The 110,551-nt window shown below is 45.1% G+C and overlaps 2 protein-coding genes and 3 long non-coding RNA genes across 5 annotated transcripts; 2 read left to right on the top strand and 3 right to left on the bottom strand.

The window, feature by feature from the left end:
• Window positions 1–1,510: 1,510 nt before the first annotated feature.
• On the top strand, window positions 1,511–3,001 carry LOC140594179 (uncharacterized). The gene is made up of 2 exons (XR_011994760.1): window positions 1,511–1,589; window positions 2,295–3,001. It is a non-coding gene; the product is annotated as an uncharacterized lncRNA (long non-coding RNA).
• Window positions 3,002–5,162: 2,161 nt separating this feature from the next.
• On the bottom strand, window positions 5,163–20,402 carry COL9A2 (collagen type IX alpha 2 chain). The gene is made up of 32 exons (XM_072723697.1): window positions 20,281–20,402; window positions 19,343–19,417; window positions 18,060–18,095; window positions 17,913–17,975; window positions 16,862–16,915; window positions 16,709–16,744; window positions 16,586–16,609; window positions 16,209–16,262; window positions 15,925–15,978; window positions 15,772–15,819; window positions 15,564–15,620; window positions 15,428–15,481; window positions 15,125–15,178; window positions 14,681–14,734; window positions 14,535–14,588; window positions 14,379–14,432; window positions 11,961–12,014; window positions 11,493–11,546; window positions 11,212–11,265; window positions 10,280–10,324; window positions 9,844–9,897; window positions 9,223–9,276; window positions 8,888–8,941; window positions 8,732–8,803; window positions 8,501–8,536; window positions 8,176–8,220; window positions 8,043–8,075; window positions 7,789–7,935; window positions 7,629–7,683; window positions 7,188–7,376; window positions 6,195–6,272; window positions 5,163–5,944 (listed from the first exon to the last, which is right to left on the bottom strand). Exons 1-32 carry the CDS (start codon window positions 20,341–20,343, stop codon window positions 5,745–5,747), a joined length of 2,058 nt encoding a protein of 685 aa, XP_072579798.1. The 5' UTR covers window positions 20,344–20,402; the 3' UTR covers window positions 5,163–5,744.
• A 3,131-nt stretch (window positions 20,403–23,533) lies between these two features.
• On the bottom strand, window positions 23,534–26,645 carry LOC140594334 (uncharacterized). The gene is made up of 2 exons (XR_011995052.1): window positions 26,413–26,645; window positions 23,534–23,741 (listed from the first exon to the last, which is right to left on the bottom strand). It is a non-coding gene; the product is annotated as an uncharacterized lncRNA (long non-coding RNA).
• A 2,410-nt stretch (window positions 26,646–29,055) lies between these two features.
• On the bottom strand, window positions 29,056–46,007 carry LOC140594335 (uncharacterized). Its single transcript, XR_011995053.1, has 3 exons — window positions 45,861–46,007; window positions 38,420–38,467; window positions 29,056–29,308 (listed from the first exon to the last, which is right to left on the bottom strand). It is a non-coding gene; the product is annotated as an uncharacterized lncRNA (long non-coding RNA).
• A 4,365-nt stretch (window positions 46,008–50,372) lies between these two features.
• On the top strand, window positions 50,373–97,748 carry SMAP2 (small ArfGAP2). Its single transcript, XM_025983656.2, has 10 exons — window positions 50,373–50,943; window positions 80,796–80,929; window positions 82,175–82,260; window positions 83,244–83,322; window positions 86,754–86,840; window positions 87,852–87,933; window positions 88,932–89,038; window positions 89,828–89,993; window positions 90,476–90,792; window positions 96,385–97,748. The coding sequence occupies exons 1-10, from the start codon at window positions 50,841–50,843 to the stop codon at window positions 96,508–96,510; spliced, it is 1,287 nt and encodes a 428-aa protein (XP_025839441.1). The 5' UTR covers window positions 50,373–50,840; the 3' UTR covers window positions 96,511–97,748.
• The last annotated feature ends 12,803 nt before the right edge of the window (window positions 97,749–110,551 follow it).

Here is a 110,551-nt window from a genome sequence, read left to right as displayed (position 1 = left end):
AAGAATTCAGGCTTTTCCTAGAGTACAGAGGAAGCCATCAGAGGGTTTTGGGCAAAAAGAGACATGATCTAATCTCAGTTTTAGCAGAATCACTCTGCTTGCTCAATTGAGGAACAGGGGTGCCATCAGTGGACTAGTTAAGTGGATTAGTTGATTACAATACTTCTGGCAAGAACTAAAAATGGTGCCTGGGTGGTGGTCAAGAAGGTGGTGAGAAGTGATTGGATTCTAGATGTATTTTCATGGCTGGAAGAACAGGATTTGCTGATGGAGAAGATTTGAGGTGTGAGAAAAGGAGTAGAAGATGATTCCAGTGTATACTGAAAGCATGAAGTTGCCAGTAACTGAGATGGGGAAGGAGGAAGGAAAAGGGCATTCCAGAGGGGGTTAGGTTGGGACTTGCACAGTGGGCAGCCTAAACTTGAGATGCCCACCAGACTTCTTAGTGAAGATGTTGAGGCAGTTGGAGAAATGGATTGATTTAAGGGGAGAAGCCTGGGTTAGGGATGTGGGGATGGAATTTAAAGCCATGAAACCAAGGGAGGTTGCAAGAGGAGTGAGAGAACAAGTGCTCCAAGGACAAGCCATGTGGCACTCCGACCTTCATGACCTTTATGTACTGGGAGATGAGAAGTCAGCAGAGGAGTCTGAGAAGGACCGTGTGGTGAGCTGTAAGCCCAAATCAGGCAGCGTTCTATTCCCATAAAGGGGAGCAAAACTATGGGATGGTAGCAGTAGGTAGAAGTCAAGTCAGGAGAGTTATTATATTTAACAGGATGAATAGGGATAATACCTGTGTCAGGGTTGCTGTAAGGGTAGAATAAGATCGTGTTTGTAGGGTGCTTAGCATGGTATCTGATAATAAAAGCTCAGTAACTGGCTAATAGCAATAATAGGGGCAGCTCTGATGGCCCAGGTTTAGCACCGCCTGCAGCCCGGGGTGTGATTCTGGAGTCCCGGGATCGAGTCCCATGTCGGGCTCCCTGCAGGAAGCCTGCTTCTCCTGCCTGTGTCTCTGCCTCTCTCTCTCTCTCTCTCTCTCTCTCTGTCATGAATAAATGAATAAAATCTTTAAAAAAAATAGCAATAGGGGATCCCTGGGTGGCGCAGCGGTTTGGCGCCTGCCTTTGGCCCAGGGCGCGATCCTGGAGACCCAGGATCGAATCCCACATCGGGCTCCCGGTGCATGGAGCCTGCTTCTCCCTCCGCCTGTGTCTCTGCCTCTCTCTCTCTCTCTCTATGACTATCATAAAAAAAAAAAAATAGCAATAATAGTTAATAATTTACAATAATTGCTATGATATAAATAAGCACGAGAGACAAGTGCCTAACCCAGCTGGCAGCTGCGGGGAGGAGAGGATCACCAGAGACCAGAGGACAGGATCAAGTTTTGAACGAGGAATAGGAATCAGCTAAGGAAGGGTGAGAGTGGTATTCCAGGGAACAGCAGGTACAAAAACATCAGAACATGGGGCTTTTTTGTTTTTTTCACATATTTTATTTATTTGACAGAGGGAGAAAGAGCACAAGCTGGGAGAGCAGCAGAGGGGGAGAGAGAAGCAAGCCCTCCACTGAGCAGGGAGCCCGAGGTGAGTTCGATCCCAGGCCGCTGGGATCTCGACCTCAGCCGAAGGCAGAGACGCTTAACCCACTGAGCCACCCAGGTGCCGGGTACATGGGGCATTTTAGGAATTGCAAGAAGTTAGGAGTGACAAATGACTGAAGAGGAAGAGGGGTCAGGCCCAAGGGCTTGTGTACCATAATAACGCCTGTGGATATTACCCCAAGTAATATTCATTTGGCCAGTATGTATGAAGTTCCTGCTAAGTACTAGGTATTGTTGAAAACTCGGAGGACACAGCAGGGAACAAAACAGGTAAAGTCCCCTGCCTTCATGGAGCTTACGTAGCGGAATGAATGAATATTTGCTGAACGAATGAGTGAAAAGGAGAGATCGACAGGGTTGGAGACGAATTAGCGATGGGGATGAAAGCCAAAGGAGTTAAAAGATGGTGCAGGTTTCAGGCCTGGGCCCCTGGTAGGTGGTGTAACTGGTCACTGAAGCAGTTTGGGGGCAGGATAGGCAAAGGGGCAGAGGACACAGTGCTCCTCACCCACCTAGAGCTAGAGCCACTAGACTTTGGTTGACTGTGACCTCATGGCAGCATGACAGGCCCAGTAACCAAAGCAACTGGCAGTGGGTCCTACCACCAGTCAAGGCCTTGTTCTGGGGATAAGGACAGGCTCCCCATTTATCCTGAGACTTTTTCTGCCCTTCCCCGGCTCCTTTACAGCAGCCTCTGGACTGCTTGCTGTTCTTGGGCAGTGCTCACCTGGCAGAAGATCTCGTCAGCTTCTGTGCCCGCCTAGTGCCACCATAGCGACGCCCACTCCGAAAATTGCCAAAATACCTGGCAGCCAACTGAGATCCTAATTGTCAGTAAGACGCCCGAGCTCTGGCCGAAAGCCCTGTCACTGTTGACTTTAGCAGCGTGGCTTGGACGCTGGCCATCTGGGCTGGAAGATTAGTGACTTACTAAATTACTTGCAACAAAAGCCCATCATCCAGACTCCGGGACCTCTGCCAGGGGCAGGTTTGGGACCCTGAGTCCTCACAGGCAACGTGATGGAGGAGAAGCTGCTGAGCCTCCGGGAAGGAGGTTCCTCCTCCATGAAGGAGCCAGGCCCACTTGATGCAGTGCTCCGTTAGGCCGCCCGAATCCCCCTTTTCCTAATTACTAACAGGGGAGTTGAGTTCCTACTTTGTTTCTGTTACACTAAGACTTTTGTCTCTTGGTTCAGTTGGGGGAGGTTCATTCTTGCTGGTGAAGGGAGGAGCCTGGACGCTGTGGGCCCTCTTGGAACATGCCTCAGCCCCATACAAGCGGAGACCAAATCCCTTCCTTCCCAGTGTGAGGCTTGGTGGGGTCTTCCTTTCAGCATCCCGAACATACTCATCTACTTAATAACTACTTATTGAGCACTTGCTATGTGCCAGGCATGTTTCTGGTTTTGAAACTTTTTCTCTTTTCAAATGCTTTTTTCGAGTGTGTGTGTGTGTGTGTGTGTGTGTGTGGACACTTAAGTTCTGTTCTTAGCAAGTTTTAATTATACAGTATGCTGTTCCCAACTGCAGTCACCATGTTATTAGATCCTCACACCAGGCACTGTTCTATGTGCAGGTTCCAGAATGGAGCAGCAAACGAGAGACCAAAGTTGCTGCCCTGCAGAGTTTATAGGATATTGTCAAATAGTGACAAGTGTAAAGACATAAAGCATGGGAGGGGAATCTGGAATATTAGGTGGGGATGTGAAGGCCACTTTGGAGTAAAGACCCGAAGTGAGGGCACTGGCAGTGATGGTATTTTGGGGAAGAACACTCCCGACAGGGGGCCCAAACATGTGTGGCACAGCATGTTTGAGGGGCTGGCATGGCTGGAGTGGGATGTACCAGGGTCCCAGTGGAGACATGAGGTCAGAGACGCTTAGGAGAGTCTCGTAGATGGGGTTTTCCTTAGTGAGATTCAGCCTCCAGGAAGTCTTGGGGCACCTGTGCCGAGGAATCCACAGCCCCCCTCCAGCCCTTTCAGATGCTGGAGTCAGAAGGAATGAGGTGTAACTATAGGATTCAAACCCCTCCTCCCGTGGCAACAATCCCCCAGTGGACATGGTCTCTGAAAAGTTGCAGAGAGGGCCACGGAGAGAGCCCAGAGCACACGGGGAAACCTCAAGGTGCACCCCGGCTGAGCCATGTCTTCACACGCTAGGACAAGCACTGTGACTTGGCCTAGGGAAAGGGAGCCCCCCTCCCCACCTGCTGCTCCCACCCTCCTCCCCTGCCCCCCCCCCCCCCACAGCCTGCTCCAGCAGCTGCAGCAGAAGTGGGGCCTCCTGGGGGAGCGGGGTGGGGGGCTGGGATGCTGTGATACAGGATTTGTCAAAGCATTGAGGGTGAAGCCACCTCTGTGGCCCTTGGAGCTAGGGGCCATGTCACCTTATCTTTCCTTTTGTCCCTTAGCTGGGGTAAGGGGACTGAGACCTCACTGGTGTGTGTGTGATGGGGGAGGGGAGGGAGGGCTGGGAGTGCATTAGTGAGAGTTCTCTGCCCTGCTGGTCGGAGGGGAAGGGCGCCCCGGCTTGCTTGGGGACCTAGTGCCAACATTAGGGTGAGGTGTAGGAGGACCCAGACTTCAGCAAATGCTTGGGTCTCACACTGGAGGCCTATGCCTTCAGGGGGGGGCTGAGGACAGCAGAATGCTTCGTTTGGGAACAAATGCCCAAATCAATAATGGAGCATGGGGATTGGTCACTCCCTGGATAGCAAAAGCTTCCATCCTTTTTTTTTTTTAAGATTTTTGTTTATTCATGAGACAGACACAGAAACAAAGGCAGAGGGAGAAGCAGGCTTCCTGTGGGGAGCCTGATGCAGGGACTCGATACCAGGACCCTGGGATCATGCCCTGGGCTGAAGGCAGATGCTAAACCACTGAGCCACCCAGGTACCCTAAAATCTCTCATCCTTGCAGGGTCCAAGGTACCTGTCATGACCCCCCACCACCACCACCCCACACACACCCCCAACCCCACTTTGCTGCCCCTGCTGCCCGGAGCAGCCTTCCTGGCCTACATAGCTCTAAGGCTGGAAGTGCCCAGGGGCACAGATCAGATGTGAGCCAGTCTCCCCTGGACATCTCTCAAGGGAAAGTGGCATGAATGTCCCTTCTACTCTCATCTGGTGCCACAGATCTGGGAACCCCTGAAGGCAAGAACCAAGTCTTTGGGTCTTTCGCTATGAGCTCCCGCACCAGGGCCAGCACAGTGGGTCTCCAGAGGACCTTCCGTGCGCTGGGCCCGGCAAGACGCTGGGTGTGTCCTCCTGGGACTTGGCTGGGTCCCTGCTACAGCCGTACAGAGGCTGTGAAGGGATTTGCCCAAAGTTACACAGCAGGTCACCGTCCCGACTCCGCCCCAGGTCCTTCCCACAGATGTTCCCCGAATGTCCCCTGGTCCTCATGCTCACATTCAGGGTGCCCCGAGGAAAGCGCATGCCGCCCCTCCAGGACCCCTGACCCTCCTGCCCAGACGGGGGGTGGGGGGGTGGGGGGGTGCCAGGCAACAACCTCCCGCCCCCAGTCCACCAGAAATGAACTCCAACTCCCATCCTAGTTTGTACCCAAGTCGGGGGGCTTTAATTTACAGAAAGGCTGGGGTGGATCTCAGGGTGGGTGGGGGTAAGGCCAGGAAGAGAAGGGGGAGGGGTGCTTAAATACTCAGATGGGAGGGACCCAGGGAGGAAGTAGTGGGGCCGCTTCAGACGGCCACCTCTGGGTGGGTCACCCACCAGCAGTCACCCAGCAAGTCCAGGGGAGGAAGGTGGGCTCAGGGACCGGCAGAGACCTCAGTCCACCTGCCCCAAAGAGGTGGCTGCTGGAGGACAGCACAGATTACGGAGACATTTGCTTTGGTACCTTGTGAGTCGTGCTCTGGGAGGAAAGCCACCTCTTTGGAGCTGGGACTCTCCAGTGACCCTTGCCATCTGTTGGCCTCACCTTTTCATCCCAATGCCCTCCCTTCACTTCCCCCGAATCTTAGAATTTCCTTTTCCTCAGGACTCCAGGGTCCCGGATGGAAGGGCCTGGAAAGCTGGCTTCCTGGTCTGAGGGATGGGGTGCGTGTCCACCCCGCGGGAATCTAGTCCCCCCCCCCCACCAGGATGCCCATCAGGCTCTGTCCTGGCCTCCTGCTCATGGCCCTTTGATGGATCCGGGCTCCGTGAGGCGCGCAGAGGCGTAGGCCGAGGCTGCCAGGCAGGCCGTGGGCTCACAGAAGCCGGGCAGCCCCACGGGGCCCGGCGGACCCGGTCGGCCTGCTTCCCCCGGGGCCCCTGGGGCACCGCGGGCCCCGTCCTTGCCATTGATTGCCTGCCCGGGCCGGCCGGGGAGCCCTGTGGAAGGGAGAAGACCCTGCCGTCAGGGGCACCGCCTGTCCCAGCGCCAGGGGGGCAAGTGCTGTTTTTCATGGAGGCGGGCGGGGGGGTGGGCAGGACGGAGCCCACCCAGTGCTCCTGGGTGCTCCAGAGGGACGCCGAAGCTGGAGGAATGGGGCGCGGGCGAGCAGGAGAGGCCTCCACGGCAGAGACCGGGTGTCTGCGGGTCATGAATCCCAGGGCCCCAGGGGCAGGGCCAAGGTCTTACCTGGGATCCCGGGGGGTCCAGGCATCCCAGGGTGCCCGCGTCCCATCTCTCCCCAGTCACCCTTCTCTCCACGTTTTCCTGCGGAGAAAGAAAGGAGCTGTCGTTTTGCAGAACTGGAAATTCAAAGTTTGCGACTTTGGTTGCTATTTCATGTCTATTTCCTACGCAGCAGTTATTCCTGTTTTGTGCTAGTTTTATACTAAAAAGAAGTTGGAAATGTTGGTAGAACTGGTTACACAGAGGAGAGTCCAGGGCAGGTGGCTCGGGGGTTTAGTGCCACCTTCAGCCCAGGGCGTGATCCTGGGGACCCGGGATCTAGTCCCACGTCAGGCTCCCTGCATGGAGCCTGCTTCTCCCTCTGCCTGTGTCTCTGCCTCTGTGTGTGTGTGTGTGTGTGTGTGTGTGTGTGTCTCATTAATAAATAAAATCTTTTAAAACTAAATAAAGGAAAGTCCAGGCAGAATGGAAGGTACAGCCGGTCGGGTTCATTACGGAGAGCGTCTAATGAGCATCCAGCCAGCCTTTACCATGTGCCGACGCTACCAAAATTACCTCCATGTGTAATCCTCAGGACTGTATGAGGCGGTGCTTACTAACCCCCCGTTTACAGATGAGAAATCTAGGGCCCAGGGAGATTATCAGGGAACTTGTCCAGGTCCACAAGGGGAAAGTCGCAGAGTCTGGACAGACACCTGTCTTGTGACTCGAGTTTGCGTGTTTTACGACTTTGCTACGTGGCTTCCAGAGACACAGATGTTTACGGGGCACCACTAAGCAAATTTACAACCCCCCCTCCCCCAAACCCCAAGTTATAAAATAGTACATTCATTTCCATCAATTTGCTACTGAGAGAGCCCAGGAGTCACATATGACTTCTGGAACCCTTGGCAGAGGGAACAGGGGATCCTGAGGGGGAATGAGGAGAGAAACCAAGAGGCTGAGCCATCAGCCCACAGAGCCCACAAACCCACCTGCACCCTGATCAGCACTCACCCTTGGGGCCGGTGTTGCCAATCTGACCCACGGCTCCCACGATGCCAGGAACGCCCCGAGGGCCAGGGTGCCCATGGGGTCCCTGCTTGCCTGGGTACCCAGGAGGCCCGGGGGGTCCTGGCGGACCCACCATCCCGACGGCACCCAGGGCCTCCCGCTTGGCACTCACAGCGACCTCTGCCAGTTGCTCTGGAGGGAGGGAGGGAGGTCAGTGAGATGGGGGTCAGCTCAGTCCAGCCCGAAGGCGGAGCGGGCGCAGGGCCCCGGGCCCCGGGCCCCAGGTGTGAAGACCCCCAGGTGTGGAGACGCGTGAGCCACGAGCGTCCTGCCCCCTCCTCCTCCCCTGCCTTCGCGGAAACCGAAGACCAGCGAGGGCGGAGGCGGGGCAGCCGCGGGCCCTGCGGGAGCAGAGCTGGGGGAGGAGGGGCCGCCCGCCCTCACCTTGCATCATCTTCATCATCACGGTCACGATGTGCTGGTCGCTGGCGTCCCGGCCCTGCGGGCAGAGGAGGCCTCCAGGAAGAAGCCCCGCCGGCTCCGGCCCCGCCGCGGCCCGCCCGCCCCCTCCGGCCCCGCCCCGGCCCCGGCCCGGCCGACTCACCGCCACGCCCTGTCTCCCGGGCAGTCCGGGCACGCCTCGGTCTCCCGCCAGTCCTCGAGGGCCGGGGGGCCCGGGGTAGCCCTGCACCCCCGGGGCGCCCGCATCCCCGCTGGGGCCCGGGTAGCCGGCTTCTCCGCGGACTCCTGGCTGCCGGGGCGGAGCGCGGGTGAGACTTCGCACGTGCCGGGGAGACGGGGGGGGGGGGGGGGGCGCCCCGGGTAGGGGGAAGGCGGCGTCGCAGGGGCTGGACTCACCTGTCCCTTGGGCCCCGGCTCGCCGGACTCGCCCTGCAGGTACAGGCAGCTCGGTCACCGGGCGCTGAAGCCCCGCCCGCCCCGCGCCGCCCCGCCGCCCCGCCGCCCCGCCCGCCCCGCGCCGCCCGCTCACCTTCTCGCCTTTCTCTCCCCGGAGGCCGGCCACCCCCGGGTCGCCCTGCGGATTAAGCACCGCGGGTCAGAGCAGCGGCGGCCGCCCAGCCACCTCCACCCCCCATCACCCCCACCTCAACCACCCATCACCCATCACCCCCACCCATCACCATCCCCACCTCCACCCACATCACCCCCACCCATCACACCCACCTCCACCCCATCACCCATCACACCCACCTCCACCCCCCATCACCCCCACCTCCACCCCCTATCACCCATCACCCCCACTCCCCATCACCCATCACCCCCACCCCGCCGCTGCCCAGGACGCTGCTACTCACCACGCTGCCGCGGGGGCCGGTCTTCCCGGGGGAGCCCTGCAGCAAGCGGGGAGGCAGGACTTGGTGAGGTCCCCTCTCCGTCCCAGTGGGGTCACGCCCCCCCTCCCCCCCCCCCGCCCCCGTTCTGGCCACACCCCCCTGCAGCCCGCCTCCCCCTCCAGCCCGCTCCATCCCCCGCTCCCCGCAGGTCTTGGGGCCTTGCTCCCAGGTATTTTCCAGCCCCTTCTGTACCTTGTCTCCCTTGATGCCTGGCAAGCCTTGGGGCCCTGGAATTCCGGGGGGGCCCTGCTCCCCCTTGGGGCCCTGAGGAGACAAGAATCCAGAGCAGTAAATGGCAGGGGGCGCCCAGGCTGCTCCCTGCTGCCCCTCCCAGCCGCCTCCACTTACCTGCCGTCCCTGAGGGCCTGGCTGCCCCACCGGCCCCCTCTCACCCTGGTCACCCTGAAACGGAAAGAGAGGATGAGGAGCACGGGGTCAGCAGGGGCACCCCCCCAGCCCCCTCTCCAACCCTGATCCTGCTGGTCAGGGTGCCCTCCCCTCCGCTGTCCCAGCTTGGAGACCCTTGCTCCGCATCACACACCAGCGATCAGCCCTTGCTGGGAAGGCCCCACGCAGCCTGGGCAGGACTAGGCGGGTGCTGGAGCCTTAGTAGGACCCACATCTGGGTCCCCGAGTGCCCGGGGAGCAGGCAGGCGGCAGAAACCACTGTGCCAGGCCCTCACCTTCTGCCCCAGGATGCCTCGGGGTCCGATTTCTCCTTGAGGTCCTGGCTCTCCCTGGGGGACAGAAATTGGGAGTGAGCCGTTGGCCCCTGGCCGCCCTGGGCCTCAGCTGAGTCACTTCATCAGGGAAGCCTTTCCTTGTGCTCTGTCCTTCGGGTCCCCATACTCCTCCTCCAATAGGACCCACAGCTGTAGTTACTATCCTGTGATCGTAGGTTCAAGATCCGCCTTTTCCACTACACTTTAGCTCTGAGTGAGAGACTGTCTCGTCCAACACAGCTACAGGGATTTGGTGAATGTTTATGGAATGAATGAATGAAAGACTGTCTGCTGGATTCTTAGCTCGGGTCAGTGTGGCCATCGGAGGAGGGGACACCCATACAGGACAGACCGATCCCCACCATCACTGCATTGTACATAGAGAAACGACCACCCAGAGAGGAAAAGGGAGCACCCCTGGGTCAGTGGGGTCAGTGGCACAGCCCAGACTGGGATCCAGGGCACCCCCCGCACTAGGGCTTCACCCCACACCTCACCCAGGCCGCATATGCTGGGTGCAGGGTCTTCAGGCCTGGGAGGGGGGCCGGTGCAAGAGCCCTGTGTTCTGGGGAGAGCACTTACCTCCTTCCCAGGAGGACCAGAGAATCCAGGGAGGCCCTGCTGGCCTGGTTCACCCTGCAGGAAAACACAGTTTTAAGGTGAGTCTGGGGGGCCCAGGCAAGCCCTTGACCTTGGGGAGCCTGGTGAACCCTAAACAGAATCTAGAACCACATGAATTGGGGATACGGTGTCTTTGGTCAGGTCTTCTGGAGTCCACAGATTTTCCTGTGTTTGTTTCCTCCTCTGGATTGGGAGCCGTGTCTCTTGTCCCCACGGAGGGCAGGGGGAGGGGGCAAGCGGGAGGTGGTGAGGCCCAAGGGGACTTGTGTCTAGGCCATGTCCTTGAGCCTGGAGTGAGGCCTGGCCTTGCAGTCTTTGAGCCATGCCCCTAGACCCTGCCCGCAGGCTCCCTTGCTCAGATGAAGCCAGTTCTGTCCCCAGCCTGGAGTCACCATACCTTGTCTCCCGGGCCTCCTTTTGTCCCAGGCTGGCCCGGCACGCCCTGTAGAAAGAAGTTGGTATCAGTTTCTACCCTGGCTTTGGGGAACCCCAGGCATCTCCGGCTTTACCTCCCATCCCCAATCCAGACCCCTTCCTTTGGGAGGCCCAGTTCTGGCCTCACAAACCTGACTGAGCCCTGAGCCCTGGTGGGAGTGGGGGTGTGGGGGTGTGTGTGGAAGTGTGTGGAGGGATGGCCACAGGGGCCTGCAGCCTGCAGGGAGGAAAGGAGGCCCCTGCGCTCACAGGCACACGTGAACGCATGTAGGAACGTGCTCTGCACCTGAGCATGTTATCAGGCTTTGGCCTCAGTACCCCCAGCAGGGAGGGAGGCGAGGCGCCCATGGACTGGGCTCCCAGAAGGCGTGGGATTGAGGTGGCCCTGAACGGTGACAAGGCCCAGAGAGATGGGGAAGGGCGGTCCAAGCAGCAGCGCCTGCAAGGGCCTGAAGGTGTGGGGTTAGAACAGCCAACAGCCGAGAAAGGAGAGGACCCCGGGGGCAGTGGCTGATGAGGATGGAAGGGTAGGGTGGCGTCAGATTAGGGTGGGCTGTGAGGACAAGCACTGTGGCTGTCCTGTTCACAACTCTCCCTGCCACTCAGTGTGCCCCGGGGACTCTGTCTGTCTTGGAGCACTGAATGGAATGGCTTTCCTGGAAGCAATGGGGGCCACGGAGAGCACTTCAGTGGGGAGGAGCCAACATGGGGAATCTGAGTGGCCACAGAGATGGTGATGGGGCCTGGGCTGCGTGGGGACAAGGACTAGAGCGAGAACCCTGGGTGTGTGTTCACACCCAGCCTCATCAGCCACCCATGCCGCCATGAGGGAGTGGGCAGCCCTGAGGAGAAGCAGTGTGCCCGTGGGGCAGCCCCTGGGACCCCCTCACTCACCGCTAGGCCTTGGTGGCCTTGGTTTCCTGGCCGCCCTGCCTGTCCCGCGCTGCCCTGGGAGACACGGAGAACAGAGGCACAAGTGAAAGCCCCAGCAAGAGGGTCCATGGCTTCCACCCAAGTGCCAGTAGGGAAACTGAGGCCCAGAGGCAAGTAGGGCTCTGTCTGTGACACACCTGAGGATCCCAGGCTCCTAGGCCTCCGGGATCAGTGTGATGAGACTGGCCTGAGCCAGGAGGGACCCCGACCCTCCCAAACCAACTGGCAGTCCCCACTCCTACCTTCATGCCTGGCGTGCCTGGGGTCCCGTCCTTGCCGTCGATGCCTGGGGGCCCCTGCTCAGAAGGAAAGTTGAAGGGAGACTCACAGTGGGGAGACGCCTGGGGTCAGGCCACGCACACGTCCCTGTGTGACGGCCGCAGCGTGCGGGTGGGAAGTGGGTCTGGTTATCTCGAGAACCCCCACCAGCCAACTGGGAGGGGAGCAGAAATGGGAGGAGGGTCTGGGAGGACAGACCACAGTCCTTCCTCTGAGTGGGGGACAAGTGTCCCAGATTGCCGCAAGATCCCCCCACCCTCTGCTCCACCATCACCCTATTTGCAGGTGAAGGAACTACAGCCCAGCAAGAGGGCTTTTCCCAGGTCACAGAGCAGCCTGCCCTCTGTCCTCCTAGAATCCCAGGCTCCCGGTCCTCTAGGAGCTGGGACAGACTGACCCGCTCTCTGTCGGGGTAGCCCTGGGCCACTTACGGTTGCTCCCTTTGGGCCTGTTATGCCCTGAGGTCCTCGGAGACCTTGGCCGCCCTGCAAAGTAGACAGAAATGAGGTCACCTTCAGGGTGCCGAACCCCCACCTGGCTGTTCAGAGAGGTGATGAGAAGGTGTGGGGCCCAGGATCCCTCTTGGCACAGGAACACCGAGCAGAAGCTGAGGGAGGGGGCCTGGGAACTGGGGGGGCGGGAGCAGAAGTCAGCCCCGCACAAATGGGACGGGGCACGTCCAGGGGAAGGAGCTGGTGCTCACCGGGACCTCCCCCACCTGGGCTCTGAGCTCCACTTACTGAAGAAACACAACAACTCAATACAATGTGTGGACTCTGGGTCTTGATTTGAACAAGAACCTTGAAGGGACTTTTTTTAAAATATTTTATTTATTTATTCACGATATATATATATATATATAGATAGATAGATATAGATATAGATATAGATATAGATATAGATATATAGAGAGAGAGAGAGGGAGAGAGGCAGAGACACAGGCAGAGGGAGAAGCAGGCTCCATGCAGGGAGCCCGATGTGGGACTCGATCCCAGGACTTCAGGATCACACCCTGGGCTGAAGGCAGGTGCTAAACCGCTGAGCCACCCAGGGATCCCACTTTTTTTTTTAAGATTGTATTTATTTATTTGAGAGAGAGACAGAGATGGCAACAGAGCCAGGGAGTTGGAGGAGAAGCAGGCTCCCCAATGAGTAGGGAGCCCAGATACGGGGGTGGGGGACAGGGGGTGGTCTCCATCCCAGGACCCTGGGATCATGACGTGAGCCCAAGGCAGCCACGTACCAACCGAGCCACCCAGGTGCCCTCTGAAGAGACATTATTGAGATAATTAGGAAACACGGAACACAGACTGGTTATTTTGCGGACATTAAGGAATAATTGATCATTTTGTTGGTATGATAATGAAGGATAGTGTGATTTGGGGGAGGAAAAGTCCTTATTTTTCCTTGTAAAAGTCCTTGTATGTAGAGACATGCAGAAGTATTTAAGGGTGGGACGCCCGGGTGGCTCTCCCTCTTCCTGTGTCTCTGCCTCTCTCTCTCTCTCTCTCTGTGTGTCTCTCACAAATAAATAAATAAAGTCTTTAAAAAAGAAGTATTTAGGGGTGAAATGACATATGAGGGGATTTGCTTGGAAACATGAGCCACAAAGTGGTGGATTGACTGCGACAGAATGTCACCTTGGGGAGACAGGTATATGGAGGTCGTTCTAGAATTCTCTCTACTTCTATGTACGTTTAAGGACTGGCACGGCCAAAAAAACATTTACTTTCTGCTCAACTTCTCTCTAAACTCAAAACTGCTCAAAAATGAAGTCAATTAATTAAAAAAAAAAAAAAAAAAGGAAGTTCAGAGGTTTGGGATGTGGCCCAAATCCCATTAGCCCCGTGGCTGATCCGCTGGAATGTCATTGTCTGGCCGCCGCGGGCCTGGGACCAGATCCCGCGGCTTCTCTCAAACTGAATTTGCTCAGCACAGGCTGGGCTTGCAGGAGTGGGGCTGCTGGGGTGCGGGGCTCCCAGCACAAAGGCTCCTGCCCCACACCAGTCGCTCACGCGCACTGACAGAGTAACGCACACGCATGCACACACGCACGTGCAGACGCACAGAGTGACCCATGTGTGCACACCTGCGCAGCACAGCACGGAGTCCGCACACACCCCCATGCATCCGCACAGACACAGAGTGGCACACATGCATGCACACACCCGCACACACGCACGTGCAGAGTGACCCATGTGTGCACACCTGCGCAGCACAGCACGGAGTCCGCACACACCCCCATGCATCCGCACAGACACAGAGTGGCACACATGCATGCACACACCCGCACACACGCACGTGCAGAGTGACCCATGTGTGCACACCTGCGCAGCACAGCACGGAGTCCGCACACACCCCCATGCATCCGCACAGACACAGAGTGGCACACATGCATGCACACACCCGCACACACACATGTGCAGAGTGACCCATGTGTGCACACCTGCGCAGCACAGCACGGAGTCCGCACACCCCCCATGCATCTGCACAGACACAGAGTGGCACACATGCATGCACACACCCGCACATACGCACATGCAGAGTGACCCATGTGTGCACACCTGCGCAGCACAGCACGGAGTCCGCATACACCCCCATGCATCCGCACAGACACAGAGTGGCACACATGCATGCACACACCCGCACACACACACGTGCAGAGTGACCCATGTGTGCACACCTGCGCAGCACAGCACGGAGTCCGCACACCCCCCATGCATCTGCACAGACACAGAGTAATACACACTCGCGCACACACCCGCTCACACTCGAGCCCCAGGGGGAGCTGAGTCCCGCCCAGTGCTGTCCAGGGGCCCCGACCCGACAAGCGGTGGCTGAGGACTCACCACATCGCCCTTCTCCCCCGCTCGGCCCGGTGGCCCCCGTGGACCTTCCTCACCCTGGCAAGAAGGACAAAGGGGAATCCAGGTCACCTGGGCTCGGGGGGAGCCACCCTCCGCTTGTAGCCCCAGGAGCTCCAGCGGGAGCAAGAGGACACTTACGGGTGACCCGGCAGCACCAATGGAGCCCACCATGCCTTTGTACCCACGAGGACCCTGGGGACAGGAGAGGGACAGTCAGTGCTGCTGGAGCGCATAGGCCAGAGAGCAGGTCATGACGACTCTTGCAGTACCCCCGGCTGACTTACCATCTCTCCTTTGGGTCCCTCCATGCCCGGGTAGCCCCTGATGCCCTGGGGACCCTGTCAAGACAGAAGAATGACAGCAATGGCAATTCCACTTCATTGCAGCTTCTCTGACCCCCACCCCTGCTGTTCACCATGCCTCTCTGAGGCAGGGGGCATAGTCCCGAGAGGGGACAAGGAGGCTCAGGGACCGGGGAGGGACTCACCAGGGTCACTCGGGGGACACTGCCAAACCTGGGCCTCGGCTGGATCTGCTGGCTGACAGCCTTGGCTCCTGTCCCCCGATTTCTGACCGCCTCGGCCTCCCTCCCCCACGCAGAGACATGCCACCTGCACGTGGCTGTTTCTTTTTCAGGTTGGAGGCCAGACCCAGGGGGTGGCTCCACTAAGATGCCCTAGGATGAGGAGGGGAGGGCCCCGGGGTGGGGGGCGCCGAGTGTTCTTTACCGGTGGTCCAGGGATGCCTTGCTCTCCAGAGGCACCCACATCTCCCTTGGGACCCTAGGGGGGCAGGAATGAGTGATCAGACAGGCAGGACCCTAGAACCCAGACAGTCCCATGTGTGACAGACAGAGGAGAAATGGACACCCAGGAGGAGAAGGGACTTGCCCAGGGACACACTGGGCCTCCTGCTTCTCAGCTCAAGGCTCGGGCCCCAGAGACCCACAAGGGAAGGAGGGGGGGATGAGGACGGGAGGCCCCTGTGAGCCCTCTTCCCACCACCTGCCGGGCCTCTGCCCTCACACTCACCGGCTTCCCCTGGCGGCCAGAATCGCCCAGAACCCCGCGTTTGCCAGGATGCCCCTGAAGGGAAGGAGGGAGCTCAGTGTGAGGTCCACCCCCAAACACCTGCTCTGCCCCCCAAAGCCTTGCGCCAGTGGCTTACCTTCACCCCCTGCAGCCCTGGGGGGCCTTTCACCCCCGCCGGACAGTTGGTCGGACACTGGAAAGAAAATCCCGCCAGGTTCTGGGGTCACTAGCTTGCCTCAGGCCAGCGGGGCCGTGCCCCCCATCTTGCCAACTCTTGAACCCTCCTCTCACCCCTCCCCGTGACTCCACCTCCAGAGCCCACCCGCCCCAGGCCCGCGTCTCACCAAGAAATCGGCGCTGCCTTCCAGGCCCTGGATGGTTCCGGGTCGGCCCTGAGGGAGATGTATGAAGAAGGAGCCCGACCCCAACCTTTCCCACCCCAGGCTTGTGCCAGAGGCCCTCATCCTGACCCATGTGGGAGGTCCGAGGACACTTACCGGTTTGCCAGGTGGCCCCGGGGGCCCCGATGGCCCATCTGGTCCGGGATCCCCCTGGAAGCAAAAGGGGCCAAAATTTATTCTGCCTGGCACTGCCAGGGTCACTCTACCCCCCTCCTGCTACTGCCCTGCCCACTCCGTCCTCCAGGTCGGCTTCTTTTTGCCTGAAAGTTCTACGGCAGGGTGGGCTCAGCAGGAGGGGTTTCTGTCTCAGACCCAGAAGTAGGCGAGCTTGGAGGTAAAGGGCAGGAGGCAGAGAGTGCGGAGTGGGGGCTGGGGCTCACCTTGGGGCCTGTGATTCCAATCTCACCGGGGAGGCCAACAGGTCCAGGTGGTCCCTAGGAGCAGAGCAGAGCCGTCACTGGCCAGGATGCCTCGGAGGGGTAGCTCACCCTGACACAAAGGTAGGGACTCTGCTACCCAGAGGCCCCTTCCCCACTTTTACTTTGCAGCCAAGCCCAGAGACACTGGCAGCTTAGGGCTTTAGGGGCCGGAGAATCCCAGAGCCGGCAGACAGGCCCAGCGTGAGCTGGCCCAGAGTCCTCCCGGCAAGTGTGCCTGTGCTTGACACCCTCCCCTTCATGGCCAGTCCCCTGGAAGCCCTTCTGTGTCCTCCTTCCCCAAGAGTCTCAGGGACCCTGTTCCATCCGGGAAGACTTACAGGAGGTCCAGCAAAGCCAGGGCCCTGGAACAGAAGGAAAGGAGTTCGGGTTCATGGCTCCTTCTCCAAGTTCCTCCCCTGCCCCCCCGTAAAAGCATCCCTTGGAGCCCAGATGTCACTCACCGGCAGGCCAGGGGGACCGGGGAGCCCAGGCTGGCCCTGAAGGAGCAATGGGACAGGTTCAGAGGCTGGGGTCTCCTATGTCCCTGCTCCTGTCTACTACAGCCCACCTTTCCCCCTGGAATACCCAAGCTGAGTCCTCAGCAGGCCACTTACCTTGACTCCAGGGATCCCCATGGGGCCAGGCTCCCCCTTGGCTCCAGTTAGACCCTGGGGAAGAATGAGAAGGTAGATCAGGGAAGGGCAAACCTGTTCCCTGAACCATGCAACAAGCCAGGGCCTGAGGTCTCTCCTGGGTGGGCCCAAGCTGCCCTTCACCTGCTCCAAGAAGGCCAAGGGGCCTCAACACCTTGCTTTCTCTTTTGCCAGTTCCCACAGCAACCGTGGGAGGCAAGCAGGCAGAGTAATTCCCCTCTTTTGAAAGATGAGAAACCAAGGCCCAAGGATTTGTCTGCCCAGGCCTCACACCTGCCAGGTTAGGAGCCTGGGAGACCTAGAGGTAGGCCTGCCCTTGGCAACTTCTTCTGATCCTTAGTGTTCACATCTGTAAAATGGGTTAATCACGTTCAGCTCTCTGCATAGATGTGAGAACCAAGACGCTTGTGGAAGGCATGCGATTTTTAATCTTTGCAGGGTGTGGAAAATTTTGGAGGGGCCCTGGGGGCTGCTCATAGCTCTGATGACACCTCTTGAGCCAGCAGGACAAAGACAACTCATGGGACCTCTTTGTCCTCCATCTTTTAGTGATTAACCCAAGTGTATTCCCCAATCAGATGACTGTCCCAGTAGTCCTAGCTGTGTCCAGGAGCCTGTGACCCTGGCGTCCCTGGGAATTTTGTGGTATCAGTCAATAATATTCCTCTCCTGAGTTCTCCTGGGGCTGCGAGGGAGTAGGGTACGGCAGGGAAGGAAGGGACAGCTCCATCCACAGCATTCGATCTGTACTCGGAGGCCAGAAATGTGAGAGTAAATCCATTAGCTGCTGCAGAGGAACAGAACCCCTCTTTGGGACCCCATGTGCCTGTGATCCATGCTTCCGGGTGGCTGTGAGGTCATGAGCCACATGAAGGTGAAGGGAACTCATAGCTGTACAGTCTCCATCCTGCTGCCCTGCTCTGAACAGAAAAGCAGGGAAGATGCCAGAACTGGGCTCTGAAAGTCAGGGAGTGCAGCCCTAACCTGCTTTAGCCGACACTCAGGTACTCACATCAATCCCAGGCTTCCCATCAGGCCCATCTGGCCCGGGTTTGCCAGGCTCTCCCTTCGGTCCCTTAAAAACAGAGGTGGGGCAAATATTAGCCAGAGGAGGGCAAGACCCAGAAAGGTCAAAGGTCAAAGTAGAAAAAGCACTCACCGGAGGGCCGGCTTTCCCAGGGGGCCCCTTGTCACCCTGCAAGATACAAGTCGGTCAAATAGTACCCTGTGGCTCACGCTACCCCAAATGGCCACACACAGGCCCTGGCTGGCTGGTCCCACATGCCCTCTCCTCACTCTCTTCTCTTCTGCTCTGGGTTCCCCTCAGCCTGGTATTTTTATATTTTTATTAATTTTTTATTTTTTATGAAAATAGCTCCCTTCCCCCGCCCCCCCCCCCCCCCCAAAATCATGGGTGGATTGAGATCAACCCCAGCCAGGCTGGAGAGGGTTCTGTCAACATGCAAGCAGGCTATAGACACACCGCTGTTGCTAAGGTGCCAGTTACAGGACCCACAGAGAGGGTTGTGGGTTCCAAGTTATCTGAGCATGGGCGCCTCTTGGATTTGGGCAAGTGTGGCAGAAACGTGGGACTTTCAGAAACACATGAAAGGGGACATGAACTGGGTGGGCAGCAGCTATTTTTGGATTGGGGTCAGGAAGAGAAGAGACTGGGACAAGGACAAGGGCCAAGAGGGACTACGAAGGGCTCCGATCCAATCCGTTCCCAAGGCAGGAAGGCCCCCCCCCCACTCCCATGACAAAGGACTCATAGTGACAAAGGACAGACAGGGCCAGTGAAGTCATATTTAGCCCCAGAGCGGCCTTCAGGCAGCTCAGGGCCTGCGGCAGCCAGGGAGCCTGGCAGGGACCCAGCGGCCGGGGCTGGGGGGCGGCGCACCAGGTTCAATAGAAGTCTGTCCAGATGGGTAAACACGGAGCTGACCTCCTGGGGGAGCCTCCTGAATGGGGCATTTAACCCTCCGCCCGCTAGGGAGCTAGGAGGGCGGCGACAGCCCCGTGCTTCTAAATCGGGGAGGAGGAGGCAAAGGAAGAGCGGGGTCTGGCTTCGGCGGGGCAGCGGTCTGACCGAGGCTGCCAGCCACCCCAAGAAGCATCCAGACGTGCCGGGGGCGGGGCCGGAGGTTAGGGCGGCTCCCGCCCCCAAGGGAAGGGATCGGGGGTGGGGGCTGCGGCTGTGAGCTCGGCGGCCACGGGACAGCAGCCCCTTGTCGGCGGGCGGCGGCCACCCGCTCCTCTCTCCGGGCTGCTTCGGGGTTTTCCAGGAACAAACGGGCTCCTTGTGGCGAGGCCGGCGCCGCCTACTGACCGCAGGGGGCGCTGCACACCCCCCCCCCCCCCCCCCCCGGCCTCCGGAGGCTCACAAAGTCCCCCTTTGTCCGCAGCTCCCCCCCCCCCCCCCGTCCCAGGTTAGAGACTCACGTCGATGCCGTCGGATCCAGGCACTCCCGGCGGCCCCGGGGGGCCCGGGGGCCCCGGTTCTCCGGGCGGACCTCTCTGAAAACACACAAGGGGGAGGCCCTCAGACGGTGCAGGGGGCGGGGGTCCCTGCGGAGAGCCCCCCCGGGGGCGCGGCGCGCTCACGGGAACCGACTGTGCGGCGCTCAGGACCGGAGGCGGGGCCCGGGTTAGCCGCGGGGGGACCCGGCTCACGGAGAGCGCGCGCGAGCGCGGAGCGCATCCCGGTGCGCTGGCCCGCGGGGCCCGTGCGCGGTGGCGGAGGGCGGAGGGCGGAGGGGGGGACGCCAGGGCGCCGCGGGTCCCAGCGGGCAGGCGACAGCGGGCTCCGGGACCGCTCGCTCGCACGACAGGTACAGACGGTGAGCGGGTGCCCTGCCCTCTGCGCCTGGCGCGCGTAACCCGAAAGGAGCATGCGGGGGGCGCGGGGGGCGCGGGGGGAGCCCCTGCCCGGAGCCCCTCCGCTTCCCGTTGGCTTGCCCTTTGCCCTCCGCGGGGCAGCGCCCCCCGCAGGGCCAACGCGCCCTCCGCGCAGCGAGGTGCCAGGCTGGCGCCCGGGCCGGTCCCGGTGGGTCCCCGCGCCCCGGGGGCCCCGGCAGCGGGGCCGAGCGGCGTCTGGCTGGAGCCGCCCGGGGGGAGGCGGCGCCGGGGCACCGGAGTGAATGGGCACCATTGTCTCGCCCGCCACCTGGGCTCTCTGGGCTCCCGGCCACGCCGCCGGTCCCAGGCCGGGCCGCGCGGCTCCGGACAGGGTCCCCCTGGCTCCCCGGGCCCCTCCGCCTCCCTCCGCGGCGCCCGGACGCGCCCGCTGTGCGCCCCGCCGAGGGGAAGCGCCGAGGCCCGCACCCCGACCGGTCCCCGCCCCCGCACCCCGGCCCCCGCGCGGCGGCCGCGGCACTTACGATCTGCGCCAGGGCGAGCGCGAGCCCCTGGAGCAGCAGCAGGAGGCGGCGGGCGGCGGCCATGCGGGCGGCGGGCGGCGGGCGGCGGAGGCTCGGGCGGGCGGCGCGGGCTGCTCTCGGAGGGGCGGGCGGGCGCCTGAATATGCGGCGGGGCGGGGCGGGGCGGGGGCCGCGGGGCCCGTCACCCGAGAGGGCGGCCGAGGGGCCGAAGCCCGCGCGCAGCTCCGCCCCGCCCGGCGCCGCAGCCAGCGCCCACCCTCTGCCCCCGAGGGGAGGCGCCGGCCGTCGGGGGCCCCTGCAGCCTGACCCCGGGCCTAGCCCCGGCCGTCGCTCCTCTGCTCCAGGGCGCAGGCCGAGAGCGAGCCGTGGGTCCTGCACCCCAGGTAGCAGAGGCCCCCACCGCCCGGGTCCTGCACCCCAGGTCGCAGAGGCCCCCACCGCCCGGGTCCTGCACCCCAGGTCGCAGAGGCCCCCACCGCCCGGGTCCTGCACCCCTGGTCGCAGAGGCCCCCACCGCCCGGGTCCTGCACCCCTGGTTGCAGAGGCCCCCACCGCCCGGGTCCTGCACCCCTGGTCGCAGAGGCCCCCACCGCCCGGGTCCTGCACCCCTGGTCGCAGAGGCCCCCACCCGCCCGGGGCCTGCACCCCTGGTCGCAGAGGCCTCCACCCACCTGGCTTAGCGGCACAGACCGGCAGGCCTCTTCCGCAGAAAAGCCTACCACAGGCCTTCTGGGTCGGAGGTCCCGGGAGCCCCCCCATGCACCCTGCACCCCACCTCCAGACCCCCTCATCTCCCTCTCACCTCCCTGCTCCCGCCGCAGCTAGGAGGTCAGGCTCTTGGAGGCCACCAGCGAGCCCCAGGCCTTCTTAGTGCCCCCGGAAGCACTGAAGCTCTTGTTGCTCCTGGAGCCGCCCTTGGCCATGCTCTCCTTGAAGCCTCCCTGCCCAGGCCCCCTGCCGTACAGCGTCCTCCTCGTCCTCCTCGTCCTCCTCGTCCTCGTCGTCCTCGTCGTCCTCCACCTCCTCCTCCTCCTCCCCCTTCTCCTCCCGTTGCCTTTTCTTCACTGCAGCTTCTTGAAGCACCAGAGCCTCTAGGTGTGGGCCTCCTGTATCCCTCGGGGTGATCTCCTCCATGAAGCGCCCCCCCCCCCCCCCCCCGCGCTGTTTGTCCAGCATCACCCCTCTCCCAGTCTCTTAGCTCCCTTTTCCTTCCCTTAAGCAATGTTGGTGAAGTGCTTTGGAATCTGTCGCTAACAGTGACCACAGGCACCTGAAACCATATAGTGTCCTCCTCTGTAAAAGGGGATAATAATAATAATAGTCCCTATCTTATAGAGTTTTTGTGAAGATTGAATGAGATGATGCTAAGTACTTCATATGAAGTAGTAGGGGCTTCATAAATTTCAGCTTTCATTATGATTTATGGAGAATATACTTTGTTTACCAGTCCTGTGCCCAGAGTGGGGGAGAAAATCCACAAGGTCAGCTAAAATAGTCCAGGAGAAACCCCTCTGGAGCCTGGGAAAGTCCAACCCCACGTGGCATTGTGAGCAAAGGGCCCTGGGCTTTGAGAGGTGTTCCTGGAGCTGAATTTGGGAGAATTTAATTGCTCTGCCTAATGGACCGAGGAGGAATTTGGAGTTTATAGGAAGAAAGCTGAGAGGAGGAGGGAGTAAGGGAGAGATGGTGGGCATTGCCCCGGTGGGATGGTAATATGGGGTATGTGTAAGGGACTTCTCAGAAACAGGGCAGCCTTATTGGTTTTTATGTTGTTCATTTCTTCATCTCTTTGTGGGCTAGACACACCAGGGACTCGTGTGAGTAAGTTTTCTTTTGTGTGCGTGGAAATCATGGAAAGGGGATGCGCCTCCCATCTGGATAGCACACGTTGGTGTATTCACTGTATATCACGGCGTAGGAAAAGCACCTAAACACTTAGTGGCTCAAAGCAGCAATTTCTTGGATCAGAAATTCAGGAGTGGGTCCGGTGCTTGGTTCTGACTCGGAGTCTGTTACGAGGTTGCAGTCAGATGGGCTTGGCTCATCTAGAAGGCTTCTTCATTCACGTGTCTGGTGTCTGTGCCAGGAACCCCCCAATAGCTGGGGCTGGAACAGCTGGAATTCCTTGGGAAGCTCTGTCCTTTATTTGTGGGCCTTCCATAGGGTCTCTCCAGCACTTCAAGGTGGCTGACCTTCAAAGGTGGCAGCTCACAGAGAGAGAGAGAGAAAACACCCAGAACAAAGCTGACTTGCCTCTGAGGACTTAAGTCACACAGCATCAATGTCACCATATTTGGTCCAGGCAATTCCAAAGCCTTGCCCAGTTTCAAGGGGAGAGAACAAAGATCCCACCTCCTGATGAACTTAGTATCAATGGGACAACATTTCAGGAGTATCATGGAGTGATCGTGAGGGGTGTGGTGGGACATTCATGGGTGCAGTCATCTTCGGAAAATATGACCTACCACACCTGGGCTTATAACCTGAACCAAGTCAGTGGGAACCAAAACTCAAAGCTGGAGCTGATTGGGAGAAATCATAAGGAAGGCTTCGGACCCACAAATCATGGACTAAAGGTTTGGGCCAGTCACATACATCTCCTAAGGGACAAGGAGACCCAATAAATGGGGAGTCTATCCACATTCCTGGATAGGAAGACTCGTTGTTGCAAATATGGCAAATTAATCCAGGGGCGCCTGGCGGGCTCAGTCTGTGGGGCATGTGACTCTCGATCTCAGGGTTGTGAGTTCAAGCCCTATGTTGGGTGTAGAGATTACTTAAAAATAAAATCTTAAAAAAGTTAATCTATAAATTCCATGCAACCACAGCCAGAATCGGAATGCAGATTTCATGAAGGTTGACACCCTGATTCTAATTTTTTTTAATTTTTTAAAAATTTTATGATAGTCACACAGAGAGAGAGGCAGAGACACAGGCAGAGGGAGAAGCAGGCTCCATGCACCGGAAGCCCGACGTGGGACTCGATCCCGGATCTCCAGGATCGCGCCCTGGGCCAAAGGCAGGCGCTAAACCGCTGCGCCACCCAGGGATCCCGACACCCTGATTCTAAAGATATTCTAGGAGAGAAATGACATGATGATAGTCAAGAAAATTTGAAAAAGCAAATGAGAAAGGTCTTTCCCCATCACAGATCAAAGCATATTTTAAAAAAGCATATTATAAGGGAGTTATTCAAATAATGTTTTATCAGCCCAAGAATAGATTTTTTTAAAAAAGAGAAAGACAAGACGCACACTCGTACACACACACATTTATTATGTCTAATTTATGAGAAAGGTCTACATGTTTAGTTTATGATAAAGGTTAAATTTAAAGTCCTCAAGGAGGGGCACCTGGTTGGCTCAGCTGGTTAAGCTTCTGACTCTTGATTTCAGTGACAGGTCTTGACCTCAGGGTTGTGAGTTCAAGTTCCATTTTGGGCTCCGTGCTGAGTATGGAGTCTACATAAAAAAAATAAAAATAAAAACAAATGTCAATGAGGAAAGAGCAGCCTGGTCAATACATGCTGAGAAAGTTGGATACATATTCAGAAAAAAACTCATTAAATTTCTATATAAGTGTACAAAAATATATCCCTGGACGAATTATTTTTTGGGACCTAAATATAATAATAACAAACTATTAAGACCTAAAGGAAACTGTTTCTTTAAAAAATAATTTTGTAGTAAAATCAATAAAAATAACTTTGTGGTAGGGAAAACTTTCCTGAGCAATACTCAAAACCATGAAAGGATGCTCAAGTTTGACTTCATAACCCTTAAATGTCTTTATAATAAAAATGTATGGAGAAAATTAAGAGACAGGAGGAAAATATTTATACTACACATTACCAAAGAATTCATCTGGATAACACACAAAGAGGTCTTACAAATCAATAAGCAAGCTCTAGCAAACATTTAATGGAATATCTAATTTGAATCTCCTACAAGCTTTTTAAGAGTAGAAAAACAAAGAACACGCAAACTCATTTTACGGGCTAATATAACTTTGGTTTTCAAACCAGTGATGGGTGGTACAAGAAAGGATATTAGAGCCAATTTGTCTTATGAACACGGACGGAAAAATCCTATTGAAAGTATTAGCAGGTTGAATATAGCAATTTTTCGAAAGGTACATCATGACCGAGTTGGTTTCACAGCAAGAAAGTAAAGATGATCCAAAGTTAAGAAAATCTAGGGGCGCCTGACTGCCTTGGTTGGTGGAGCATGTGACTCTTGATCTCAAGGTTGTGGGTTCGAGCCCCACATTGGGTGAAGAGATTACTTGAAAAAATAAAATCTTAAAAAAATAATAAAAATAAAGTTAGAAGAAAAGCTTAAGATCATCTCAATGATGTGGGGTTGGGGGAGGGGAAAGAAGCTCAAATGTTTCCTTTTGTCTTTCCACTTAACGTAGTAATTCACTTGGCAAGAACAAGCCTGAAAATGGTGGCCCAAGAATCCCAGGTCGTGGACCAGAAGGGAGCCTTGACACTTCCCGCCACCCACAATCAGCCTCATCTCTCCCGAAGAGTGTACACAGCCTGGATGCATCCTCACTATGGGCTCCAGCAAGACATAGGAGGAGGAGAAATGCCCCTTCTATTCCCAACCCCTTTTTAAAAAAGATTTTCTTTATTTATTCCTGAGACACACAGAGAGAGGCAGAGACTTAGGCAGAGGGGGAAGCAGGCCCCCTACAGGAAACCTGATGTGGGACTGGATCCTAGGACCCTGGGGTTCATTCCCTGACCCAAAGGCAGTCGCTTGACCACTTAGCCATGCAGGTGTCCCCCTTCTATTTCCTTTTCATCTGAATGAACTCAGAATTTTGTTTCCGTTTTTCAATAAAATTTTAAGTTGTTTTTTACTTTTTTAAAAAATTTTTAAGTTGTTTTTTTAAAAAATATTTTATTTATTTATTGGCAGAGAGAGACATACCAGCCAGGGGAGCAGTGGAGGGAGAGGGAGAAGCAGGCTCCCCACTGAGCAGGACCTGGTATCATGACCTGAGCTGAAGGCTCAGATGCTTAACCAGATGAGCCACTCAGGTGCCCCAAATTTTTAAGTTTTCATCATAGAGATACTTTATGTTTGAGCATAGACTAAATATGACTCATCATCTGTGCTCCCAAACTATAGATTTTTGGGTGAGCAAGTGACTGATCAGCGAATCAAGCCCCAGCTGGATCCACAGGCCAAGGTTTTCCTTAGGACCTTCCCTAACCACGTCCCTTCTCTCTCAGGGGCAGGGTCTCAGAACTTAGTTTGGAGTAAATGCCTAAATCCTCTTACACCTGACTAAAAACACCTGGTCAGTGTTGTTGCTGTTGTTGATTGAATGAGTCTTGTTTTTTAATCCACTCTGTCACCCTATGTCTTTTAATTGGAGTGTTTAGTCCGTTTACATTCGTAGTAATTATTGATAGGAATATATTTATTGCCATTTGATTACTCAGGTCATTAGTTTGGTGGCATTCCCCTCATGGAACCCTCCAATTCCTCCTCTCTCATTCATCATCTTTCAAAGCTCCTGACAGGAAAGGTTCATGCACCCCATGACATAACCGAAGCACAAGACCTATGGGGTCAAGCTCAGGTAGCAATTTCAGACAAGTCAGTGTAAGTGTGTACACTGAGACTGAGTGTGTATACTGGAGAATGTCTGGGACCATAGACATCAGAACAACAAAGACCTAAAAGTTACCTTGTCCAGCAAGGAGAGTGTGGGGGGGTTCCCAGCCATTTTACAAAGTATTTTCCTCCTTGCTGCTGTTTCCCCTCCCCCAAACCTGCATCAAATTCTCAGCCAATCTCCCATCCCAACCTTTCCACTGGGACTTCTGGAACACTGGTTCAATGATCACCAAACTTTCTGACTGTTCTCAGTTTCTCAGACCGTGTTGACCACCTCCAAGCCTGGACCTCCAAGTGATCCTCCCTGACAAGCTGCTTCCCGGCCACGTCGCAGATGGAGGCCTCCCATCCCTCGCGGTCAGGATGTGGGCTCAGTGTCCACATGATTTGTTTAAGTGTTTCTCCAGATACATGCTTGTAGAAGCCCCTGCTCCCTCATGTGCCAACGGGGCCTATCACCTCTCCTCTTTGCCCTGGGTCACTTTTCCTTACTCACCAATGATTTGGGCCCCTGCGTCACATCTTGCCCTTCTCTTGGAGTCCTGGCACCTGGGGTTCTTCATCATCTTCTTGAATGACTCCTTAGCACCTCGGATTCCAGTGCCCTAACCACCTCATTTCTTCTTCTTCCTCCTTCTCCTCTTCTCAGTCTCCCTCCTTCTCCTCCTCCTCACACCCCTCCTCCTCCTCCTCCTCCTCCTCCTCCTCCTCCTCCTCCTCCTCCTCCTCCTCCTTCTTCTTCTTCTTCTTCTTCTTCTTCTTCTTCTTCTCCTCCTCCTTCTTCTTCTCCTTCTCCTTCTAGAGACGGAGAGAGAGGCAGAGGGAAAGGGAGAGAGAAAGAATCCCATGCAGGCTCCACGTCCAGTGGATCTCAGGGTTCTGAGATCTCATAACCTTGAGATCATAACCTGAAACAAAACCAGGAGTCAGTCAGACACTCACCGGACTGAGCCACCCAGGTGCCCCTGATTCTTTCCTTCTGGTTAAACCCTGAAGGATAAGGAAGAAAGCATTTAGTTTTTCATTACTAAGTATAATGTTAGCTGTACTTGGTTTTGTAGATAGTTTTTATCAAGTTGAGGAAGTTCTCTATTCCTAGTTTGCAGAGAGGTTTTTTGTTTTGTTGTTGTTTTTTAAATCATGAATGGGGGTTGAGTTTTGTCCAGTGCTTATTTTGCATCAATTGATATAACCATGTGATTTTTCTTCTTCAGTCTGTTAATATGGTGGATTACATTGATTGATTTTTTTTGGTTTGATTTTTTAATATCGACCCACCCTTGTATCTCCGGTATAAATCCCACTCAATCATCATGTATCATTTCTTAATATATTGGTGAATTTTATTTGCAAATATTTTGTTAGGGATTTTGTATCTGTAGTCATGAGGCAATTGGTGTATAGTTTTCTTTATTTTGTACTTTATTTATTTATTTGAGAGGGAGAGCATGAGCAGAGGGAGAGGGAGAAGCGGAGTGCCTGCTGAGCAGGGAGCTGATGTGGGGCTTGATCCCAGGACCCTGAGATCTTGACCTGAGCCAAAGGCAGACGCTTAACCGACTGAGCCACCCAGGTGCCCTGGGACCAAGCATATATTGATATCAACTCTACTAAGCATTTTGCTAGGGATCCTGTTTGTAGCCCCTTCTCAGAGATTCTTAACTCAAAACCTCCTTGAGCTTTTCTTTCATTTCTCTCCTTCCTTTACTTGCTTTCTCTCTTCCTCCCTCATTTCCTTCTTTCCTTCCTTCCTCATTCCCTCTCTTCTTTCTAAAGCATTTACTCAGGAGCACCTGGGTGGCTCAGTGGTTGCGTGTCTGCCTTTGGCTCAGGTTATGACCCAGGGGTTCTGGGATTGAGTCCCACAGGGTGTTCCCCCCAGGGAGCCTGCTTCTCCCTCTGCCAGTGTCTCTGCTTCTTTCCCTGAGTCTCTCATGAATAAATAAAAATAAAATCTTTTAAAGCATTTACTGAGCATTTCCTGTCCTCAGGCACTGCTCTGTATATCAAAGAGGGTGTGATTATCTTTAGGTGGTCCTTAAAGATTCCACCTCTAAAAAGTCTTTCCAGACTCTACAAGTTGGAACAGCCCAGAGAATGTGACTGAAATTTATTTTTATTTTTATTTTTTATTTTTTTTCAGTGTGGAGAAGGGGGATTCTCCTAAGTTTATTGGGCAAGGGCTGACAAGAGGAGGGGGGTGTATGAAATTTATTTTTTTAATGTTCCCTCCCACTAATATTTCCCGAGGACCTACTGTGTATCATGCCTATAGGGTGAGGAAATAATTAAATAATTGACATAATTATAAAAAAAAAAAAAGGTAGCTAGTAACTGCTAATTACTGCAAAGATTTTATTTTATTTTTTTAAGAGTAAACTCTACACCAGTTTGGGGCTGGAACTTACAACCCTGAGATCGAGAGTTGCATGCTTCACGGACTGAACCAGCCAGGTGCCCCCAGGAACTACTAATTATTAATAATACAATTTATCATTTACATATTTGTATTATTATAATTATTGTATATTTCTAATCATACTTTTTGAGCACCTGCTCTATGACATACATAGTACTAGTCCGTTCTGTGCACTTTGTGGTTAAGGCCTCACAACCATTCAGTGAAGTAGGTCCTGTGATTAATCCCCATTTTATGTGAAGACGGAGGCTTAGAGGAGTAAGTGGTTTTCGCCAAGGGCACCCAGCTGTATTTCCACCATTTCATGGTAGGTACCAATAATGGGCATTTCCTGCCTTTTCCCGGGAAGATCACAGCGTAGGGCTGTACAGGTTGGGCTCTGTGCAAACACAGATGACAGAGGGGCAGCCCAGGTGGCTCAGCAGTTAGCGCCGCTTGCAGCACAGGGCAGAATCCTGGGGTCATGGGATCGAATCCCACGTCGGGGCTCCCTGCATGTAGCCTGCTTTGCTTGTGTCCCTATCCCCCCCCCCCCTATGAATAAATAAACCTTTCAAAAAAAAAAAAAAAAAAAAGGATGACAGACAGGGGCAGACAGGGGAGTGGGGCTGACACCCAGCCCTTGCCACAAGCTTTTTTTTTTTTGCAGGTCCCAGCTCTTTTTAGAGAATTCTTAGAATCTTCTATTTGACTTGAGGCCCAGGCCACTCCAGTGTACATTCCTCAGTCCTCTAATCTCTAACCTTCGAATCTCCTGCTTTTCTCTCCCCGGCTCTGATGGGGTGGGTGACTGGGCATGGAGGGGAGAAGAGAAGGCGGGGCCCCTGGGTTGCCCCCCCATCACCCCCACCCCACCCCGCTGTATGTCAGGCCGTCTGGTACTTTGGCGCCACCTAGCGGGTCTCTGCTGCAGCAACACGGCCGGCAACCGGGCCAAGTGGAGTACTTGAGTACTTTCTCCCGGAGAAAAATCCTTGAGAGATGAAACGGGGAGAGAAGATAAAACACAGTGGGAACTCAACGAGGGAGAGATCGTGGCTTTGGGGGAAGTAGAGCTTAGAGTCTGCATTCAGCTAGACTCGGCTCCTGTATGGACTGCATGCTAGTTGTGTGACCCTGCGCAAGGCACTTCAGTCCCCGGAGCCTCAGTTTCCCCGTTTGGGAGACGGGGAGAACACCGATGCCCCTTGATGCCCAGGACGGTGCCAAGCAAGCTTTGGACCTTTACTTTAGGCAGAGGGAACTTTGTAAGCAAAGGCGGGGACCAGGGCTGGTGTTCAGAGCACAGGGTAGGTGACCTGATGCCCCTTCCCTGTGAGTCCCTCCCCGGAAGGGAACCTGCTGCCCGTTCTAGGCTGAGCTGCGGCCCCAAGCAGGTCTGCTCCCTCGGATCTGGCCACTCTACTGGGGCCGCAGGTGCCAACCACTGGGCTTTCCCGGTGCCCTGCTGCGTTGCTGGACTGTGGCCCTGGCTTCCACGAGCTATGATAGTGCTCGGGTTTTCCTCCCACCTCTCTGGCTGTTCCTTCTGCAGCCCGTGGGGATTTCCTTGTGCTGCACGCCCTTGTTCACCTTCTTCCTCCCCATGTGCTTCCTGGGACACCTGCCCCCTCCTCTGGCTTCCCTATCACCTGTGCGCTTCCCACCTTGTTTTCCGCAGCCCGGCCTGCGCAGCTGCCTCTCGGATGTTCCACCGGCTGGGGCTATGTTCAAAATGAAATTATCTGCTGGCTCCCAAGCCCACAGCCAGCGGTGTAGGACTCTGTCCCGTTGCTCCCGCCAAAAATATGGGTGTCGGCCTTGACTCTGCCCCGTTCCTCCCCTGGTTTTATCACCACGCTCCAGTCCGGGTACTCAAATATGTTTATCTAATCCTTCCACCTGTCCGCACCCCCCCCCATCCCCGCCCCCCTCCAACCGCCTCATCCCCGACACCATCCTCTTTTGCTTGGATTATTACAACCGCCTCTGAATTTGACTCTTGGCTTCAGTTTTACCCTTTGCTTCTTATGTTCCCTTCTGGAGGCTCTAGGGGAGGGCCCATTTCCTAACATCTTTACTATTTATTTATTTATTTATAAAAGATTTTATTTATACATTCATGAGACACACACACACACAGAGAGAGGCAGAGACACAGACAGAGGGAGAAGCAGGTTCCATGCAGGGAGCCCCACGTGGGACTGAATCCTGGGTCTCCAGGATCACACCCTGGGTTGAAGGCAGATCCTAAACCACCAAGCCACCCAGGGATCCCACATCTTTGCCTTTTAGAAGCTTCCCTCATTCCTTGACTTATGACTCCCTTCTTCCATCTTCGAAGGCAGAAAGAAGACTTACATCTCTCTGACCATTCTTCCTTGGTCAGATGTCCCTACACTGCTCTCTTCTGTTTTCTTCTTCCACTTTGAAGGACCCTTATGTTTTCATTGGACCCACTCAGATAATCCAGGATAATCTCTCCATTGCAAGATCCTTAACTTAATTATATCTACCAAGACCCTCTTGCCTTGTAATCTAACAAATAAATTCACAGGTTTTGGGGGCTACAGTGTGGACGTCTTTGGAGGGCTCCTATTGTGCCTGCCACAGTCTTCTCTCTGACCTCCAAATATTTATGTCTCCCTACATGCAAAATATACTTACCTCATTTGGGATAGTTCCCCAAAGTGCCTCAAGTCTCAGCCCATTATTATTATTATTATTATTATTATTATTATTATTATTTAAGTCTCAGCCCATTAAAGTATCAACTCAAAGTCCAAAATCTCAGTCTCATCAGCTCACATTCCTGTGTCTCATCATCCCTATCATCTCTATTAGGTATCAGATGAGACTCGGTGTAATCTATGTTGGGGTGGAGCTGCTTTCCCTCTGTGGACCCATGGAACCAGAAAACAAGTTCTTTGCTCCCAGAGTAGAAGGTCGGGATTGACATATGGTCACAGTTACAGACATTCCTGTGATAAAAGAGGGAAAAAATGGAAGAAATAAAGGAGTCATGGGTCCCATGTAATTTCAAAATGAAATTACAAATTCCATTAAGCATCAAGGCGTAGGGATAATACTCTGGCTCAAGGCTCAGCCCTGTGAGTCATTCTTTTCTTTCTCATGAAAGACAACACCTGCTTTCAGTAGGGCCATTTTATCAGCCTCTTTCCTGCCTGCAGAATTTTGGGAGCCTCGCAGCCTTCTTTCATTTCAGACTTTGTCCCTCTCCATCTGGGTTCCACTGTGTCTCCTGGTGTGAAAGTCTCAAGAACCTTGTGGGGCTCTCGTGTAGGTCTCAGATTTTTGCTCCCTTAGGCTAGAGGCTCATTCATAGATGCTCCCTGGATAATTCAGTTTCTATTTTTGGCTTCTGTTGAGACAGCCGATGTGATCTATGAGTCATACACTAAGTCTCTTCAAAAGGCCTTTTACGAGGCACCAGGGTGGCTCAGCGGTTGAGCATCCGACCACCTTGGGCTCAGGGTGTGATCCCGGGTCCTGGGATCGAGTCCCGCATTGGGCTCCCTGCAGGGAGCCTGCTTCTCCATCTGCCTGTTTCTCTGCCTCTCTCTGTGTGTCTCTCATGAATAAATAAATAAATAAATAAAATCTTTAAAAAAAAAAGACCTTTTACATGGTGACCAAATACTTGGACTTTTGGATCTTTCTGAGATGTTCACAAAAGGTTGTCTGGTCACACCCTCAGCTTTTTCTCTAAAAGTACACTTTTCCTTTTCTTCTTTTTAAAATATTTTATTTTATTTTTATTATTTTAAAAAAGATTTTATTTATTTATTCATGAAAGACAGAGAGAGAGAAAGGCAGAGACACAGGCAGAGGGAGAAGCAGGCTCCCTGCAGGGAGCCGGAGGTGGGACTGGATCCCTGGTCTCCAGGATCACACCCTGGGCCGAAGGCAGGCGCCCAACCCCTGAGCCACTCAGGGATCCCCAAAAAGCACACTTTTCCTGATACTGAATCTTTTCGTCTTGATATCATTTGCAATCCAGATCGGCTGAGAATTGCTCCGCATCATCAAGCCCTGGTTTGAGTTGGTTTGACTGTTTCTTCTCCGTGGATCTGTGTCCCCTGTCTTTAAGGCAAGTGGCAGGAAGGAGCCAGGCCACATCCTTCAACGCTTTGCTTGGAAATCTCGGTGACATACCGTAGTTCATTGTTTATAAGTTCTGCTTTCCACACGCCTGCAGGACATGCAATTCGAGGCCTCTTGCGACTGTGGACCGAGTTTTTTTTGTTTTTTTTTTAAGATTTATTTATTTGTTCATGATAGACAGAGAGAGAGAGAGAGAGAGAGAGAGAGGCAGAGACACAGGCAGAGGGAGAAGCAGGCCCCACGCCAGGAGCTCGACGTGGGACTCGATCCAGGAACTCCAGGATGGCGCCCTGGGCCAAAGGCAGGCGCTAAACCGCTGAGCCATCCAGGGATCCCCTGGACCGAGTTTCTGACACTGCGTTCTTTGTTTCCTTCTTAACTCTCCCAGCAGCACCTGTAACGTCCATCCTCACACCCAGGCTGTGCCCATGGCGCGGGCGGCCTCAGGGGTGGCTTATGCTTTCTCCTCCGTGCCCCTCACTTCCGAGTCTACACTGGCAGAGTCGTTAACATCCTTATATATTTTTTAAAGACTTTATTCATGTGATATAGAGACAGAGAGAGAGAGAGAGAGAGAGCACAAGCAGGAGGAGCAGCAGGCCAAGGGGGAGGAGGAAGTAGGTTCCCTGCTAAGCAGGGGGCCCGATGTAGGACTCGATCCCAAGACCCCAGGATCATGACCTGAGCCGAAGGCAGATGCCCAACAGACTGAGCACCCCCCCAGGCCTCCCCAATAACATCCTTACCGCTACTAAGTCAGTTCAGGGCAGTCTAGGCCAGGTGTTCGTTTCCTGTGGCTCCTGTACCAAACGACCACACCCTTAGTGGCTTAAAGGGATACAAATGTGGTAGCTCAGAGTCCTGTAGGTCAGAAGTCCAACCCTGGGATAAAATCACCATGTGAACAGGTCGGCCTTCCTTTCTGGAGACTCTAGGGAGGTCTATTTCCTTCCTCTTTCTACCTGCTAAAGGCTTTCGCATCCCCTGGCTTGTGGCCCCTTCATCTCCGAAGCCAGCAACAATAGATCTTTCTTTCTTTCTTTATCTTTTTTTTAAGATTTTATTTATTTATTCTTGCGAGACAGAGAGAGAGAGAGAGAGAGAGAGAGGGAGAAGCAGGCTCCATGCAGGGAGCCCGACTTGGGACTTGATCCCGGGTCCCCAGGATCATGCCCTGGGCTGGAGGCGGCCCTAAGCCGCTAAGCCACCTGGGCTGCCCACGATAGATCCTTCTGACCGTTTCTTCCAGCACAAAGTCCCCTCTGCATCCCTCTTCTTCCTCCCTTGTCCATTTTCATGGATGCTTGTGGTTGAGCCCAGCAGGTTCATCCAGGACCGGCTCCTCCTCTGGATCCTGACTTTAATCGCACCTGCGATGCCCTTCCTGCTGGCTCATGTCACGTAGTCGCAGGTCCCCGGGATTGGCCCCAGATACCTGGAGGGAACATTGTTCTGCCTCCCACACCCTCCAAAAGTTAACCCACGTGGTCTCTCCCAAGGGACTTGGTCATGTTTGTCTCCTGCTTGAAATTCTTCAAGGGCTCCGCATGGACTTGGGGTACAGACCAAGTTCCTACATCAGCTGATCTAGAACAACCTTTGTGATCGTTACTGCTGGAGGACACTGTCTCTCGCCTTCCCTCCCTGTGGCCTCAAGCGCCCGGCCTTGCAGCCATGCTGCCTCCTGGCAGCCGCGCAGTTTCCACGAAGCCATCAAGCTCCCGGTTCGGCTAGCTCACACTTACTGTTCTTCAGGTCAAGTGGAGGCATCATCCTTTTCCAGAGCCATCCCTGGGTTGTCTGCCCCTGCCCTCCTCCCCCCTGCCACATGCTCCAGCACCCCCCCCCCATCAGAATGCATCGTGTGGCATTGGCATGACTGTGGACTTCACAGCTCCCCTAGTAGACTGCGAGGGCCATGAGGGCAGGGCTGTGTCCTTGGTGGCCAGCCAAGATCCCCTGTGAGACAGGCTCCTCATGAGTGTTTGCTCTGGCAAGTAATGGGCATGATTCCTTCCAGCTCACACCTTCTGTTCTTCGAGCTCTCACTGCAGGATGTGCTCGAGGATTTTGGCAGAGGTGTTCAAGGCAATCATCACGCTAGTGGGAGCCACCCGAGCTGCGAATGGGGGTGGGGTGAGAGGGCTGAGCGGTGGGCAGGGCCACTGACGACTGTGCAGGTGTCAGCTGATTCCCAGGTCTGGAGCCAACACTTCAACTATACCATCACCCTCCAGATTAGTCCAGGAGGAGTTTCCATTAATGGAAAGGAACTTGAAAAGGTTGACACTTATTTTGTTTTGATGTCTATTGTTGTTTGTAAAAAAAAAAAAAAACCAAAAAAAAAAACAAAAAAAAACAAAAACAAAAATAGGGACGCCTGGATGGCTCAGCGATTGGGCGCCACCCTTTGGTTCAGGTCATGATCCCAGGATCCGGGATCAAGTCCCGCATCAGGGTTCCTGCAAGAAGCCTGCTCTTCCCTCTGCCTGTGTCTTTGCCTCTCTCTCTCAGTCTGTGTCTCTTATGGATAAATAAATACATCTTTACAAGAAACCAAAAATAATAAATAGCATTCAGACTCCCATCTCTTAAAAATGTCCCCTCTGTGTCTCTCTTGAGTGGTTTCTACAAACACAAGCACACACACGCACACACATGCAGGCACCTGTGCACGATTTACTTTTCTTCAATATGTCAAGATATCATGAATGTCTTTCCTACTAAGTGCATAAAAATTTCCCTTCTTTTTAAATACCTGCATCTATTATGTATAACAGCATAATGTTAAAGCCACATCCCACTAATGAAGGACATTGATATTGCCTCCAATCTTTTGCAGTTACCCGTGTGCTTTCCCGTATCCAAATCTTAGTAGTGGTCTCTCCCCAACCAAATTCAAGTTCATTTCGCTCAGCTTCTCCCCTCACTTTGCCACTATCTTGCCTCCTACCCAAAATTCCGTCCTGTCCCAGGCTTTGTACTTCAGGATCAGGAACAGGTGGAGAGATGGGGCAGGAGGAAAGGAAGAGAACAGAAAGTTAGAGGCTTGCATTTGGTGGTTTGGCCAGGGAAAGGACCAGTGTCATTGGAAGTTAGGGAGGGGTATGGTCACAGCTTACAGAAAAGTTTATCACTCTTTGAGAGACACAAGCTTGCCATTCTTCTCTTTTTTTAAAAAGATTTTACTTATGTATTCATGAGAGACACACAGAGAGAGGCAGAGACACAGGCAGAGGGAGAAGCAGACTCCATGCAGGGAGCCCAATGTGGGGACTTGATCCTGGGACCTCAGGATCACACCCTGGGCCAAAGGCAGATGCTCAATCGCTGAGCCACCCAGGGATCCCCTTATCATTCTTCTCTACTGCCACTTAATTTTGATGGCTAAACATCTTTGAATGTGACTCCATGTGGAGACTGGGCTGCCAGGAGTCCCGGAATGTGTTAGGATCACACAAGCAATGCTACAGTGAATGCCACTGGATATGCTTCTTCTGGTGCCTCTGCTATTATTTCTGGGGGATCAATCTCTAGGAGAGGAGTTGATTGGTCCAATAGTATGTGCATTGAAAATCCACTCCAAAAATGTTTCAAACTACTTTCAAGAGGTTTGGAACCATTTTCTACTCCTGCTACAGTTTATGAACCTGGCCATTTCTCTACACCCTCATCAATTCTAGTTCTTGTCTATCATTTACGAGTGAGCTACTGTGATAGAAAAAACGTGCAAGAGCCAAGTAACTTCTTCTTTCATTATTAGGGAGATTGTGCAAGGCATTTTGATTGCACCATTTTGACCTAGTTGAGTTTTTCACCCTGTATTTATGAGTATAAATGTTTTTTTTAGTATAAATGTTTTAATCAGAATCATACCAAGTGCTTTATAGACCTAATGCCTTCAACATGTCTAGTGTCCAGTGAGTTGCCTAAAGCTGCACGAGAAGCAGCAGAGGTAGGTTTAGAAATCAGCATTCTTGATAAATTAACCAAAGAGATAAAAGACTTATTCTCTGGAAACTAAAGCACTGATGAAAGAAATTGAAGATGACACAAAGAAATGGAAAGACTTCCATGCTCATGGATTCGGAGAACAAATATTGTTAAAATGTATATACTCTCCAAAGCAATCTACACTTAAAAAAATGTGTTATTTATTTATTTATTTATTTATTTATTTATTTGAGAGAAAGACACAGAGAGAGAACAAGTATGACCCAGGGAGGAGCAGAGGGAGGAGGACAAGCAGATTCCATGTTGAGTGTGAAGCCTGACTTGGAGCTTGATCTCACCATCCTGACACTATGACCTGAGCTAAAATCAAGAGTCAACTGCTTAGCCAACTGAGCCACCCAGGTGTCCCAGGTGCCCCAGCAATCTATACATTTAATGTAATCCCTATCAAAATACCAAAAGCATTTTTCACAGGACCAGGACAAATAATCCTAAAATTTGTGTGGAACCACAAAAGACTCCAAATAGCCAAAGCAACCTTGAAAAAGAACAAAACGGGAGGCATCACAATCCTAGATTGCAAGATATACTACAGAATTGTAGAAATTAAAACAGTATGGTACTGGCACAAAAATAGACACATAGATCAACAGAACAAAAGACACAACCCATAAATAAGCCCATGATTATATGGGCAATTAATCTATGACAAAGGAATGTAATGGGAAAAAGAAAGTTCCTTTAAATAGTATTGGAAATACTGGACAGCTACATGCAAAAGAATGAAACTGGACCACTTTTCTACACCATACACAAAAATAAACTAAACATGGATTATAGACCTAAATGTGAAACCTGAAACTATAAAAATCCTAGAAGAGAGCACAGGCAGTAATTTCCCTGACATTGGCTGTAGCAACATATTTCTAGATATGTCTCCTGAGGCAAGGGAAACAAAAGCAAAAATAAACTTTTGGAGCCGCACCAAAATAAAAAGCTTCTGCACAGCGAAGGAAACAATTGGCAAAACTAAAAGACAACTGCCTGAATGGGAAAAGTTGTTTGTAAATGACATATCAGGTAAAGGGTTAGTATCTGAAGTATATGAAAACCGTATACAGCTCAACACCAAAAAACCCAAATAATCCAACTAAAAAAAATGGGCAGAAGACATGAGCAGATATTTTTCCAAAGAAGACATGTGGATGGCCAACACACACATGAAAAGATGCTTGACATCACTCATCAACAAGGGAATGCAAATCAAAGCCAGCGTGAGATACCACCCCACACTGGTCAAAATGGCTGAAATCAACAACACAAAAAACAACTGATGGTGAAGATTTGGAGAAGAAGGCACCTTTGTGCACTGTTGGTGAGAATGCAAACTGGTGCAGGCACTGGAAAACAGTATGGAGATTCCTCAAAAAGTTAGAAATAGAACTACCATTTGATCTGGTGATTCTACTGCCCAAAGAATATGAAAACACTAATTTGAAAAGATATAAGCCCCCCCACTATGTTTATTGCAGCATTATTTACAATAGTCAACATATGGAGTCAACAGGTGTCCATTGATAAATGAACTGATAAAGAAGATGTGGTATACATAAATACGCGTACACATACAGGATGGGGAGGCAGGAATATGCAATGGGATAAAGAAAGTCTCTTTTGTCATATGTGTGTGTGTGTGTATGTGTGTGTGTGTGTATACACACACAATGGAATATTACTCAGTCATAAAAAGGAACGAAATCTTGCCTTTTACAATGACATGGATGGATCTAGAGGGGTATAATGCTAAGTGAAATAAGTCAGAGAAAGACAAATACCATATGATTTCACTCACGGGGAATTTAAGGTAGAAAACACACAAAGAAAAAGAGACAAACCAAAAAAAAAAAAAAAAAGAGACAAACCAAAAGCCAGACTCATAACTATAGACAACAAACTGGTGGTTACCAGAGCGGGGGTAGGTAGGAGGGTGGGAGAAATAGGTGATGGGGATTAAGTGTACACTTACCGTGATGAGCACTAATGAATAGAATTGTGGAATCATTACATTGTACACCTGAAATTAATATAATACTGTATGTTAATTATACTGGAATTAAAATGTTAAAAAGAAAGAAATCAGCTTCCCTGATTCTCAGTTGTGAACTATGTCTACCGGGTCATGTACCCCTGCCCCCAGCAGGAAGCAGCTGGTGGAGAACAGAACACCCCAGTTTACAAAGTGGGCTTACGTCATGATCTTTTTTTTTAGGTTCTGAGTTTTAAATCTCTCTGAAAGAACCAGTCATTTCTCTGTTCTACTATATCCTATTACTTATTTATCCTACAAGCTTTTTTTAGAGTGCTCGGTACTGAGCCTGCTACAGTGAAAGTGATGTTTCAGCTGCACTGTGTAGATGGGCAGAAACACCTGGATGTTTCCTTGAATGTCTAGGGCAGGATATTAATTTGGCAGCCCTTAAGTCAATAGTCCTTAAATATTTATTCAAAATTTATTTAGCAGAGAGGATGAATTCTATATAAATAAAGGTTGGAGAAGAAAGCCTATTGGGGGATGTATTCTCTTTCTTTCTCATTATATCCTAAGCAATTCAGCTCTGGCCCCAGACTTGCAAAACAAAAGTTGTGCTATTGACTAGACTCATCCATCCTTTTTAGAAGTTGGTTGCAGGGTGCCTGGGTAGGTCAGTTGGTTAAGCGCCTGTATTTGGCTTAGGTTGTGATCTTCGGGCTCTGGGATCAAGACCCGCATCAGGCTCCCTGCTCAGTGGGGAGCCTGCTTCTCCCTCTCCCCTGCCCCTCCTCCTGCTCATGCTTCTCTCTCAAATAAATAAAAAAAAGATAAAAAATAAAGTTGTTTGCATCACCTTCAGGGGTTTCGTGAGCAAAGCCTTGGAGTCTCAGCGCTCCATTCCCACCCAACAGTTATACACATTCTTGAGAGGGGTTTGACTTTTTTTAAAAATACAATCAACCCTTATGTTTCTAGGGTTTCCTTTCATGATTTGGGTTCTAGATCTGAGTGGGAGCTGGCCAAAGGAAGAGGAGGGATGAAGTGGGGATGAGGGGTGTGGAGTAAGGTGTGATCTTCCAGGCAGGGGGAACAGCAAATGGAGGCCCAGAGGGGAGGAGAATCCTGACTTTTAGAAGAACTGAAATTGTATCTGGCTGGAGGGCAGAGGGAGAGAAAAGTGTGAAGTCAAAGTTTCTTCCTCTTCTTATAGATCATATTAGAAAAATAGTCTTCAGACCTGGTATTTTTCTATATGTTATACTTTTCAAATCATTTTTTAATAAGATTTTATTTATTTTATTTTATAGAGAGAGAGCACAAGCAGGGACAGAGGGAGCGGGAGAAGCAGGCTTTCCACTGAGCAAGGAGCCTGATGTGGGGCTTGATCCCAGGACCTTGGGATCATGACCTGAGCTGAAGGCAGACACTTAACCAACTGAGCCACCCTGGTGCCCCTCAAATCATTTTTGTATCTATCTGTGGTGTCCACCAGAGTATGCATGAGGAGTTAAACAATGGGACCCATGCAACTGATTTCCCTGCCCTAACCTCCCACCTCTACAGAAATACGTTACTCAACTAGCCTCTATGTTCACAAAACTGTGAATAAATCTGTGAAGAAAGTTACAATACATAATTATTTTTTTTTACAGTACATAATTCTTTATGGATTTTGGGGATCATTTCCTTTGGAGTCATTTCCTTCCTAGTGCTAGAAGCACAGACCCTAGAGCACAGGGTCTGATCTTCTTCTTCTTCTTCTTCTTCTTCTTCTTCTTCTTCTTCTTCTTCTTCTTCTTCTTCTTTTTTTAAGGTATTTAATATACCACTGGTGGTTTTCCAGAAAAAAAAATTAAACCAATTCAAACTTCCAACAGCACTTAGTGAAAATATATAGTTCCCTATATCCTTAACAACACTGGGTATTATAATTAAACTTCTTTTGCTGACTTGATGTATTTCTTCCAATAAGGCTAAATATTTTTCTTATGTCTATTCATGATTTATACTCTTTCTGTGAATTGCCTTCAGCTAACTAACTCTTTATCTTTCTTTTGGAAGGCTTTTTTATTTGTAGTGTAGTAGGATCCTAACCCTCTGCCAATTTGTGGTGCATATTTTCCCAGCTTGTTGGTTGCTTGTAAATATACTTTTTGATTTTTTTAACATATAGATTTAAATCTTTTGTACATGTGAATTCTTTTATGTCTTTGTGCTTAGGAAACTCTGTGGTGGTAACCTCTAGAAAGTTACCTTTTACGGATTGATTTTGGTATGTTTCCAATTTTTCAGTATTATAAATAGTGCTTAAAGAATATCCTTGCATTCAGCTATAATTACTGCTTAAGGATAAATTCCTGAAACTGGAATCATCATGATAGGATATGCACTATTCTGAGACATCTAATATATATTCCTGAATTGTTCCCAGGATTGGGAGGTTGGGTTAATAAGTCACACACCCCTCCTCCCAGCCGTATACAGTATTACTGGTTTTCAACCCCTAGCCCAAATGAGGGTATCATAATTTTAAAAGCTTTGCCAACATAACAGATGAAACTGAATTTGATTATTCCAGTAATTTGTATTTCTTTCTGGTGAGAGGAAAGTTTTTTTCATATTTATTTATCATTTTGTTTTTCTTTAATCAAAGCACTTGCTCATATCCCCTACCCTGTTTTTCTATTGGGACTTTCAATTTATTAAATTCTCTCACAATTGCATTTCTGTAAAATTTTCTGAGATTACTATTTCTGCTTTTTGTGGTCAATGTTGCTGCTGTGTTATTTACTGCAAAGACTTTTATGACTTCAGTGATAGGGTGAAGGTCAAAATAGCCCTGCTGTTTATAATTAATAATTAATAATAAAGATAGGCACCACTTGTTAAACACCCTACAATATTCCAGATACGTCTCATACATTATCTCAAATTTTTATAACAGCTCTTATTTTTTAAAAGATTCTAGTTATTTATTTGAGAGACAGAGAGCATTGGAACAGGAGGAGGGACAGAGGGAGAGGGAGGGGAAGAAGCAGACTCCCGGCTCAGCTGGGATCCCAGGGGGATCTCAGGATAGGGGCTGGATTCTAGGATGGGATCACAACCTGAGCCGAAGGCAGATGCTTAACCATCTGAGCCACCCAGGTGCCCCCATAACCACCCTTAATTCCATGCTAAAGATAGGAGCCTGAGGCATATAGAGATTAAGTATCTTGTCTGAGGTCACGCAGTGAATAAGTGGAGAGCTCTTTACTATTTCTAATCCTCATGTTATTTTCTCTGCAGTCCAAGCACCCTTTCCTCATCCTTTCTAAGGTCACTTACCGGAGCACCTTTCCCAATGTGGCAGCTCATAGGCGGCTGTTGGAAATGACAGAGGGCTGGTAAGTCAGAAAGAAGACAAGCATTGTCTCCAACCATTCCATAGAGTCAAGATTGGTGGAGTGGGCTCTCCAGCCCTCTAAGAGGCTGTGAGGGTGAATTTCCCTCTCGTGAGGAGGGGCAGGTAGGTGGCCATGGGATGCTCATCTCAAAAAGCCGTGGAATGGTAGCCCAGCTAGGTGCTCTGAATTCAATGAATGCACCACATGATGAAGCCAACGGTTGGACATCATTAGTACTAGAGACCAGGCCAGGTGAGCCAGCAGAGAAATCACTGGTTTCTCCAGCCATGACCTTCAGCAGACACCCAAACAGAACCTCAGAGTGCCTGTGCCTCAGAGTGCAAGGCTCAGATCGGACCCGTCACACGGTGTTGGAGATTAGCAAAGGTTACAAAGGTCAGCGTCCCTACCCAAGGACACTGTAAGAGCATGACCGGAAGAGGTCCAGGAATCAGTGAGGACTTTGGGAAAAGAGGAAACTGGGCTGACATGTCTCTTTCTGGGAAGAAATAAAGCCAAGAGGAAGACAGTATCATTGGCGCAAAACCGAATTTGTGTGGTGGTTTGCAAATCTGGACCACTTCCTGTTCAGGCACTAGTTGTGTCATATGTTTGGGTAAGTAGGGCCCTGTAAGCTGGGTCGAGGGAAGTTCCTACCTAATCAAGGGTGCTAACTGTTGAGGTCTGTTGAGTTTACTTGGGTGAATATTCTCAGTGTGTGGTACTTAAAGGGCCAAGAACATAAAAGTCTTCTTAAACTCGGGGATTAATCCAAAATAACCAAAATAACACCACGGGGGAGCAGGTTTGGTCACCTGAAGAACATTTCTGTGTCCTCTTCTAAAACAAACATTTTTTAAAGCTCTGTTGTTCGTTTTGATTTTTGTAAAGTGATTTCTTTTTGAGTCAAGAAAAATGAGTGATACTATTTGGCCCCACCATGCTTGCCCACTTATTAAAATAATGATCATGAGCCTCCAGGGTTGAGACTTCTAAGACTCAAGGTGGGGAGCAGGTCCATTGATCTTACTTTTTACCAGGAATCACAGGGGTAAATCATAGGCAAATTCCTTTGCATTCATTCCACCCCTGCCCCCCCACCCTTGGAAAAATCCACACCTGTTCCACTTTCTGGTGCCTTCCTGGGGTGCCATCCTAGAGCGCCATAGCTGTGATGGAAAGCTGGTAGATCTCTCTTCACAGATATCCCATGTCTTCCTTTCTCCTTGTATGGGAATGGTGACAAGACTGAGAGGTTTTTGGAGAGAAAAGGACCTCTGTGACAGGCAAGTGTTTCTCCCATGCTTGAGGAGAACCTGTCCCTCTCTTGGCACTTGTTGGAGATTGTCCATTGCAGACATTGCACAGAAAAAGGTTCTGGATGGGAAAATGGAATCCTGGGTCTAGTCAGAACTCTATCCTTTTCCAGTTAACCTGGATCTAGAAACCAGAGTCTGAATGTATTCTGGTGATTAAAAAAAATGTTAATGACTAATTCCTTGACTCCTGAGAGAAGCGATTCCTAAATTAGTCTGGGTTACACATGTAGCACCCACTCCTCAGAAAAGTGCACATACCCACACAGCCATGAAACTTGTCAGATCGTTGCAGAGCCTTGACAAAGTGCCAAAGGCCATTTGTGGCCCTAGGTAAAGATGCTCTCCAAGCTTTAATGGTACCAGGAGAAAGGTGGAGTCCAACCTCCTCAGCACACACACAGGGAGGGCCCTTTGTGATCTGACCCCTGCCCTTCTTCAGCTTTTCCTGATGCTCACCACCTGCATCCTCTCTAACAACTTGTGGTTCTTCTTTTTTACTTCTGCATGCTAATCTCCCTGCCTGGAATCTTCTCCCTGGCTGCCTGGAAACCGTGATGAACGCTATGAAGGCAGAGTGAAGCACTTCTTTTCTTGTGTGATGTGTACCCACTCAGGACATTTTGCTGGGCTGTTTGGCCAATGGTATCAAAGTAGCCACAATGTCAAATCTCCATGTTAAAGTGTAGGAAGTTTGCTGTAAGCTGCTAGGGCAGGATGGGTTTCTCTGTTCTCTCTTGTTCTTTCCCCCGCTCATTTCTGATGGAAAGGGGTTCCTTTAACATAATGAATTATGATCAGAGCCAATGTTCCATGAGAGGCAGATGACAGTAAGAATGAGATTTCTATGTCTTCAATTCTCCCAGCTGAAGAATTTGGAAGTTCTAAGCCTACTTTTGCAGATAAGTGTTAGGATCTTTTGCCGCTTTCCGAGGTGGGAGTCAGGAGTGATGGTATCTGTGGCCCTGACTGTGGCACTGTGGCAGGCGTTGTTTTCCGGCTGGCCCCAGCCATTCCCAGCCCTTTCTCTCCTGCTGCCTCCCCCCAGAGGGGCTGGAAAGCTAGGTCCATACTTTCCCAGCTGCCTTCATAGTTAGGTGTTGAGCCATGAAATCTAGTTCTGGCCCAGGAGTTCTAAGGGAAATGTCTTTTGGGACTTTCTAGGAAACATTTTAATTCTTGATAAGAGGAACAGCCACACTGGAGACATTCCTTTTTCCTCCTTTTTGCCTTCAAAGATATTGTGATGTCTGGAACTGTGGCAACTATTTTGTGACCATGAGGTAATTTGCATGCACGGTGGTTCTCAAACTTGAGTGTGTATCAGCAGCACCCAGAGGGCTACTTAAAATATAAGTGTTATGTTTTAAGTTTTATAGTATAAATTTTATTTATTTATTTTTTAATTTATTTATGATAGTCACAGAGAGAGAGAGAGAGAGAGAGAGAGAGAGAGAGGCAGAGACACAGGCAGAGGGAGAAGCAGGCTCCATGCACCGGGAGCCCGACGTGGGATTCGATCCCGGGTCTCCAGGATCGCGCCCTGGGCCAAAGGCAGGCGCCAAACCGCTGCACCACCCAGGGATCCCTATGGTATAAATTTTATATAGCCTCCCTCCCAGACTTCTGACTTTTAGGTCTGGAGCAGGGCTGGGAATTTGCATTTCTAACAAATTTCCAGGTGATGCTGATGCTGTTGGGCTTGGAACACACTTTAAGATCCACTGAACAAGGGGATCCCTGGGTGGCTCAGCAGCTTGGCGCCTGCCTTGGGCCCAGGGCGTGATCCTGGGGTTCTGGGATCAAGTCTCACACCGGGCTCCCTGCATGGAGCCTGCTTCTCCCTCTGCCTGTGTCTCTGCCTCTCTCTCTCTGTGTCTCTCATGAGTAAATAAATAAAATCTTAAAAAAAAAAAAAAGATCTACTGAACATGGATGAAAATTCCACAGGCTGATGATGGCAAAATAGGGTGCTAGAGTCTAAATGCTGACGGCCTTGTCAGGGAGCTGAATAAATGTATATGATTGCTCTGCCTCTGTATTTCTTGTTCTGTTGATATTTGTTTAGTTGGGTTTTCTTATAATGTACATTCAAAAGCATTCTGAACTTACAGAGAGCTGGGCACTGTGGAACAGGCAAAAGGAGAACAAAATCTAGGTGAGTGCCCATTTAAGGCCAATCTGGAATGGAATAAAAACTGCCTCGACAGGAAATATTTTGAAATATCTCTTAGCATCAGTGAGTGTTGATATACTAAGGTTATGGGGTTTTGAAAAGTATTAGGTTAATTAAATTTTTTTTAAATAAAAAACTTGTACATAGCTAAAAAGCCAATTAGTTATACAAGGCTTATAATGACACATGATAATGCCATGGCCCACCCTTACCCTCTACCCCTCACTGATCCCTACTCCTCTCAACTTTTGCAATGTTTCTTCTAGAATTTATGAATTTACCTAAACGACATGATTATAAGATCATTATATACCCTTTCATCTCTGTTTATTCACTTCCTGCTATGGAAGATAAGAATTTAGATTTCTTTATATATCCTCCCTCCTTTCCATGCCATAAACTTCTTCTCCCACATTTCCCCAATATAGTTAGGTAACAATGTTTTGTTAAATTAATGCTCAATACCTGTGATATAATGACTAACTAGTACTGACAGATGAACTCTGATTACATTTCTTTTCTGGTTAGACTTTCTTCCCCTTGCGCTCAATACTCACCCCATTTTTTATTTGCTTCATCTTCTATGAATCTCTGATTAATCCATCCATTCATCCTCTGACAGAAGAGAACTTCCTTTTAGTTCCAACACATCAGCTCATCTATATGTTTCCTTTTTCCTGGCTCTGTCCTGTTCTAAAGTTTCTGTCCTCTGGCTCCAATCTGGAGTAGGCATTCTGCAAAATCATCACCCTGGAATTCCCCTTCACCAGCACACTGGGAATGACCTTTGTCTTTTTCCTGTGCTAAATGCTCTGTTTTCTGGACTTGGTGTTTTCCCTTTTCTTGGTTTATTCGGTCATTTTTGACAAAACAAGCAGGGGAGGTGACCTGATTAGAGTTCCAAGAGGAAACTTATGGCTGATGCAAAAGAGGCAGTTGAAGAGAGTTTAAGGAAAGGATATTTATTTATTTATTTATTTATTTATTTATTTATTTATTTTAAGTAGGCTCCATGCCCAGCACGGAGCCCAGTGTGGGGCTTGAATTCACAACTCTGAGACCAAGACCTGAGCCGAAATCAAGAGTCAGATGCTCAGATGCTTAACTCAGCCACCCAGGCGTCCCTAAAGAAAGGACCATTCAAAAAATTATGGGCAGGGTTAAAAACACCAACAAGGGGCATGATGGATGTACATCGGGCTAGCTACAGCAAAAAGCTATTGTCTCTCAAGCCTGACAGGGCAAAAAGAGAGGGTAGTCCCAGAATGGCCACAGCTGGAGGAGAGCGCCACCCTCACAGGACTCTAGCTGTCACTTAGGGGTGTGATGGTTCTGCCAGCAGGAAGGAAGCAGAGAAAATAACTCAGCTTCTCTCCACCTCTGCCCTCTGGTTTCCCAGTCATGCCTACCATTGGCTGAAGCCAATCAGATGTCAGCCTGCCATGGGGCTGTCTTGCTCAGTAGTTGCCTCTGGGGGCAAGAACAGGGTGAAAGGTGGAATGGATATAGAGGGGCAATGGGGCACAGCCAGCACAGCAGGTAAGAGTTTGAAATCTAGTGTAACTAAAAGTGTCTCTCTTCAACACAGCCTCTAGAGCAATGCTTTGGCTGATATGGAATTCTGGGTTGGCAACTCTTTTTACTCAAAAATTTCAAGGCAATATTCTATTGTCTCCTGGTTTCCAAAGTTGCTATTGAGAACTCTGTGCCATTCTGATTCCTGATCCTTTTTATGTGACTTGTTTTTTTTCCTTCCTGGAAACTTAAGATCTGTCTTTCCCCCCAGTGTTCTGCAAGGTGGTAAGGGGTGAGTTTCTATCATTGTACAGCAGGGTCCACAGAGTAGGCTCAGGCCAGGTATCCTTGCTCAGTGCCTCCTGACTGAGCCCTGAAAATGCAAGAAATGTGAATGTAGGTGCATTGTTATGTAGCTATAATCCACCACTCATGTGTGATGTCTGGTCATTATTATGCACCTCTGGACAACACAACACAATCCCATTGGTGGGGAGTGAGGCTGGGATTCAGATATTGCCAATACAGACAACTATGTCTCCTCTCCCAGAATCCATGCTGGTTGACAGTAATGGGCAGTTATATTGTGAAACTAGGGTTGAGGAGGGAAGAGACAGAGATATTTAATAAGAGTGGGAGCATAAACTGTTTTGAAGAAAGTGGTGGGTTTGTATTGACATGAAGCCTGTTCCCATCAGGGTCCTTGGGTCCCTGGTGATGGGTCTGAACCCCCAGGTTAGAGGGAGAGGTTCAAAAGCTAGGCAAGCTGTCTTTAACAAAGACTGTGAGACTACATACAAGTAATTTGGGGCCCAAATGATGATGTATGACACAGAGTTGGGGAGAGGCCACTCTATCCCTCTTTGCAAGGGATCTCCTGGAATCCCAAGGAGTCCTGGTGCTATGAACATCAAGAAGGAATGCTGTTGACATAGACAGCAGCTTTCTCATAGTGGGCTCCATCAGCAACAGAAAAGCATGGCTCTTCCAAGAGTGTCAGGCTGTGGAGATTGAGCCTATGAGCCAGGAAGTAGGCTTTCACCAGACATGAAATCTGTTGACCATGGACTTCCCAGTCTCCAGAACTGTGAGAAATATATTTCTGTTGTTTGTAAGCTAGACAGTCTACCGTATTCCGTTATGGCATTCTGAACCAAGACAACCAGTATTTTGAACGTTGATTGTTGTCATACTAGAGGAAAAGAGAATCAGAGGAGTCTTAAAGCAGCAAATAAATGATTTGGGTGTGAAGTGACACATATCCTTTCTGCTCAAACTCATTGGCCACATCCAACCATAAGAGGGCCAGGAAATAAAATCTATCATGTGGCCAGAAGGCAGAAAGTCAGAAATATTTACTGAAGAGAATTAATAGTCTGTCACTCACTTTGTGGCAAGAGTTGTTCTAAATATATTATAGGCATTAACTTAGTTAAGTTTTGTAATAATTCTATGAAATAGGTCCTGTTAATATTATCATCACCCCCAATTTGATAGATGAAATAACTGGGGTACAGAGAGGTTAAGTAACCTGATCAAAGTCACATAGACTGTAAAGGTGAAGCTGAAGATTTAAACCCAGTCATTCTGGTCCTGTAGCCTGTGAACTTAACCACCAGACTATGCAGCCTCTCCCTAGATGGGAAAAATTTGAGAGCCATGGTCAGAGATGATGGAGAGCCACTAAAAGATTTTTAAGCGGGAGGGTGCGATTCAATCAGATTTGCTATTGAGAAAGCTTTCTCCAGAGAGTGGGCTGAAAAATCAAATTGAACTAAGGTTATAAGGCTATTTACATAGTGAAGGGATGGAATGAGGAGGATTGAACTAAGGCACATTTACAGCGATTAATCTTGAGCCTCCGTTCCATCAACTTAAGCCTCTGTTTCATCATTTCTTGAAACATGATTATGGTAATATCCATCTTAATGGGTTTTTCTGAGGATTATAAAAAATAACATAAGCAAAACTGACAGTACTAAGGCTCTGGAATTACAGAGATCTACGTCAAAAATCCCAGCTCTACTACTCACTAGATGAGGGAGCTCATTATTCTAAGTCTCAGTTTGCTCATTTATAAAACACATATTAAAGTCACAAACATTAAATAGGTTAAAGTAAGAAAAATGATTACACGCTGGCTACAGGCTGAGAAAATTAGCTCAGGAGAAATGCAGAATTCCTTCTAGAGAAAGAAGTGAGATTTTGTTTAGGAAAAATACCTTAATGAACTTATGTGTTTATGAAAGTCAGGTCTCCTAGGCACACCTAGAAGGGAAGAGGTTTCGACAAAGAATTAAATAATTTTGATTAATAAATAGGAAATATTGGTTTCCCTCTGATGAAATGAAAGTTTTGAGGGAAGCCTGGAGGGTTTTACTAGAGAGAACTATGAGCATCCGGTCTTAATCAGTTTCCTTGACCCATTCTTCCCAGGCAGCCAGTGATCTTTTAAAACCACTAATTGGATCATGTTGTTCCCCTTTCCCCTAGCCCAGTGCCTGATACTTAAAAGTTTCTCAGTAACAATTATCTGAGTGAATGAATGAATGAAAACATTAGCCAGGGAGCAGGTGAATCCCTAAAGAAAAATACTTTTTTTTTTAAAAAGATTTATTTATTTTAGAGAGAGAGAGAGGGTGAGTGAGGGGAGGAGCAGAGAGGGGGAGAGAAGGAGAGAGAATCCTCAGGGAGACTTCCCACTGAGCACAGAGCCCCATGCAGGGCTAATCCCAGGACCCTGAGATCATGACCTGAGCTGAAACCAAGAGTCAGATGCTTAACCAACTGAGCCACCCAGGCTCCCCAAGAAGAGGATTTTTGTGGAGGGGTTCTGTGTAGTGAGGGTGGCTTTGGACAGTGATGCTTAATAATCATTTTAAGTAGTTCCCTATCGTGTGTTTTGCTGTAATCACTCGTCCTCTCTAGCACATCCCTCCAGATGACCTTTAGTGAACGTCTGCCGCACAGAACTGCGCTGTTTGGGGAGGATTTAAGACATGAAAGTATCCAGGCACCAGGTAAACAATGCCCTAAGATGGCAGGAAATCTAATGAACAGAGGAACCCAGAATTCAGTGGGAACAGTGAGAGGTGACCAGGATCCTCTGAAAACTTGGGGAGGATGTGCTGTTCCCGTTATCCCGGATTAGGGGGTTGGGCCCTCCATCTGGCTGTTGAGGAAAAGGACAAGCTGGATGACTTTGGAGTAGCCACAACCTTCAGGTTACATAAGAATGACAAATATTTAACTCATAGACACGTTTTGAGGATTATACTGGGATAATTCGTATAAAGCGCTTAACACAGAGCCTGGCACAGGGCAAGAACTCCGCAAGTGTTAATTGTCGAGGTCCTTCCCTTGCTTCCACTCCCTCCACTAGCTTTCCGCGCGGCTCCATTCATTCTTTTCCAAGGACGCGCGGGAGGCGTGGCCGCTCCGCCCCTCCCCAAGCCCCGCCCCTCGCCGCCGCCCGGATTGGCTCCCGAGAGGCGGAGCCGAGGGAAGAGCCCGGCGCGACGCGGTAGGGGCGGGGCGCATGCGCGGGCTGGGCTGGGCGGAGGTGGAGAGGAAGAGCTGCCGGAAGTAGGCGGCTGAGGTGGTGGCCGAGCGGGCGGCAGCTGCCAGGGAAACCGAGGCGCGGGACTCGCTGCCGGCAGACTGACAGACAGACAGGCAGACAGACAGGCGGGCGGGCGGGGGGGCGTCTCTGCGCGCCCCGTTTGCCCGGGCTGAGGGTCTCTAAGTCCGGCAGCCTCCTCGGGACTCGGGCCTTTCCCTGAGCCCGCCAGGGGGCGCCGCGCTGAGGGGCTGCAGAGTGGGGGGCGGGCGCGGCTGACGAGAGAAGGGGCGCAGGGCCCGGCCCGAGGGAGGGCTCCCCACCCCCACCCCTCACTCCTCACCCCCGCTCAGGAGGTGCCCCTGGGCGGGGGACCGGGAGTCCTCACCTCCCGACTGAGCAGGGGTTTCGGGGGGGGGGCGGGGAGGGCGCGTCGCCCTCTGCCCCCGGCGGCACCCTGGCCATGACGGGCAAGTCGGTGAAGGACGTGGATCGGTACCAGGCGGTCCTGGCCAACCTGCTGCTGGAGGAGGACAACAAGTTCTGTGCCGACTGCCAGTCCAAAGGTAGCGCATCCCTCCCGGCGGGCGAGGGGTCCAGCCTCCGGCCGCGCCGCGCAGGTGGCGTGTGTGGGGAGGGGGCTCCTGGGGCTTAGGCCGCCGATCCTGTCAGGTGGCGGGGCGCGTGCCCCTCTGGCTGGGCCGGCCGCTGGGCGCTCCGCGGCGCCGGCTCGGGGGGCGGGGGGCTGCGAGGGCGGGGGCGGGGGGCGCGCAGGTGAGCACGTCGGCGCGGCGGGGCTCCGAGTGAGTTGCGGGCCGGCTGTCATTCCAGGGGCAGCCCGGAGCTCGCCGCCTTCCACATGCAAAGCTGGGGGATGAACTGCAGTGTGTGTGTGTGTGGGGGGGGAAGGTGACATGACGGCAGGAAAACCACTTAAAAATTTTTAAAAAAAATTTTTTTAAAGGCGGTGATGGTTGCTGCCCCGCTCTTGGCTGAGCAGCTCCCTCTGTCCTGTTACGGGCATTGCTGAGACCTGGCAAGCGCGGGGTGGGGGTGGGGGGCTTTCTTTTTCCTGGATGTGTGAAGTGGGAACCTGCCGTATATGCAATGACACAGTGCGGATTTCTAGACAGCCTGGCCCTGGCCGTGAAGTGCGTTGGAGGCTGTGTGTGTGTGTGTGTGTGTGTGTGTGTGTGCGCGCGCGCGCGTGCGCGGGCGCAGGGCACGTGCGGTGGGAGAAACTAGCGGCAGATCGTGGCTGGAGTGCAGGTTCCGTTTAATCAGTGGAGAGAAAGAAACGGGGTGGATGCATCAGATTTGTCGCTTCTGGGGTCATTACAAAGGCGAAAATGGTGAAATATGAGCGCTGTGAATTGTTAGAGCCATTTTAGTCTTTGCTGTGCCCTCCAAGACGCATGATTTGATCCAATAAAAAATCAGTATGATAGGAAAGCTTGGTTGTAAGTGAAGGCTGGGTTATTAGCACTGAAAATTTATAGATTCAAACTTCTGTGAATATTGTTTCCTTAATTTTCTCTCTTTTTAAAAGATTTTATTTATTTATTCATGAGAGAGAGAGACAGACAGACAGACAAGCAGAGACACAGGCAGAGGGAGAAGCAGGCTCCATGCAGGGAGCCCGACGTGGGACTCGGGCCTGGGTCTCCAGGATCAGGCCCTGGACTGAAGGTGGCGCTAAACCGCTGAGCCACCGGGGCTGCCCTTCTTTCTGCATTTTTTGGGATGTAATTGGAGAAGTTGGGGAAATTATTTTCCCTTTGGGGAGAAGGGGATAGTTCCCATTTTGGGAGCTATTGTTAATTTGCTCCTGTTCGTAATGCAGTGGATTTACCACAGTTGTTTGCCATATAACATTTTGGGCACATGGTCTACAACAAAGATTCAAATGTATTTGTATTTATAGATATTGAGAAGGGAAGTACATGCCTAATTGATGCTCTTAGGTAATTACCTTTTATTTTAGAAAAATAAGGTTACGTTCTTCTTAAGAACAGGGGAATGATACATTGGTTTAAACGCCTAATAGTATATTTTAATGTCCTCTTCCAATAGATAAGTGGCATGTACTTTTAGGAAAGTATGTCCCCAGACTTCTCTCCTGAATTTTTGCCTTAGCAAGAATTTGCTTTAAAAAGTATTTTAGAAAAAAAAAAAAAGTATTTTAGAATCTGGTTATGTTGAGTAGGTTAATTTCTTATAGGTGACTCTTATTAAATCTTGTCCTAGACTTATTGGAACATTTCAGTGTAAAATTTAGGAGTATGTCTACTGGCTTTACTCAAATTCCCTTATGTCCTCAGTTAACAAATCTTGAGTCACAGTGAAGCAATCCACTAGAGTGACTCCCCACATTTGGGGAATCAAATGCCATTTTGATGATTAGTACTACCCCCAACTCTCCATTTCTCCTACCACTCATACTTACTCATATTCCAATGAAATATAGCACATGGAAGGGAGAGCTTGATTCATCACTTCTTCTGCCAAATTTTCCATTGCTCTTTATCAATAGCATCACTGGGGATCAGGTAATGAACATTAGTTAATTCTTGATGAGAATTACTAACTGCTGGGTTGTAAATTTTATCAACGGCTATTAATGGCAGAATCCTGGTTCCTGAAACTATTTATTTTCACAAATTAGTTTTACATTTTGGCTTGGTGGCTTCAGTAACTTGGCCATTGTATTAAACTTGAGATGACAAGATGTCCATCATCTTTCAAGTCATTTAAATAACATGTTGTTTAGGTCTCAGTTTATTCAGTTTGTGAATTATCTGGCTCCTTGCACTCTTTCAGTCCTTCTCACTCGTTTTCCTCCTCCTTTTCCCTAATTTTGGTTGTTATAATGATCATACAGGCAACTATTGGATCATGGAAGGAAGAGACACTTGTATCAAATTAAGTTACGTTTTAGCTCTGGTAAAAAATACATGTAGTGGGAGGAGGTATTTAAAAGCTATTTGGTTTGGAAAATGAGATTTTGATCTGAGTTTATTCATCCCTGTGTCTCATGTTGTTTCTTTTCTTTTCTTTTCTTTATTTTTTTCTGTGCCTCTCATGTTGTTTCTTACTTAGAAAATTAAGAGCTAATTGGACAGGACCTGATGAATGATTGCTGATCTATTAATATTAAATCAGATGATGTAGCCCTGGACTGCAGACCTGTGAGCAGTATTTTTTCTGATGTTCTAAAATAACCCTTTGGCAGTGGCTCTTCTTTTTAAAATCTTATACTTGTCTAAGGATGTTATTATCTTCAGCTATGTAATGCGAACATCAGAGTAGAGAACAAGCATGTGTTTTCTTTACGAAGTACGAGTTTTGTTGGTCCTGGGATTTTTAACTCTCTTAAGCACAAGACTCACCAGTTTCTGGGACCCCTAAGACATTGAAGTGATTCCTGCGTGGCAAAGAGAGCTACTTAAGTATTGCCTTTAAAAAAATGCTTTGACATACTTTTAGGCCCAAAGATATGGTGTCCTCATCACCCAAAGATATCGTGACCTTTAGGGTAAATTTTTGGACTGACTTACATAGTGATAGGACAAAGGAAAACATACTGAAAATTCCAGATATGTCAGTGGTAACTCTAACTAGTTTAGGCTGGGACCAATTTTTGGATAGACCCTTGTGGAGCTGTACTAGTCCAAAGCTTAATCTTTAGCTCTGCGGTTCCATATTTTATCTGTGTGCCTAGAATAACTCTTAACCTCTTCAGAGACTGGTTTAAACTAGGCACTATCTTATTTACCATGTAAGAATTCTGTCTTTCTCATGACTTGAATACCTGTGTCCACTACTGGGACATTACTTCCTCCATATTGAGGTTTATAAAAAAAAATTGAGAGCTTTTCAATGAGCAAAGAATTCAAATTCAAGAGATTTGATGGTCTTGTGGAATATTTACTTCAGACTGTGAAGCACCACCTGGAATTCTGGAGTTTGACAGAAACTTTGTAATATTTTGTGCTTTTCTGCTACATCCTACCTGAAATGTTTTACCTTGAATTACCTAACCATTGCCTCTGCTCCAATTTCCATTATATACTCTTAAATTTAAATTTACTTTTTGGAAAAGGTAGCACTTTCATGTGTTCAAAATTTAAAAGGCGCAGAGGTGAACATGTATAATGAAAAGTTGTGTTCTTGTTCCCTGATCCCTTAGTCACCATTTTCCTTCCCTTCCTAGAAGGAATGGCTTTTGGTAATTTCTTATGGGACTTTTAAGAGATAATATATGCACAGGCAAACAACTACATTTAAATGTATTTTTCTGCAATGTTTTTATGGAAGTAGTAGTATATTACGGTTCATGGCACCTTGCATTTTTCAATCAGCATTATAACATGGAAAACGTGAAAATGCTGTCTCAGTGCACATTGAGGGGTTCTTCACTCTTTCAAGGGATTTTCTAAGGCTATCCCTTAGGTTATCTTGATTAAGTTGAAAGATATGCTTAAGGGATTTGGAAACATCTGCTATTGTTGAAGGTATCTTAGAAAGTGTCCTAGGCCTATCCATAGCCCGTATAAGCCTACCCTTCAGGTGGGAAAGAAGCAAAGTACTGGAAAGGGCTGTAGACTTGATGTTGAAATGTCCAGTTAAACTCCTTCACTCAGGTTATTTTAGCTTGGTGACCTTCAGCACTGAACCAAAGTTTCTCAGTTTAATTTTCCTCACTTGACAAATCAAAGTGCCTTGTAAACTAAAGTGTCATACAAATTTAAGATTACTTATTACCACGATTGCTGGTCTTATTTACTCTATCTTGGTTTTATTTGTTTCACTTTCTGACTTTATTCCCTTAAATACTCTGGTTACTGGAAGCCATGGTTAGTATGACTCACCCAATAATTCCCTAGTCTTTAAGCCAAAACCATTTCCTATACATGGGGGTTCTGGCATTTTTGCAGATGTACTTTATGGTACTCTTAAGGATGGTCTCTGGATGTTTCCTCTTTAAACTTGTATGAAAGATTAGATGAGGAAATCTTTGTGTAGAAATTTTCTAAAGTAGTCCTAAATTTTAACTCCAGTAAATTAATCTCTAGCTTTGTTTTATATTTATTTTGTGTTGATAGCTAAGTCATTGCTAGTTAAGTAGCACTCCTTAAAACATGAACTTTCCTATCAATTTTTGATTACTTTACCTATATCTGTGGCACCTTTTGAGAGATTAAAACAGTTCCATCAGATTTAGACAACAGAAGTTTTGTGTCCATCTCTCATTGTTAAACATCCTTCTCCAGCCAAGATCAAGTAACTTTCTGAGTTTTTACAGCTAATGCACCTTAACTTGAACAGTCATGGTTAGCTTGACACAGTTACACTGAATGTAATTTATCAAAGTCCTCATTAGATTGTCTTTTAATATGAACTTGTTAAGCCTGTTTTCCCTGTGAGATACTTTCCTATTTGTTCTCCTTGTCCTTTAAATATCATTCTGTGACAGTGGGATAGAGAGTATAAAATGCCTTATCACTTAGAGGGAACTCTGCAAGCCTGCAATCCCACACTATATATATTCGTTCTGAAAATATTTGTTAAGCACTTACTTTGTGTCAGACACCATATCAGGATATGTGGTAGATTCAGATCCTGTCTTTGGTCTGAGGGATCATACAGTTGAATGGGGAAGCAGATGTGTAAACTGATAAAAGATGCAATGTAGTATTATCATGATGGCATTGCGTGCAGGGAGATATGAAAGCGCTGGAAAAAGCAAACAAGTCTGCCTCAGGAAGTCATGGTTTCAAAGAGACAAGTAGGCTGTGTCTTCAATGATAAGCATGACTTTGCCAGGTGAATTTAAGGGACTTGGCATTTTAAGCAGAGGAAAACAGAATGTACAAGGCCTCTAAGGTATTGAGTGTATGTCATTGTGGGGGGGGATTATCTAGTATTTTGACTACATGTTGGGGAGTGGCAAGGGAGGAGGTAGGCAGGGGCCAATAAGGTAAAAATGCTAGCCCTGTAGTTGATTTGCTGTATCATAATGAGATAAATATGCTTTAGACTCTCTGTTGTGTAAGAAGTCCATATGATTGGAAGTCCAATAGCTGGTACTCAATGAAATTATAAGTATTGCGGACATGGGATGTTTTCTAACTGATGAATAGTTAGAAAGGCCCAATAGCTGCTACTCAAATGAAATTATAAGAATTGCGGACATGAGATGTTTTCTAACTGATGAATAGTTAGAAAGGTCCAATAGCTGCTCTCAAATGAAATTATAAGAATTGCGGACATGAGATGTTTTCTAACTGATGAATAGTTAGAAAGGTCTCAGTGTTGTGCCTACAAGACAACATGGAAGTGTACCTTCATGAGTACATTAAATTATCTTAGAAAAGTCTAGTGAAGTGCCAGCAGTAGATACTATGTCATTTCTGGAGTTGATACTGATTTTTGAGGCTGAGCATGCTTATATACTCAAGTGGCCTAGGAGTGCTGAATATTTGATGTGTGCACTTAGTTTCTCAGTGCTTAGGAGGTATAAGCAGGTAGTGTAGCCTGATCTCTCAGTATACTTTTCAGCAAATCTATTGCTTTCCAATAAATCAGAAAACTACTTTCTGCATTTTCCCTCTGATGTCATTATGAAACGTAGGTGGCAGCTTTCTTGGGCACAGTTGTCTATATAACTGTTCACCACATGAGTCATTGTCTGTTTCTATTCTTCTGCCTGAAAATTCCATCTTGGAAATGATGTCATGCAATTAGTGACTGCTACACTTCTCTCATTATGCACATTGGCAGCTGGCTCTGTATGTTATGTTAATGCACCCTACCTATGCCACAGACAAGGGACAAAGTGACCTGTTAAATGGACTCAGACTCAACTGCTCCAAATGTTATCTCCTGTAAAAAAGATGGCAAGCAGGAATCTGCATAAAACACACTTATGTTTTATATTCTAAGCATGCAGTGCCTAACTTCTGTTATTGTGTCTGCTTAAATCCTTATCACAGTTGTACTTCTGTTTGAGCAAGTGGCCAGTTTAAGTAGATACTAATTTTGAAGAAGTTCTGTATTGGCCCCTGGAATGTGACAGTTCAGCTTAACTACACTGAAAAGGTAGGAATCAAATCTATGTAGAATAGAACACCTTAAAGTTAATTCACTTTTACTGAATTCCTCTACTGTTAAATAAATATTCCTGTACTGATAAATTTTTTAAAATTATAATGTGCCACAGTTAACATGCCCCCTAGATTGTAAGCTCCATGAGGGCAGAGGTGGTTTGCCTGTTTCATTCACGTAGTATTCTTAGAACCTAGAGTAGTGCTTGGTATAGATGTAGCTCTTAGTAAATATTTGTTTGATTGAATGAACTGATCTTGTCATCTATAAATCCTTTGTTTCTTATTAGAAGAAATCATTAACAGATTATCTGAATATTTGTTTAATTCTTTTTTTTTAAGATTTTATTTATTTATTCATGAGACACACACACACACACACACACACAGAGAGAGAGAGAGAGAGAGAGAGAGAGAGAGGCAGAGACGCAGGCAGAGGGAGAAGCAAGTTCCATGCAGAGAGCCCGATGTGGGACTTGATCCCGGGTCTTCAGGATCAGGCCCTGGGCTGAAGGCAGATGCCAAACCGCTGAGCCACCTGGGCTGCCCTAAATATTTGTTTAATTCTTAAGAAAGCTAAGTTTTAAAACATTTTTTTTTTATTTTTAAGATTTTGTTTATTTATTCATGAGACACACACACAGAGGCAGAGACATATACAGAGGGAGAAGCAGGCTCTCTGCGGGAGAGCCTGGTGCAGGACTCAATCCCAGGACCACAGGATCATGCATGACCTGAGCCAAAAGCAGACGCTCAACCACTGAGCCAGATAGGGTGCCTCTAAAACATATTTTAAAGTCCAGGACCTATCAGGGAAACAGAAACCACTGTAGGTAGTAGAAGCAGAGAGAATTTAATCTACAGAATAGGTTACACTGATGATATAAGAGCCTAGAAGGTAAGTGGGCCAGTGAGGTAACCGAGGGATTAGCAATACCTGGGAGCTAGTGTGCCCCTAAGGAAATTAGAAGGTGCTGGTGTCACCAAAGGCCAGAAGTCTGAGCTATCTGGTGTGAACTAGAAGCATGGAAAGAAAAGCTGTTTGATGGCAGCTAGAACTGTGACCCTATTAAGAGAGCATTACCCTGGCTTCCCTCTCCTCCTACCTCTTACCCTTATCGGTTACCTCCCATTGATGGAACTTACTCAGAAACCAGTTGGTGGGGGAGCCTAGGAGATGTAGTTCCCACTGACAGAGTGGAGCAAGAGTAGGATCTAAGTGGAAATAGGCAGAGGCCCAAAGACACTTAAAAAAATCTCCCAAGATGCAATTCTTTCTCCTTGTAAGTCAGTAGTTATTTTGGACAAGAGATAAGAAGGGTTTTCAGACAGATACAACCCTTTGTGCTTCTAAAGAATCTTAACTGTTGCTGAAACAATACTTAGTCCTTGGAAGTAATGTAACAAGTCAGTCATTGCCTAAATAATTAGGATGTGACCAGGAAAATTGGCTTCTGTTGAATCTTCTGACCAATTTATCATTGGTCGCTTCTACTGGTAGTTTATCATTTTGGTTACTCAGGAAATAAGTTCCTACCCTGTTGATCCTGGGATGCCTTTGGTGTGATTTTGTGTGTGTGTGTACATATGTGTATATACACACATACATTGAGCTTGTCCCATCTATAACTGAAAGACTTGAGTCAACACATGAGATGTACAAAGACAATTTTGAGGATTGCAGCCTCATGGTACAGATTAGACTTTCTTTGACAGTTAAGGTAATTGCAGTAGAGCTAATTTTCTTTCTGCCACATATCATTTTAACTAGTCTCATTGGTTTGTTGGGGTATTTCCCCCACAGCTTCAGCTAGGTTAGCAGTGTGGGAGGGAGGTGAGACCACTGGACCAACTTTCTTCTCTACTGGACCTGAAAAATATTTTTTGTCTTATAAGAAAGGTTGGTGCTGCTCCATTGAAAGGCAAAGCTTTCTAAGTTATTGCTAGTAGTTTTCTTCTTGATTATAAAGTGTTTAATGAGTTACTTGATAGAAGTTTGGCACTTTCTAGAAGGGCTTTTTTTGTCAATCAGGTCACCTGCCTTTGGGCCCCTGCTACATTAATGGAATTGGTGGAACTAGGCCAGCAAAGGTTTTTAGTGGAGTGTGAGTGCGTTTCTCTTTAGGCTGTTATTTTCCACAGAGGCCACAGGTAGGGGACTCTGAGTAAAGTTGCCATCTATAAAAATTGCATAGGTTTGGTTGTTTTTCCCTTTCCTCCAAAATTTAATTTCCTCTTGGCAGGTATAATTCACAGATGTAATTAAAAAGTAATTTGGTTCTAAAAAGCATATGAGACTGCTTCCCAGAGTACCAGTTCTTTTCAGCCAGTTCATTTCAATTTAAGAGGTACATCTATGCATTTTTGAAGCCTCATGTTTAATAATTACAATATTTTGCTACTGTATTTGACTCTTCCATTTTCCAAACTTTCTCCTTCCCTACCCCACTCTTTTGGCTCCTGTATTTCTCCACAGGCTTTGTGGATGCTGGTCCATTGATGGCTGAACTGCAGGTCCCTTCCCAGTGGAAAACCCCAGAGATGAGCCAAATCTGCCTTCAGCTGTGGCCATCCATCAGTGTAAGGTTGCCCTGGTGGTTGTCTTCAGTTTGTCCAACACTCCTCTGCTCTACTCCCCCTCCCCCATTCTCCCTCCTGTGTAGCTGAAACTTGCCCTGGAATCCCACCTTTTTAACATATCACTGGGTAGTAATAAGATTTTAATATCGGTGCTTCTTTTCATTTTCAAGTAATGTGAAGTAGTTCTCTGACCATTTTTGTTGACCATAGCCCTGTGTTCCCTGCCCCTCCCCCACTTCGTTTGCATATTTCCTATGGGTGGGTATTCTGGTTTGTTTTTAAACGCATATAAGATATAATTTATTTAGAAAGTTTTGAATTTCATAAGCCCAATTAGAGAATGCTTTGTTGATTTCCTTTTTTTAATTTCAAGTCAGAGCTTTCAAAAAGAAATTTCTTAATTTGAAACAATGAGAACTGGATCTCTCAGGCTCCATGTCCTTTCTCCTCACCCAAAAAATAAATGTGTAATGTTCCCATTTTATTATGTGTTGAAAATAGTAAAACAAATACAGAGTAAGAGAGACAGTCTCTCAGCTGTAGTCAATAAGCTTGGCCTAGAGTGATTTGAGAGAACAGAGCACCTTTTTTTTTTTTTTTCTCAAACAAACATGCTGTCTTTAACAGCTAATGTTGGGAAGACCATAAAATCCCCAAGCCCCTACCACAGAGCTTACATCTTTAGATTCAAGTTTACATATTAATCCTACAACGTTACTTCCTGAAGTGCCCTCAAAGTACATTTGTTGTTCACCTTCTTCCTCTTTCCTTGCCTTTCTGGAAGTCCCCCAATGTGTAGATTTAGAAATGAGTTCTCTAGTGTTTCAAGCGTTGAGTTAAACTTTTTAATATTGTTTAGATGGTTGCTTTTGTTCTTATGCCTTTAAAAAATAATTTCTTACAGAGTTTTCTGTGTGAGCTGGTAACATCTTATGCTGCAACATAAAGCTCATAAAGGAGAGGGTGCTGGTGTCTTCTTGTTGATACTTTACCACTTGGGGTATAACTAACACAAGCCCTTTGATGAGAAATAGGAAGGAAATTCCCTGTTCTTACCATGATGCTTTTGTTCAAAATAGCAGTAAAACAGCACAGTTAATGAAAAAACCAATTTAAATGTGACAGCTGATTTGAGAAAGAAAGAGTGAAATGATTCAGGCTCTTCTGCTATGTTGAAACATATTTGTCGAAAGAATAGCTGTTGAGCCTGAGACCCTGTCTCTCTGAAGGTAGGCCGGAGGAATTTTGTTTGAGGAGCTGTTTTAGACCAAGGAGAATTGTGAGGAAAAACTCTTTACCGAAGTGTGAGTGCTGTGTTAACATCCTAGCTTGTAGGTGAGAGAAGGGAAGAATCATTAAACGCAGCATTGGGAGGAAGATTCTAAAGCAGTTCCTCTGAGCATTCTGACTTTATTCTGAGCCTAGTTTCTGAACAGGAGTCTGATACAACTGACTCAAATCAGGGGCCCATATTGTGGGCAGAGTAAAAATAGGGCTCAATTTCGTTAGACTTCTTAATGCATTTAAGGAAGAAAAAAGATTCATTACCATAGACCAGTTATTTTTTCTCTTGTGGGATATTGGGGGGTGGGGATGCATGAGGGTCCTTCTTATACTTACCAGCTAAAAATCACTAAATACTATTTCTTTAAAAAGCAAACACTTTGGGATGCCTGGGTGGCTCAGTTGGTAGGGCAGTTAACTCTTGATTTTGGCTCAGGTCATGATCTTGGTCAATAGGATCAAGCATCCCCCCCACTCCACCCCACCTCATCACCCCATCAGGCTCCATGCTCGACACAGAGTATGCTTGTCCCCCCCCCCCCCAACCCTGTGCTCTCTCTCATAAATAAATAAATAAAATCTTTAAAAAAAAGCAAACACTTTATTTTTTTCTGATTTTGAAAGTTATATTTGTGAAAAAAATCTTTGGGAAGTATGAGAAAGCATAATGATGCAGAAGATATTTCACTTAATCCCTATAATCCATTTTTTTTTTTACTTGTACTTATTCCATAATAATTTTATATCATTATTGTTTTAACATTTATCATAACCATTTTTATAACATTAATGACATTTAAATACCTTTATTATATTCCATTATTTGAATATGTCATTATTTAACTCTTGCCCATTGTTGAACATTCAAATTATTAGTTTTTCAGTATCATAAATAATAGTACAATGTAAATTTTTGTGTTGCTGTTAGACTTATGGGTTATTCATGTGATCAGAGGTGAGTGGTCACATGAGCCCTCTAATTTTAAAAGGTTGTTAGGGAGTCCTCTGGGCTGAGCCCATGCAGAGACAGCCTTGCTGTGAATTGTCATTCTGAACTGCTTCACTGTAGTGGACATCTGTTGAGGCAATGGAGAGATACTGTGTTGAAGTATGGAGAATCCTGGCTTGACCATAAGGAACAGATTTATGGAACATGATCACAGCAAGATAGGCCAAGATATATTCATATCTCATGCACAATCTTCACATTATATGCTTTGAAATATGGAAATATTGTGTAATCATCAGCATCTTAATGTTGTTCACACTCTCCTCTCTCACTTAACCAGTCCACTGGGAAGGTGGATTAGAGGTCCTATATTGGTAGAAAGGGATTAAGACTACTGGGTTTTTGTTTGTTTGTTTGTTTTGTTTAAGATTTATTTATTTGAGAGAGAGAGAGAGAGAGAGCAGTGGGGAGGGGCAGAGGGTGAGGGAGAGATAGTCTTAAGTAGACTCCATGCTGAGGGCAAAGCCTGATGTAGGGTTCATTCTTAGCACCCTGAGATCATGACCTAAGCTGAAACCAAGAGTTAGGTGCTTAGAGCCACCCAAGCATCCCTGGTTCTTTTTTGAATAAGACCTTTCTTTGGACTATAAATTACATCAAGACAGGGACTGTGTTCCATGTGTATCTGTATACATAATGCACAGCATCTGGCACATAGTGTCTATGCCTACAACATGAACCCTGTTACTTTATTAATGTGTGTTCAGATCATATTTTTTATTATTTATTTGTGAATACTTTATTTATTTATTCGTGAGAGACCCAGAGAGAGAGAGTCAGAGATACAGGCAGAGGGAGAAGCAGGCTCCCTGTAGGGAGCTGGATGTGTGACTCGATCCTGAGACTCCAGGATCATGCCCTGGGCCGAAGGGAGGCACTCAACACTGAGCCACCCAGGCATCTCAGATCATATTCTTTTTTAAAACTATTTTATTTATTTGAGAGAGAGAGAGAGAGAGAGAAAGTGTGAGCACACAAGTGGGGGGAGGGGGAAAGGGAGAAGCAGAAGCAGGGTCCCCACTGGCAGGGAACCTCGATGCAGGGCTCGATCCCAAGCCCCTGGAATCATGACCTGAACCGAAGGCAGACACTTAACCGGCTGAGCCACCCAGGCACTCCCAGATCATATGCTTTATTTGTTTTGTTTTCTGAAAGTCATCCTCATGCTTTTAAACTCAGATACTTGAAGATATGTGACTTTCTGGGAAACTGAGCAGGTAAATTTCCTGGTTGCTTTGTTGGAATTAATTTCTTCATACCATTTTTATTTTGTGCTTCTGACACATGTGCCGCATTGAAACCTGGAGCCAGTCACGAAGCTAGTACTCTGCCCTCTCAGAGGTTTTAGTGTGACACATCATCTTGCATCTTGGGAGAAATGTAGCATGGAGTGTGAAACAGGAGGCTGAAAAAGCACTCCGTTAGCCTTTTTGTGGAATGGGAGTAAATATTTAGACACTGTTCTCAGGTGCTGCAGAAATTAATAACCTTGCAGCGGTTTTAGAAGCTCTTCTTATACCTACTGAAACAGTTTGTTTAATTTGAAGAACCTTGCTTTGGCTCTTTTGAAGTGATTTTTTTTTTCCTAGAGACCTGCCCTGGGTTCCTCAACAGAATGTTCTGTTTGCAGGATCTCTCTATCCACACCACTGACATTTGCCCCACTCCCTTAGTACCACACCTTCTGACCTGAATCTCATTATACTCAATTCTGAAACATCTAGTTTTGAAACATGGTAGTGTTTTCGTTTTGAAAGGGCCAGATCTTCACCCTTTGCTCTCCTCCCTTAGGCCAGGGCTGTTTTGATGACTAACATTCAGCATGCCACTGGACTAACTGTACTTTGATCCCAGAATTCATTTCTAGTCTGCTGTTTGTTTGGAAATGGAAGTTTTCTAGCTTGTTTGGGTATGGTTGTGATTCAATTAAACTGACACTGATTTTCCATCTGTTTGCCATTGTTTGGGGCTCCTCTGTGCATTAGGAAAGCTGCTACACACGGTTGCAGAGAGGTCATGTGTCTGTGGTCTCGCACAAGGGTTTGTTTGTGGACTCAGGTTTTGGGTAAAGCCTCCTCTGGCTGAAAGGCATGAGCCTCCCTTCAAATAATTGAAAGACATAATCTGCCTGGCCACTTGTTCTTGGGCTCTAGTATATTCCACTCGTCTCTACTTCTGGGCTTCCTTTGAGGAAGAAGAATGTGGGTAGGAAGGGATGTGAATAAGCCTTCATATCCAGTCTCAGATGTTGGGCTTCCCAGCAGCAGAGAGTGAATTGTATGTTGTAATAGAAAAGACCACCTAAAGAACAGGATATCGGTTTAGGGACCATTATTGAACATCTGTGTGTAACATACAGTTGAGGGTGTGTAGAGATGATTCTAATTCCATCCCAGCTAGTGATTTCTTCTCTGAGCTTAGGTAATGACCTCTTTGGGCCTTAGTTTCTCCAGATGTGCTTGGACTAGATAACCCTTAGGGTTCTTTCCAACTTTGGAATTCTGTATCTAAATGTTTATCTGTTTGTTACAGAACAAGAGAAGAGATTTTCCCACAAAACTGGTATATTCTTATATCTCACATGCTTCAAACTAAATGGCCTGAAAATGATACCTGTAGAGAAGGACTTCTCAACTTCAGCAGTATTGATGTTTTGGATACTTCTATGTTGAGAGATTGTCCTGTGCCTTGTAGTATGTTTACCAGCATCTCTGGCTTTGCCCACTAGATGCCAGTAGCATTTTCCTCCTACTCTCTGCCAGTTCTGACACCTAAAAATGTCTTCAGATATTGATGTTGCCCCTGAGGGGATATTGCTTCTTTTGAGAAGCACTGCTTCGGAGAGAGAGAAGAGTGGTGCTTTTTGAATGTGGGCTATTTTTAATGTCTATTTTCATATTGTTCCTCTTCTTATTACCAATCCTGGGATTGAATGAAGAGCAGCCTCTTGGTCAAGAGCTATATCACTCTTCTTTAATAGCTTCTTTTCAAGATACGCCTTTCCTAACTTTGCATCCTCAGTATTTTTTTCAGGATATGAATAGATACTAATTATTGCCAAGAGGAAGTTAAGGCTTTAACCTGAAACCACCTAAAAATATATAAAGAAGTAAATGTCCCCAGGGGTTGAAGACAGTGACTTCTAGTGAATCAAGTGAGCTTTTGTTACCTGAAGTGAGGTCATGAGTGATAGGAAATTTGTTTAATTATAACAAGTTTTGAAATATCAGGTCCACCTGGTCAGCTTTGAAATGGTTGCCTAGCTTTTAGCGCAGCGATCCCTCCGTGTACACCTCCTTCCCACAGCCTGCTGTTAACCATTGAGGTAGTGATTGGAATGTACCAGTTCTCTTAGGAGATCTAATTTTAATACTTGTTACTTTTGCTGTAGTATATTGGTTTTAGGTTGAATAACTCTGCATTTTCCCTCATTGTGATCTTTTCCTCATTTCTTGTAAATCCACAGTCTTGACTGTGTTCGATACAGAATGATGCTGTTTGCTGACTGGGTAGAGTATGATTTGTGAGCATCCTTGCTGGGATGCTGTGGGATCCCAAAGCCATGATTGAGACACTTAAGCCTGTGTCAGTCCCTGTCCCTCGGTCCTGGCAGGCTCCGCGTTCCATCCCAGCTGAGCCTTTGCTGGAGTAATTGCCCACATAGAGCCTGCAAGCCAAACAATTGTTCGTACTGAGATAGTCTCACTGTTTAGCTCCTAATGAAACAATCTCCTTCCTGCCCCCAATGAAAGCAGCTATTTTTTATTTTCTCCCTCCCTTTTTGGAGACGCTAAGTCTCAGCCGCCCCTCTTCTATCTTATTCAGAAATGCTTTAAGCAGAGTCTTTGTGCAGAGGAAATTGGCTAGAGCCAAAATATCATGGGCTAACCAGGAGACAGAGAGCATTAAGGATACCCTTTCCCTAACTTTTTATGTAGGATATTTAAATTAACTCTGTGTGATTTTCTGAGTAATAGGCAATTTAAACCTCAAGTCCATGTAAAAAAAATACTAGGTTTTTATTTATTTAACCTAAAAAACGTTTATTTGTTTATTCATAAAAGACACACACACACACAGGCAGAAACATAGGCAGAAGGAGAAGCAGGCTCCCCACAGGGAGCTTGATGTGGGACTTGATCCCAGAACCCTGGGATCAGGACCTGAGCTGAAGGCAGACGCTCAGTCACTGAGCCACCCAGGTGCCTCCAAATACTAGATTTTAAAAAATATACTAAGTTAGTTGTACATAAAGGAGCTTGCAGAACTAAGCAATAAGAAAAATAAAACCCAACAACAAAATAACCATAGATAGATGAGTGCCACAGGACAACAATAAGATGTTCTGGGAATCAGGGCAGGAAGGAGAAGAGGCCTGATTGGGAAAGTGGATAGAGCAAGTTTTTCACAAAATGATGTTTTGCAAATGCAAGTAGTGGCCCAGGTACAGCTATTTGTGAGAGATCCAAAGTTGACCAGGAAAGTATAAGTAGTCCAGTTTTCCATACCAAAATTTAGAACATCCAAAATATGAATTTAGGAGGGAGAGCCGAAAGTAGAAATGATAGGTTCCCCAGGCAGCTCCAATGTGTCCTGCTTCTCTTTCCCACTCTGGGTTGCTTTTTCTGGATTATCAATGCTTTATCATGTTGCTGTCTCTGTTCTGAAACTCTGGCTCAAATAGAGACACAAATCACTTCCTTTGATTCTTTCCCCTTAGCCCTATTAAAATTGTTCAGAACTTTGAGTACAAAGGGAGAACAAAAAATGAATTTGTTATGAAATATATGAAACTAAAAATCACCCTTTCATTTAAAAAAATTTTATTTATTTATTTATTTGACAGAATGAGAGAGAACACAAGCAGGGGGAACAGCAGAGGGAGAGGGAGAAGCAGGCTCCCTGCTGAGCAAGGAACTCGATGCAGGGCTTGATCCCAGGACCCCAGGATCATGACCTGGCCTGAAGGTGGATGCTTAACCCACTGAGTCACTCAGGCTCCCCAATAATCACCATTTCAAAGTTTAATTGCTGATCCTGATTTGGCTCGTGCCCTAGTCCCTGTTCTACTTCCTAATCCTAAAGTCTCTGTGCCTTAGCTTTATAGAACCAGTGTAGCTTCCTGGTTACTTTGCTTGATTTGTTTTTGCTGAGCATCATGCTCTCCTCTATGTGAAAGGTGCTATCATAGGATCCACCACCCAGGAGTTTACTCTCTAGAGAACTTGACCTAGAGGTAAAACCAAATTTGTCTTCTTGTGTTACTGCTCATGTAGGGCTCTTTTACTCATTTCTCTGTAGTTAGGCATCTAGGCCTCTTCCTGAGGTCATCGACATAATTAGAGACCTCATCCTCCAAGTAGAAATGAAGGTTCTCCAGAAAGAGTGAGGCTTTCCACTTGGAGGCCCAGTAGTAGGTACCACAACTTGTATACTACTCTCTCATGGGAGGATTTATTTAACAAGAACTGTGTACATACTGTGTTTTTTTTTTTTAAGGGAAAACTTTTATTTTGACTGCATTAAAATGTAAAAACAGTTAAACAGCAAAGTACATTCTTTTTTTAATAGCAAAGCACATTCTAAATGAAGTAACAGTGGTTAAAAAGAAATTTAGAAATTAAGAAAGAAATCATTGCAAAATGTTAATTCCCCTAAATTAATCTATAAATATAGGGCTAAATGGATATAAATATTACTAAGTTTAGCCGGGGGGGGGGGTGTTGTTTATTTTTTGCTTGTTTGTTTTTTAGAGGGAGGAGAGGCAGAGGGAGAGAATCTCCAGCAGATTCCTTGCTGGGCTTGGAGCCCATCTAGGGGCTCAATTGATCTCACGATCCTGAGATCATGACCTGAGCCGAAATCAAGAGTCAGATGCTCAACCAAGTGAGCCACCCAGGCATCTGTGTTGCACTGTTTTTAAAAATAATAAAAATTTATTGAGATAAATACTACGTTACTTTCATAGATTTTAAAATAACAGCTCATTGCATTTCCTGTATTGTTTCAGGTATCTCTACATGATTGTGTCAAACTTCAATTAATGGTTTAAGTGATAGTGAATATTTTATTTCCATCAAAGTGCAATAATTGTATGGTCCAATTTGGACCAATGAATTATTAATAACATGTTCCTAAGAATGATATTTTTTTAATTTGAATTCATTTAGCCTACATACAGTACATCATTAGTTTCAGTTGTAGTGTTCAATAATTTATCAGTGGCGTATAACACCCAGTGCTCATCACATTGTATACCTTCCTTAAGGGCTATCACCCAATTACCTAAGAATGATATTAAGCAGTATCTTAGAAATTATGAGAGCAAATGTAGCATGCATTAAATAACAGCCATTTCCTAAAAAGAAATAAATCAAAATTACTTTTTTAAAAGATTTTATTTATTTATTCATGAGAGACACAGAAAGAGAGAAAGAGGGAGAGACACAGGCAGAGGAGAAGCAGGCTCCATGCAGGGAGCCTGATGTGGGACTCTATCCCAGGACTTCAGGATCATGCCCTGAGCCAAAGGCACATGCTTAACTGCTGAGCCACCTAGGCATCCCCAAAATTACTTTTAAAGAGAGAAATGGGCAAATGTCCCATGGATGGTTGTGGATGATCAGGGGGCAGCTCCTGTAGAAAAAAAATCAAACCTGCATGTGACCCTAGGTCCCTCAGGCCTCACGATTTAACCCTCCTCCTTCCTGGGGAACCTGATGAAGAGAGGGATGCCCTGGCTCATTCAGGCCTCTGCTTGCTGAATGGCTACTGAGGGGAAGTTGGAATTTAAACTCTTTTGGCTAAGTTTTGTCTGCTGTGACCATTTTCTTTTCTTAGCTCATTGAGCTTTCCTCTCAGTCGACAGGGGCGCCAACCAACTTTGTTGAGTTTTTTTTTCTCGTGGGACATAATCTGTCTTTGGCAGAGGAAGTGTTTCTTTCCAGTTCTCTCTCTAGGTCTTTGGCCCTTTTTTAATAGGAGCTGCTGCTGTTTTCATGCACTTTGGGAAGTTTCTTTATTTCTAAGTTATCCCCTTGATTAGCTTTCTGCACTTATCATTATGTGTTCTTGCTATAGTTAGGTCAGTGTTTGAAGTTTCAGCTTAAGCTCTTGAATTTTACTTTTAAGCTATGAATATTCAAATTGCAAAGATGCTTGCTCAGTTTGGAAATTTCTCATTGGACCTGTAAGCTCTTTTTTCATTTGATTTTTTTCATATAGTTTTTTTTTTTAAATGTTCCATGCTTTTTTTCTTCAAGCTTTTTGAAGGGGATGTTTAAGTTAACAGCATGGATGAGTTTCTTCAAATCAACTTTGGACTCGTCTAGATGGTCTCTGTTTTCTGATCCACTCTTTTTGTCTAATCCCAAATTGCGATCATTCATGTAATCTCTAAAGAGAGCAGGCATGTATACCATCTCAGGACAGTTTCAGTCATAGATTTTTAGCTGGCTCTCTGTATCGTTTATGCCTATTTCATTTTTGTCTTTGAGTTTTCAAGCATTTTTTTTTCCTTCTGTTCCCACACTTTGCTTCTACCCTGCAGCTTCTTGGGAAAGCAGCTCTAGGCTTTCCTGAAGAGAAGTATTTTCAACCATACCATCCATTCTTTTCCTCTGAAGTTGTTCTACATTCTTCTGAGATGCTTTTAGTGTTTTTGGCACCAGTCACTAGGAATTGGAGAGATTTTGATGTACCTTTGAGTACCATGTATGTCCTTGAAGACAAACTGTCATCACTGCATGAAATGAAAGCTTAGGGAGCTCACTTTTCTGTTCTTTTTTTGAGAAAGGCTACTGTGTCTTCAAGTGAAGAGGTGAACATGTTCAGATTTGTTTTTGTTTTTGTTTTTTTGCCATACTCTGTGTTTGTAACATCAGAGGACTGGCCTCCATTGGAGGCATTAGCTCGTGTAACCAGCCTAATCTTCTCATTGACTTTATGAGATTCTCCAACCCTAGGCAGAAAATCTTTTGACTAGCTCTTTCTCCCTCCTTAAAATATGTTGGTTCTTTACTATAAAAACAATCATAGCAGCACATATGATTGCTGTGGAAACCTCTCAGGAAACCCCAAGAGACTTGGACCTTGTTTCAAGCTTTCAGACACCACCACCAAGAATCTTGCACAGCTGTTCCAAGACAGGCTGGAGGACCTCTGATTGGAATCAAGAATTCACCTCGCCCAGGAGTCCCCCTGTCTGTGTCCTGTTCTTGAATGTGAAAAAGGCCTCTGGGTGTCTGTGGTTAGGATTTACCCTCAGACATTTCTCTGTGGCTGGAAATACCAGCTGGCACTGGTACACACAGTTTTAAGGGGGAATTGGTGTCTTTATTGGTGTATAGAAGTGAAGAGAGAAGTAATAAGAATTGATTCTAGAAAGGCCCAGATCAGACAAGAATTTAAGCCATACTTAGGAGTTTGGAATTCACTTGACCATGGGGGTCCAGTTATATGTCTTTTTTTTTTTTTTTTTTTAGTTATATGTCTTTAAATGAGGTGATAACATCAGAACATACCTTGCCAGAATGTTCTTTTTAGAGAGAGAGAGAGAAAAAAAAAAAAAGAGACCATAGTAGGATCCATCCTTTCCCTTCTGAAATAATCTGAAGAGTTGAGTAATAATGATACAGGTTGGTTGATCTGGTTGTTTTTCATTACCAGAAACATCACCTAGGTATGCACTGGTTACTATCCACAGCTGGCACAGACAGAAATGAAGAGTTACAGTGTAACCTACAGTGAATCCATACCTACTACTAACCAGGAAAATCAGAGTGGTGTGGACCTAAATTTGCTGAAAATTAACTGCCCTTTCTTTAGTCTTTTCAGAGTAGCTCAATGAATTTTAGAGATACTGTTACTACCTTTGAGAAGAGGTAGGTTTCAGAGATAATCTAATCTAGGTAAGGAAATTGACTCTTGGAGAAATGAATTGACTTGCCTGAAGTCAAACAGCTGATTAGTGGCACAGCTTAGATAACCCCTATCTTTAGCTGTGTGGATAGCAGGGGCTAAGTAAATAATATAAGCCATGTGTAAGCATGTTTCGGACTAGTTCAGTGCAAGTACTGGTTTTGCTAGGATATCAAGGAAATGAACAGCCAGTGTATAAAGTTGCTGAGGAAAGCTACTACACCCAGCTGTAGATATGTGCTTTGTTTTGGCCCCTGGCCCTTTGCCTATGTTATTATTTTGGACTTATTCCTTTAGGCTCTTTTTCAGTTGCATTTAATTTTTTGGTCCCTCTCTTCCCCAGGGCTGAGCACAGTAAAGCATATCCAGGTCTGTAAGCACTGCTAACACCTATGGAAAGATGAAGAATGTTTACTTGCCTGTTGATTTCTTAGCCTTAATGTCTTTAGAGAAAACACAAGTTAACTGCTGAAATAGGTTTAGGCTTCACTAACCTTTTTCAGGTTACCTGATAGGAGGATAGTGTTGCTTTGCTTCATCTCCACTGATGTCCTAGCAATCTGATTGCTAGTTCTGTTCTATCACTGACCTCCTGGGTTGAGTTGGCTCATCGTCCTGTATTTGGTTGAGTGTATGATTAGTTGCTATCTTCTGCTAGAATCTCCAAACTTCCATCTTTATCTTGCATACCTTGTTATTTTATATAAATATAGGAGCAGTCTAGAAGCAGCACCAGAAGATTCAAATGCAGAATAATGGGACTCAGTATAAGGAAGGCATCTCTAATAGTACCATCCAACAGTAAACATGACTACCTTTTATTTTTATTTTTATTTTTATTTTATTTATTTATTTATTTATTTATTTATTTATTTATTTATTTATTTATTTATTTATCTTACGTGACTGCTTTTTAAAAAGGTACATAACTTACTTAGCACTGGACCTGTTCAAGGAGGACCCAGATGGTTTCCTGTAGAAAGATCTCCCATACTCAGTCAGGGATTATTAGACTCAGTGACTTCTAAGGTTCTTTCTACCTCTGATTTTCCAATTTAAAATTCCTTGTAGTGGGATGCCTGGGTGGCTCAGCGGTTAAGTGTCTGCCTTCAGCTCAGGGTGTGATCCTGGAGTCATGGGATTGAGTTCCATGTGGGCTCCCTCCTCCAGGGAGCCTACTTCTCTTCTTCCTCTGCCTGTGTCTCTGCCTCTCTCTGTGTCTCTCATGAATAAATAAATAAAATCTTTAAAAAAAATTCCTTGTAGTGTTTACCTTTATTCTCTAATCAATCTCAGAAATATTTCAACTTGCTTTGTCTCAGACTTTTAAAAAGCTTTACTTCTGCTTTTTTCAAATACATGAACGTGGACAGTGTCTTTTTTTGTAAAAGGAAACAGCATTTTTGCAAGACAGACCGGATGGAAAGGAACTTTTCTTGCAGAACATTCTGAGAGCAGAGGTTGATTGAGTAAGCCCTTATTTTGATCTGATAGTTCCTTAAAATGTTCATACACACAGAAGTTCAAAGTTACTGTTTATTGTTATTTTGGAATAGAGAAGTAAGTGAATTTTCTTTTGTGTAGATAAAAATAGGCTGGTAAACATACCTCTCAACAGCCTTACTTAATTTCTCCAAGATGGCATTTCTATGTATTCTTTGTAGTGAATTGGGGTGAAAGAGACATGATGAGTGGAATGAGGTAACTAGCTTAGAATTGTTCTTCATATAATCATTGCTTCTTCATCACTTTGACTCCCAAATTTCATGTTGGAGTTAATGACAGGCCGAGTCAAATTACCTGTTTCAAACCAGAGTTTGTTGATTTAGCTTCTTCCTCATGTGTCTTTCACATTCAAACCTGTTTTCAGTGCCAGTCACAGGGTCCATAAACTGAATTTGATTTAGTTCTTTAGGTTCATCAAGACCTAACATCTTCATAAATTGATTATCTCATGTTGCATTTTCAGAGCCACTGAACATCAAGCAGGAAGGGATTCCCCAAAATTACCTACAAATCAGCTAGTAGAACTGTGGTAGTAGAAGTGACTTGGGGCTTGTGGTTTGCCCACCTGCTGGCCATCCCTGAGAGGTAGTCATCCAGCCTCTGCTTGAACACCTGCACTCACTGGATTCTCCCATTTCTGGAGAGGCTGCATTTGTTTTCACACAGCCTTAATTGTTAAAGATTTCTTCCTCAGAGTGCTAAGATTAACTTCTACTCAGTGGTGCTAGTTCTGCCTTTGGAACCTCACCAAAGTAACCTAATCCCTTTTCTGTGTGGTAGCTTCACCTTTAAGGTGTTTGAAAACATCTTCTCCCTTCATTTTGCAAAACAGGAAAAAACGTATACCTTTATCTTATTGATGACTTCGCTTTGCAAATATTGATTTTTGGATGTACCGTTTGCAAGCATCCTGCTAAGTATTTGAGATAAATGATGAAGGAGTATGGTCCTTGCCTTCTAGAGCCCACAGTCTATTTAGGGCAAGAGAGACTTGTAAGCAACTAGCTATAATAAGATACTAAGTATTAGAAGAGCAAAGCATACTCTGACAATTAACCATGAAGGTCAAGATTTATTCCATTTGAGGGCTTCACAGAGGTAACATTGATTTGATGTTTGTGAAGCAGGAAATGGGGAGAAAGCCATTCCAGGTAGGAAGAATGGTATAGGCAAACAGGTGTGAGTACATGGCAAATTTCAGAATGATGATTTGCTCAACATACGTAAAGCACAAGCTCCTAAACGGCTTTATAAATCATGTTAAGGAATTTCTGCCTTTCCTGCAGCCAATAAGGAGTCATGGATGGCTGTGTTGTTTTTAAAATACCTGTACTGTTTTTTCTTATTATAAAAGTAATACAAGCTCATTGCAAATAATCCAGTGATTATCTATAAAAATATAGAGAAGAAAATAGATGTTTCACAACCCTGCTACCCAGAAATGTAATAGCTTTTGTTATTTTACATATGTTCCTCTAGACATTTTTTCTGTGCATATGTATATTTATTCACACTCTTAAACAAAAATGGAATTGTTCTGCATATACGGTTTTTTTTTTTAGAGCTTTTATTTATTTGAGAGAGAGAGAATGTGTGTGAAAGAGAAAGCATAAACAGGGGGGAGGGGCAGAGGGAGAAACAGACTCCCCACTGAGTAGGGAACTCTATTCCAATTCTGGACTCCATCCCAGGATCCTGGGATCATGATCTGAGCCGAAGGCAGACACTTAACCGACTGAGCCACCAGGTGCCCTGCATATACTGTTATAAAACTGGATTTTAAAATTAGAATAACATGGGGGCGTGCCTGGCTGGCTCAGTTGATGGAGCATGCAACTCTTGATGTGGGGGTTTTAGGTTTGAGCCCTATGTTGGGTGTAGAGATTACTTTAAAATCTTTTATGTTGCAGTTAAGATATTTTCATTAATACAATCAGGATATAGAACATTTCCATTGGGGAAAGCTGGGGAAAGGGTACACAAGATCTCTCTGTATTATTTCTCACAACTGCATGTGAGTCTACAATTTTCTTTAAAAAATTAGCTAACATAAAAAAATAAAAATCCTTTTAAAAATTAGCATAACATGGAAATATTTATATATTCTACTATATTTATATATAATCTGTCATTTCTAATTTTATTAAATCATTCTTAATATATTAATGTTTTTAATATTTCTTTGGCTTCTTGACCTCTTGTTTCCCTGATGAATTCTTACCTGTTCTTTCCCTGTTGAATTGAGTGGGTTTGGAGGGGGGAGTCAAAGGATTTACCTATTTTTAAATAATTTTTAAATAAATTTTGCCTCTGTGAGGAACTGTGCTGTGCCCTGGGAACATGACAGTGAACATCACAGGTCTGCTGTCTCTTGTGGCACTCACAGTTTAGTGGGAAAGATGTGTTAAAACATCACACAAAAATGATAAAGTGTGGTACGATTTAGGAAAAAGTAAAAGATAAATGAAAGTTTGTAACCTTTAATAAGTCCTATCTCATACTGATTTACATCAAATCATGTACAGATCAAATGGTATGATATTTGAGATTTGCTTCAAAATGTTCCAAGGTTGGGAGAAAGGGAAAGTGTGTGGGAGTAGAGCTGAAAAACCATTGGCCAGAGGTTGATAATTGCAGAAGGTGGTGGTTAATTATACTCTGCTTTTGTGTGTTTGAAATTTTCCATAATAAAATGCAAAAACTAGAGAAAAAGATGGAAGAGAGATTATCATCTGGTTTAGATTGGGGGGGCCAAGGAAAGGTTCCTTTGAAGAAGAAACTTTTCAGCTGAGACCTTGACACACATAGGAGTCCACCAGGCTACTAGTGGCGGATGGTGGTTAGGGAAGGAGATTTTTAGGCAGTGGGGTCAGTGTGTACAAAGGCCAAAAGCCCTAAGTAAGGAACATGTTGGTGCTTTGAGGAAATGAAAGAAGACTGGTGTCAGAGAGGCTGGGGAAGTGGGCATGGGCCAGATCACTTAGATTTTGGAGACTGTGTTAAGGATTTTATTCTTTAACCCAACATGATAGGAAGAAGCCTTTCACAGAAAGGTTTGGGCAGCCGAATGACAAGATTGCTTGTGCCTCCCTAAGAGTTCAAGCTGGCTGTTTTGTGGAGAATGGTTTTGGTTTAGGGCTAGAGGGACAGAGAACATAAAAGTGAAAGTGGAGAGACATCAGGAGGTTATTGCACTAGTCTAGATCTGGAGACTTCATATTAGAGAAATAGGGTTGCTGATGGAGAGGAGGGATACTGAACTATTTCAGTCTTGGTGATGATGTAGATATGGGGGCTGAAAGAGAAAGCTATACATTTCTGACTGATACAGTTAAATGGGTGAAGGTGTAATTGACTAAGATCCTGAGGATGGAAGAAGAGCAAGTTTTGTGGCAAGAGATTGAGAGCTCAGTTTGGAATATGCCATTCAGAAAATTCCCACCAGTCTTCATTTTTATATCTCTATATGAGTCCTGTGTAAGGTTTATATTTGGGCTTCCAATCTGTATAGATTTGAGTTTTAGAAAGATTATTCTGGTAGGAGGCTGGAGACCAGTTAGTCCGTGAGCTGTTTGAATCAGGGGATCTCATCTCTACTGTCCCTGCCTTTGTATCCCTAGGACCTACGCAGGGCAAAGTGTTTGGCACATAGTAGGTACTCAGTAAATAATGTTCAAGGAATGAGTACTTACAGATGAGATAGATTTAAGTAGAGATTGATAGATTTGGGGAGTTTCAACAGGGCTTGGATGTAAGGTGTGTGTGTGTGTGTTTCTGGCAAGTCTCAGTAAATGTAGCCTTTGATTTATCAGTGTGTCTTTCCTTTGCTCAATATTTATTTGTTTAGAACTCTATAGGTTAGAGATCAGCAAGCTGTAATTATTATAATAGTAGTTTCAAGCTATCTGTTACTCTAGTTTTCTTCTCTGTTGACCTCTCAAGCCTAGAACCCTTTAAAGCTAACAGCTCTGGTAGTGGGGGAAGTTGTAGCAGCAAAGGAAATTTACAGCAGGGCAGCAGTAGTTGGTATGTAGAAGTTGTCCAGTAGTTGAATGTAAATAGGATTTATTTACATGCTTTACATTTTACAAATGGGAACATAAGCCCTAGAGAGACTTGTCAGAACACATGCAACTAGTCAGTGTAAGCCCAGATTTCCCTGATCCTGGGCTGGTACTTACTACAGCAAGATTCTTGACAGATCAGCCAAATCCATATACTTAAAATTTTTTCAGTTTGCTTATTGCAGAGTGATTATATGTTAGTTTTAACATTACTTAATGCTTCTGGAGCCTGCTCTTAGGCGCCTGTGGAATATGTTCACTTAACTATGACCTTGTTCTTGTGCTAATTGCTACCAGTTTATATCATTTCTCTAGCTTGTTTGCTTTCAAAATAGTTCAGAATATTGCCTCCCAGAGTCTCTTTACATTTTCAGCTTCGAAGGGGTATCTTCTGTATTTCCTCCTCCGTTGCCATGACCTATGTGTATTGAACAATTGTTTTATCTTGGCAAACTTACCAGATTTAAGTAGGCTGGCCTTGTTGCAGCAATCCCAGGTACTGTGGAATTCAAGTATGTCAGGTTGACAGTTTGGGGCCTTTGTAGGTTCTGTGAATACCTGTGTGGGCACAAAGGGAGGGTGGGGGAGGACAGCAGAGAAGGGGAATGGGTGGGGCTTTAGGTAGTATATTTTCAAGGAATATTCTCAGGCAAATAAAGGAATCTGCTTGTAAAATTTAATGGTTTTTAGAAGATTTGACATTGGATCCAGGGTAAATTTTTTCTTTCAGATAGATATTCAGTCAGTCAATTTTGGTTCAGACATTTTAGAACTGGAATTCATATTCCTGTCTAAAAAGAAGTATTCTGTGGTGTTGCATAGACTGTTGGCATATGCATATTAATGAGCTAACTAGCCTTTACAGGGAAGATGATGAATGGGAAACGGGTTCTGGATATCTCATTCTACAGCATACCATTACATGTAGCTCTCTTATATTATCATCCCTCTGTATTGTCCCTCTATAACAGTTTTTTATTAAAATATATATTTGAGATTTCTTTTTTATTTGCAATAGGCATCTTTGTTATTTGACAATCTTGAATTGAGATAATTCTGTAGTTGGGTAAATTAGGGACACCAGCTCAAGGGGAGAGGATCCTATTAAGTTAATCAGACACATTTTATAGATGAGGAAACTAACACTTAAAAAAGTTTTAGTAGCTCTCTGAAGGTCACACAGCTAATTATTGATGGAACTGACATTCAAACCTAAGCTTTTTCTGGCTGCAAAAATTGTACTTTTAATAATGACACTGTTTTCCCACACTTTCAGCTATATAAAGTAATTTTTATCTTTTGTGTTTTCCTCTTCTCCAATTTCATACTCTTTTATGGAGCGTGCAGTTACTGACTAATCAATCTAGTAGCTTAAAACTAGAGGAGGCTGAGTGTCTGATCTAGAACTGTCACTATTTCACTGGGAAGATGTGGACAGATGGATGTGGGAGGGGAGCAGAGGAGTTTCGTAATAATGAAACTATTATTGCCTGCATTTCTTTTTTTTTCTTTTTTTTTTTTTTAATTTTTTTTTTTTAATATTTATTTATGATAGTCAGAGAGAGAGAGAGAGAGAGAGGCAGAGACACAGGCAGAGGGAGAAGCAGGCTCCATGCACCGGGAGCCCGACGTGGGATTCGATCCCGGGTCTCCAGGATCGCGCCCCGGGCCAAAGGCAGGCGCCAAACCGCTGCGCCACCCAGGGATCCCCCTGCATTTCTTTTTTAAAAAATATTTTATTTATTTATTTATTTATTTATTTATTTGAGACTTGTGTGCACGAGAGAGGCAGAGACATAGGTAGAGGGAGAAATAGGCTCCCTGTGGGGAGCGTGATGCGGGACTGGATCCCAGGATTCAGGGATCACGACCTGAGCCGAAGGCAGATGCTCAACCACTGATCAACCCAGGCATTCCTATTGCCTGCATTTCTGTACTGAGGCCTTGTTTGTGGCTCCAGAGTATCAGTTCTTGGTTTTGTATTCCTCAGAGGGCAAAGGGACTTTACATACTCTGTAATGGGAGCTGGAGAAATTCCACAGCTGTGACAGTGACTTAGATGATTGGAAATCACCTTCTCTGGACTTAGGGCCTGGAAGCAAACAGCGTAACATTCTACAGCCAACTTTTAGTTAGCGTGCCTTCTGATTGTATTAGCAAATAAATATATTTTAACTATCTCGTCATGAGTTCTAGAATCTAGACAAAGAGAAAATGGTAAAGAAACATGAAATACTAACTTTTGGTGCATTTTTAATTCTATATAACGTAAATCTTCTGCGTATCCCTTTATGAAAACTGTAGCACAAAGTAGACACACAACACCATAAGAAACCTCATTCATATCCGTTTAGGCTTTTCATTTTGTTTCTATATAGCCCCCTACCACTGAAAGATGTGTGTTAATCATTTGTGTGTATTAACTATATGGCAGACCTATGCCAGTCTATATAGGGATTTCAAGGGACTGAAAGTCTTTTTAGAAGATAAATCTGAGCCTATCAAGATAGTAGCAATAAGAAGGTATTTGGATAAAATTTCAGGCAGAGATCACCACCTGGTGGTTATAGGGAGAATTGGAGCTTTCTGTATTCATTGTATTTGCATAATACCAGAATGATATAAAAAATTACATTCTTATTTATAATAATCATGAATTCATATTTCTAAGAATTATTTTATGCCATACAATTCTAGCATTGCTTCATTAAAATGGTTGTCAAAACCTGCAGACCAACTAAGTGATTGTGTCTGGCAGAACTGAAGTCTAGTGCCCTTGGCTCCTGCAACAGGTCCTGTTTATCTCTGTAAAAAATCAGTTGGTGTCTTTTCACTCTTTATTACAACCTCTAATTTTGATACCATGCTTATTTTATGTGGTAAATTTCTGCCTAGTGGAATGATAGAGAAAGAGATATTAGTGATTTTTCAGTATTTTTTGGCAGGTATCATATAAAAGCAAGTTGTTTTTTCCTGTATAAAAATTATGAAGAGGAGTTTGATAATTTTCCGGAGTGACTATTAGAATGAGCAAAGTTGTCAAGGGATGGGAGATTACATAACAGTTTTTTATTAAAATATATATTTGAGATTTCTTTTTTATTTGCAATAGGCATCTTTGTTATTTGACAATCTTGAATTGAGATAATTCTGTAGTTGGGTAAAGTAGGGACACCAGCTCAAGGGGAGAGGATCCTATTAAGTTAATCAGGATGCATATTTTATAGGCCAGGTGGGGAGGGGAAGATAAACAAAGTTTTAAATTTCAGGCTGAGACTTGGGCTGGCATGGCAAAGCCATGTATCTTTTTTCCTGGTAGGAAAACTGAATCCAGGCCCCAGCACCACTGAAAAGTTTCCTGAGAGAAGGCTATTCGTGCAAGATACTAAATAGAATGTGACATGACTTTGCACTGTTCTCCTGGGATTTTTAAAAATATAAATAACAGTATTATAACATCTGCCTTTTAGCAGTCATATTATCAGACACTGTAAAAAGCTGCTCCATACACATATGCCCACATATTGTATAATTCCATTTGCATGAAATATCCCAGATTGTCAAATCTATAGAGACAGAGACATGTGTTTGTCAGGGGCCTGGTGAGGAGGAGTTGAAAGGAAATGGGGAGTGCCTTGTATTAGGTTTGCAATTTCTTTTTGGAGTGATAAAAATGTTTTGGAATTAAATAGTGATAATGGTTGCACAAATCTGTGAATATACTGAAAAGCCACTGTACGGTCTATTCCCTTAAATTTAAACTAAACCTTAAAAAAAAAAAAGTGCTGATCCATGGAGGAGTGAACAAATCCAATAAAAAAGGTGAATGTGGTAACCGTTCTCTCATTTATGTTCTAGCAGAATGACTGCCTGATAATCTAAATATTCCAGCTTGGGTCTTGAATGTTGTTTTAATTTGTATTTTATTGCCCTGTTCCTGACCTTCACAGGGCCACGATGGGCCTCCTGGAACATTGGTGTGTTCATCTGCATTCGATGTGCTGGAATCCACAGGAATCTGGGGGTGCACATTTCCAGGGTAAAATCAGTTAACCTTGACCAGTGGACTCAAGAACAAATTCAGGTACTTACATAGCCCAGCAGTGAGTCAGCTGCTTCTATTTCCATGTAAGAGTAGTTCCATATGAATTTTCAGTCAAATTGGGCACAAAGATGAAGATAAAGGAAAAATTTAGTTGTGAAACACTTTTTTGTACCTTAATAGAGAAATTTTTTCCTTTTTCTATTTAAGATATGAGTTTATTCTACCCATATTTTACCTTCTTCAGAACACAAAGTCTGTGGTCTAGGACTCCGTGAATATACCCCCAATGTCTAAAGGGGGATCTTTGGATTATTTTCTAAGGCTCCTGGCATTTGCAGATCTAACATTTGTAGTTTTAGATAGTCACACACAAATCCTCCAACTTATAGACATAATATTTTGTTGCTAAAACGTGTATGTGAATCTTGCATGCTGTTAGGTTGGTGGGCTGGGAGTAAGACACGTAAGTTAGTCTAGCAGACTTAAGATCTGCACCTCTACATGGCTTCATTTTTCTCTATTCTCTTCCTGCATAGAAACTTTTAGAAGTAATTAAAACTTTTTTTTTTTTCTTTTTTGAGGAGTGGGGATGGGAGAAAGGGTCTAAAGAAAACAGTTGCTAAAGTTGGTGATAGAAATAAGAGGTTATTCTTAGCCAGAAAATGGCTTTAGAAATTACATTAGGCTGCTTTTATAGATTCACTAAAAGTCTAAAAGATTAGTTATATTTTTCAGTTATACTTTATCTTATGAAGGAATTTACATGCCATGGAGGTATTTGGGAATTTGAAAATTTAAAAAACCTTGGGATTTGCCCCTCACAAGTGTTAAGGAGTCTATTTCAAAGGCCAAATGGGAAACACATTTATTGGTAATAAAGCTGAATAGTTTAATTAATAGTATAAACTCAAAATTGTAGTTATTGCTCAATTATTGCCTGCCTGATTAGGTACTGATTATTGCCTATCAAGTAGACATTTTAATTGGTAGTTATGTGTCTTGGGGTTTCAAATGGGGTCTTGAATTATTACTGAATTAAATGTATCCTGTCAGACAAATTTTTCAATAAAAAGAACTAAGGTGGAGGGGGCAGGAAGGACAACCATGAGGGCAAATGATTGGTAATAGAGACCATCGTGGTCTAGAAATCAGAGTATGCACATAGCTCTTGGTTCTGCCACTATCAGGTTGGTTCTTCAGTTGTAAAATGCTGCAGTTGGGTGAGAAACTTTTCAAGTCTTTCCTCATCTGACGTTCCGTGTTTCCACATCTCTCTGATTGCAGTGCATGCAAGAGATGGGGAATGGAAAGGCAAACCGACTTTATGAAGCCTACCTTCCTGAGACTTTTCGCCGACCTCAAATAGACCCGTATCTTTTTTGGAGCAAGTTAGAAGGCTGAGTGGTATTTTGGTGTTTTGGGAGAGTTACACAAGACTCAAGCCCCTTGATCTGACTGGGCCCTCTCTATGTGGTTTAGTCAAAGTCTTGCTTTTCCCTTTCCTGCCACCAACACGTACAAAAAGTATACTTTCTAATGTCGGAATGGTGCTGTCACACGGGGAAGACTCATTCAGGAATTAAGACTGCAGTGGTTCACTGTGAATTCTCCCATAAAGTGACATCTCTGATAGTTTTTGGATCTTTGAAATTATTGTGTGTTAAAAAGAATAGATTACTGTGCTGTATTGAATCAGCAAAACTACCATTCACTTTTTAATGCCTTTTCTATGTCCTGTGTGAAAGAATGAACTATTATTGACCAGTTAGTAACTTTCTTCCCTCATCCTTTCAACAGGGGATAGCGCCCTACTCACAAAACCAAACCTCCTAAAGGCAGTGCTTCTCTAAATGTGGTTTATAGACTGTCTTGTTAGAGTTTGCTTTTTGTTGGGTGCAGGTGGAACCTGTTAAAATGCAGATTTGGGACCCTGCAGAAGACACACCAATCAGAATCTGGTAGTGGGGCACAAGGGTTTATAGTTTTAAGGGGTACTCGAGAGCATTTATTTAAGGCCTGTTAACCTAAAGACTTTAAAATAGATAATTTCCTGCTTTACCTGTATTCTAGAAGAGCCACAGGTTCCTCTTATGTCATTATGAAGACTAATCCCATTTGCTGCTGTGATTATCCTGAAGGAAACTCATAGGAAGTGGTGATTCCCCGCAGTAACCATGAAGGAGGCATTTTTAGGTTTTGGTCAGGGAACTGCATGTGAAGAAACACAGGAGCCATATGGAGAAACCAGCCAGGAGGGAGAGAGAGAACAACATTCCATTGAATACAGATCGACCTGTGATAGTCATACTGTGGGAAAGATTTATTTGATTTATCCTTAATAAGCTTTTTCCAGAGCTGTCGAGGGATTTATTCGGGATAAATATGAGAAGAAGAAATACATGGACCGAAGTTTGGACATCAATGCCTTTAGGGTTGGTTATAAATCTTTCAAGCTTTGCTCAAAATTTGCTTTACATCAAGCCAGGGAAGAATTTGAGAAGTGCTACCAAAATACTCCAAAAACATTAAAAAAAAAAAAAAGTAGAAAGAAAGCCAGTTATCAAGACTACAAGATATCATGGAACAGACTTTCATGTCAGGGATGGAGAGGGCAAACCATCAGTGAGTTCTTTGCCTTGGTCTGTATTTAGGTTTAGTGATTCCCAGTTCTAAATTATTTCTTCAAATGGACACATTGGCCATACTAGATCAAACAGTAATATGTGTGTATGTATGTGTATAAATGTGTGTGTATATATGTATTTTTATCTGTAAATGAAGTCTACAAAATTAACTAAATCATCAGAGTTTTCTTCAGTTTGACCAGCATATATTTCCAGTGTGTTGATGGACTAATTGCCAATGGGACCCTATTCCTGAGAAGGGTTTTAAAAGGGGACTACCACTTTCCATCCTAGGCATGTGGTTAGAATCTGAAATACAGAGTCTGGTAACTAGGACAAGTATAATATACAGGAGGAAATACAAATTATTCCTGGAAGAAGAAAAGGTGCCTGGCTAATGACAACTAAAGAGTCGTCAATATAACGACCTAAATAAAATAATGCTGAGAATCTTTAATAAGATTCTACAGTAAATTTGCTTAGGAATAATTGACTATTTCTTTAGCTACAAAAGTACAGAGAGTATAGGATTCTCCAGTTCTAGCAAGTCTTATCTACCTACCTACCTACCTACTACCTATTTATCTATCAATCATTATCTTGTTTTGTATTTTAACAGAGGATATACAGGCCTCTAAGTCCTTCCAGGTAACTTAAAGTCAAACTAATTGGAATCTGCTCCAGATTGATCTTTAGGCTGTGAAAAGGGGCATCAACTGGTAGGTGAGTTTCAATGTAGGCAAGTAAGTGCAAGGTAGTACATTTAGTTAGGTAAAGATAATTCCTTCTCAACTTAGTGTGAAGGACTCTTACTTCATAGTCATCCAGAAAAGGGACGTGGAATTTGTCATAACTGTTCTGTGAAATAATCAACCCAGTGTACAGCCACAGCTTGGATGGCATCATCAGAAAAGTTTGGAACCAAAGCACACACATTTCCTTTGATTTGTAGAAAACTGTGATCTGTTTGCTTAGCTTTTGTTCATTGTACCAAAAGATATGAAATCACAACGAGGTCAGAAAAGAGTATCTGAGATAATCCAAAAGATGATGGAGGAGGAAGGAGTTGCCAAATGAAGATAGTGTACATTCATAATTATGTTGCAGGTGTACTGTACCCATGTAAACAGCCTGTTCTACTCACTGCATATTTTCACTTAGGAAAGAAATAGCTCCTGTTTACCAAAAAGCTTTTCCAAGAATTTTTTATTTGGTGTACTTAGTTTCTAAAAATATTCTTGTGAAGATTTATATGCCAAGAATTAATATTTGCTAAGTGAAGACAGTTAATATCAAATTGAAAAAAGTGGCTCTGTTAATTAGAGTATTATTTTTAAATGGACAGTAAAGCGTTTTTAACTTCAAGAAATAAAGTGTTCTGTATTAAAGCATTACATCATGTATGAAAAAGACATAGCCACATGTGTTCTTTGTGATTATAATATTATATTACAGATAACATGAAAAAAAATTTTTTTTTAAAGATTTATTTATTTATTTTTATTTATGATAGACACAGAGAGAAAGAGGCAGAGACACAGGAGGAGGGAGAAGCAGGCTCCATGCCAGGAGCCTGATGTGGGACTCGATCCTGGGACTCCAGGATCGCACCCTGGGCCAAAGGCAGGCGCCAAACCGCTGAGCCACCCAAGGATCCCCAGATAACATGAAAATTAAAGTGGAAAATCCATGCCTACCTTTATAATCTTTACCAGTGATTATCACTTTGGTGTATTCCCTCTTTTTTGTAGTTACTTTTAGGAGGCATAATTATATAGTTATAACTATTATTTTCATTCAATTTAGCATATCCTGTATTTTTATGTTACTTATGTAGCATTCATAACTTTAATTTTTTATTTTTTTATTTATTCATGAGAGAGAGAGACAGAGGCAGAGGCAGAGGCAGAGGGAGAAGCAGGCTCCATGCAGGGAGCCTGATGTGGGACTTGATCCTGGGTCTCCAGGATCAGGCCCTGGGCTGAAGGCAGGTGCTGAACCGCTGAGCCACCCAGGCTGCCCTTCATTATAACTTTGAATTGTTGCATCCTCCAGTGAGTAACTAGATCACAATATATTTTACCATTCTCCTTCTGTGGAGGAGACAGTATAGAAGACAAGAAAGGTTGTTTAAATTTTTCTTCAGCATAAATAATTCTGGGATGAACTTCTTGGTGCATAGGTTATATTTCCACATTTTGGATTATTTTTTAAAGATTCATTACAAGTTATAGTATTATCTAGGTCAAAGGGCTTCATTATTTGTCTCTTCCTATTTTTGCCAGTATACTTTCTGGAGGTTGTACTGTTTATACTGTCTTCTCAGCATTATATAAGAGTGCTAGTTTTACTCCATCCCGATCAACATTAGGTATTATTGAGATTTTTCTTTCCTCAAAAAAGTATTTTAGGTTTCACTTTTTCATCATTGGCAAGACTGAACATCTTTTTGAATGCACTTCGTTTTATATGCCTGTGTTTTTAAGTTTACTCAGTGTTTCTGTTTTGCATTTAGATGTTTATTTGATGTTAAAAACGAGACCAGTAGCATTATAGTCTGTGACAGTATTATGAAACTGCCTCTGGAAGTAACAAAAACTGAGAGAGACTTTCTCATCTTTTATTTTTGATGTGCTTTTTAAAAAAATTTTATTCAGACAACTCATTTAGGACACTCTAGAAGGGATACTTTAATCCTTTTACTCTTTTTTTGGGGGGGGGGCTTATTTCCTTAATTTTTGTTTTCCTGATCTTTAAGCTTGAAATTATAGTTTCTGATATTAAAAAAAGGCGATGAAGATTGAGAGAATTTATGATTGAATTTAAAATCACAAAGGATGTATGTCAAGTAAGATGAACATGAATTTATTTACTGGTGTACCAAGATGAGGGAGGACCCCTCAAAGCATGAGCAAGTTTAACTTAGGGTCACATAGGGGCAGCAAACTGGTGAAACATTTTTAACTTCTGTAGGTAGCCTGGGCTCACATTTCAGGAGTCATAGGTAAGTCAGACAGAACGAGGAGATACTAAATGATATGTGAAAGATGCCTCTTAAAGCATTGAGGCTAATGTGGAAGAGGTAGTTCTGATGCCCCATACAAAGACACCCCCGAGTTTGTCAGACTCCTTAATAAGATTCAAAAATAATTTTTTGTGTCCTTTTTGCACATTTGGAATTATAATTTGTTACCATGGGGCCTGTGTGTTCTTTGTCTTATTTTGTTGAATCATTATAGAAAGAAAAAGATGACAAGTGGAAAAGAGGAAGTGAACCAGCTCCAGAGAAAAAAATGGAACCTGTTGTTTTTGAGAAAGTTAAAATGGTAAGTGGGAAAGTCCTTGCACTGGGTGGATGGCCTCAGGTGTGTTTATATGTGGAAGGATGGGGTAGCAGGCCTCCTGGTTGGGTGGGGTGGGGTCGATAGCCTATTGCACCATTTTACCTGGGGCCAAAGGGTTCCACTGCTGCCATTTCTCATGCTTTCCCATTACCTTGTTGTTGCCCAGTCTGCTCTGTGACACTTCTCTTTGGGACCAGTTGGGAGTTTGGGAACTGTATTTGTCCTGTCTGAGCAAGAGGCACATTCCATGCCATAATGTGGTGACTGTGTGATACCTCCTGAGCAGATGTTACCTGCATCGTTCTCTCGTTAGGCCCTCTTTACCTCATTTTCCTGTTACAGTTAAGAACAGTCCAGAAGCCTGGCCATACTAACCCATTTTAATCCTTCTTGTATTCTTACTATGTCATATTGAAGTAGACACCTTTCTTTTTTCACAGGACATTGTGACTGTAGTAGTAGATACTCTTAAGAGCTTGCAATCTTGGGAGAGAGGACTTTTTACTATTTGCTTAAGGAAGAGTCTTTTATTATTCTGAATCACACTGTCTGCAGAACACAGTAATTAATGATACTGGCAGAATGAATTAGGTAATCTTTAAATCGATCTCCCTTTTGGTATTAAAGGCTTTCTAATCACTGGGAGATTTTTTGGCTCTTGGCTCTTGTACCATCAGACACTTACCTTTATTCTTGGCTTTTCCTGGGACCAAAACCTGCTATTTTTGTTGGATCTTTTGATCTGTGGTTGCCTTGGTTTCAGAAAGCCAAACAAGCACAGATGATTTCTTTTTCACTTTAGGTTTGGTTTATGCACTTTTGTTTCCTGACTTGATTCTTTTACATGACACTTCCTGAATTTTCTTTCTTTGGTAGTAACTCCTTGAATAATAGTGGCCAGACCACAAGAACACCTGTGTCCTTACAGTGACAAAGGAAAAAAATGTTCAAAAACACCTGCTTATTTCTTTCTTTAACATATTTTCACCTTAGCCACAGAAAAAAGAAGATCCACAGCTACCTCGGAAAAGCTCCCCGAAATCCTCAGCACCTGTCATGGATTTGTTGGGCCTTGGTAAGAGTTAGATGTTTCCACTCCAATAATCTTACAAATTATGATGAATTCCCTGTCACCCTGGGAAGATAGGTACTGTTGGGATTCTTTAGTTTGTTTCTTCATCGTTAAGATTGTTCTCTTACGTTTTTCCTGTTGTTTTACATCTGAGCAGTTAGTCTAAGAAGTGTTTACACTTTTCAGAGCAATAGTGTAGTGGTTAAGAGCATGCCTTTGGAGTTAGAGTGCCATCTGTGCCATCTCTGCCACTTAGTGTCTGTGTGACCCTGGGTAGTTAACTCAACCTCTGAACATTGCTTTCCTAATCTGTGTAGTAAGGATGATAAGCATCTCTACTTCAAAAATGTTTTGGGGAGGATTAAATGAGATAGTTCCTCTCAAGCTCTTAGCCCCTTGCCTGGCACGAACTAAGCATTCAGTAAATGTTAGCAAGTTTCACTAAACCAGCAGCCATGAGCCATGCCCCCATCCCTCTCATTTTTTCAGGTGCAGCCTGTCTCTGAGATGACCTATTACATTGTGGTTATTTTTCTTCAACTTTTGAAACCCTGAACTAGTGGTTCTGCCCTTGTCAGAAATAGAACCTTTTCTTTACCTTTCACAGATCTCATGGCTGTACTTTAGGTTCAGTGCATTTCTGCTGATTTAGGTTACTAGCTATTTAGACTTATGATTTCCATACCTTTCGTTTATCTCTGAAAAAGAGATAAAAGCTACACAGCTGTACCCCTCAAATAGCCAGCCAGCCCCTTTGGTATGGGGCTAATACAGCTTCCAGGCCTGGTTTCTGCTGCCCTGTCCCTGATAGCTGGCCACCATACTTCTCCAGCATGCTCCTGGGAAGGTGAGATGCCCCATCCAAGCTAAATGGTTACAGAAGCCTAGATTTCCAAGTCCCTGATGGAACATAGAGGCTTTTTCTTCTTTGTGTCTAGAATAGGTGGAAGGCATAGGCTTAATGAGCAGTGCTACAGTTGAGCTTTGTTCTCTCTCTCCAGATGCTCCTGTGTCCTGCTCCATTGCAAATAGTAAGACCAGCAATACCCTAGAGAAGGATTTAGATCTTTTGGCTTCTGTTCCATCCCCCTCTTCAGTTTCCAGAAAGGTGAGTCATGTGGGCTCCTTAGAATTAAAGAGCATTCTAAAAAGGATAATTTTGATAGTATGGAAGCAAGTCATACTTCCTTGGTGGAATTGGACTTTGGTTTTCTTAATTCTTCCCTTCACCCTGCATCATCTCTGTTACAACCTAGGATTGCTATTCATTCCATTTTGTCTCCCACCCAAAAAAAGTGGATCATTTGACTGGGCTTTTGTTGAAGATGTGTCCCATTGTAAAGGCTGATATTTTAGGTTAGCTCCTCAGCATGAGGGTTACTGCCAGAGAATTTGTAGATGTGAAAGACCTGAAACTGTTAATGGCTACCATTCGTGGAATACCTGCTTATGAACAGGCACAGCACTAGGTGATTTTGCATATCAGTTTGCATATTTCTTTTATAACTTAAAATATTTACCACAGCCCTGAAAAATGGGTGTTTTATAGATGAGGAAACATTAATTCAGAAAAATTATATGACTAGCCTCTTGTTATGCAACTAGTAAATGGCTGCATGGGGATCTAAACTCAGTTCTCTGTGGGTGCATCATTTGTAGGTTGTTTTTGTTTGTTTTTCACTAAATCACATTGTTTGTAGAACAAAGAATTGTACCAGAGCTTAACTGTCTAGTATTTTCAGATATTTGTGTGGTAGAAATAACAGGAAGCTATTAACTTGCCCATGAATTCTTATTGGAGATGTTAGAAGCAGCAGAGAAAGGGGGTGGTCCTTACCGAGACCTCTGTGAGGACCATTCCAATTCTACTCTCTCTTCCTGCCCTCTTTGCCCTCAGGTTGTAGGTTCCATGCCAACTGCAGGGAGTGCCGGCTCTGTTCCTGAAAACCTGAACCTGTTTCCAGAGCCAGGGAGCAAATCAGAAGAAACAGGCAAGAAACAGCTCTCTAAAGACTCCATCCTTTCACTGTATGGATCCCAGACACCTCAGATGCCTGCCCAAGGTAGATTTCATGGGGATGGTGGCATTGTGTCAGATAGAAACATGAGGACTAAAAAAAAAAAAAAAAGAAACATGAGGACTTACATGCAGGAATTATTTGTTGTAATGGGGGCAGTTGCTTTGGGGGCCAGGACATTATTCTCCAAACAGGCCTGAACGTGATATTTCTTGTGAAGCTACAAAGTGTCAGTGGATAGATACTAATGTAACTCAGAGCCATACTTTTGTGGGGTCTGGTGTCACACCTCTGTGAAGTCTGACTCAAGAACTGGACCTGGAGCCTGAAAGGAAAGTGGCTAGGTCAGTAGCCCACTGGTAAGCCATTGCAAGTCTTGTAGGGAATCTGTCGGTTTTGCTGTGTAGAAGAGCATTCTGGGTTGAGTAGAAATGCTACTTAGAAATTTAGCTGGAAAGGAGTAGCCAGTGAGGGTTTAGACGGACACTTTCCTCTTAAATAATTCTCTATTTATGTTTTCTTGGCAGCAATGTTCATGGCTCCAGCTCAGATGGCCTATCCCACGGCCTATCCCAGCTTCCCTGGGGTCACACCTCCTAACAGCATAATGGGGAGCATGATGCCCCCACCAGTAGGCATGGTAGCTCAGCCAGGAGCTTCTGGGATGGTTGCCCCCATGGCCATGCCTGCAGGCTATATGGGTGGCATGCAGGCTTCAATGATGGGTGTGCCAAATGGAATGATGACCACCCAGCAGACTGGCTACATGGCAGGCATGGCAGCTGTTCCCCAGACCATGTATGGGGTTCAGCCAGCTCAGCAGCTGCAGTGGAACCTTACTCAGGTAAGCTACCCCATTTTACTTGGGACAAGAGTTTTGAGCCTTCCTCAGGGCTGTCTCACCTCATCTTTCCCTTATCCTTTGAACCCTTACAGTGTAAATGTGATAATGCAGACATTCTTAGATTTGCTACCCCACCCCACCCCACCCCATCTTTTCTTTTTTCTTTTTTTTTTTTTTTGGTAGAAGATCTACCTAATGTCAAACTTTCTGAGGAGTTCTGGGTTACTATGTAGAATGAGGGTAATTGCCTCAATCTAAATTTCTTCACACAATCCTCAAAAACAAAAGCAACTTATATAGGTAAATAAGGAATTCAAATAAAGGCCCTCATAACTACGACTGCCACATCTAGGAGGCATAATACTGCAAACTTCAAATTACATGGCAGTAAACACCCAAATCCAGCAGAGCCAGCATCAGAGAAACTACGTAGAAAGAGGAGAGGGAGCAGGGGGCTGAAGGTGACAGAGCGTAGACAAAATCACCCCCTGGAAAGACCTACCTTGACCAGAAGCATGATGAGAAGAGGTCTGAGACTTGGCAATTAGAACTCTGGTTATGTGGAGAATTGAAAATGAGGAGCTTGAAATATGTAGGATTAAAGATGATAGCTCTGGAAAAAGCTTTGCTTCTGGGGTCATGTGAGTGACTTAGGATCTTCAGCAGGCTCCACACCCAGCAATATGGAGCCTGATGTAGGGTTTGATCTCAAGATCCTGAGATCATGACCTGAGCCAAAACGCAGAGTTGGATGCTTAACTGACTGAGCCACCCAGGAGCGTCCTATGGGGATGACTTAGAAGGAAGAGGTGCTCTGGGGGGACCTGATGATGAAAGGAAAGTAAGAAATGAGAAGTGGAAAAGGGAATCACAAAATGAGAAGATAAACCATCCTCGTCCCTCCTTCCATATAATCATATTATTATACCAACAGAAGAGGGCGCTCTTGAACCAAGAAATCTAGTAAACCTCCCCAAACCCTCACACCTTCTATTATTCCTTATTCAGAAAAATAAGGCACTACAAAATATACAGAAAGCGGTGGGTGACATTTATATAGAACTGCTATGAGAAGAAAATAGAAAATGAAAATCAAACCAGGGATCCCTGGGCGGCTCAGCGGTTTAGCACCTGCCTTTGGCCCAGGGCGCGATCCTGGAGTCCTGGGATCGAGTCCCACATCGGGCTCCCGGCATGGAGCCTGCTTCTCCCTCCTACTGTGTCTCTGCCCCCGCCCCCCCTCTATGTCTATCATAAATAAATAAATAAATAAATAAATAAATAAATAAATAAATAAATCTATCTTAAAAAAAATCAAACCATATTAAGAAATGAAAATTCTCACCACCCCCCAAACAGCCATGAGCAGAAGAAAACTGTTATACAAACCACCAACCTGAACGAAATGTCCTTTAACACTTGAAGACAAAACAGCTTCAATCAGAAATTTAAAAACTTAGAACCAAAATGGACAAAAAACTGGAAGTTATGAAATGAAACTTTACTGAATTCAGGAAAGAAATTGAAAAAAGACACAACTGTCTTAGAAATGTCTGAATTACAAATTAGCCAGAAGAGAATAGATTCAACTGAAAATATATTTGGCATTGAAGAAATGTTTGATACAGGTCAGAGAATGGAAACTAAATATAGGAAGCAGGAAAATAAATCCAAGTGAAGGTAATACAGAAATTAAGCAAAGAAGGCGTAACATAAATATATTTGGAGACTCTCCAAGAAAAACCAAATAGTAGAGCAGAATTAATATATTTAAATCTATAACACAAGAAAACTTCCTATAAATAAAAGACTTGAATATAATATTGAAAGAGTCCATTGAGTATGTATGGAGGGTTGACCCAGAATGGTAAATTCTAACATACGTTCCAGGAAACTTTTAAACTTTATGGAACAAGAAAAATTCTCAGAGCTCTAACCATCTCCTTACCTCCCAAACCCCCAGGTCTGCCATTTTTATTATTTATTATTTATTAAAGATTTTGTTTATTCATGAAAGACAGAAAGAGAGAGGCAGAGACAGAGGGAGAAGCAAGCCCCCTATGGGGAGCCCGATGCAGGACTTGATCCTAGGACCCCAGGATCACGACCGGAGTCAAAGGCTCAACCACTGAGCCACCCAGGAGCCCCCCTGCTACTTTTAAAGAAAAAAGAACACCCAGATTGATATTGGACTATTTTTTTTTTTGGACATTGGACTTTTAACAGCAACATAAAACATAGCAATGGGAGTAGTATTTTCAAGATACTCATGTACATGTGAGACAAGTATAGCCAGACAAGCTATCTTTCAAGGATTGAGGCTATTTTAAAAAATATTAAATATGCAAGAAATCAGAGAATATCATACTTATGTCTTTCTTGTGGAATGTACCAGAACTTAAGCTACATCCATTTAAGAGATGACTGAGGACATTTTGGCAAAAGAACTGATGGTGACTAAATGAGAATCTAAAGGTAATAACAAGGATAGAAAAAATATATGTTGTGCATATATTTTTTAGAACAAACAAACAATGATAACAAGAGAAGATAAAAAAGGGAGAAGGTAAGAAGGATGAGGTAGGATAAATTGATTATTGTACAAGAAATAGGTGGAAGTTAAATGATGTAATAAGCTGACATACCAAATGGTAGAAGCTTGAGGACAGGATAAAGGAAACTAAAGACAGAAATTATTAGTATAAAGGTATCCACTAGAAGAAAAAACAAAATTTTATAGATACCTAAGGAATATTTTACAATAAAATGGAATACATAGACTATGAAGTATAACAAATATAGTAAACACAGTAAAAATGTAACGTGATAGAACTAAGAACAAACATATCAGTCATAGGTAGCAGTCATAGGAGCTTTCCTATGAAAAGAAAAAGATATTTAAATTGACTCACAAAGCAATGCCTAATTTTATACTACATACAAACAAAGCCAGCTGAAACAAAGTGATTCAAAAGTCTGAAAACAGGGACGCCTAGGTGGCGCAGAGGTTAAGTGTCTGCCTTCGGCTCAGGGCGTGATCCTGGGGTCTCGGGATCAGTCCCACATTGGGCTCCCTGCATGGAGCCTGCTTCTCCCTCTGCCTGTGTCTCTGCCTCTTTCTCTGTGTCTCTTATGAATAATAAATAAAATCTTTAAAAAAAAAAAGAAATGGACAAAGAGGTATTGTTGGAATGGCTTATGTGTGTGCCCACACGTGTGCATGTCTTTCTCAGGCTTGGGTGACAATGTTCACCTGCTGTATGAAAACTATTTTCATGTTTTCCTTTCTCTATAGTCTGGAATGATTTATATAGTATTGGTCTTTGGAGATTGAGTGGAATTCTTATGTGCAATTGTATGAGCCTTGTGCTTTTTTTGTGTAGTAATTCTTTGATTGCATTCTCTCTTCTATGAAAGACAGCTTTGGAAAACTCTGTTTACGTAGATTAGCTAATTCATCTAGGGTTTCAGATTCATTTATCAAAGATTAAGCCAAGCAAGCAGTCTATCTCATGATTTTTTTTAAAGTTTCTTGTTTCAGTGGTTATTTTTCCCTTGTCATGTCTTATTTTGTATGTTTGTGCTCTCCTCCCTCCTTGTCCATTCTTTCAACTAGGTTAACTAGTGGTCTATTCTTTTAAAACAAACAAAAAATATATATACATATATACCACAGGATTTTGTTTTATTTATTCTATATTTTTTGTTTGTTTTTGTCCTCAATTTCTGGTTTATCTTTATTATTTCCTTCTGTATGCTGCCTTTTGACTTACTTTGATCTTTTTCTAGCTTTCATAGTTGGGATTTTAATTCACTTATTTTCAGTCCTCCATGTTTATATGTATAAGTAATGAAGTGCTATAAAACTGATGAGAACATGTCAAAATGACCCATGGGCCAACTTCTGGAGGCTCCCATTGTCCAAATATGGGACAATTTGAACATCAAAAGGAATGACACTGATGGATTATAACACCAAAGGAAAAAAAAAATCCATGAGTCCATAGCGATATATTTTTTGAAATGAGTGTGGGAGAGAGGGAGGGAAAGCCTTCTTTACAGAAGAATGGCAACTAGTAATTGTAGAAAGAACAGGGTATTCACATATTCTTGTAGAAGTACCCTTTAGATTAATTACTAATTACAGTGAAAAAGCCCACAGTGGATACTACCCTAGCCAAGTGCTCAAACATAAGATTACCAACAATGGGACAAATGAACATCATGTGCTTCCTGGTATCTTGTACTAAGGACACAATATCACTGCCTAAAATGTTTAACTTGGATCCAATCATGAGAAAATATGAGGTAAATCCAAATTGAAAGATTTTCTCCAAAATAACTGGCCTGGATTCCAAAAACAATGTCAGGAAAGAAAAAGTGGGGGAATTGCTCTATATTAAATTTAGGAGACAAAAGGGATATGAAAATGAAATGTAACCTATATTAGAATATTGTATTCATGTTAAATTTCTTGTATTGTGATTTTAGGAAAGTACTCTTTCCTACGAGATGCCTCCTGCCTTACTAAGAAGTGAAATGTCAGGATACCTGCAGTTTTCCATGCTCACCAAACATTTACACATACATGTGTATGAAGATCCCACACAAGATACATAAATCTCAGAGAGAAAATGGGGCAAGGTGTTAACAACTGAGAATTTATTTATTTATTTATTTATTTATTTATTTATTTATTTTTGTATAAAACTGTATCTTCTTTATTTTGCATACTTTAATCTCTACAACTGAGAATTTAAAGAAGGATATATGGGTTTCATTCTATTGTTCTTTCAACTTTTCTATAAGCTTGAGGTTTTCTTTAAAGAAGTTGGTGGGATTGAAAAATAGACCTTCTCCTCAAGAAAAAGAACTTACACAGAAAGGTACCGGGCTTGGGAGATTTAAGGCATTTTTCTTGATAAATAGTTTCCTTTGTTCACTGCCAGAGGCCAGGCTTTCAGTCTCATTCATAGAGGCCCTGACCCCACCCAGACCTTATTCCACTGATTCTTTTCTCCCAGCAACTTCCCCTCTCACACACTGAAGACCCATTGGTCTTTTTTTTTTTTTTTTCTTTTTCTTTTTTTGCCTGCCTTTGTTCATTCTGAACAGCCCAGTGTCTTTTTCCTTTTCTCTCCGCTTGAGCGTGCACGAGCACTTTCACTGGCCCTGACAGTAATAACTCTGCTGGAGATAAGACAGGAGCGCTGCCATGGGGGCTCATCTGTGTACTCTCAGGGCTGGCAAGTTAACAATAGGCCCCTTCTTTTTAGGATGAGAGACCAGAAAAGAAGAGAATAACGTCTCATGCTGCTTTTATGTTGACTAGCTCCAGGACTCCTTTCCCTCCCTGAGCATTAGTCTCTGTCAATATCTCCTTTCTGAGAAGTCCTTCATTTATTTACGTGGTCTGGAGCCCTCAAAATGATCTATTATTAAGGTTCAGGGCAGATCTGTGCCATAACAGTTCCCCTTTGTCCTGTTGTTCTCCCCCTCCCCACAGACAGGAGGATTCCTACCCTGCTTTTTTTTGCAGTAATTGGCTGCGTGCCCACAGCCTGGTCTGAAAGTCTCCTCTCTCCCTTTCAGATGACCCAGCAGATGGCTGGGATGAACTTCTGTGGAGCCCATGGCATGCTGAGCTATGGACAGTCGATGAACGGCGGAAATGGACAGGCAGCGAATCAGACTCTCAGCCCTCAGATGTGGAAATAAAAACAAAACACCTGTATGGCTCCCACTCACCTCAGCCCCCTCTCTCCCAGTTTTCCTCCTTCCCCAACTCCCCCATCCCATTCCCTTTCCTACCTCTCTGTTTGGTTTAGAAATTGCTCAATCTGTTGCCTGGGGTTTGGCATTCTGCCCAGCCCAGCCACTTCCTGGACACGCAGACCTCTCTGTTGCTTTATGTTGTACATGTCTCCTAGCCATCCCGACTCTCTGCAGCCTCAACCCCAGTCCTCTCCTGGCACCAGCACCTTAGGAATTGTTGGCAGAAGGCACTTACACTGTGGGAGAAAGGTGCACACCTTTGAGTACTTTTCCTTTAGGTTAAACCTCCTGTCAGACTCTCAGAAAGGTCTGGAGGTGTGGTTCTTTTAGGCAAAGTGGGGAAGCTTTAGAGGTACTTCTGTACGTGTTGCTAAGCTATTTCTACATGTTTAAATTTTTGGTTGAAGAGGGAGACGTCATGCTCCCATAATTATGGGAATGAAGAAAGTACTGAAATCATATTAAATATACCTTGGGTTTTAGATCAGGTTGGCCCTAGCCCTGGGCCGAGGCAAACCCTCTCCTGTGAGGATGAGCAGAAATATTCTCCTTGCCCTGACTTGCTTTCTGGACCTGAGGCTTCAGGACTTGTCGCTTCAGTTAGCCTTTATTAGCACCAAAGACTTTATGAAGGTCCCATACAAGAACACACACCCTGCCCCACCTCCATCCTCCCTGCAGTGGAATCTGGCTCTATGGCTGGAGGACCAGCCCCTCCAGTGGGAATGCAGAGCTTAACGTGTGTACTGCTTGTGCGCGTGTGCGTGTGTGTATGTGTATTTCACCTCCCACTCTTTCCCCATCTGCTTTGGGTGTTTTTGTTTTTGTTTTAGGTTTACACAGAGAGGAGTTAATTTATCAACAGCCTAAAACTGTTACAACTTTTTCTTATAGTTTTTAAAAAAACTGTAATCTCATGGATAGCTCCCGTCCTCCTCCTCCCTCTCCCAGTCTGCCAATCACTCTTTCATGCCTATGTATCCCAGGCTGCTGTTTCCCCACCTTCTGCAGGTATATGAGGTGGAGAGCTTGGATAGCTTTCCTCTCACTCGTTGTTCACCCTACTTGAAAATTAAAACAAGAAAACTTTGCTTAAAAGATTTCACCTGTGGGAACCACAATTCCTGGTTGCCTTTCTCCTGTGTATGTGTATATTCCTTAATAAATATTGCAGGGAAGGACCCTTTGCTTGGCTGTTACTGTGTATCACTCATCGAGGATGAGTTGCACCTACGTTTTCTGCTTTCCAGGAACAGGTCCCCTACTCCCTGTATCTTAAAAAATTTTATACTGAAGATGCCAAGGACCAGACCCAGGCTCAGGCAGTCAGAAAGGGGACCTTTTATGTCCTTTGTCCAGTGGTGTCTGGAGTTGTGAGCTGAGGGAACTGTGGATATCTGCTCCTGCTAGAGCCACAGAACATTGAAACTTAAGTCCCATTTCTCCCCCACCAGATAGAGAAGCTGAGACCGGCCTCCCTTAATCCCCACCCCCCCTTTCCTTTGAGTGTACTTTTTAAATACTTCCAGAGGCAAATGAGAGGATACCGTAGTGGTGAAGAAAGTAAGCTCTGGATCAGGCTGCCAGTATTTGTGTCCCCTCCCAGGCAAGCCACTGAACCTTTGGGTCTCAGTGTAAAATGGAGCTTATGGTCATATTGGAGGTAAAATGAAGCAATTCCTGTGGTACATTTTGCACAGTAGGGGATCCTTGGCATTCAAATGTTGATTATTATGTGCCAGACCTATGTTGGGCATTAATTCATTCAATGAATATTTAATAAGTGTTTTTACAATGTGCCAAACACTGTCATAGGCTCTGGAATAAAGCAATGAATCAATACTCCCCAATTTCATGGGATGGTGTGGTAGGAGAGACAAATAAACAAGTAAACTATTTAATTTCAGATACAAGATAGGACCGCTGAGATGGAGTAGTCAGGAAGTTAGTTACATTTGAACGGAAACCTGAATAAGCAGCCACTTGCATAGAGATCTGGAAAAAGAATGGAGCAAGTATACATGTCTGCATTGGAAATTGTTTGGCTGGAGGTGTCCATTTGGGAGTCATCAGAGTTATGGATGGTATGTAAAGCTGTGAGATCAGATGAAATGCCTAAGGAGAAAGGACAGAAGAGGATGGAGCCTTGGGGGCCCATCAGCTTTTAGAATTTGGGAAGAACAGATGAGGAAAAATTAATCTGACATAGTTCCTGCTCTCAAGAAACTCACAGTCTCACAGGGCAACAGACTTAGAATTGCTTATACAGTATATTATGGGAGCTTAGGGTCTCCTAGCACAGTCAGGGGAACTTCGCTAAAGATAAGGGTGTTAGAGCTGAGTCCTAAGGAAGAGGTAGGAGCTAACCCACAGGTTGGATGGGAGTGGGGAAAGGAGTATTCCAGACAGCACTATGTGAACAAAGACAAAGACATCTGCACGAGCATAACCCGTTTGGGGAAGCACAAGCAGTGCAATGTTTGTAAGGTCTGATGTGGAAGAGATGAGACTGAGGTATGGCCAAGCCAGGCCATGGGTGCTTCCCATACCCTAGGAGGGAGTTTGGCCTTAGTGTTACAGATGGTGGAGTGACATCATCTGAGTTGAGTTTTAGGCAGCTCACTCTTGCATTGCTGAGGATGATGTGTTTGAGGGAATAAGACCAGACCTAGGGGACCAGAGAGATGGCAAAAGCTGGACTAGGGCCCTGGTAGGTGAGGGATAGGGGAGAATGGAGTGGCTCAGAGCAGCAGCTCATGAGCTGCTTATGAGGCATAGGAGACGCTAAAAGGTGTTCCACAAAAACCCTGAAATAAGTTTGGGAAAGACTGCATGTTCTATCACCTCTTGTGCATCTAGAATATAATATTCACATAGTAATGGCTCTGGAAAGTCCTGTGGTAAAGGCTTCAAAAAAATTAATAGACATGATTTAAAGCAGTTTTAGGTTTACAGCAAAATTGAGTAGAAAGTACAGAGAGTTCCCATATGCCCCCTGCTCCCTATTCCCACAGCCTCCTTCACTGTTGACCTTCATCCCATGCCACAGTGGTACAAACCCTCTGTGTTCTTCCTATTTATCCCTCCTTCTTCTCTAGACCCTGACAACCACTGATACATGCGCGCGCACACACACACATACACATTTTTTTTTTTTTTTTTGCTGTCTCCATAGTTCTGCCTTTCTCTGAATGTCATAGTTGGAGTCACAGAACATGTAGCCATTTTCAGATCGACTTCTTTCACTTAGAAATATGCATTTAATATTTTTCCATGTCTCTTCATGGCTTGAGAGTTCATTTCTTTTTAGCACTGAAGAGTATTTCGTTGTCTGGATGTACCATAGTTTATCAATTACCAATAGACATCTTGGTTGCTTCCAAGTGTTGGCAATTATAAATAAAGTTGCTATAAACATCCAAGTGCAGGTTTTTGTGTGGACACAACTTTACCATTCATTGGGGTAAATATAATGATGAGTATGATCACTGGATATAAGAGTATGATTGCTTTTGTACGAAACTACCAAGCTCTTTTCCAAAGTGGCTGAACCATGTTGCATTCCCATCAGCAGTGAGTGAGAGTTCCCATTGCTCTGCATCCTCGCATTCGATGTTGTCAGTGTTTTCTTACTTTGGCCATTCTTTTTTTTTTTTTTAATTTATGATAGTCACAGAGAGAGAGAGAGAGAGAGAGAGAGAGAGGCAGAGACACAGGCAGAGGGAGAAGCAGGCTCCATGTACCGGGAGGCTGACGTGGGATTCGATCCCGGGTCTCCAGGATCGCGCCCTGGGCCAAAGGCAGGCGCTAAACCGCTGCGCCACCCAGGGATCCCATTTTGGCCATTCTAAGAAGTGTGTAGTAGTATGTCATGGTTTTAACTTTCAATCTCCTAGTGACCTGATGTTGAACATATTTTCAGATGCTTACTTGACATCTGTATACCTTCTATGGTGAGGTGTCTGTTCAGGTCTTGGCTTATTTTAAAAATTAGATTGTTTTCTTAGTGTTGAATTTTAAGGGTTATTTCTGTATTTTGGGTAACAGTCCAAAGAGTGTTTCTCAGAGTTGTGTTTTTTTTTTTTTTTTCTGAAGAGTTTGTCTTCTCATTCTCTTGAGTAAAGCCCTTTTTTTCCCATGGTTTTCTAGCATTTATTAAGACATATTTTTCCATGAAATCCATTTTTTTTCTGGAATACCTAACAATTACATAATACTATTTGGAAAAAAACAACCAGAAAAAAAATATTTTAGGAAGTAGAACAGGGATGAGATGTGGGATGGAGGGAGAGAAAGGAATCAAATCTCCCACGTTTCTAGCTTGTGTGAGAAGTTACAGGAGGAGAAGCTGGTTTTTACCTCACAAGGGAGGAATATAGAAAATTAGAAGTTTGGTTTTAAGCATGTTGAATTTGTAATGCCTATGATATATCTAGGTCTGACTGACCAGCTGGAAATGGATTTGGGTGTGAGGTTTGTTCAAGGAAGAAGCTAAGATGGAGAATTGAATTTCAGGATCAGCCCCATGGAGGTGATAATTGATGCCATAGGAGTGGAGGGGATCATATGGGATGGATTTTCAAAAAGATTTATCATTTATTTTTTATTTATTTATTTATTTATTTATTTATTATTTATTTATTTATGACGGAAAGTGAGAGAGAGCAAGCACATGAACAGGGGCAGAGGGAGAGGGAGAAGCAGACTCTTCTGTTGAGCAGGGAGCTGGATGTGGAGCTCAATCCCAGGACCCTGGAATCATGACCTGAGCCAAAGGCAGACCTTAACCAACTGAGCCACCCAGGCACCCTAAGATAGATTTTTAAAATGAGAGCAGTGGGCTAGGCACAGAATCTTGGGGGAAATATTAATTCCTAATCAGGATTAAGGAGGAAAGGCCCAAGAAGGAGAGGAGGTGGTGTGAGAATGAGAAGTGTCAGAGAATTATGGAAAGCAAAACAAAACAAAAAAACTCCAAGAAAGTGCAGAGTCAAGGAACCCTAGGTATTAGAATGTCAAGAAGAAGGGATGATCACAAGTATCAAGTTAGCAGGAGAATCATTGAGATACTGATTTATAAAAGGACTGTGGAATTCAGCATTTGGAAACTTCTGCAGAAGCAGTTTTATTGGAATGGTAGGGCCAGAAGCTGGGAAATAGTGGGTTGAAGAGTGAATTGAAGGAGTTGAAAAGGTAGAGAAACAGGCTGTATTCAGTTAAATATACATGGTAGGTTTTAAGGGCTACTCTTTTTCTTTTTTAAAGATTTTATCTATTCATGAGAAACAGAGAGGAGGAAACATAGGCAGAGGGAGAAGCAAGCTCCCTGTGGGGAGCCCAATGTGAGACTTAATCCTAGGACCCTGGTATCCCACCTGAACCAAAGGGAGATGCTCAACCACTGAGCTACCCCAGTGCCCCCTAAGGGCTACTCTTAAGAATAGAAATAGAGTGTGTAAATCACAAACCAATGAAGAGGTTTGGAATAAGAAAATGCAGATAAGCGGGCAGCCCTGGTAGCTCAGTGGTTTGGCGCCGCCTGCGGCCTGGGGTGTGATCCTGGAGACCCCGGATGGAGTCCCGCGTTGGGCTCCCTGCGTGGAGCCTGCTTCTCCCTCTGCCTGTGCCTGTGCCTCTCTCTGTGTGTCTATGAATAAATAAATAAAATATTTTTAAAAAAAGAAAATGCAAATAAGCAAAAATATCAAACTTCTTCCTTAAGCTGTCAGGCAAAGCGAGAATAAAAAGTAAGCATAGAAGGGTGCCTGGGTGGCTCAATTGGTTAAGCATTTGATCCTTGGCTTTGGGCTCTGCACTGAGCATGGAGTCTACTTGAGATTCTTGCCCTCTCCCTCTGCTCCTCCCCCCCACTTGAGCACACGTGCTCTCTTTCCCTTCTCTCTCTCTAAAATAAATAAAACTTTTTTTAAGTAAGCATAGAAAAGTGGAACAAAAAAAGAAAAGTGGAACAAATAGAATTTAAAAATTAAAATACAATAAATAGAATATTGAAAATATTGAGATTATCAAACTGGATAATTAAAATCCATTCTCTGGCATCATAGACCTTTCTTCTAAGACTGCTTTCCTTCAACTGGAGTATATCTTTTGGAAGTTCCTTTAGTGAAGGCCTCTTTGAGTCTTGCCTGAAGCATAAGGATGGGAAAATCTAAAATAAAAGAATGAAAAGAAAGAGCAGACAAATAATCAAAAGTAAGCAGGGATCAATATATTGACAAAACAGACTTTAAGAGAGAAAGCATTATTAGAAACAGGATTTCTATGTAATAAAGATTCAATTGAGAAGGAAAATAGAATCCTAAACCAGTATGCATTTTTAAAACCTCAAAATCGAAAATTTATAGAACTTCCAGGAGAAAGAGACAATCTACCATCACTGCATAAAACTATCTCCACCAGGCCTTTTTTTTTTTTTTTTTTTTTGTAGAAACTGGCAGCCTGATTCTAAAATTTATATGGAAATGTTAAGGACCTAGAATAGCATGATGATTTTGGAAAAAGAATAAACATTTGGAGAGATTTTACTACCAGATTTTAAAATTTGTTATGAAACTGGAGTAAGACAGTGAGGAATTGTTGCAAAATAGACATATAGACCAATAGGATAGAATACAGAACCCAGAAACAGGCCCATACACATTGATTTATGGAAGTAGCAATGCAAAACAGTGAAAGAACAGTCATTCAGATAAAGGATGCTGGGACATAGATATACATATAGAAAAAAAGTGAAGGTTGGCCCTCTACCTCACACCATAACAAAAATGATGGATTCTAGATGGATTGCACATCTCACACCATAACAAAAATGATGGATTCTAGATGGATTGCACATCTGAATGTGATATACAAAATGGTAAAGCTCCTAAAAGGTAATAGAGAATATCTTCTTCATGGCAGAAGGAAAAACACTGAAACATGAGTTAAAAAGCATTACTCATGAAGAGGTTTATAAAGTTGACTAGAATATTATTTTTTTAAGTTGGCTAGATTAAAAATAACAACTGTTAATCAAAAGATTCCATTAAAACGGTGGAAAGGCTTTCCACAGGATTGGAGAATATATTTGAAACACATGATAAAGGGCTTGTATACAGAATATATGAAAAACTCCTGCAAAATAAGAAAGAGACAGCCAACTTAGTGAAAACTAAGCAATGGAAGTTTGACACCACTTCAGGGAGAGACTTAAATGACTAACGGATATGTGAAGGGATGCCCAATCTCATTAGTAATTAGGGAAATACTCATAAAACCACAGTGAGACTTTACTAAACACCTACTAGAGTAGCTAAAATGGAGAAAGATAATACAAATGTTGACAAGAATGTGGAGCAATAAGAACTCTCTTATGCAGCTGGTGGGGGTATAGATGGATACAACCACCCAAATGTCCATCAGCAGAAAAATGAATCAACTGTGGTAAATTCATGTAACGGAATATTAAACAGCAATGGAAATGATCAAACTACAGTTCTATACAGCCACAGAAAGGAATCTCACAAACTTCATGTTGAACACATTTTTTACTATATCATTTGAAAGTATGCTTTGTAGGCATAGTGATGCTTTACCCCTAGGTATTTGAGCATGCTCACTAAGAATGATATAGTCTCCTATATAACCACAATGCCATTTTCATACCATTGTAAGTTCATAGTTCATATTTCAGTCCATATTCCAAAAATTTCCAATTCAGTCCATATTCAATTTTTGCCATTTATCTCAAGAATGTCTTTTGCTGCCTTTTTTTTTTTTTTAAATCAAGATGCAATCTAGGTTTATGCATTGCATTTAATTACTATGTCTATTTGATTTCTTTTAGTTTGGAACAGTGCCAGCTCCCCGCCCCCCCCCCCCCCATGGCATTGACTTTTTGAAGGGCTCAAACCAATTGGTAGAAAGTTCTATATTTTTGATCTACCTGGAAACTAAAAAAATTAGGTCTAGAGGCCCAGTTAGATTCAGGTTAAATATGTTGGTGAGACTATCTTGTAGTTTGTTTTGAGTACACCATAGCACACCAGGGAGAAAATAATACCCAAGAGAATGGACTTGTATAGTCACTGGCAAAAAAAAAAAAGTAGCATTCATATGAAAATATTGAGAGTGTTCAATCAAGAAGAGAAGGATTAATTTACAGTATGGGGGTATTTATTAATATGGATGCACTACCACAGATTTTAGATTTAATGTAATGGATTTAGTATCTGGGCATGCTTTATAGATAAAAACTAAACATAATATTGACCAATCCAAGAAGCTGAGATGATGGAATTTCTTTGTCTACTGTGGAGAAAAGAATCCAAGACTTGAGGAATTCTGGACCAAATATGTCACCCCTTTTCCCAACCTATCCCTATAAGAATCCTGGAGATACTCCCTTTACCAAAAGCTTGAGGCATATTTTGTTATAGGAGTACTAGAATCATTAAAACATGACTTAGGTGTTCCCTGTAGGTCAAAAATGGTAGTGTCATGACTTCCTATTTTTGGTGAAGTTAGGATATTCCAAAACAGAAGTCTTTAACAGTGACCTGTCTGCAGTTTATGATAATCAGAGTGGATACCAAGATCTTTGGAGGTGATTAATTGATAATAAATGGCCACACACTTAAGTCCTATTTGTTTAGCCAACATTTCTCCAGGCTTAGAGACAGATGTCATCAAGATAGAAATGTAGCCCCGCATTCTGTTGTTAGATCTGCTCTAGTTCACAGATCTAGAGCGTACTGAATAATGCAGAGGCCAGGTATCCTTGAGGAGGGAGCTAAGTATAAGAGCCCTGTAAGTGTATACTTCTGGCTTTCCCCAAAGGGACCCATTACCATTTTATTGGGGCAACTATGCACTTGGGCAACATTTGGATACTAGCTGTTAACTCACTAATTCCTAAGTCCCCAAAATGTCACTGTCCACAAGTTAGAGTGGGAGCATATGAAGATCAAGTAATGGAGTTTTGACCCAACTCAGCCTCACCATAGGGCCTAGTAGAATCTTAAGTCCCTAAGTTCTTGGGTATCTAGTTGGAAAAGCTGTCTTTATCAACTGATGGATTTCCCACATTGGTTTGCTGATCTGTGAAGTAAGAACTGTTAAGGAATGAATAAAAAAGAGGAGGCTCCTAGAGCTCTTCTCTGCCAAACTAAGGAATCAGTAACAGTAGTACATCTCTGGGGGGAGTTGTAGAGATTAGTGTTACCAGAGAGACATAGCAGATGCAGCAGTGATGATTCCTATTACATGTCCATTTAACTTGTCAGTCTAGCTGGTGCAGCAGATGGATGGGTTTAGGAGAATGGCAATAGGTTATCATTAACTTAATCATACTAAGAGCTCCAAACAGTGATACCCATTACAGCTGCTATTCCAGAAAGTCATTTCCCTATTGAATCAAATCAGGATACCACCTGACACCTGATAGACATCTATTACCATGATAATTTGGGAGGGGGGTATCTATCCCTATTTGTATATATATTTTTCCTATTTGTATATTTTTGATAAAAATATTAGAAGCAGTTTGGCTCCACCTGATAGAAGTTTACCATCCCATCTGGAGAATATGCCGGTTCTTAGATCTATGCCAAATTTAGTCTATAGAGGCTTGGACTGCATGACTATGGTAGATTATATTTTCCAGGGATGGCCACACCAGTGCATATCCCATCACGCATGTTCATCTTATAAGGTGATGTTGGTATTCTTCCATTGAAAGGTGGGGTCATTTTCTCTCCCTTTGAATGAGTAGACTTTTATAACTGCCTTGACATAGAATGTGGCAGATATGACCCAATGTGACTTCCATGGTTAGATTCTAAAACAGCAATATGGCTTACGACTCCCTACCCCCCCCTCAGGATTCTTGCCCTTCAAGCTCAGCCACCATATTTGGTAATGAATAAAACGTCAAATGATTCCAGTTTTTGTCTTTGAGTTTTTCAATTAGGCTCCCAATGTCATAGAGCAAAGAGAAACTGTCTGCACTGTGCCCTGTCTAAATTCTTGATTCATAGAAACTATGAGAGATTGTAAATGATTCTTGTTGTTTTAAGCAGGAAGTAATAGGTAGTCTGTAATATAATCCAATTTATAGGGAAGTCCAGCCACATCAATGAATTATTTTAGATATGTTGGGAAGATCCCTTTAAAGTTCTGAACTCTCTACCCTCAGTATTAAAAGAGAAGTGTAGTACTTGGTGAGTCTCTGGATTTGATAAGCACATATATCGTGGTTGGGTGTGGTGTCCCAGCCAATTACTGGACTGACCTGAAAAGTGTCCTACTTCAAGTAGAACCCAGAATAAGGGAAGTTTCTTCTAGTTTATGCTACAGGCAGCTCTGCCCTTAGCCCTTATGATTCATTACATCAGTAGCAGATCAGGATCTGTGTGGAGACTCTCACCACCTCAATTAAAGAACCACCAAGGAGGCAACTATGGTTTTTGAAGCTATGCCCTGATTGGCAAGTGACTATTTCCCCACCTGGCCCTGGTGAGGATTGATTCCCAGATCATGAGACCTAGGTGCCATGGAACCAGAGCTGCCCACCGTGAACTGGGCGATGGTCTGCCTGGACCATATCCTTGGGGAACCTTCAATGTCAATATACTTAGATCTTTTTCTCATAGGCTGATTGGAGTCACTAGAGACTTCCCCCACCCCAATTTGTTGCCCAGAGAGTATAGACCTGGCTGGAAGCATTCTGGAAAGAAGGTTGGGACTCTCAAGGTCAATGTGTACATTTTCATATATCCTTGCCCCATTTCCTCTTCCATTGCCTCGGGTGTGCCTGGTGTCCTTTTGTCCAAAGACCCCTCTGTTTTATCCTCTTTTTAGACTCTTCTTCCAGTCTCCTGCAGAGAGGTGAAAGAAGGATAGTCACTTGACTAAATCGCGTAGGAGTGCTGGAAATCTAACTCTCTCTGCAATAGATTTGCAATCAATATTCCTTTTTTAGCATCACTTTCACTCCTCGTTTTCAGAAGTTCCCCAGGCAACCCGTTGCTTTGCTTTTAGGGATTCTGCAATGTAAATTGGATTGCTTCTTGGCTTTCTCCACTGCTTGCCTAGGATCCAGCCTTTTCAGAACTCATAACTCTGTCATCATTCATCCATCTGTTTTCTAGTTTTGAAAATTTTTTGTTGTTTTTCTCTTTTCCATTCAGTTTGTCCCTGTGAGTTTATGGCTTTGGTTTCAAATCCCTTTCTCTTTGTTATGATGGGATCTTGTGAGGGAGTGGGGACAAATACATGCATTGCATCTGTTGCCTTTAGCTAGACTGTAAGACCAAGAGACAAAGACTGGGGAGGTAGAAAGCAGGGTATGAGACCCTTTTTTGTGAAGGTGTGTTGGTGTGTTGTTTTCCCAGGGGAGGGAATTAATTGCACACTTAGAGCCTCAAAGCAAAGGGCACCGGCGGGATGGGTTGTGACCACAGTCCTTGAGAAGTCCCATGTTGTCAAGTACTTTCTCTTTAAGAGATTTCAAGTTAATTACAAATTGAGTTCTGAATTTCCCTTACTCTTCCATAAAAACTGTCACAAAACTATAGTGTCTGGTTTATTCATTTGGGGGTTGGGGCTTAAGGAAAGCAAGATGAAGATGACTTTGTTCCGTCCCATTGTTTCCAAGGATAGAGAAGGGGCATTATCTTTGAGTACCCACCTCTAGTGAAACCAGTAGCTGTAAACATAAAACTCTGGAGATTGTTCTAGAGAAGATCAGAAAAGAGATAATGACTTCTGTTTACTCTCATATATTAATGAAGGTTGTTCCCTGAAAAGAAAGGACTTCAGCAAAATTCTGGAGTATTTAAGTGGGGTGACAAGATGACTTATAAGCTGAATGAATTCACTGGAAGCAGAAAATCAGAGCTAGGGGTACTGTGACAATCTTAACTGTTATTATTAACCTTTTTAACTGTTTAATTAGAGTGTATCCTACATATAGGAAAGCACACAAATTATAAATGTATAGCTTGATGAATTGTGTATGTATCTTTATTAATGTGTACTAGAAGAATTAGAACTGGTACATTACATAGGCAGTTCTAAGAGTATTGCTTGAAACTAGGGTAATCATGCCTCATAAGGCATGATAACTCACCTTACAAGGACTGTGTAACTTATGGGATCATTGTTCATGCTTTCAATGACTGATCTGGGTTCTCTCTGAAGTAGACTCTGAGACAAGGGTGGAGTGCAAGTAGGGTATTTGGGAAGCACAGGAAATACCAATCGGGAAGCGGGGGGAATCAGGCAAAGAAGATAGCCTACAGTAAAGTACATCATGCTAGTAAGCTAGTTACCACTGTAGTTGTTTTAGTCTCACCAAAACTCTGGGAAACTGCAAAATACAAACCTCAGAATTATGCCACCTAGTGGTGAGCAGACTGGGCATTCTCTTACTAATGCCAAGAGTCCATGGTTGAGGGCTATTGTTTGTGGTGCTGGGAGGGTAGTCAGTGTTAATTCCCCGGCATTGGAGGCAGCCCAGCTTCAGGCACAGAGATGCAGACGCTGGCAGCTGACATCCACTGAAGCACACTGGAAGGTCTGAAGAATATGCACAGGACACAGACTGCGTTAGCTACTGTAACTACATTTTCCATCAAAAAAGCTTGGAAGTGTGGACAGTATAGATGATTCTGAGTGCTAGCCTGGATTTCTTCTGCATTCTCTTCAGCATTCTTCTGCTGGAAGTTGACAATCATTTGTCACGGAAAATGTGTAAAAGTCTATATCATTGTAAATTGGAATTGGGCCTGACTATTGATAACATTAATTTCCTTTTGACCCTATCATAAATCGGTGGTTAAAAAAAAAGGTGTTTCTAAGAGATAGAACTGAGAATTGTAATGAAAATATGAGCAGTTATGATGTCTTGAATAAAATATATTGATTATGCACAAGGAGACCTGGCGATGAACATTTATGACAAGTACCCACAGGAGATATTAATTGTCAGTCATTTGAGAGTGGGTCACTGAATTCTCCCTTTTTCTCAGTTCCATGAAGAGATGGGCAATGATTTCAAAACACCTTCTGTTTCACTCAGAAGCTCATTGGTTTTCCCGTAGAAGAATCCCCATTTGTCTCTTCAAGATGATAAAATGACTTCATCTTTCTGGAACACAAATACTTTGTGAGAGCATGTACCTAACAGGCACTGGCTCACGATATATATATATATAACTTTGTGAAAATGTGTTAAGGAAACCTAACTCAAATTGGAGTTGGGAAGCCATGAAGGGAGGGCCCTCACTTAAGCACCACTAGTCACAGTTTGCATAGTCCAACAGGAAGAAGGACAATTCCCTTGTGGCTGGGCAACAGCAAGTAACAGGTGCATGGCAACAGCAAGCTGCCCTTCCCTGCAGCCAGTGAGAAGCGACTGCCACTTCCATCTCCTGCAAGCCAGTGAGAAGCTACCACAACCTGAACTCTCCTTTTCCTTCAATGAACTTTTGTTCAAAGCAACCCCTCCCAACTTCCTTCTTTCCTCTATAAAAGGATGCTCTCCTCCTATGTTCTTTGGACTTGTCCGTGGTTTACCATAGTTTGCTTGTCCTGAATTACAATTTCTCTGCTATTCCGAATAAACTTGATTTTGCTGGCTGAATTACTCATTTTTCTCTTTCAAAATGTTGACAGCAGTCCTGCACAACAAGGCTTAAACCTATTTTCCACTTGAGAGATTGAGTGCATTAAATTCTATATTGTGAAACTGGAGTTGGGGGCATACCTCTTTAAAATGGTGAGTTGGGACCTTTTCTTTGGATGATATGGTTATTAACTCATCTGAACTACTATATAGACTCATCTAAGTCTATATTTTGAAGATTATGAAGAGACATTTGAAAGACTTGATAAAATCTCTTCATAAGGGTTTTCCGAATCTAATAGCAAAGATGACTAGATAAGGAACCTTTTCCCCAAAATCTCTGTAGACGTAAGCAAA

Source organism: Vulpes vulpes, chromosome 10, assembly GCF_048418805.1.
Source record: "Vulpes vulpes isolate BD-2025 chromosome 10, VulVul3, whole genome shotgun sequence".
Lineage (NCBI taxonomy): Eukaryota > Metazoa > Chordata > Mammalia > Carnivora > Canidae > Vulpes > Vulpes vulpes.
The sequence above is the reverse complement of the archived record's forward strand: the minus strand, read 5'-3'. Positions and strand labels throughout refer to the sequence as shown.

Excerpts from the sequence above, each read along its gene's own strand:
- SMAP2 (XM_025983656.2), top strand. The coding sequence starts at position 50,841 with ATGACGGGCAAGTCGGTGAAGGACGTGGATCGGTACCAGGCGGTCCTG. Across the intron at positions 83,323-86,753 it reads TGGACATCAATGCCTTTAGG|AAAGAAAAAGATGACAAGTG; the intron begins GTTGGTTATAAA and ends GAATCATTATAG. Across the intron at positions 90,793-96,384 it reads TGCAGTGGAACCTTACTCAG|ATGACCCAGCAGATGGCTGG; the intron begins GTAAGCTACCCC and ends TCTCCCTTTCAG.
- COL9A2 (XM_072723697.1), bottom strand. The coding sequence starts at position 20,343 with ATGGCCGCCGCCCGCCGCCTCCTGCTGCTGCTCCAGGGGCTCGCGCTC. Across the intron at positions 16,610-16,708 it reads CCGGTCCCCCTGGCCTGCCG|GGCCCTGGCTTTGCTGGACC; the intron begins GTGAGTGACATC and ends CTTCTGTTCCAG. Across the intron at positions 14,735-15,124 it reads AAGGCATCCCTGGACCACCG|GGTCCCCAGGGCATCAGGGG; the intron begins GTAAAGAACACT and ends CTGTCTTGACAG.